We start from the raw sequence: 142,836 nt of genomic DNA, 5'->3' as shown, positions 1-142,836 counted from the left end.
TTGCTTATCAAGTAATCACTTAATCGGTTATACCACATACGTCCCAATTGTTTTAACCCATATAAAGATCTTTGTAATTTAATCGAATACATTTCTTTGAGTTTTGCATTTGATGCTTCTGGTACCTTAAATCCTTCAGGTATCTTCATATATATATCACTATTAAGTGATCCATATAGATAAGCAGTCACAACATCCATGAGATGCATTTCTAAATTTTTAAAAACTGCCAGGCTGATTAAGTACCTAAAAGTAATTGCATCCATAACAGGGGAATATGTTTCTTCATAATCAATTCCCGGTCTTTGAGAAAAACCTTGAGCTACAAGTCTAGCTTTATACCTTGTAACTTCATTTTTCTCATTTCTTTTTCGGACAAAAATCCATCTGTATCCTACAGGTTTCACATCTTTAGGAGTGAGAATGATGGATCCGAAAACTTTTCTTTTATTGAGTGATTCTAATTCAGCTCGTATTGCTTCTTTCCATTGAGCCCAATCATGTCTATTTTGACATTCAACCATAGATGTTGGTTCTGGATCATCATCATTATTCATGATGTCATATGCAACATTAAATGAAAATTTCTCATCAAGATTTTTCATTTCATTTCGGTTCCATAATATTTTTGAATATGCATAATTGATTGCAATTTCTGTATTGACATCATCAATCTCCTCTGCAGTAGGAGTACTGATTTGTGGTTCTTCTTGAACACTTTCTTTTACTTCATTATCAGCTGATTTTCTTTTTCGAGGATTTTTATCCTTTGAACCAATTGGTCTTCCACGTTTCTGATGTGGCAAAGATTCATGAGTGACGTTATTGCCAGCTTTTGGAATTTCAATTCGAGCTGGAGTATTTACTGCTGGTATATATGATTTTGTCACCGTTTTTGTATCTGTGAATGCATCAGGCAATTGATTTGCAAGTTCTTGTATATGCATTATCTTTTGAACTTCTATTTCGCATTCTTTTGTGCGAGGATCAAGATACTTTAATTGAGGTTCACACCATGAAATATCATTTTCTTTATTTTTTATTTCTCCCCCTAATCTAGGAAACAATGTTTCATTAAAATGACAATCAGCAAAACGTGCTGTAAAAACATCACCTGTCATAGGTTCAATATACCTTATGATTGAAGATGTTTCATATCCAACATATATTCCCAACCTCCTTTGAGGACCCATTTTTGTACGTTGTGGTGGCGCAATTGGAACATATACTGCACATCCAAATGTTCTAAGGTGGGAAATATTTGTCTCTTGACCAAAAGCAAGTTGTAGGGGGGAATATTTATGACTTGCACTTGGTCTGATGCGAATCAATGCAGCAGCATGTAAAATTGCATGACCCCATATAGATACAGGGAGTTTTGTTCTCATTATCAATGGTCTAGTGATTAACTGTAAACGTTTAATCAATGACTCGGCTAAACCATTTTGTGTATGCACATGAGCAACAGAATGTTCAACAACAATTCATATAGACATGCAATAGTCATTAAATGCTTGAGATGTAAATTCACCAGCATTATCAAGTCTCACCCTTTTAATGGTGTAATCAGTAAAATGAGCTCTCAATTTAATAATTTGGGCAAGAAATTTTGCAAATGCCACATTACGGCTTGATAACAGACAAACGTTAGACCATCTGCTAGATGCGTCTATTAGAACCATGAAATATCTAAATGGTCCACATGGTGGATGAATTGGTCCACATATATCACCTTGAATTCTTTCAAGAAACATTGGTGATTCTTTCTCAACCTTAAGTGGTGAGGGTCTAGTTATCAATTTTCCAAGAGAGCAAGATGTACATGGAACCATTGTATCATGATGGATTTTTCTATCCTTTAGTGGATGTCCATGAGTACATTCAATAATCCTTTTCATCATTGTTGATCCTGGATGGCCTAATCTGTTATGCCATAAACTGAATACACCAGGATCAATATATTTTTCATTAACTACCATATGTATTTCTGGTACATTTATATGTGTATAATGTAATCCAGAACTAAGTCTTGGCAGTTTTTCAACCACATGACTCTTGTCAGTGATACTTAAATATTTCTCATTTTCTGTTGTCACTGACTGATAATCATACCCGTTAAGGTATATGTCGGAGAAACTCAATAAATTTCTGCTTGACTTGGGAGAAAATAAGGCATCATTTATTAAAAATTTTGTACCATTTGGTAGTATGAAATTTGCCTTTCCTATCCCTTTTATCAAGTTAGCAGGTCCTGATATTGTATGTATAGTTCCTTCCGTTGGTTTTAGATCAATAAAATATTTCTTGGATTTAAGTATAGTGTGTGTAGTTCCACTGTCTGCTATACAGAGATCTCCACCACTTGATTGATGTTGTATTCCAACAAAATTCATATTGAACTTCATATATAAGAAATAAATAGTGAGTACATTAATATTACACAATATTTTAAACGCAAATAGATAGTACTGAAACATTTAGCAAACATAATGACAAAGACAGACGATATTAAATCGTTTATTTTTCGAAAGACACACAACTTAAACATTCAAGAAATCTTCATATAAATCAGATGGTTTCTCAGTGACTGTTGGATCGACGTTATCCACAAAGTTTACTTCATTTTCTTTATCTTTCAGCGAATCCTGATACATCTTAACAAGATGTTTAGATGTTTGGCAAGTATTAGCCCAGTGGCCCATTCTACCACATCTGTAGCAAGATTCTTCAGAATTTTTAGAAGAATTTTCTTCAACATCTTGTTTAGTGGGCTTGTTTTGTGGTTGATATTTATATTTTCGTGGATTATTATTTCTTTGACCACCACGGCCACGACCACGACCACGTCCTCGCCCATTACCATTACCATTACCATAAGGATGGTTTCTACCATAGTTATGGCTTTTGGCATGATGATGGTGATGGTTATTATAACCACGACCTTGCCCGCATCCTTGTCCCTGTTTATAATTATTTGCAGTATTTGCTTCAGGGATTGCAAGTGTACCAGTAGGACGGGATTGCTGATTTTTCATTAATAGCTCATCATTTTGCTCTGCAACTAAGAGATATGAATTAAGTTCAGGATATGTTTTGAACTTTAGCATTCTCAAATTTCTTTGCATTGTGATGTTTGCAGCATTCATTGTGGAGAAAGTTTTCTCCATCATGTCTGCATCACTTATTTCATGTCCACAGAATTTAAGTTGTGAACATGTATTATACAGAGCTGAGCTATATTCATTTACTTTCTTAAAGTCTTGGAACCTTAATGTTCTCCATTGTTCCATAGCAGCTGGAAGTAAAATTTCTCTTTGATTATTGAATCTGCTTTTGAGACCTTCCCATAAAACATGGGGATCTTCTACAGTCACATAATTATTTTGTAAGCATTCATCAATATGTTGATGAATAAAGCAACATGCCGTTGCTTGTTCTTTTTCAGAACAAGTGTTGTTTTCATTTATGGCTTCAAGAATGCCCATTGATTTAAGATGCATTTTTACTTTTATAACCCATGGCATGTAGTTGTTTCCAGTTGATTCTAAAGGAGTAAATTTAAGCTTTTCCAGATTCGACATTTTCTATTAAAACAAACAACATGATAAATTATAGTCACTTTATATTCATAAGTATATAAACATTAAACATAAATTTAATATAACATAAATGATAAGTAGGTGACAGTGTCGACCATATGTAAGCAATCATTAATAAATGTTATATAACATAAATATAAATATTAGTAAACATAAATGATAATTAGGCGACAGTGTCGGCCATATAAATGTTAGATAATAGAAATATAAATGTTAGTAACATAAATGATAATTAGGCGACAGTGTCGGCCATATAAATGTTAGATAATTGAAATATAAATGTTAGTAACATAAATGATAATTAGACGACAGTGTCGACCATATATTATTCAGGTGGTATAACCGACCATATATCATTTAGGTGGTAGAGCCAACCATAATTAGTATTAAGATTATCGTGCTGATAACGTGTTATAATTCAGTAGGCTTATAACTACATTTAGTGGTTTGATTCTTGATGTTATAATTCAGTAGGCTTATAACTACCTTTAGTGATTTGATTCTTGATTAAGAATACTAATAATGAAGTGTAAGAACAAAGATGATAATGGAGAGAAAGAAAGAAACACTTTGTAAGTGTGAGAAATGGTGCATGTTTAATGCTTGCATTCATGGCTATTTATAGCAAAAATATCACAAGTTTAGGTAATACAATAATATTACTTTTGTGTATCAATAATTGACTATCCATTTATATATATATATATTTATATATTATAACAATATAGATTTTTTCTTTGTCTATTACAATCTTTTGTATGATATGAAGATGCTCTATGGTCTTGTTGGTGGCTACGTCCACATATGCAAAACGTTGTTTTCAAACAAACAAACAAAATTTTGATAAATTTTTTGTAAAAGGTGTCATCATTCATATACAATTCTTGATTTTTAAAGGATATAAATATAAATGGTGGAGTATATAAAAGATAAGCTGTAGATATATTCATTAAAATTAGAAATCTTGTATTTTTGAATTGAAATAAATGGAAAAAGTATAAAGTAATAATTTTATATGAATAATAATATATAGTACTGAAATGACCTGTGAAATCACGGGTTTGTTTAAACGAAACAATTAAATAACATTTTTAGGTATTAAGTGAATGTAAATGCTAAAGTCATTTATTTTAATGACCCGTTTAACTAAGAAATTTGTCGTTATTTTTATAAATATATAGAGACATGTATTTTCACATATATATGTAACATAATTAATTTCCTAAAAAGAATCCATATTTGAATATTAATAATATACTAATAATTATAATTATAATTATTATATTAAAAGTAAATAATAATAATAATAAAGTTCGCTGAAAGTTGAATATTTATATTTTTGATAATAATAATAATTATCTATACTCTATGCTATATATAATTACAAAGGTGAAAATAGATTATCTTAAATAACAACAATTAATCCTAACCCTCCATTAATTTAATCATAAATAATCTCAATCATTCATTTTCAAAAAATTTCCTAATGACATCATAATCATCACCTTGAATTGTTTGATTACCAAAACACCCTTCTAATCAATATATTTATTTTAGGAATAGATGTAAATTTGTAGTAATTGATTTAAGGTGCTTAATTTGAGCAAATTAAAATTAATTCAAATTCAAAATTCAAAACTAATTCAAAATTCAAAAGTCCTTAATCACATTAATTCAAATTCAAAATACATTAATACTTGCTAAATAATGTAGTTGACTTTTTCCTTTAATTAAATTGCAATTCAATTTACTTAATGTATAATTCTTTGCTAATTAATGTATTTTACAAGAAACCATTATATTATATACATTGAAATCGTCACCTACTATCACACTCCTATATTTTAAAATCGATAGTTTATTATTTGTAAGTATATATATAAATAATATTAGTAGGTTTGATGTATATAGTTATATGAAATTTTAATTTAATTATAGTATATGTAATAAGTATATTTTTTATGTACAAAATATTTATCTACTTAAAAAGGTAGTTTTTGATATTAATAATAATAATATTAATAATCATATTTCTTAATAATAATAATACTTATTCTAATAATAATAATAGTAATGATAATTAGGATAATTAATAATACTAATACTTAACAATAAAAATAATAATAATAATCATAATAATAATAATAATAATAATTAAATTTATAATAATAATAATGGAAATGAATTTAAGAGTGTATACCCTTTTTAAAAGCCTTTTCTACAAAAATTGCTCCATACGAGACTCGAACCCTTGACCTCCCGCTCATCCAAATCAACACCCAACCATTCCTCTACCTCCTGTTTTTTTTCTGATTTGTTTCTATTCTATTTCTATATATTCGATTTCTGACTTATCCATGATCTTCTTCTTCAATAAATTTCAATCCACCATAAAACTAATTAATCAATCAAACAAATTGGTTCTTTAATTGAAATAGAAAACAATTTGAACTCGTGAATTACTAGACTCAACCAGAAAAGAAGAAAGAAAAGAAAAATAAAAAATAAAAAAAAAACAACTGCTGTTCGTCGCTTGCTTGAAGAAAAAAATTGATTATGCAATTGCTAATGTTTTAGGCTATGGTTATAAAATGAAATATATAGCTTTTCCATCATAGACACTTTGTAAAACACCAATTGATCCAGAAACAACAATCTGAATTCAAATTTCATGAAGAACACATGAGTTGACTTTTTAAATTAAAAACTTTGACTCACAATTTCGAATCCGTTTTAAAGAATTGAGACTTGGGATTTTGCAGAAAGATTGCTTGGATGATTCCTAACAAGACTGTATTTTTAGATTTTAATGATTGATTAGAAATTGAATTATTGGTAAAATTATCACGAGCAGAGAACAAAAATGGGTTTTAATTGTAGTTCTGTTTAATTCCTCAAACAGAGGTAATTCGTAAATGATAATTGATAATGATATTGAAATGATCGAATGGCTTTGTCTTCAAAATATGGGTGATTGAATGATGGTTATATGTCGACATAGGTTCACGAGTACGCAGGAAGAAGAAACCAAAAACAGATTAAAACAAAAAGAAAATACGCGTGATATATATCTATAGGAATGATTTTTTAATAAAATATATAAATATAAATAATAATACATTTAATATTAATAATAATAATTCTATTAATAATAATTAATAATAATACAGAAATATTAATAATAATATTATAATAATACTGTAAATAAAAAAATGATATTTATAATAATACCATGGTAATATTAAGTGTGATATTAATAATAATTATACTAATATTAATAATAATGAATGATGATAATTATAATAATAATTACGATAGTAATAATTTTATTAATGATAAAAAAAATAATACTAATAATAATATATTACATGTATCAAATCCAATATTAATGTTAATATTAATAATGAAAGTAATAATAATATTACTATAGCCACTATATTGTAACTTGTATTTAATATTATACATTATGTAATAACTATATATTATATATATTGAATATTTAATATTTATACAATTTATATATATTATTATATACACATAATAATAATTATGTATAGAAACCATATATATTACATATATCAATCTAACATTGTTAATATTCATTTATTCGTTATTAAGTTCGCTGAGAAAATAAAACTAGTATTTTTAAATACCGTGTTCAAAGTTTTTAATATAAATTTGAAATATTATGTATATATATTTATTACTTAACAATTCATGTTTTTAAATCATAGACTATTTATATTTATAATTTCAACAACTAAACCGCATAACATTTTAATAATATATTTCAGATTATAATATATATATATATATATATATATATATATATATATATATATATATATATATATATATATATATATATATATATATAATTACATATCTATTTATAATCAGTTGTTCGTGAATCGTCGGTAGTAGTCAAAGGTTAACTGAATGTATCACAACCGTTCAAAAAAAATTTAAGACTCGATATTATAGACTTTGCTTATCGTGACAGAATCATATAAAGATTAAGTTTAAATTTTGTCGGAAATTTCCGGATCGTCACAGTATTTACCCGTTAAAGAAATTTTGTCCCGAAATTTGAGTGAGGTGGTCATGGCTAACAATAAAGATGTTTTCATAACGAATATGAGTTGATAAATAGAGTTTTATCATCATTGAGTAATATAGATAAAACAATTTGATTATTCGAAACGTATGAGAGAAGCTAACATAAAAGAATGAAATGAGTAAATACAAATTCGTCTTAACCGGTGACGTAGTCACGGTTGATTTCCGGAAATCAAGGAATTTAAGAAAAATCTTCGAAATCTAAAAGATTTGATTCTTCGGCGAATAAGGAAATTAAGATTTCTATAATTAAATACGGTGATCTGTCTCGATTACTTTGTCTGATATTTCCATTATAAATTAAACTTATTTCGTTCTATTATTCTCATCATTCCTATACTTTCTTTCTTAGTTCGTACATTCAAAAGATTGTGAAAATGCTTAATCTCGTTCTAATTCTTGATATTTTTCTAATTATCATTTCTGTCATCTTTCTTTTCAATCTTCCACCAGAAAAATCTGTTTACTTCTACTATTACCTTGGGGTGATGTTATTCTTAATTATACCGTGTATTTATACTGCTATTCGTATTAATATCCATGGTTTGTAATTTCTGCGTTGTTTTTGGGTTTTATATCTTCCCTTATATTTCGATGTCTCTGCTTATGTCCTTCTTTAATCATTGACATCCACAGTTAATACTCTCTCCAGTTTACTGTGATTTATACTCCCATTTTTATTTCCGATCTTCATTCTTTTGTTTTCTCTTCGTACGTAATGGTCCAGAATTCATAGGTATGGAGTTTCGGATAATCCTAATGTTCTAAGTAGAAAGGGACATAATAGCACGATCTTGATTGGTTAAATTACCAGAAGTTACGGGAAAAGATAGAACTATCAAGAAAATATGTTCTTGATATGTTTATAAGTTAGATAGAATGTAAGAATCGTGTAACATGGTACATGATGACGTTATGATCTGTGAATCATCACGTTCAAATAGAAACTCAGCATAACTTACTGTAATATAATCACGTTGATCAAGTGTCATTATATTATACTAACTCATGCTTCAGTTCCCATCACTACTTCAAAAACATTCATATTTTAAACTTGAAAGTTTACAGAATATAGAAACTAAACAGTTTCCTTTATGGTGTAATACAGATAACGTGAAAAGATAACTGATTTCATATAAGGATAGTTATGAAAATATCTTCAGAAATATCGAAGATATTTATGACGATATTTTGGAATTTCTGAGATCGAAGGTTGATGAAGAAAATCCTTTCGCAAGGATTTAGAATAAATAAGGAGCAAGATATTCGCTGAAGAGTTCATCAGATACAGAATCATCTGATTTTGTTAAGTACTGGTTTAGTCCTTGTGATTTGTCTACAGCCTCCTTCATAATTTCGCATAATCCGCCTTTTGGTACTAAATTTTCTATTGAGCGTTTCCAACACTCCATTCCTTATCATCATACTTTCGACGGTTAAGGTCGTTTACAGTTTTTGCTGCTTCATCAGCATTTTCCAAAAATTTGAAGAATTATTTCATAGTCTGGGGTGCTTTTCAGAATTTCAGAATGGAAGATCATTATTCTAAGAGATAAAGGTTGTATGTATACATATAACTGTTAATGTAGAAACGCTGCGAGATTTCAAAATACTGATTGCTAGTTCTCGGTAATTGATATAGAAATTCTCGTTACAAGATGCGGATGAATATATGATAGGGTTTTAATGAACAAATATAATGGTTGTTCGGAGAGAGACTTAAGCCAATGAGTAATGAAGTTGTTGGTAAGTTTACTGCTAATGTGGTGAGATATAAACGGTTTCCCGATAATGATAACGAAAGGCAACTTATATATCACGGTTATAATAAGGCTAATCCGAATGAAAATCGAAGTTGATTTGTTGGACCTGTGATAAAATTGGCTAATTTGGAAAGGAATTGTAAAGTTAATTTTGGTAACAACAACGCCAAAGGAGCTAGCACAGATACGTGTTTAACGTTTTCTGAGTATTTTTAGGTGCATAACTATATGTATCAATCTTTTCTTCCATAGATGAAGTGTGGTTAGTTCATCCTCTAGATTGAGGTGTTTTCAAGGATCATGAAAGGTTTGAACGCAGATTGTAATCGTCAAGATATAAATGAGGTTTAAGATGAAATCAATTGGCAAACTTGAAGAATTGTTTAGTTTCATATGTTATAATCAATATTTTAATTCATTTTAATTGTCCAATGTTGGCAGTCCACAGTTGATAGTCCACAGTTAGCAGTTCAATAATTCATATATATAATATTCGAATTAATTAATACGTATCGTGACCTATTGTATACATGTCTCAGAGTTGATCACAACTCAAAGTATATATATTATTGTAGAATCAACCTCAACCCTGTATAGCTAACTCAAGCATTACTGCATATAGAGTGTCCATGGTTATTCCAAATAATATATATAGATGCGTCGATATGATATGTCAAAACCTTGTATACGTATCCCGATATTTAAAGTGCGTAAAATAAATAACAGAAATTAAATGACGATAAATAAAATTGCGAGAATATAAATTGCGATAATTAAATTGCGAATAATAAAACGTAATCAGTTAGCTAGGAACAGTTAGCGTGAATTCTTAACAAAATTTCTCATAGTTAATTTGTTTGTTTCTAACAAATTTTATTTTTTGTCCAATATTTTCTTCATTATGCCACTTGTTGAATTTTTATAAGTCAAAACCCAAATATGAAATTGAATGAAAATGGTTATTCTGTGGTGAACGGATTCGTATATCTGTGGATGTAAGTAGGATAGTAAATGACTGTTGAATCGGATTCAAAGAATGTATAGTGTAACTCATTAATGTGAAATCTAAATATTTCTAGGGTATTACCTACCCGTTAAAATATTTTCACGATTAATAGTTTGTACAAAAGAATTTTTAATTACAATCTTTATGAAAATATATTTACATATATATTTTCTTCAGTTGTAATCATGGATTTATAGATATCGATTGTTAAATCGTTGATGAAAGATGTGAATGATAACATATGTGAATTAATTATGATAGAAGCCCTTTAAAACTTCTTTTATCTTTCTCGGGTATTACCTACCCGTTAAAAATTCACACGTCATAGTTAATATGAAAAGAATTTTTATTACGATCTCGAGATATACATAAATATATATACATATATCTTTTAATCGTGAACAGAAAGTAATGAATTAATATTTCATAATTCATCATTCTCGGTACTCTTCGGTGTCTATGGTGCTTACGGAGCTTGTGGTGATGGAAATGATGCTGGTGCTGGTGCTGGTGGTGTTGGTGTTGGTACTGCTTGTGGTACCTGCGTAATAGATGCGAGCCTAGCTTCCAAATCGAACACTGTCACCTCCAAGGTTTCTACTTTACGCTCGAGTCTATGAATTAGTTCTACCCATTCTTCCGTAAGGTTTGTCAATTCTTGATATTTAGTTCGAAGTCTTCTAACTTCTTCTAATAATCATATCTGATTAGAATTCTGGAGTAGAGGACGAATACTATCTTTAACGACATCGACTCGACCTTCGAGGTGGAAAATACGTGCGAAAAGAGTGAAAACGGTATTGCGAACAGGTTCGCCGGCAAGCGGATCGAGCACTCCGACGTTAGGTGGTAAGTTCGGCTCGTGATATGGGGTACCTTCTTCATTTCTCCATAGGGTAAGTATTTTGCGAACCCATCCACACTTTCTAAAGAAATCACAGTAGTTGATCGGTTGGTGCGCTCCCGTCACGCTGTCTTCGAAGTCAGAGGAACTTGGTCGATTCGTAGAGGCCATCTTACGCGATCACAAAAAATATTTTTGGTATGAAAAATTTAGTGACAGCAAATGATAGTTGGATGGTATTCTCAATGCATAATATGCATAGATATATATAGTACCGGGGTCCCTTAAATTACGGAGAAATTTACGGGAGATATCATGCAAAGTTTACCGTAATAGATACGCTAAGATATGAATTTGTCTATACACTATATATGCAATAAAGGCAGTAGGACGTGTCTAGACTAAGAATGATAAGCAGGTAATTTTTGACACGAAATGATAAGCAAAACTTTTGACATGCAGACACGGTAGAAGTCCAGACTCACTAATGCATCTAAATAACCATCAGTTAGACACACTAATGCAAGACCTGATTTGCTAAGACCACCACTCTGATACCACATGTCATACCCCGTCCTTATCCATCTGTACGAAGTCACCAACATCTGGTCCCAGTGCGATGATCGACTCCAATTAATGTCTCTAATATGAGCAAATGCACAGCGAAAGATTTCTTTCATACCTGAGAATAAACATGCTTTCAAGTGTCAACCAAAAGATTGGTGAGTTCATTAGTTTATCATAAATAATCATTTCATAATTTTAATAGACCACAAGATTTCATATTTCCATTTCTCATAAACATCATGCATAAAAATCATTCATATGGATTGAACACCTGGCAAACGACATTAACAAGATGCATATAAGAATATCCCATATCATTCCGGGACATCCATCGGACATGATAAAATAACATCGAAGTACTAAAGCATCCGCTACAATGGATGGGGTTTGTTAGGCCCAATAGATCTATCTTTAGGATTCGCGTCAATTAGTAGACTGGTTTACTAATTCTTAGGCTACCAAGCAAAAGGGCATATTCGGCTTCGATCATTCAACCATATAATGTAGTTTCAATTACTTGTGTCTATTTCGTAAAACAGTTATAAAAGCAGCGCATGCATTCTCAGTCCCAAAAATATATATTGCAAAAGCATTTAAAAGGGGAGTAATTGTGACACCGCTGATTTTTTTTTTTTTATAAATACGTGGCGGAAGCATTAACGTTAATTAAACCATTATAATAATATAAACATATCATAATTACATAACCAAAACAGTTGACAGCTAGCATTTAACTAATACATATGGTGTCACGTGACGTTTCAACAAAAGTTTAGTTTTATAGGAAAAGACACATCAGAGTTGGCTCCTGTCAAACATAACATCAGCATGCCCCGTCTTCTCCCCAAAAGCATCATCTCTACAAAAGCTAATAACCTGCAGGGAGGAGATGGAGGGGAATTAGCACGAAGCTAAGTGAGTACGACTAACCACAGGCAATAGTATACAGAACAGTTATACTAATCATGTCACAAAGAGCTAACACACAAACATCACCCAAGTGCCGTCTACAGAGACTCTGGCGGCTCGGCCAAACCATTAACCACCAGTTGATCGGGCTGGGGCTTACCAGAAGTTCCTCCACCACCGTATGTATATACATAATCCACACGCTACGGACGCGTCATTCACATATATATACACCACGGCTGTCTAGGCTACCACAGAGGAACCCAACCCGCAGGTTGATCTCTCCTACCGAGGCTACCACACAATAGGGACGCACTGAGCTCCAGCAGACAAGCATCAACTAACATGCAGTCATCACAATAAACTAACTAACTGTATCAATAAGTACAACTAACTAGCATGGCAGTCATAATATAACATGCTACTCTATACTAAATTCCACAGTTAGTCCCACTCACCGATTACCAGCAAACGAGAAGGTGTTCAGCTATCTAATCACTGAACCTTCTCTTTCTCCTTTTCTCCTGAGAAATACATGTACACGAGTTAGTTTATGTCCATAAACACCAAATAACACAAATATAGAAATTTTGTCAGAAAATCTGTCCGCTAAAATTTTTCTGTTTAACACTTATGCACTTTTGAAATTTTCATCAAAATCTCAAAATACAAACGGGCAGCATAACGGCTAGAAATCAACACTTAGTAAAAATTTCACTGTCTAAGACCATCGGTCGATCGTCAGAGACTATCGGCCGATCGTCACTACTCCATCGGCCGGTGGACTACACCATCGGTCGATCGTTAAATTTTCAACCGTTCGTCGAAGGACTTCCACCATCGGTCGATCGTCTAGTCCGTCGACCGATCGTCTCACTCCATCGGTCGATGGTCAGAGTCCATCGGTCGATGGTCAGAGACCATCGGCCGAGGGTAGTTCATCTGCAGTAGCAGCTACCAAAGTGACGGGTTTCAACCAAATTCATCCAATTCTTGCTCTAGAGCTCGATTTTTACCTCAAAACTGACCAAATCTAAGACACTATACATCAAGAAACATAAACCCACAAGATTTGGACTCAAACAACATCAAATTCAACTCTTTTGACCCAAATTACCCACTTTGTAAAAACTATCACAAAAACCCAATTTTCTTGAAGATTAAATCATGAAAACTTGTGATTCTTACCTTGATAGAATCAGTAGATCATAAGGAACACGAAAATATAAATGATTTGAGCTCAAGAACAAAGATTAGAAATTAGGGTTTGGTATGTGAAAGAGATGAAGGTACGGGAGGGTTTGGGAGTTTTCTAGAAAATGAGAAGGGAAGCCAGCACTTAGTCACTTAATTGGGTTTAATTCCCACACTGAGTGACACACGGGTATTTATCAGTTATCTGATATCTTTCGTACATCATTTGGCAAACCAAACGAAGTCCAAATTAAATAAACAAACCTGTTCTGTGACCCTTGTCACAAACTGGTCCTAACCTCATCATTAATTAATAATAAACATTAAATAAAAATAAAAGCATATAATAACGCAACACCAACTTAAGGGCAATCTAGTAATCTTACATCTAGGCCCACTTGAGGATGTTACAGTAATGAAACTCACAATACTGTATTTTGTAGTAAAAATACATATGACGACTTTGAACAACTGAACAATGTAGGGTTGGCCTCGGATTCACGAACCTATATCATTTGTATATATATATTAAAACATATAATCGTAACTGAACCAATTTATTTATTATATCCTCAATTTATATTTTATGTATATTTAATTTGTATATATATTCAAAATGGTTAATGTTTATATAATTATATTAATATATCTATATTTATATATGGACGAACACGTCATTCATCGATTTCATTGCGAGGTGAGGTATTTGACCTCTATATGATACGTTTTGTAAATATTGCATTCTTTTGAAAAGGCACACCATAAATGAATATTTAAATCAAAGGTTTTCGACATCTGATGATTTCTACATATAGACAATCACCGTAATATAATAGTTTACAATAGTACTTCCGTTGACAATGCAATCAAAATAAGATACATGGTGATGATTTGGTGAATGCAACGTTTCCTTGAAAAATATGCCATGTAAGACTCCATGCACATAGCTTGTCTAACATATAAGCAAACAGCGGAAGACTTCTAGGGAACCTGAGAATAAACATGCTAACAAGTGTCAACACAAAGGTTGGTGAGTTCATAGTTTTAATGTTTTGCATAATCTGTACATAAAGGTGGATCACAAGATTTCAGTTGTTTCATCCAGAAACGTTTATCAAAATATTCTACAAGATTGCGCACCCTGGTAACTAAACTTAACGTATATATAATATGTACCCTTTGTATAATCATCTTGATAATACACGCAAACCAATGTGTACGCTTCTCAAATAGCATACGTCCGTTAAAAGGCTAGCGCTCTAGCTCGAACGGGGATATCAAGCCCTATGGATCCATATACTACTACTCGCGCCCACTAGTTCTTATAACTGGCAGTTACTAGTTACCAAAGCTAAGGGATTTTCGGTTCAAACTCAGTGTAGAATTTAGTATGTACTTGTATCCATTGCGTTTAAAATAAAGTGCATGTATTCTCAGCCCAAAAATATATATTGCAAAAGCAATTAAAAAGGGAGCAAATGAAACTCACCTTAGCAGCACATAAAGTCGTTCACCGAAATGTGACCGAAACTTGGAATACCAGATAACCGTAGATCTCAACCTAGAGAACATATGTTGGTCAATAATTGTCTATCAAGCTAGGTCAGGTCATAGTGTATCACAATCCTAATGCTCGAGATCGACATACAAAAGTTATCCAAAGTCGTTTCAAAAAGTCAATTTTGACAATAGTTCAACAAAACGAGACATACCTTATATAAGGATTCATTTACTCGGTTGGTAATATTCAAAAATCCAATTTATCAATCTTACAAACAAGTTGTTTAAATATTAATTGCAGATTCAAAAGCAATTCCAATTAACGTTAATCATAATTCAGTTGACCATATCTTTTGATTCGTTCATCGAAATTACGTGATTTCTAAATGAAAAGTTATTAATTTTTTTGCCAGCTTTTCAAAAACATGCATATCATATACCTTTTATCGGTAACATATGTATTTAATTCGTGCTTCATCATAAACTGTTTAACGACGAATTTAGCATACAAGCATGCATAAATATATATACTCGAGAACTAGACATGGATACACAATTAATATATAAAAGACAAGATATGAATGCTCACGTATCAATATTGCGATTCAATATTGCAGGAAAGTACGTAGACGCTACTGAGATGATAAACACTAGGTTTGACTTGCGAATATTATCCTCGAACATTGCCCATAACCTCCATAGCTATAACCCATAATTTCCTTAGCTCTATCCCGCTCGAAAACCCATTTTGAAAGTGACACGCTCATAACCTCGTCGTAATATTTTATGTATAATATTAGTGATAATAATAATAAGATTAATAATAATAATATTAATCTTAATAATACTAATAATAATAATAATAATAATAATAATAATAATAATAATAATAATAATAATAATAATAATAATAATAATATTATTAATATAAATAATAATATAAATATTAATAATAGAGAGATCAGTGTTGTATATGTGTGTGTAAACGAACAGAAATCGACTGAAATTTATAGATGTCTCATGTCCAGCCTTCCCATGCGATCGCATGGGTTCACAGGCCTACAGCCATGCGATCGCATGGCCTCTAAATCCAGCTCACATTGTTTTTGTCCTAAAGCTTGTCGACATATTTTTATATTAATATATAATATATATAATTTATATAATTAATTATATATTATATTAAATTCACGTGCATAGTTGACTTGTAATTTTCGTTCCGACAAGTCGTACGTCATCACTCGACTTATGTCCCGGTTCCGGTTTTTTGAACGTCCTTTCGTATACTGAGAAAACTTGTACTTTACATTTCGTGAATCGTACCTTTGTCAAAATATAGTCTTAAATTATCCATAAACTATACCACTCGAGATATAACTTATACATTTGAGTGTTTTGGTCATTTACTTCTATAAATCATCGTCTCGCTATTTGTTAATATATATATAATATATACATTTTTATTTTGAAATAGTATTTTACTGTAGCAAAGTTACTGCAGCAAAGTTTTTTACTGTAGCAAATAGTGATTTTCGAAAACACTGTAGCTTTTCGGGTACTGTAGCAATTCAAAAATACTGTAGCAAATTAGTGTTTTACTGGTTCATCTTAAACGTTTTAGTTAACTTATCTAAATATTAATCAAATCAATAATCGAATGTTACTATCGTTTATTAAATAACTTGAAATCATATATATATATATATATATATATGCACATTAAGTTATATATATTGTTCGTGAATCTTCGAGAACAGTCAAAGAATAATTGATTACATGAATATAGTTCCAAAACTTGAGACTCAACATTACAGACTTTGCTTATCGTGTCGAAAAATTAAATCATTTAAAGATAAAGTTTAAATTTGGTCAGAAATTTCCGAGTCGTCACAATATACATACTTGTTTAATGTTATATTTAAAAATCGATAGTTTGTTATTTGTAAGTATATATATAAATAATATTAGTAGGTTTGATGTATATAGTTATATGAAACTTTAATTTAATTATAGTATATGTAATAAGTATATTTTTTTATGTACAAAATATTTATCTACTTAAAAAGGTAGTTTTTGATATTAATAATAATAATATTAATAATCATATTTCTTAATAATAATACTTATTCTAATAATAATAGTAATGATAATTAGGATAATTAATAATACTTAATAATAATAATACTTAACAATAAAAATAATAATAATAATAATAATAATAATAATAATAATAATAATTAAATTTATAATAATAATAATAATGGAAATGAATTTAAGAGTGTATACCCTTTTTAAAAGTCTTTTCTACAAAAATTGCTCCATACGAGACTCGAACCCGTGACCTCTCGCTCATCCAAATCAACACCAACCATTCCTCTACCTCCTATTTTTTTTATGATTTGTTTCTATTCTATTTCTATATATTCGATTTCTGATTTATCCATGATCTTCTTCTTCTTCAATAAATTTCAATCCACCATAAAACTAATTAATCAATCAAACAAATTGGTTCTTTAATTGAAACAGAAAACAATTTGAACTCGTGAATTACTAGACTCAACCAGAAAAGAAGAAAGAAAAGAAAAAAAATAAAAAAAATCAACTGCTGTTCGTCGCTTGCTTGAAAAAAAAATTTGATTATGCAATTGCTAATGTTTTAGGCTATGGTTATAACATGAAATATATAGCTTTTCCATCATAGAAACTTTGTAAAACACCAATTGATCCAGAAACAACAATCTGAATTCAAATTTTGTGAAGAACACATGAGTTGACTTTTTAAATTAAAAACTTTGACTCACAATTTCGAATCCGTTTAAAGAATTGAGACTTGGAATTTTGCAGAAAGATTGCTTGGATGATTCCTAACAAGACTGTATTTTTAGATTTTGATGATTGATTAGAAATTGAATTCTTGGTAAAACTATCACGAGCAGAGAACAAAAATGGGTTTTAATTGTAGTTCTGTTTAATTCCTCAAATAAAGGTAATTCGTAAATGATAATTGATAATGATATTGAAAGGATCGAATGGATTTGTCTTCAAAATATGGGTGATTGATTGATGGTTATATGTCGACATAGGTTCACGAGTAAGCAGGAAGAAGAAACCAAAAACAGATTAAAACAAAAAGAAAATACGCGTGATATATATTTATAGGAATGATTTTTCAATAAAATATATAAATATAAATAATAATACATTTAATATTAATAATAATTAATAATAATAATACAGAAATAATAATAATAATAATAATATAATAATACTGTAAATAAAAAATATAATGATATTTATAATAATACCATGGTAATACTAAGTGTGATATTAATAATAATTATACTAATATTAATAATAATGAATGATGATAATTATAATAATAATTACGATAGTAATAATTTTATTAATGATAAAAAAAATAATACTAATAATAATATATTACATGTATCAAATCCAATATTAATGTTAATATTAATAATGAAAGTAATAATAATATTACTATAGCCACTATATTGTAACTTGTATTTAATATTATACATTATGTAATAACTATATATTATATATATTGAATATTTAATATTTATACAATTTATATATATTATTATATACACATAATAATAATTATGTATAGAAACCATCTATATTACATATATCAATCTAACATTGTTAATATTCATTTATTCGTTATTAAGTTCGCTGAGAAAATAAAACTAGTATTTTTAAATACCTTGTTCAAAGTTTTTAATATAAATTTGAAATATTATGTATATATATTTATTACTTAACAATTCATGTTTTTAAATCATAAACTATTTATATTTATAATTTTAACAACTAAACCGCATAACATTTTATTAATATATTTCAGATTATATTATATATATATATATATATATATATATATATATATATATATATATATATATATATATATATATATATATATATAAATTACATATCTATTTATAATCAGTTGTTCGTGAATCGTCGGTAGTAGTCAAAGGTTAACTGAATGTATGACAACAGTTCAAAAAAATTTTAAGACTCGATATTATAGACTTTACTTATCGTGACAGAATCATATAAAGATTAAGTTTAAATTTTGTCAAAAATTTTCGGGTCTTCACATCTGATTCATAAATCATAGAGATTTGACCTTTATTCGTTTTTTAGGGTTTATTAATTTTCGTTTCCCTTAATACACTGCATGTATTTAGTATTGATTAATGGATATATAATTTCAGACTCTTGGAACATTGTATCACATAGATTTCAAACACTTTTCAGAATTAAGGTCTCATATTTTTTTTTCTTAAACGAATGAATCAAATGATGTATTTTGTATCACATAATCTGCATTGTGTATTTTTTATAATTTTTAAAACACTAAATACATTTATTAAAAACTTAATTAACTGAAAGAATTGAGTAGTGATCTCGACGTTTTCTTTTTATTTAATCACAATTAAATTACATTAATGTGTGTTGCTAAACTAATTTAGGTATGAAAAAAGAAATTTCGTGTGTTAGTAAATACAAATTCAAATTCAAAATCACAATTACTAACTTTCTTTAAAATACGAATTTGAAAAACCAATGTTATTAAATATCAATCAAATTAATCAATCTTATGTGTATAATTAATGTGTAATTCAAAATCCAAATTCAAATTAACGAATTTAAATTTCAATTAATTAGTGAAAAATACTTTAATAATATTAATGTAATTTATATAATTAATGTGTAACTCAAACTACTTACCTATAATTAAGCAATTTCAAAAATAAACCAATCAACATTGATGATGGTCATTGTAATGACCCGCACTTTTTCGATCGTTCTATACTTATAAGATTAATATTTACATAAATTAAACCTTACCAACATGATAAGCAATCCAAATTGTTGAGACTTATGTTTTTGAAATGAGTTTTACACAACGTTTGACCGTCTAGTTTGACCGATGATATCACGAACTATATAACATATGATAATTATACGTTTGTGTATATATATGTATATATACATATTTAACATGATCTAAGGATGTTTTAATAACTCATTTTGTATTAATAACAATAAGTTATAAGTATATTTTGAAACTACTAACTTAAGTTTTCAAAACGATAACCATACGTAACGTTATTTGACATAAATACTTATAACATATAATGTTTATACATATATCGTATATGTAATGTATTTAATCACTTTTAAAGACTTAAATACATAAAACAATATAAGTATATTCACAAAAGATAGCTATATTTGAATTCTCATTCCATTTTTCACAAGATTTTCTATACGTATATCTAGAGTATATGTACTCGTATCATACCTAGCTTCTATACGTATTTACTATTGGTATATACACATCAAATCACCACCAACCAGCCCTTGTTCATGCCTTATGTATAAGGTAACTCTCTTGTTCATGCCTTATGTATAAGGTAACTACTTTTGATGTTTAGTATGACTAATTACATAAAAATACAACATGAAATTTTGTCCATGTTTTTCCATTAATCATGTTTTTATGGCCTTAAATACATCTTCCATTTTCAAATTTTATTACCTCATTTCTTTAACCAAAAACACACTCTTAAGAAACTCCATAACCATTCAGCTAGTATCCATGAAGATCTAGCCATAAAAACATCACTTAAACACCATAAGAAAAACCTTACAAAAACACTTCAAGAATCCTTTCAAGAACACAAGTTTACTTCCAATCTTTCATCCAACTCCATCACTCTTTTGGTTCTAGATTTTTACTTCTCTTTTACAGCAATCTTGTCCAAGTAACTTGAGGTAGTAACTTTGTTCATAACCTTATTCGATTCATATATATATAGCTATCTTATTTTGTGGTATAAAATTTTAACAACAAGAACATAGTTTGAATGTTTTCAAACTTGTTTGCAAACTAAATAGATCCTTCTTACTTAACTTTTAAAATACTTCAAGACCTGTAATATATCATAAATATATGCTAATTTAACAAGGTATAACTTGGTTTTTCAAAGAACACCTTAAAAACTGAATTTACGACGTCGGAGTGCAACCGGGGGCTGTTTTGGGTTGGATAATTAAAAACCATCTTAAACTTTGAATTGGAGGTTTATTTTCTGGAAAAATGATTTTTACTATGAATATGATAACACATAAAAATTTCATGATTTAACTCAAAGTATAAGTATTTTTAGAAAAATAATCATTTAAGGTTGTTTACATGATGGAAAATGATTAACTTCATAAGTTTCACTAAAGTTTGACCTATGACCTGTGATTTCGAATACAAACTAAGGTATTTACAGTTCATAGTCTTAAAGAGGGACTCGATCCAAGGAAGTGGCAAGTTGAATCAACGAAAACGGAGTTGTAACGAAGAAACTATGACCAAAACGAGATCGGATATCTAAGACTAGTTTAGCTACGAAAATAATTGGAGAAAATTAAATAAATCACATCTTTTTAAAATAACATGATATTTTATATATATGTACTCATAATTTAATTTTATATGGTTCAGGATCACCCGTAAACAATACGAGAAGATTAATCATAAGATCCCATGATTGTACGCAACACGTCATTTGACAACACCGGTACTTTATGTACGCAACACGTCATTTGACAACACCGGTACCGTGGGTCAAGATTAATCTCGACCAATACATATATGATGGGGGTTTTTATTTATTTCATTGGGGGTTTATTAAACACCTAAAAATGAACCATTAAAATTGAATTACTAACATCGGACTGCTAACTACGGACTAAGAAATTATTAAAAGTATTAAAAGTATAATAAGTATATATATGTGACGATTGTTTTAAAAAGAAAAGGTATTGATATATTTTATATGGATAGGTTCGTGATATCAATCGGAGACCAAGTCGAAATTACATATCTTCAAGACAAAAGTGAGTATATAGTCCCACTTTTAAACTCTAAGTATTTCGGGATGAGAATACATGTATTTTATGTTTTACGTTATGGACACAAGTAACTGAAAAATATATTCTACGTTGAGTTGTACCACTGGCATACTTCCCTGTAGCTTGGTAACTATTATTTACAGCGGTATTGTAAACGCGAATCCTGTTGATAGATCTATCGGGCCTGACAACCCCAACCGGACTGGACGACCAGTATTCAACGGTTGCACAGTACTTCGTTTCGTGACTACACTTGGTACGGTGTAGTAAGATTTCATAATAAAGGGAATATGCGACGTGATTAAATGTTAAGTATGGTTACCAAGTGCTCAACCACTTAGAATATTTTTATTAAAATGTTTATATATGAAATCTTGTGGTCTATATTTATACCGCTGCCGGCATTAAACCTATATCTCACCAACTTTATGTTGACGTTTTAAACATGTCTATTCTCAGGTGATAACTAAAAGCTTCCGCTGCAACATGTTGAATTTAAGCAGGATCTTGCGTACTCATATTTGTGTCAAAAACAAAACTGCATATCCGAGGATTTGTATTGTAAAATATGCTAGAAATCGTGTTGTTATCATCATATGTAAAGTTTGTAAGTCTAAGATTATCGCTAAACGATAATCATCTTTTTATTGTCTAAAGCTTGTATCAAAAATAAGAATTATGGTTTGTAATGTAAAATATATGCAGTTGTTCTTTTAAAAATGTCGCATATAGAGGTCAATACCTCGCTATGAAATCATACGTTATTTAACACGTTCTTATGGTTAAGGACGGGTTATGACATGTACCGTCCAATTCAAAGTTTAAGATGGTTTTTAATTATCCAACCCAAAACAGCCCCCGGTTGCACTCCGACGTCGTAAATTCAGTTTTTAAGGTGTTCTTTGAAAAACCAAGTTATACCTTGTTAAATTAGCATATATTTATGATATATTACAGGTCTTGAAGTATTTTAAAAGTTAAGTGAGAAGGATCTATTTAGTTTGCAAACAAGTTTGAAAACATTCAAACTATGTTCTTGTTGTTAAAATTTTATACCACAAAATAAGATAGCTATATATATATGAATCGAATAAGGTTATGAACAAAGTTACTACCTCAAGTTACTTGGACAAGATTGCTGTAAAAGAGAAGTAAAAATCTAGAACCAAAAGAGTGATGGAGTTGGATGAAAGATTGGAAGTAAACTTGTGTTCTTGAAAGGATTCTTGAAGTGTTTTTGTAAGGTTTTTCTTATGGTGTTTAAGTGATGTTTTTATGGCTAGATCTTCATGGATACTAGCTGAATGGTTATGGAGTTTCTTAAGAGTGTGTTTTTGGTTAAAGAAATGAGGTAATAAAATTTGAAAATGGAAGATGTATTTAAGGCCATAAAAACATGATTAATGGAAAAACATGGACAAAATTTCATGTTGTATTTTTATGTAATTAGTCATACTAAACATCAAAAGTAGTTACCTTATACATAAGGCATGAACAAGAGAGTTACCTTATACATAAGGCATGAACAAGGGCTGGTTGGTGGTGATTTGATGTGTATATACCAATAGTAAATACGTATAGAAGCTAGGTATGATACGAGTACATATACTCTAGATATACGTATAGAAAATCTTGTGAAAAATGGAATGAGAATTCAAATATAGCTATCTTTTGTGAATATACTTATATTGTTTTATGTATTTAAGTCTTTAAAAGTGATTAAATACATTACATATACGATATATGTATAAACATTATATGTTATAAGTATTTATGTCAAATAACGTTACGTATGGTTATCGTTTTGAAAACTTAAGTTAGTAGTTTCAAAATATACTTATAACTTATTGTTATTAATACAAAATGAGATATTAAAACATCCTTAGATCATGTTAAATATGTATATATACATATATATACACAAACGTATAATTATCATATGTTATATAGTTCGTGATATCATCGGTCAAACTAGACGGTCAAACGTTGTGTAAAACTCATTTCAAAAACATAAGTCTCAACAATTTGGATTGCTTATCATGTTGGTAAGGTTTAATTTATGTAAATATTAATCTTATAAGTATAGAACGATCGAAAAAGTGCGGGTCATTACAGTCATAATATCAATTAGCCCATATTTTTGTTGCTGAATAGGTCATATGTGTTGGCTATTTAAATTGATGTCATTTCACAGTTCTATTCTAAAGGCGATGATCACCACCAATTTCTAAAGGTGATGTAACATCATGTCTTAGGTTATTTGTAACATTATGCGTTTGTATAATTTTCTGATTTTGTGTTGTATTATATTTTATTGAGCGTCGCTCTGACATCTTTTTGGTTGATCTTGCTTGCAAGTTATGTCTTCATACGGATACGACACAGTTCATAATTGTTGATATAGAACCGTATGATCATGTAGTTGGTATTGTGACTCCATTATATGTAAGTGTGTCAAGTTCAGCCTTGTTAATAGGGTCTGTTTTATGTCTTATACTAAAACTATACTATTATTATCTGCTTATTGAATATAACTTGAATCGTTTCAAGAATGTTATTTTTACTAAAATTCATTATTTGAAGAGACTAAGAGCTGAAAAGAAGAAGCCATTAGTGTAATTACTTCTTATAGGATACGGGTTTTAATATAGGATACGAGTTTTGATATAACCATTGTTGTTATAGTTGCATATTAGAGTAATACTTGCACGTGCTATCGTGTTTGATAATTACATAAACAATAAAATGTACGTAACATTACTTTAACACTGATTTTACTTTGGTTTAAGTAATTGGCTATGAGTATGTGTTTCGTAACTGTTTCTAGATAATTTAAAGTATAGTTCATATTATCATTGGGTGTTTAATTTAATCTTAAAAACCTTATCTTTATATCTTAAAACATAAGTACATAAGTAATTGGTTGTAATCTTTATATGTAACTATTATGCAACTTAAGATGACATCATTAAGCATCAGTTTGAGCTAACTTTGCTTATGATTGGTTTTATGTGTATGTAGTTTGAAGCTTTTTGATTTTTAAAGACGCACATTCATTTTTTTCACAATTATGAGTAATCGTCTTAAACATTTGCTTCCATGGCTTTATTTCTATTACTTTTCAGCCCATATATTACACAGTAAAATCAATATTTTAGCCCTTTTAAACCTTCTGACCTATAGCCTATTACTTATAACATATAACCACAATTCTTTTCGTTTTACCTAAATTATATCATCTTTGAAGCATATCTCTAATTGGCCCATTTATTAGTATATTGGTTGAGGTTGTCACCTCTTTCTCCATATAATTCCTCCATTAAGAGGTCTTTCTCCACAACACATGTGATATAAACGTTTAATAATGAAATAACTTTATAACACAATTCTACTATGTTTTCAGTTCACTGTCTATTAACTTTGGCGTTTCATTGTAAAAAAGTTAATTTTATTTATAAAAAAAATCTTAATAGGGAAAGTGGATAAACACAAGATGAATTGAAAATAGTAGAAAAGGCTGAATTTGAACAATTTTAAACACATGACGTTTGCCTATTGAAGGTAAAAAAATTAAGATGTGTTGGATAGTCTCAAGTGGTGTATTTGAAGCTTTTAACGAATGAAAGTGCATATTAATTTGATGGTTTTATGGTGGGATATATGGGTGAATGACCCAAAGTTAGTGGGTTCTAACTGAGTGGGTCTAAACATGTAATATAGTAGTTATGGTTATGAGTAGATAAGAGGATTGTTTCATGAAATAGATATAAACTCCATAGACAATTCTCATGTATATAAAATTCTAGCAAAATCTATGTGTTTAAGTACTTCAAATTTTATTAAATTAAATTATCAAGTGATGTTATTCACGTTTACCTGATCAGTTTGTGAATTCAGTTTAGTAAATGGAATATGAATGTGTAGTATTTTTTTTGTTTGTGTGGTTATATTTTATTGTTTTAGAGAATTGAATAAATGATATAGCCTAGGTGGACAGGTGAAATTGGCACAACTAATAATGTAAGTTGTTTACTTTTCATGATATGGTTGTATGCAATTGTGTATATGTTTAATAGTATTAAAATAATCTTTTACTTCTTTTATGGAGTTATGTTTTAAAATTAAATTGTTGCTATGTACAAAATCAGCGACGGAGCTTATGTATGGCAGGCGGTGCCATGGTCCCCCCAAAAAAATATGTCCTTAATAACAAATTCTATAGTTTTAGCGACTAGACATGGTAAATTTAAGTATTGGCCCCACCAGCCTCGCTAGCATACTGCATACGATTTTGATTAAATTATTATGGCCCCCTCATTGTTAATGTTCAAGCTCCGTCAACAGAAGTTTTATGGAGTGTGCATTACTATACAGAACGTTTGTGTATTGATATTTGATGATGCATTAATCAAATCATCTGTAAATCATAATTATGACATAATTATTATAAAAATTAAAGAGTAATTAACTTTATGTTTATATTTTTAATAATAATAATAATTATTATTAGTAATAATAAATGTCTTTTAATTTTTTTAAGAAAATTAAAATTACAATTTAGGAGAGATTAGTATTTTATTTTATAAAAGATTTCGTATTATTTTTTTAATTAAATTAATATATAATTATAACATCATCATTATGAAAATTAAAGAGTGATTAGCTTTATGATGAAATCATATTTTAAAGCTTTATATGACTATATATACATATAAATTAGACTTCATATTTTCAATTTATAATTTTAGAGAGAACTTATATACTTAAGATCATTTTTTTTTTTTTTTGTTCTTTTCATCAATAAAAAAACTCATAAACACAACTCAATTCTAATATTTTATATTCCCTTTTAGTTATATTTTTTTATTCTTTTATATACGGAGTAACAAGTAACAAAATACGGAGTATAAAATATAAACGGACTTAAAGTGGATGGGCCGAATAAGAATCCAACTGGCCCAGCTTCATTAAATTAAATTATTGAGAATATATTTATTCATCTAGTCTAGTGTATCTATATATCATCTCAGATTTGCCTTTTAGGGCTATTTGACTCGCCGTCGGGTATACTTTGAGCTGATTGCCGGTGAGCAACCGATCGGAGGTCTTACATATCAAGTCAATCTCTTGAAAAACTTCGAATCTACACAGTCCGTAAGTCAATTTCAGTTTATCAGTAGAATTAGTGAATTTCATGCTAGGTTATCTTCTTATTATGATTTAGCAATCTGCATGTTTTTAGTAACGATCTGTATTGTTTGATTACTAATCATCCTGTACGCATATAGGTAGTAAACAAATTGATGTAGTAATGTTTTGATTTTGATTTTTGAGGTCTAACGGTTGACCTCAAAAGTTCATTATTGTTGGTGCTCACTGCTGGGCGTGTGAATTTATGATATTTGACTTCAAAGTCAAAATTGAAAGTCAATTTTTTTAGTTTGTGATTAGTATGGTGTATGATTAGCAGATTAGGGTTTAATCACGATGTTAATAATTTAATAATTGTACATATAGGGTTAGATTTGAAATGGCAGACAATGGTTCAGTGAATGAAGATACCAGAGATCAGAATACGTCGTCTTTGGAGATCATTAACAACGACGTTTCAGCCGATGAGTTGTCTAGAGAGGTTCAAGATACACTCACTCTTTCACAAAGGCATAAGTTTTGGGAAACACAGCCCGTGGGTCAGTTTAAGGATTTACGGGATGCTAGCCTACCCGAAGGCCCGATTGAACCTCCTACACCAATCTCGGAAGTGAAACAGGAACCTTATAATCTTCCAAATCTTTACGAGTGGGTCACTTGTGATATGGATTCTGAGGAGACGTGTGCTGAGGTTTATAATCTCCTTACAAACAATTACGTGGAAGATGATGAGAACATGTTTAGGTTCAATTATTCAAAAGAATTTCTTAGGTGGGCCCTTCATCCTCCTGGTTACTATAAGACCTGGCACATAGGTGTTCGTGTGAAAAGTTCGAAAAAGCTCGTGGCTTTTATTACTGGTATTCCTGCAAGAATGAGGGTTCGAAGTGATATTGTTAGCATGGCTGAAGTTAATTTCTTGTGTGTTCATAAGAAGCTCAGGTCAAAAAGATTGGCCCCTGTGATGATCAAAGAAGTAACCAGGAGGGTTCACTTGGAGAATATTTGGCAGGCTGCTTATACAGCAGGTGTGGTTCTTCCCACCCCGATAACATCTTGCCAATATTGGCACAGATCTTTGAACCCCAAAAAGCTTATTGATGTCGGGTTTTCAAGGCTTGGCCCAAGAATGACTATGAGCAGGACAATGAAGCTTTATAAACTGCCCGATTCGACAGTTACACCCGGTTTCAGAATAATGGAGCTTCGTGATGTTCCTGCAGTGACCCGATTGCTTAGGGCTTACTTGATGCAGTTTGTGGTTGCACCCGACTTTGATGAACTTGATGTGGAGCATTGGATTCTTCCAAAAGAGGATGTTGTTGACAGTTTTGTGGTTGAAAGCCCTGAGACTCACAAGATCACTGATTTCTGCAGTTTTTATACACTGCCTTCATCAATTCTTGGTCACCCGACTCACTCAACTTTGAAGGCAGCTTATTCTTACTATAATGTCTCAACTGAAACCCCTTTACTTCAGCTGATGAATGATGCTCTTATCGTGGCAAAAAAGAAGGATTTTGATGTTTTCAATGCGTTGGATGTGATGCATAATGAAACTTTCTTGAAGGAGTTGAAATACGGGCCTGGTGATGGTAAGCTTCACTATTATTTGTATAACTATAGGATTAAGCATATCTTAAGACCATCAGAACTTGGGCTTGTACTTTTGTAATTTCAGAACTAGCAGAATGGTTTTGGATTTTGTGTACTGATTTTTTACCGCTTTTGATTTTGATCAATATGTACTTCGGTTGACAATTTGAACTTATGAATCATAAAAACTTTCGTTTCTCTATCTATTTTAAGTGAGACTTCAGTATCTACTTCTTTTTGTATCTCTGGTTTTAAATGGCAAGTGAACCAATACTTCAGGTATATAGCTGGCTATTTGAATGGTTTGGGTTCTGTACGGTCAATGAGCCAAAAAATTGTGGGTTGTGTTGGGTTGAGAAGCCAACGACCCATTTTATATTTATTACTGTTGAGATTTGTTACACAATGATTTATTTGTTTTGATTCAATGACACCCTCCTTCCACTCTGATAGTTTGTAACTGTAAGGGTGCAAACCAAAGTCCCACATCGGTCATGGGATAAAACAAATGAATGTATATAAGTCTAAGGGGAAGTCCCTCTATCACCAATTGGTTTTAGAAAAGGATGGACTTTTGAGCTTATATTGCAGGACATTGTGTTTGGGCTATACGATCCTTAACAAGTGGTATCAAGAGCCTCTTATGTTTTTATACGGTTAGTATATTCATGCGTGGTTGTTATTAATTAAATGGCTTGTGTGTATATTTGTATGTTTTTTTTATTCATGGCCAAGACATGCATCTTGTGCCATGGAGCAAGCCATAATTATTGTCATGATCATGTTATTATTATGATGATATAATTGTGCATAGCCGATGAAAACCTAGACCGTGTGTATGTGTTGTGATCTTGTATGTTTGTGATTGTTTGGATGCCATTGTTTTTATGGCTATTTATTGATGTAATTTAATCTTTTATTTTGGAAGGCCGTTTTGAGCCAATTATGTAATTTACAATTCTAGTTTAGTTGTATTTTATTTTATAATAAATGTAACCTCCATGATGGAATAAAAGACTTGAAGTGAACGGAACTTGGCCAGCAAGACACACTTGCAGTAAAGTCGTTGGACAAAAGATGTAAGAGATGCGGTAAAAGAGCACATTTGGTCATCATGAGATCTTGACGCAAGTGGGAGCTTCTAGGGTTTACTTTTGTGATTGTCCCTTTAGTTGACCGCTTGGTTCTCATAATGGCTCGTGAGACCAAGCATAGGATTTTCATCGGTTGAGGCTATGCACATACTTATTATGTTTTATATTGTTTGGTTAGATTTTATATGTTATGTGATTGTGTATAATTTGCCATGTGACAACAAAATCAAAACATAATTAAAATCAAGTTAAAACGTTTTTAACTTGTGAGGCGAATATTATGCATGTGATATTCGTAACACAATTTTTCTATAAATTATTAAAATTGTATATTATACCCGTCAAATTTTAAGTCATGCCGTCCAATTCGGTTGAAACACATCGTTATTTTTTGACTATGCGTGAGACCTAGCTGAATTATAGTCGTGAGGTGATCATTATCTATGCGTGAAACCTAGATAAATTTTCACACGTTTCATAATTGGATGACTTAATCGAGTTGAGAGGTGAGACCGCAACCCGAGGCAAGGATGGGACTAAACATGCCAGCATAACACTAGTGTTAGACACTAAATGTCGTGAGTCCCATAAAGATCTAAGAGTTGCACTTGTAATGCAATTGGTGCCCGCCGCCTACCGATTGAATCCACCATTGCTAGCAGATCAACTGATGTGATGGTGGAAGCACAATGTGGATCTTAGCCTTTTACGTAAATTAAAAGTTTTATAAGTTTTTTTTTTTTTAAACATGGGTAGTTAATTTATAAAAGGATAATTATTAAAGATACTAAAAGAACCTTGTTTATTTTGTAGATGACATCAAACGCAATTCAATCCGTAAACAACATGACCATAAGGTCAATCCTTGAGAAGGAAAAATTGAATGGTAACAATTTCATTGACTGGTATCGAAACCTTCAGATTGTCTTAAAGTCTGAAAGGAAGTTGCACCATCTGGAAAATCCTTTACCTGAAGCCCCACCTGAAACTGCTAATGCTACTGTTCGAAATGCTTATACTAAGCTGTATAACGAACAACTTGAAGTGGCATGTCTTATGCTTGCTAGCATGACCTCTGAGCTCCAAAGGAACTTAATGGACTACAATGCATATGACATGATCGAGGAACTCAAGACGATGTTCCAACAGCAGGCAGAACAGGAATTGTTTGAAACTGTGAAAGCGTTTCACGCTTGCAAACATGAGTTGGGGTAACCGGTTAGCCAATATGTCTTAAAGATGAAAGGCTATCTGGATCAATTGGAGCGCCTAGGTTATGCTATGCCACCAGTTCTTGGAGTGCACTTGATACTTACTTCACTATCCAAGGACTATGATGGATTTGTAATGAATTACAATATGCATAGCATGGGAAAAACCATTCCTGAGCTACATGCAATGCTTAAGCAAGCTGAAAAGGGGCTACCAAAGAAGACTCCTGCAGTCTTAACCATAAAGGAAGGTAAAATCCAGAAAAGAAAGCCGCAAGCTGGAAGTGGAAAGGCAAAAGGAAAGAGTAAGCAAACTTACACACCTAAGAAGAAAATTCCACCACCAGCAAAGAAAGAGCATCCCGCAAAGGACATGGCTTGTCACCATTGCGGCCAGATTGGTCATTGGAGATGAAACTGTGTGCTTTACTTGGAAGAGTTGAAGAAGGGAAAGGCTGGTTCGACCAGCACTTCAGGTATCTTCGTTATAGAACTCTATAATTTTTCTAATAAAACTTGGGTGTATGACACTGGTTGTGGTACTCATATTTGTAATGATATGCAGAGACTTAGGAAAATTCGGAAGCTGAATAAGGGGGCTTTTGAAATGTCCCGTTCTTATTGATTAAAAACGTTCCATATTAATTGATTTCGTTGCGAGGTTTTGACCTCTATATGAGATGTTTTTCAAAGACTGCATTCATTTTAAAACAAACCATAACCTTTATTTCATCAATAAAGGTTTAAAAAGCTTTACGTAGATTATCAAATAATGATAATCTAAAATATCCTGTTTACACACGACCATTACATAATGGTTTACAATACAAATATGTTACAACAAAATAAGTTTCTTGAATGCAGTTTTTACACAATATCATACAAGCATGGACTCCAAATCTCGTCCTTATTTAAGTATGCGACAGCGGAAGCTCTTAATAATAACCTGAGAATAAACATGCTTAAAACGTCAACAAAAATGTTGGTGAGTTATAGGTTTAACCTATATATATCAAATCATAATAATAGACCACAAGATTTCATATTTCAATACACATCCCATACATAGAGATAAAAATCATTCATATGGTGAACACCTGGTAACCGACATTAACAAGATGCATATATAAGAATATCCCCATCATTCCGGGACACCCTTCGGATATGATATAAATTTCGAAGTACTAAAGCATCCGGTACTTTGGATGGGGTTTGTTAGGCCCAATAGATCTATCTTTAGGATTCGCGTCAATTAGGGTGTCTGTTCCCTAATTCTTAGATTACCAGACTTAATAAAAAGGGGCATATTCGATTTCGATAATTCAACCATAGAATGTAGTTTCACGTACTTGTGTCTATTATGTAAATCATTTATAAAACCTGCATGTATTCTCATCCCAAAAATATTAGATTTTAAAAGTGGGACTATAACTCACTTTCACAGATTTTTACTTCGTCGGGAAGTAAGACTTGGCCACTGGTTGATTCACGAACCTATAACAATATATACATATATATCAAAGTATGTTCAAAATATATTTACAACACTTTTAATATATTTTGATGTTTTAAGTTTATTAAGTCAGCTGTCCTCGTTAGTAACCTACAACTAGTTGTCCACAGTAAGATGTACAGAAATAAATCGATAAATATTATCTTGAATCAATCCACGACTGTAACACTCGCGTTTTGGGCCTAGATGAAATGACCATTGTACCCTTAGGATATGGTATAATTAGTGATTTTAATATAAGTAACATCACCATCAGCCCGTAGTATGATATTGTCCGCTTTGGACACAAGCCGATCACCGACGGGCTACCCGCGCACGAGTACAACCCCGGATCGCACTTCAACCTCACGGATTTGCTTCTCGGGTAAACACCCTCAAAACGCGTCATACCAGAAGAGGTATCCACACCCTTATAAGGAGTGCTTTGTTTTCCTCTCCCACCGATGTGGGACGAGTCTGTTACAACTCTCCCCCCCTTCGGGACACTGCGTCCCCGCAGTGCACATCGATGCGGGCCCCAGCTATGATACCATAAGTAACATCACCATCAGCCCGTAGTATGATATTGTCCGCTTTGGACACAAGCCGATCACCGACGGGCTACCCGCGCACGAGTACAACCCCGGATCGCACTTCAACCTCACGGATTTGCTTCTCGGGTAAACACCCTCAAAACGCGTCATACCAGAAGAGGTATCCACACCCTTATAAGGAGTGCTTTGTTTTCCTCTCCCACCGATGTGGGACGAGTCTGTTACAACGACCCAGTGTATACGTATCTCAGTATTGATCACAACTCAAACTATATATATTTTGGAATCAACCTCAACCCTGTATAGCTAACTCCAACATTCACATATAGAGTGTCTATGGTTGTTCCGAAATATATATAGATGTGTCGACATGATAGGTCGAAACATTGTATACGTGTCTATGGTATCTCAAGATTACATAATATACAATACAAGTTGATTAAGTTATAGTTGGAATAGATTTGTTACCAATTTTCACGTAGCTAAAATGAGAAAAATTATCCAATCTTGTTTTACCCATAACTTCTTCATTTTAAATCCGTTTTGAGTGAATCAAATTGCTATGGTTTCATATTGAACTCTATTTTATGAATCTAAACAGAAAAATTATAGGTTTATAGTCGGAAAAATAAGTTACAAGTCATTTTTGTAAAGGTAGTCATTTCAGTCGAAAGAACGACGTCTAGATGACCATTTTAGAAAACATACTTCCACTTTGAGTTTAACCATAATTTTTGGATATAGTTTCATGTTCATAATAAAAATCATTTTCTCAGAATAACAACTTTTAAATCAAAGTTTATCATAGTTTTTAATTAACTAACCCAAAACAGCCCGCGGTGTTACTCCGACGGCATAAATCCGGTTTTACGGTGTTTTTCGTATTTCCAGGTTTTAAATCATTAAGTTAGCATATCATATAGATATAGAACATGTGTTTAGTTGATTTTAAAAGTCAAGTTAGAAGGATTAACTTTTGTTTGCGAACAAGTTTAGAATTAACTAAACTATGTTCTAGTGATTACAAGTTTAAACCTTCGAATAAGATAGCTTTATATGTATGAATCGAATGATGTTATGAACATCATTACTACCTTAAGTTCCTTGGATAAACCTACTGGAAAATAGAAAAATGGATCTAGCTTCAACGGATCCTTGGATGGCTCGAAGTTCTTGAAGCAGAATCATGACACGAAAACAAGTTCAAGTAAGATCATCACTTGAAATATGATTTTTATAGTTATAGAAATTGAACCAAAGTTTGAATATGATTATTACCTTGTATTAGAATGATAACCTACTGTAAGAAACAAAGATTTCTTGAGGTTGGATGATCACCTTACAAGATTGGAAGTGAGCTAGCAAACTTGAAAGTATTCTTGATTTTATGTAACTAGAACATGTAGAATTTATGAAGAACACTTAGAACTTGAAGATAGAACTTGAGAGAGATCAATTAGATGAAGAAAATTAAAGAATGAAAGTGTTTGTAGGTGTTTTTGGTCGTTGGTGTATGGATTAGATATAAAGGATATGTAATTTTGTTTTCATGTAAATAAGTCATGAATGATTACTCATATTTTTGTAATTTTATGAGATATTTCATGCTAGTTGACAAATGATGGTTCCCACATGTGTTAGGTGACTCACATGGGCTGCTAAGATCTGATCATTGGAGTGTATATACCAATAGTACATACATCTAAAAGCTGTGTATTGTACGAGTACGAATACGGGTGCATACGAGTAGAATTGTTGATGAAACTGAACGAGGATGTAATTGTAAGCATTTTTGTTAAGTAGAAGTATTTTGATAAGTGTATTGAAGTCTTTTAAAAGTGTATAAATACATATTAAAACACTACATGTATATACATTTTAACTGAGTCGTTAAGTCATCGTTAGTCGTTACATGTAAGTGTTGTTTTGAAACCTTTAGGTTAACGATCTTGTTAAATGTTGTTAACCCAATGTTTATAATATCAAATGAGATTTTAAATTATTATATTATCATGATATTATCATGTATGAATATCTCTTAATATGATATATATACATTAAATGTCTTTACAACGATAATCGTTACATATATGTCTCGTTTAAAAATCATTAAGTTAGTAGTCTTGTTTTTACATATGTAGTTCATTGTTAATATACTTAATGATATGTTTACTTATCATAGTATCATGTTAACTATATATATATATATATCCATATATATGTCATCATATAGTTTTTACAAGTTTTAACGTTCGTCAATCACCGGTCAACTTGGGTGGTCAATTATCTATATGAAACATATTTCAATTAATCAAGTCTTAACAAGTTTGATTGCTTAACATGTTGGAAACATTTAATCATGTAAATATCAATCTCAATTAATATATATATAAACATGGAAAAGTTCGGGTCACTACAGTACCTACCCGTTAAATAAATTTCGTCCCGAAATTTTAAGCTGTTGAAGGTGTTGACGAATCTTCTGGAAATAGATGCGGGTATTTCTTCTTCATCTGATCTTCACGCTCCCAGGTGAACTCGGGTCCTCTACGAGCATTCCATCGAACCTTAACAATTGGTATCTTGTTTTGCTTAAGTCTTTTAACCTCACGATCCATTATTTCGACGGGTTCTTCGATGAATTGAAGTTTTTCGTTGATTTGGATTTCATCTAACGGAATAGTGAGATCTTCTTTAGCAAAACATTTCTTCAAATTCGAGACGTGGAAAGTGTTATGTACAGCAGCGAGTTGTTGAGGTAACTCAAGTCGGTAAGCTACTGGTCCGACACGATCAATAATCTTGAATGGTCCAATATACCTTGGATTTAATTTCCCTCGTTTACCAAATCGAACAACGCCTTTCCAAGGTGCAACTTTAAGCATGACCATCTCTCCAATTTCAAATTCTATATCTTTTCTTTTAATGTCAGCGTAGCTCTTTTGTCGACTTTGGGCAGTTTTCAACCGTTGTTGAATTTGGATGATCTTCTCGGTAGTTTCTTGTATAATCTCCGGACCCGTAATCTGTCTATCCCCCACTTCACTCCAAAAAATTGGAGACCTGCACTTTCTACCATAAAGTGCTTCAAACGGCGTCATCTCAATGCTTGAATGGTAGCTGTTGTTGTAGGAAAATTCTGCTAACGGTAGATGTCGATCCCAACTGCTTCCGAAATCAATAACACATGCTCGTAGCATGTCTTCAAGCGTTTGTATCGTCCTTTCGCTCTGCCCATCAGTTTGTGGATGATAGGCAGTACTCATGTCTAGACGAGTTCCTAATGCTTGCTGTAATGTCTGCCAGAATATTGAAATAAATCTGCCATCCCTATCAGAGATAATAGAGATTGGTATTCCATGTCTGGAGACGACTTCCTTCAAATACAGTCGTGCTAACTTCTCCATCTTGTCATCTTCTCTTATTGGCAGGAAGTGTGCTGATTTGGTGAGACGATCAACTATTACCCAAATAGTATCAAAACCACTTGCAGTCCTTGGCAATTTAGTGATGAAATCCATGGTAATGTTTTCCCATTTCCATTCCGGGATTTTGGGTTGTTGAAGTAGACCTGATGGTTTCTGATGCTCAGCTTTGACCTTAGAACACGTCAAACATTCTCCTACGTATTTAGCAACATCGGTTTTCATACCCGGCCACCAAAAATGTTTCTTGAGATCCTTGTACATCTTCCCCGTTCCAGGATGTATTGAGTATCTGGTTTTATGAGCTTCTCTAAGTACCATTTCTCTCATATCTCCAAATTTTGGTACCCAAATCCTTTCAGCCCTATACCGGGTTCCGTCTTCCCGAATATTAAGATGCTTCTCCGATCCTTTGGATATTTCATCCTTTAAATTTCCCTCTTTTAAAACTCCTTGTTGCGCCTCCTTTATTTGAGTAGTAAGGTTATTATGAATCATTATATTCATAGATTTTACTCGAATGGGTTCTCTGTCCTTCCTGCTCAAGGCATCGGCTACCACATTTGCCTTCCCCGGGTGGTAACGAATCTCAAAGTCGTAATCATTCAATAATTCAATCCACCTACGCTACCTCATATTCAGTTGTTTCTGATTAAATATGTGTTGAAGACTTTTGTGGTCGGTATATATAATACTTTTGACCCCATATAAGTAGTGCCTCCAAGTCTTTAATGCAAAAACAACCGTTCCTAATTCCAAATCATGCGTCGTATAATTTTGTTCGTGAATCTTCAATTGTCTAGACGCATAAGCAATCACCTTCGTTCGTTGCATTAATACATAACCGAGACCTTGCTTTGATGCGTCACAATAAATCACAAAATCATCAGTCCCTTCAGGCAATGACAATATAGGTGCCGTAGTTAGCTTTTTCTTCAATAACTGAAACGCTTTCTCTTGTTCATTATTCCATTCAAATTTCTTCCCTTTATGCGTTAATGCAGTCAAGGGTTTTGCTATTCTGGAAAAGTCTTGGATGAACCTTCTGTAGTAACCAGCTAGTCCTAAAAACTGGCGTATGTGTTTCGAAGTTTTCGGGGTTTCCCACTTTTCAACAGTTTCTATCTTTGCCGGATCCACCTTAATACCTTCTTTGTTCACTATGTGACCGAGGAATTGAACTTCTTCCAACCAAAATGCACATTTTGAAAACTTAGCGTACAATTCTTCCTTCCTCAATACTTCTAACACCTTTCTCAAATGTTCACCGTGTTCTTGATCATTCTTTGAGTAAATAAGTATGTCATCAATGAAAACAATGACAAACTTGTCAAGGAATGGTCCACACACTCGGTTCATAAGGTCCATGAACACAGCTGGTGCATTAGTTAAACCAAACGGCATGACCATAAACTCGTAATGACCGTAACGTGTTCTGAAAGCAGTCTTTGGAATATCATCTTCTTTCACCCGCATTTGATGATACCCGGAACGTAAGTCAATCTTTGAATAAACAGACGAGCCTTGTAGTTGATCAAATAAGTCGTCGATTCTCGGTAGTGGGTAGCGGTTCTTGATGGTAAGTTTGTTCAACTCTCGGTAGTCGATACACAACCTGAATGTACCATTTTTCTTCTTGACAAACAAAACAGGAGCTCCCCACGGTGATGTGCTTGGTCGAATGAAACCACGCTCTAAAAGTTCTTGTAATTGGCTTTGCAGTTCTTTCATCTCGCTGGGTGCGAGTCTGTAAGGAGTACGAGCTATTGGTGCAGCTCCTGGTACAAGATCTATTTGAAATTCAACGGATCGATGTGGGGGTAATCCCGGTAATTCTTTCGGAAATACATCGGGAAATTCTTTTGCAATGGGAACATCACTGATGCTCTTTTCTTCAGTTTGTACTTTCTCAACGTGTGCTAGAACAGCATAGCAACCTTTTCTTATTAGTTTTTGTGCCTTCAAATTACTAATAAGATGTAGCTTCGTGTTACCCTTTTCTCCGTACACCATTAAGGGTTTTCCTTTTTCTCGTATAATGCGAATTGCATTTTTGTAACAAACGATCTCTGCTTTCACTTCTTTCAACCAGTCCATACCGATTATCACATCAAAACTCCCTAACTCTACTGGTATCAAATCAATCTTAAATTTTTCGCTAACCAGTTTAATTTCTCGATTCCGACATATATTATCTGCTGAAATTAATTTATCATTTGCTAATTCGAGTAAAAATTTACTATCCAAAGGCGTCAATGGACAACTTAATTTAGCACAAAAATCTCTACTCATATAGCTTCTATCCGCACCCGAATCAAATAAAACGTAAGCAGATTTATTGTCAATAAGAAACGTACCCGTAACAAGCTCCGGGTCTTCCTGTGCCTCTGCCGCATTAATATTGAAAACTTTTCCGCGGCCTTGTCCATTCGTGTTCTCCTGGTTCGGGCAATTTCTAATAATGTGGCCCGGTTTTCCACATTTATAACAAACTACATTGGCATAACTTGCTCCGACACTACTTGCTCCGCCATTACTCGTTCCGACACCATTTTTTCCTTTCGTTCTATTAACCACTGGTCCGTAGACCTCACACTTCGCCACGCTATGACCATTTCTTTTACACTTGTTGCAAAATTTGGTGCAGAACCCCAAGTGATACTTTTCAAACCTTTGGCATAGCTGCTTCTGATTGTTGTTGTTGTTGCGGTTATTATTGTTATTGGGATGATTGTTGTAGTTGCTGTTGTTATTGTTGTTGTTGCTGTTGTTGTTGTTGGGCCGTTTGTTGTAGTTGCGATTGATGTTGCGATTGTTGGGATAATTGTTGCGATTATTGTTGTAATTTCTGTTGTTGTTGTATTGGTGATTCTTATCACCGTTTTCCTCCCACTTTCTTTTGACTTGCTTCACATTGGCCTCTTCAGGAGTCTGTTCTTTAATTCTTTCTTCAATCTGGTTCACTAGTTTGTGAGCCATTCTACATGCCTGTTGTATGGAGGCGGGCTCGTGTGAACTTATATCTTCTTGGATTCTTTCCGGTAATCCTTTCACAAACGCGTCGATCTTCTCTTCCTCATCTTCGAATGCTCCCGGACACAATAGGCACAATTCTGTGAATCGTCTTTCGTACGTGGTAATATCAAATCCTTGGGTTCGTAACCCGCTAAGTTCTGTCTTGAGCTTATTGACCTCGGTTCTGGGACGATACTTCTCGTTCATCAAGTGCTTGAATGCTGACCACGGTAGTGCGTACGCATCATCTTGTCCCACTTGCTCTAGATAGGTATTCCACCATGTTAACGCAGAACCTGTGAAGGTATGCGTAGCGTACTTCACTTTGTCCTCTTCAGTACACTTACTTATGGCAAACACCGATTCGACCTTCTCGGTCCACCGTTTCAATCCGATCGGTCCTTCGGTTCCATCAAATTCCAAAGGTTTGCAGGCAGTGAATTCTTTGTAGGTGCATCCTACACGATTTCCTGTACTGCTAGATCCAAGGTTATTGTTGGTATGTAGCGCAGCCTGTACTGCGGCTATGTTTGAAGCTAGAAAAGTACGGAATTCCTCTTCATTCATATTCACGGTGTGTCGAGTAGTCGGTGCCATTTCCTTCAAAATAGTTAAATGGAACAAGTTAATCATACAGAATATTAAGAGTAGTTAATAGTATTTCGTAGCATAATATGAACTCATTTATAAAAGCTTTTTCTTCATATTAGCATTTTATAAGTTTAAATTCGGGTAGTACCTACCCGTTAAGTTCATACTTAGTAGCTAATATACAATTCAACTACTACAATTCTATATGAAAAACTGATTATAATAATATTTCGCGTTCAAACTTTTACACAATATTTTACAAACTTACAATACCGCTTATTTTACATATAGCATGAAATATAGCACACAATAAATTTGATACAAGATGGTTGTGAAGATAATTCTAGCTAGTACACAAGTCGTTCAGCAAAGGCAATAAAGACACGTAATTCATACGTCCAGAAACAAGTCATGCATTCTGGTTTTACTAGGATTACTTCCCATCCTTGGTCTTGTGGAACATAACCGTTATGGCCGTTGATAAGACAGCGTGTTGTAACGTCGTCAAAGGGACGAGGGTTACGTAATGTCCAACAGTCCCGTAACAATCTAAAAACCTCATTTCTTACCCCAATTACCGACTCCATCACTTGTGGGAACGTTTTGTTTAATAGTTGTAGCCCGATGTTCTTGTTCTCACTTTGGTGAGAAGCGAACATTACTAATCCGTAAGCATAACATGCTTCTTTATATTGCATGTTAGCCGCTTTTTCTAAATCACGAAGTCCAATATTCGGATATATTGAGTCAAAATAATTTCTTAACCCATCGCGTAAAATAGCATTTGGGTTCCCCGCAATATATGCGTCAAAGTAAACACATCGTAACTTATGGATTTCCCAATGTGATATCCCCCATCTTTCGAATGAAAGCCTTTTATAAACCAAGGCATTCTTGGAACGTTCTTCGAATGTCTTACAAACTGATCTCGCCTTAAATAGTTGTGCCGAAGAATTCTGACCGCCTCTAGACAAGATTTCATCAATCATGTCTCCGGGTAGGTCTCTTAAAATATTGGGTTGTCTATCCATTTTGTGTTTTTATACTGTAAAATAGACAAGAGTTAGATTCATAAAAAAAATACTTATTAATACAAGCAATTTTTACATATATCATAAAGCATAAGCACACTATATTACATATATTACACCACACGAATACAACTATCTTATTCCGACTCGCTTGTTTCTTCTTCTTCGGTTTTGGTTCGTTTTGCCAAGTTTCTAGGGATATATGATATTCCCCTAATACGAGCCGTCATTTTCCACATTGGTTTAGAAAAATCTGGTGGTTTAGAGGTTCCCGGGTCATTGTTACAACTTAAGGACTTCGGGAGTTGACGATACATATAAAGTTCATCGGGGTTGGAATTAGATTTCTCTATTTTTATGCCCTTTCCCTTATTATTTTCTTTTGCCTTTTTAAATTCAGTTGGGGTAATTTCTATAACATCATCGGAATTCTCGTCGGAATCCGATTCATCGGAGAATTGGTAATCCTCCGAATATTTTGCTTCCTTGGCGGAAACACCATTGACCATAATTAACCTTGGTCGGTTGGTTGAGGATTTTCTTTTACTTAACCGTTTTATTATTTCCCCTACCTGTTCTATTTCTTCATCCGGTTCCGATTCTTCTTCCGGTTCCGATTCTTCTTCCGGTTCCGACTCTTCTTCCGGTTCCTCTTCGGGAACTTGTGAATCAGTCCACGAATTATTCCAATTTACATTTGACTCTTCATTATTATTAGGTGAGTCAATGGGACTTGTTCTAGAGGTAGACATCTATCACATAATATCAAACGCGTTAAGAGATTAATATATCACATAATATTCACATGTTAAAAATATATAGCTTCCAACAAAATTTGTTAAGCAATCATTTTTCAAGTAAACACGGCCGAAGTCCAGACTCACTAATGCATCCTAACAAACTCGATAAGACACACTAATGCAAAATTCTGGTTCTCTAAGACCAACGCTCGGATGCCAACTGTAATGTCCCGTTCTTATTGATTAAAAACGTTCCATATTAATTGATTTCGTTGCGAGGTTTTAACCTCTATATGAGACGTTTTTCAAAGACTGCATTCATTTTAAAACAAACCATAACCTTTATTTCATCAATAAAGGTTTAAAAAGCTTTACGTAGATTATCAAATAATGATAATCTAAAATATCCTGTTTACACACGACCATTACATAATGGTTTACAATACAAATATGTTACAACAAAATAAGTTTCTTGAATGCAGTTTTTACACAATATCATACAAGCATGGACTCCAAATCTCGTCCTTATTTAAGTATGCGACAGCAGAAGCTCTTAATAATAACCTGAGAATAAACATGCTTAAAACGTCAACAAAAATGTTGGTGAGTTATAGGTTTAACCTATATATATCAAATCATAATAATAGACCACAAGATTTCATATTTCAATACACATCCCATACATAGAGATAAAAATCATTCATATGGTGAACACCTGGTAACCGACATTAACAAGATGCATATATAAGAATATCCCCATCATTCCGGGACACCCTTCGGATATGATATAAATTTCGAAGTACTAAAGCATCCGGTACTTTGGATGGGGTTTGTTAGGCCCAATAGATCTATCTTTAGGATTCGCGTCAATTAGGGTGTCTGTTCCCTAATTCTTAGATTACCAGACTTAATAAAAAGGGGCATATTCGATTTCGATAATTCAACCATAGAATGTAGTTTCACGTACTTGTGTCTATTTTGTAAATCATTTATAAAACCTGCATGTATTCTCATCCCAAAAATATTAGATTTTAAAAGTGGGACTATAACTCACTTTCACAGATTTTTACTTCGTCGGGAAGTAAGACTTGGCCACTGGTTGATTCACGAACCTATAACAATATATACATATATATCAAAGTATGTTCAAAATATATTTACAACACTTTTAATATATTTTGATGTTTTAAGTTTATTAAGTCAGCTGTCCTCGTTAGTAACCTACAACTAGTTGTCCACAGTAAGATGTACAGAAATAAATCGATAAATATTATCTTGAATCAATCCACGACCCAGTGTATACGTATCTCAGTATTGATCACAACTCAAACTATATATATATTTTGGAATCAACCTCAACCCTGTATAGCTAACTCCAACATTCACATATAGAGTGTCTATGGTTGTTCCGAAATATATATATAGATGTGTCGACATGATAGGTCGAAACATTGTATACGTGTCTATGGTATCTCAAGATTACATAATATACAATACAAGTTGATTAAGTTATAGTTGGAATAGATTTGTTACCAATTTTCACGTAGCTAAAATGAGAAAAATTATCCAATCTTGTTTTACCCATAACTTCTTCATTTTAAATCCGTTTTGAGTGAATCAAATTGCTATGGTTTCATATTGAACTCTATTTTATGAATCTAAACAGAAAAAGTATAGGTTTATAGTCGGAAAAATAAGTTACAAGTCATTTTTGTAAAGGTAGTCATTTCAGTCGAAAGAACGACGTCTAGATGACCATTTTAGAAAACATACTTCCACTTTGAGTTTAACCATAATTTTTGGATATAGTTTCATGTTCATAATAAAAATAATTTTCTCAGAATAACAACTTTTAAATCAAAGTTTATCATAGTTTTTAATTAACTAACCCAAAACAGCCCGCGGTGTTACTCCGACGGCATAAATTCGGTTTTACGGTGTTTTTCGTGTTTCCAGGTTTTAAATCATTAAGTTAGCATATAATATAGATATAGAACATGTGTTTAGTTGATTTTAAAAGTCAAGTTAGAAGGATTAACTTTTGTTTGCGAACAAGTTTAGAATTAACTAAACTATGTTCTAGTGATTACAAGTTTAAACCTTCGAATAAGATAGCTTTATATGTATGAATCGAATGATGTTATGAACATCATTACTACCTTAAGTTCCTTGGATAAACCTACTGGAAAAGAGAAAAATGGATCTAGCTTCAACGGATCCTTGGATGGCTCGAAGTTCTTGAAGCAGAATCATGACACGAAAACAAGTTCAAGTAAGATCATCACTTGAAATAAGATTTTTATAGTTATAGAAATTGAACCAAAGTTTGAATATGATTATTACCTTGTATTAGAATGATAACCTACTGTAAGAAACAAAGATTTCTTGAGGTTGGATGATCACCTTACAAGATTGGAAGTGAGCTAGCAAACTTGAAAGTATTCTTGATTTTATGTAACTAGAACTTGTAGAATTTATGAAGAACACTTAGAACTTGAAGATAGAACTTGAGAGAGATCAATTAGATGAAGAAAATTGAAGAATGAAAGTGTTTGTAGGTGTTTTTGGTCGTTGGTGTATGGATTAGATATAAAGGATATGTAATTTTGTTTTCATGTAAATAAGTCATGAATGATTACTCATATTTTTGTAATTTTATGAGATATTTAATGCTAGTTGCCAAATGATGGTTCCAACATGTGTTAGGTGACTCACATGGGCTGCTAAGATCTGATCATTGGAGTGTATATACCAATAGTACATACATCTAAAAGCTGTGTATTGTACGAGTACGAATACGGGTGCATACGAGTAGAATTGTTGATGAAACTGAACGAGGATGTAATTGTAAGCATTTTTGTTAAGTAGAAGTATTTTGATAAGTGTATTGAAGTCTTTTAAAAGTGTATAAATACATATTAAAACACTACATGTATATACATTTTAACTGAGTCGTTAAGTCATCGTTAGTCGTTACATGTTAGTGTTGTTTTGAAACCTTTAGGTTAACGATCTTGTTAAATGTTGTTAACCCAATGTTTATAATATCAAATGAGATTTTAAATTATTATATTATCATGATATTATCATGTATGAATATCTCTTAATATGATATATATACATTAAATGTCTTTACAACGATAATCGTTACATATATGTCTCGTTTAAAAATCATTAAGTTAGTAGTCTTGTTTTTACATATGTAGTTCATTGTTAATATACTTAATGATATGTTTACTTATCATAGTATCATGTTAACTATATATATATATCCATATATATGTCATCATATAGTTTTTACAAGTTTTAACGTTCGTCAATCACCGGTCAACTTGGGTGGTCAATTGTCTATATGAAACATATTTCAATTAATCAAGTCTTAACAAGTTTGATTGCTTAACATGTTGGAAACATTTAATCATGTAAATATCAATCTCAATTAATATATATAAGCATGGAAAAGTTCGGGTCACTACAGCTTTGGATCTGTACGTTGGCAATGGCGATCGTACAGCTGTCGAAGCTATAGGAAGCTATGAGCTCATCCTCCCAAGTGGACTTATTCTTATTTTAGATAATTGTCATTATGCACCTTCTATTACTAGAGGTGTTATTTCAGTTTCTCGTTGAAGGATAATGGTTTTAATCATGCATTCACAGATTATGGTATTTCAGTTTCTAAGGATAATGTTTTTTATTTTAATGCTATTCCTAGAGATGGTATTTTTGAAATTGATATGCATAATCTTGTTCCAAACGAAAGTTCTATATTTAACTGTAGCTCTAAGAAATTCAAGCATGATTTGAATTCCACATATCTATGGCATTGTCGTCTTGGTCATATAAAAAAGAAACGCATAACAAAGCTGCAACATGATGGGCTTCTTGAGTCAACCGGCAATGAGTCGTTTGACATATGCGAATCTTGTTTATCTGGAAAAATGACAAAGAAACCCTTCACCCCCAGGTTGAAAGGCGAGTGATCTACTTGGACTCATTCATACTGATGTATGTGGCCCATTTAGAACAATGTCTAGAGATGGAGCCACCTACTTCGTTACTTTCACTGATGATTTCAGTAGATATGGTTATGTTTACTTGATTAAACATAAACATGAAGTATTTGAAACGTTCAAAGTGTTTCAAAATGAAGTAGAAAATCAACTCGGAAAGACCATTAAGGTTCTACGGTCCGACCGTGGAGGCGAATATATGAGTCAAGAGTTTTTAGATCATCTGAGAGATCGTGGGATTGTCTCACAGTTTACTCCTCCTTACACACCTCAGCATAATGGGGTGTCAGAAAGGAGAAATCGAACTTTGCTTGACATGGTTCGATCAATGATGAGTCTAACAACTCTACCAGCATCCTTTTGGGGATATGCTCTAGAGTCTGTTGCACGCATTCTCAACATGGTTCCAACTAAGAAGGTAAACAAGACACCATATGAAATATGGCATGGAAAAGTCCCAAATCTATCTTACTTGAAAGTCTGGGGTTGTGAGGCTCACGTGAAGCGTGATACGCCAAACAAACTTGAGTCCAGAACTATCAAGTGTATCTTTGTAGGATAGCCAAAGGAAACGATGGGATACTACTTCTACTATCCAGCAGAAAACAAGGTTTTCACTGCTAGATATGCTGAGTTTTTGGAGAAGAGTCTCCTCTTACAGGAAGCAAGTGGGAGCACTGTAGATCTTGAAGAAATTCAAGAACAAGATACATTACCTTCTGTAGACACTAGCGAAATTCGTACTTGAAATGTCCCGTTCATATTGATTATAAACGTTCCATATTAATTGATTTCGTCGCGAGGTTTTGACCTCTATATGAGATGTTTTTCAAAGACTGCATTCATTTTTAAAACAACCATAACCTTTATTTTATCGATAAAGGTTTAAAAGCATTACGTAGATTATCAAAAAATGATAATCTAAAATATACCGTTTACACACGACCATTACATAATGGTTTACAATAAGAATATATTATATCAAAAATAAGTTTCTTGAATGCAGTTTTTACATAATATCATACAAGCATGGACTCCAAATCTTGTCCTTATTTTAGTATGCAACAGCGGAAGCTCTTAATAATCATCTGGGAATAAACATGCTTAAAACGTCAACAAAAATGTTGGTGAGTTATAGGTTTAACCTATATATTATCAAATCATAATAATAGACCACAAGATTTCATATTTCAAAATACATCCCATACATAGAGATAAAAATCATTCATACGGTGAACACCTGGTAACCGACATTAACAAGATGCATATATAAGAATATCCCCATCATTCCGGGACACCCTTCGGATATGATATAAATTTCGAAGTACTAAAGCATTTAGTACTTTGGATGGGGTTTGTTAGGCCCAATAGATCTATCTTTAGGATTCGCGTCAATTAGGGTGTCTGTTCCCTAATTCTTAGATTACCAGACTTAATAAAAAGGGGCATATTCGATTTCGATAATTCAACCATAGAATGTAGTTCATTGTTAACACACTTAATGATATATTTAAATATCATTTTATCATGTTAAATATAGTGTATAAATATCTTAATATGATACATATGTATTTAGTAGACGTTATCATAACGATAATCGTTATATATATCATTTCGAGTTTCTTAACTTAGTAATCTCATTTCTTATGTATATCACACATTGTTAATATACTTAGTGTGATACTTACTCATCATAATCTTATGTCAACCATTTATATATGTCTATATATATATACCACAACATGTAGTTTTTACAATTTTGTAACGTTCGTGAATCTCTGGTCAACATGGGTGATCAATTGTCTATATGAAACTTATTTCATTTAATCAAGTCTTAACAAGTTTGATTGCTTAACATGTTGGAAACATTTAATCATGTAAATATCAATCTCTATTAATATATATAAACATGGAAAAGTTCGGGTCACTACAGTACCTACCCGTTAAATAAATTTCGTCACGAAATTTTAAGCTGTTGAAGGTGTTGAAGAATCTTCTAGAAATAGATGCGGGTATTTCTTCTTCATCTGATCTTCACGCTCCCAGGTGAACTCGGGTCCTCTACAAGCATTCCATCGAATCTTAACAATCGGTATCTTGTTTTGCTTAAGTCTCTTAACCTCACGATCCATTATTTCGACGGGTTCTACAATGAATTGAAGTTTTTCATTGATTTGGATTTCGTCCAACGGAATAGTGAGATCTTCTTTAGCAAAACATTTCTTCAAATTCGAGACGTGGAAAGTGTTATGTACAGCCGCGAGTTGTTGAGGTAGCTCCAGTTGGTAAGCTACTGGTCCGACACGATCTATAATCTTGAATGGTCCAATGTACCTTGGATTTAGTTTCCCCGTTTACCAAATCGAACAACGCCTTTCCAAGGTGAAACCTTAAGCATGACCATTTCTCCAATTTCAAACTCTATATCTTTTCTTTTACTGTCAGCGTAGCTCTTTTGTCGACTCTGGGTGGTTTTCAATCGTTGTTGAATTTGGATGATTTTCTCGGTAGTTTCTTGTATTATTTCCGGACCCGTAATCTGTCTATCCCCCACTTCATTCCAACAAATCGGAGACCTGCACTTTCAACCATAAAGTGCTTCAAACGGCGCCATCTCAATACTAGAATGATAACTGTTGTTGTAGGAAAATTCTGCTAACGGTAGGTGTCGATCCCAACTGTTTCCGAAATCAATAACACATGCTCATAGCATGTCTTCAAGCGTTTGTATCGTCCTTTCACTCTGCCCATCAGTTTGTGGATGATAGGCAGTACTCATGTCTATATGAGTTCCTAATGCTTGCTGTAATGTCTGCCAGAATCTTGAAATAAATTTGCCATCCCTATCAGAGATAATAGAGATTGGTATTCCATGTCTGGAGACGACTTCCTTCAAATACAGTCGTGCTAACTTCTCCATCTTGTCATCTTCTCTTATTGGCAGGAAGTGTGCTGATTTGGTGAGATGATCAACTATTACCCAAATAGTATCAAAACCACTTGCAGTCCTTGGCAATTTAGTGATGAAATCCATGGTAATGTTTTCCCATTTCCATTTTGGGATTTCGGGTTGTTGAAGTAGACCTGATGGTTTCTGATGCTCCGCTTTGACCTTAGAACACGTCAAACATTCACCTACGTATTTAGCAACATCGACTTTCATACCTGGCCACCAAAAATGTTTCTTGAGATCCTTGTACATCTTCCCTGTTCCATGATGTATTGCGTATCTGGTTTTATGAGCTTCTCTAAGTACCATTTCTCTCATATCTCCAAATTTTGGTACCCAAATTCTTTCAGCCCTATACCAGGTTCCATCTTCACGAATATTAAGATGTTTCTCCGATCCTTTGGGTATTTCATCCTTTAAATTTCCCTCTTTTAAAACTCCTTGTTGCGCCTCCTTTATTTGAGTAGTAAGGTTAGTGTGAATCATTATATTCATAGCTTTTACTCGAATGGGTTCTATGTCCTTTCTGCTCAAGGCGTCGGCTACCACATTTTTCCTTCCCCGGGTGGTAACGAATCTCAAAGTCATAATCATTCAACAATTCAATCCACCTACGCTGCCTCATATTCAGTTGTTTCTGATTAAATATGTGTTGAAGACTTTTGTGGTCGGTATATATAATACTTTTGACCCCATATAAGTAGTGCCTCCAAGTCTTTAATGCAAAAACAACCGCGCCTAATTCCAAATCATGCGTCGTATAATTCTGTTCGTGAATCTTCAATTGTCTAGACGCATAAGCAATTACTTTCGTTCGTTGCATTAATACACAACCGAGACCTTGCTTTGAGGCGTCACAATATATCACAAAATCATCATTCCCTTCAGGTAATGACAATATAGGTGCCGTAGTTAACTTTTTCTTTAACAATTGAAACGCTTTCTCTTGCTCATCTTTCCATTCAAATTTCTTCCCTTTATGCATTAATGCAGTTAAGGGTTTTGCTATTCTGGAAAAGTCGTGGATGAACCTTCTGTAGTAACCAGCTAGTCCTAAAAACTGACGTATGTGTTTCGGAGTTTTCGGGGTTTCCCACTTTTCAACGGTTTCAATCTTTGCCAGGTCCACCTGGATACCTTCTTTGTTCACTATGTGACCGAGGAATTGAACTTCTTCCAACCAAAATGCACACTTTGAAAACTTAGCGTACAGTTTTTCTTTCCTCAATACTTCTAGCACTTTTCTCAAATGTTCTTCGTGCTCTTGATCATTCTTTGAGTAAATAAGTATGTCATCGATGAAAACAATGATAAACTTGTCAAGATATGGCCCACACACTCGGTTCATAAGGTCCATGAACACAGCTGGTGCGTTAGTCAATCCAAACGGCATAACCATAAACTCGTAATGACCATAACGCATCCTAAAAGCAGTTTTTGGAATATCATCCTCCTTTACTCGCATTTGATGATATCCAGAACGTAAATCGATCTTCGAATAAATAGACGAGCCTTGTAGTTGATCAAATAAGTCGTCGATTCTCGGTAGTGGGTAGCGGTTCTTGATGGTAAGTTTGTTCAACTCTCGGTAGTCGATACACAACCTGAATGTACCATCTTTCTTCTTCACAAACAGAACAGGAGCTCCCCATGGTGATGTACTTGGTCGAATGAAACCACGCTCTAAAAGTTCCTGTAACTGACTTTGTAATTCTTTCATTTTGCTGGGTGCGAGTCTGTATGGAGCACGAGCTATTGGTGCAGCTCCTGGTACAAGGTCTATTTGAAATTCAACCGATAGATGTGGGGGTAATCCCGGCAATTCTTTCGGAAATACATCGGGAAATTCTTTTGCGACGGGAACATCACTGATGCTCTTTTCTTCAGTTTGTACTTTCTCGACGTGTGCTAGAACAGCATAGCAACCTTTTCTTATTAGTTTTTGTGCCTTCAAATTACTAATAAGATGTAGCTTCGTGTTTCCCTTTTCTCCGTACACCATTAAGGGTTCTCCTTCTTCTCGTACAATACGAATTGCATTTTTGTAACATACGATCTCTGCTTTCATCTCCTTCAGCCAGTCCATGCCAACTATTACATCAAAACTCCCTAACTCTACTGGTATCAAATCAATCTTAAATATTTCGCTACCCAGTTTAATTTCTCGATTTCGGCATATATAATCTGCTGAAATTAATTTACCGTTTGCTAATTCGAGTAAAAATTTACTATCCAACGGCGTCAATGAACAACTTAATTTAGCACAAAAATCTCTACTCATATAGCTTCTATCCACACCCGAATCAAATAAAACGTAAGCAGATTTATTGTCAATAAGAAACGTACCTGTAACAAGCTCCGGGTCTTCCTGTGCCTCTACCGCATTAATATTGAAAACTCTTCCGCGACCTTGTCCATTCGTGTTCTCCTGGTTCGGGCAATTTCTAATAATGTGGCCCGGTTTTCCACATTTATAACAAACTACATTGGCATAACTTGCTCCGACACTACTTGCTCCGCCATTACTCGTTCCGACACCATTTGTTCCTGTCGTTCTGTTAACCCCTGGTCCGTAGACCTCACACTTTGCCGCGCTATGACCATTTCTTTTACACTTGTTGCAAAATTTGGTGCAAAACCCCGAGTGATACTTTTCACACCTTTGGCATAGCTGCTTCTGATTGTTGTTGTTGTTGCGGTTGTTATTGTTGTTGGGATGATTGTTGTAGTTGTTGTTGTTGTTGTTGTGCCGTTTGTTGTAGTTGCGATTGATGTTGCAATTGTTGGGATAGTTGTTGTTGTTTTGGTGATTCTTATCACCGTTTTCCTCCCACTTTCTTTTGACTTGCTTCACGTTGGCCTCTTTGACCGCCTGTTCTTTAATTCTTTCCTCAATCTGGTTCACTAGTTTATGAGCCATTCTACATGCCTGTTGTATGGAGGCGGGATCGTGTGAACTTATATCTTCTTGGATTCTTTCCAGTAATCCTTTCACAAACGTGTCGATCTTCTCTTCCTCATCTTTGAACGCTCTCGGACACAATAGGCACAATTCTGTGAATCGTCTTTTGTATGAAGTAATATCGAATCCCTGTGTTCGTAACCCTCTAAGTTCTGACTTGAGCTTATTGACCTCGGTTCTGGGATGATACTTCTCGTTCATCAAGTGCTTGAATGCTGACCACGGTAGTGCGTAAGCAGCATCTTGTCCCACTTGCTCTAGATAGGTATTCCACCATGTTAACGCAATACCTGTGAAGGTATGTGTAGCGTACTTCACTTTGTCTCCTTCAGTACACTTACTTATGGCAAACACCGATTCGACTTTCTCGGTCCACCGTTTCAATCCAATTGGTCCTTCGGTTCCATCAAATTCCAAAGGTTTGCAGGCAGTGAACTCTTTGTAGGAGCATCCTACACGATTTCTTGCGCCGTTAGCTGCATTGCTAGATTCAGAGTTATTGTTGGTATGTAGCGCGGCCTGTACTGCGGCTATGTTTGAAGCAAGAAAGGCACGAAATTCCTCTTCGCTCATATTCAAGGTGTGTCGAGTAGTCGGTGCCATTTCCTTCAAAATAGTCAAATGAAACAATTTAATCATACAGAATATTAAGAGTAGTCAATAGTATCTCGTAGCATAATATGAACTCATTTATAAAAGCTTTTTCTTCATATTAGCGTTTTATAATTTTAAATTCGGGTACTACCTACCCGTTAAGTTCATACTTAGTAGCTAATATACAATTCAACTACTACAATTCCATATAAAAAACTGATTATAATAATATATCACATACAAATATTCTTCAAACTTACAACTTCGCTATATTACATATAACATGAAATATAGTACACTATGATACAGGACAGTTTTGAAGATAAATCTAGTTAATACGCAAGTTGTTCAGCAAAGGAAATAAAGACACGTAATTCATAAGTCCAGAAACAAGTCATGCATTCTGGTTTTACTAAGACGACTTCCCATCCTTAGTCTTGTGGAAAATAACCGTTATGACCATTAGCTAGGCAGCATGTTGTAATGTCGTCAAAAGGACGAGGGTTTCGTAATGTCTAACAGCCCCGTAATAATCTAAAAACCTTGTTTCTCACCCCAACTACTGAATCCGTCACTTGTGGGAAGGTTTTATTTAAAAGTTGTAATCCGATGTTCTTTTTCTCACTTTGGTAAGAAGCGAACATCACTAACCCGTAAGCATAACATGCTTCTTTATGTTGCATGTTAGAAGCTCTTTCTAATTCACGAAATCCTATGTTGGGATATGTTGAGGCAAAATAGGTTCTTAACCCGTAGCGTAAAATTGCATTTGGGTTCCTCGCATTTAACGCTTTAAAGAAAATACGGCGTAACTTACGGTCTCCCCAATGTGATATACCCCATCTATCAAAGGAAAGCCTTTTATAAACTAAGGCATTTCTGGAAAGTCTTTCAAATGTTTGACAAGTTAATTTCGCCATAACTAAATGTGCTGATGAATTCTGACCGACTCTAGACAAGATTTCCTCAATCATATCCTCTGTTAGGTCTTCTAAAATATTCGGTTGTCTACCCTTAACGTCCATTTTGTTTTTATACTGTAAAATAGACAAGGATTAGATTCGTAAAAGATAATTAACAAACAATACAAGCAATTTTTACATAGAACATAAAAGTACAAGCACACTACAATACATATAATACACAACATGATTACAACCTTCTAATCTGAATCACTGATTTCTTCTTCTTCGGACTTTTTTCGTTTTCCTAATTTTCTAGGAATATATGGTGTTCCTCTAATACGAGCCGTCATTTTCCATAATGGTTTAGAAAAACCTGGTGGTTTAGAGGTTCCCGGGTCATTGTTACATTTTAGGAAATACGGATGTTGTCGATACATATAAAGTTCATCGGGGTTGGAATCGGGTTTCTCTATTTTTATACCTTTTCCCTTATTATTTTCTTTCGCTTTATTAAATTGGGTCGAGGTAATTTCTATAACATCATCGGAATCCTCATCGGGATCCGATTCATTGAAAAATTGGTAATCTTCCCAATATTTTGCTTCCTCGGCGGAAACACCATTGACCATTATTAACTTTGGTCCGTTGGTTGAGGATTTTCTTTTATTTAATTGATTTACTATAGGTATCAATATTTCTTCCTCCGGAACCTCTTCTTCTTCTTCTGGTTCCTCCTCTTCCGATTCATCCTCTTCTGGTTCCTCTTCTTCTGGTTCCTCCTCTTCCAGTTCCTCTTCGGGAATTTGTGAATCTTCCCAAAATATATTCGACTCTTTATTATTATTAGGTGAATCAATGGAATTTGTACTAGAGGTAGACATCTATCACACAATATCAAACACGTTAAGAGATTAATATATTACATAATATTTACATGTTAATAATATATAGTTTCTAACAAAAAAAATGTTAAGCAATCGTTTTTGAAGAAAAACACGGTCGAAGTCCAGACTCACTAATGCATCCTAACAAACTTGGTAAGACACACTAATGCAATTTTCTGGTTCTCTAAGACCAACGCTCGGATACCAACTGAAATGTCCCGTTCATATTGATTATAAACGTTCCATATTAATTGATTTCGTCGCGAGGTTTTGACCTCTATATGAGACGTTTTTCAAAGACTGCATTCATTTTTAAAACAACCATAACCTTTATTTTATCGATAAAGGTTTAAAAGCATTACGTAGATTATCAAATAATGATAATCTAAAATATACCGTTTACACACGACCATTACATAATGGTTTACAATAAGAATAGATTACATCAAAAATAAGTTTCTTGAATGCAGTTTTTACATAATATCATACAAGCATGGACTCCAAATCTTGTCCTTATTTTAGTATGCAATAGCGGAAGCTCTTAATAATCACCTGAGAATAAACATACTTAAAACGTCAACAAAAATGTTGGTGAGTTATATGTTTAACTTATATATTATCAAATCATAATAATAGACCACAAGATTTCATATTTCAATATACATCCCATACATAGAGATAAAAATCATTCATATGGTGAACACCTGGTAACCGACATTAACAAGATGCATATATAAGAATATCCCCGTCATTCCGGGACACCCTTCGGATATGATATAAATTTCGAAGTACTAAAGCATCCGGTACTTTGGATGAGGTTTGTTAGGCCCAATAGATCTATCTTTAGGATTCACGTCAATTAGGGTGTCTGTTCCCTAATTCTTAGATTACCAGACTTAATAAAAAGGGGCATATTCGATTTCGATAATTCAACCATAGAATGTAGTTCATTGTTAACACACTTAATGATATATTTAAATATCATTTTATCATGTTAAATATAGTGTATCAATATCTTAATATGATACATATGTAATTAGTTGAAATGTCCCGTTCTTATTGATTAAAAACGTTCCATATTAATTGATTTCGTTGAGGTTTTGACCTCTATATGAGACGTTTTTCAAAGACTGCATTCATTTTTAAAACAAACCATAACCTTTATTTCATAAATAAAGGTTTAAAAAGCCTTACGTAGATTATCAAATAATGATAATCTAAAATATCCTGTTTACACACGACGATTACATAATGGTTTACAATACAAATATGTTACATCGAAATCAGTTTCTTGAATGCAGTTTTTACACAATATCATACAAACATGGACTCCAAATCTTGTCCTTATTTTAGTATGCAACAGCGGAAGCTCTTAGTATTCACCTGAGAATAAACATGCTTTAAACGTCAACAAAAATGTTGGTGAGTTATAGGTTTAACCTATATATATCAAATCGTAACAATAGACCACAAGATTTCATATTTCAATACACATCCCATACATAGAGATAAAAATCATTCATATGGTGAACACCTAGTAACCGATATTAACAAGATGCATATATATAAGAATATCCCCATCATTCCGGGACACCCTTCGGATATGATATAAATTTCGAAGTACTAAAGCATCCGGTACTTTGGATGGGGTTTGTTAGGCCCAATAGATCTATCTTTAGGATTCGCGTCAATTAGGGTGTCTGTTCCCTAATTCTTAGATTACCAGACTTAATAAAAAGGAGCATATTCGATTTCGATAATTCAACCATAGAATGTAGTTTCACGTACTTGTGTCTATTTTGTAAATCATTTAAAAACCTGCATGTATTCTCATCCCAAAAATATTAGATTTTAAAAGTGGGACTATAACTCACTTTCACAGATTTTTACTTCGTCGGGAAGTAAGACTTGGCCACTGGTTGATTCACGAACCTATAACAATATATACATATATATCAAAGTATGTTCAAAATATATTTACAACACTTTTAATATATTTTGATGTTTTAAGTTTATTAAGTCAGCTGTCCTCGTTAGTAACCTACAACTAGTTGTCCACAGTTAGATGTATAGAAATAAATCGATAAATATTATCTTGAATCAATCCACGACCCAGTGTATACGTATCTCAGTATTGATCACAACTCAAACTATATATATTTTGAAATCAACCTCAACCCTTTATAGCTAACTCCAACATTCACATATAGAGTGTCTATGGTTGTTCCGAAATATATATAGATGTGTCGACATGATAGGTCGAAACATTGTATACGTGTCTATGGTATCTCAAGATTTTCACGTAGCTAAAATGAGAAAAATTATCCAATCTTGTTTTACCCATAACTTCTTCATTTTAAATCCGTTTTGAGTGAATCAAATTGCTATGATTTCATATTGAACTCTATTTTATGAATCTAAACAGAAAAAGTATAGGTTTATAGTCGGAAAAATAAGTTACAAGTCGTTTTTGTAAAGGTAGTCATTTCAGTCGAAAGAACGACGTCTAGATGACCATTTTAGAAAACATACTTCCACTTTGAGTTTAACCATAATTTTTGGATATAGTTTCATGCTCATAATAAAAATCTTTTTTCCAGAATAACAACTTTTAAATCAAAGTTTATCATAGTTTTTAATTAACTAACCCAAAACAGCCCGCGGTGTTACTACGACGGCGTAAATCCGGTTTTACGGTGTTTTTCGTGTTTCCAGGTTTTAAATCATTAAGTTAACATATCATATAGATATAGAACATGTGTTTAGTTAATTTTAAAAGTCAAGTTAGAAGGATTAACTTTTATTTGCGAACAAGTTTAGAATTAACTAAACTATGTTCTAGTGATTACAAGTTTAAACCTTCGAATAAGATAGCTTTATATGTATGAATCGAATGATGTTATGAACATAATTACTACCTCAAGTTCCTTGGATAAACCTACTGGAAATGATAAAAATAGATCTAGCTTCAAAGGATCCTTGGATGGCTTGAAAGTTCTTGAAGCAGAATCATGACACGAAAACAATTTCAAGTAAGATTTCTACTCGAAATAAGATTGTTATAGTTATAGAAATTGAATTAAAGTTTGAATATGATTATTACCTTGTATTAGAAATATAACCTACTGTAAGTAACAAAGGTTTCTTGATCTTGGATGATTACTTGGAATGGATTTAGAAAACTTGGAAGTAAACTTGCAATCTTGGAAGTATTCTTGATTTTATGAAACTAGAACTTTTGGAATTTATGAAGAACACTTAGAACTTGAAGATAGAACTTGAGAGAGATCAATTAGATGAATAAAATTGAAGAATTAAAGTGTTTGTAGGTGTTTTTGGTCATTGGTGTATGGATTAGATATAAAGGATATGTAATTTTGTTTTCATGTAAATAAGTCATGAATGATTACTCATATTTTTGTAATTTTATGAGATATTTCATGCTAGTTGCCAAATGATGGTTCCCACATGTGTTAGGTGACTCACATGGGCTACTAAGAGATGATCATTGGAGTGTATATACCAATAGTACATACATCTAAAAGCTGTGTATTGTACAAGTACGAATACGGGTGCATACGAGTAGAATTGTTGATGAAACTGAACGAGGATGTAATTGTAAGCATTTTTGTTAAGTAGAAGTATTTTGATAAGTGTCTTGAAGTCTTTAAAAAGTGTATGAATACATATTAAAACACTACATGTATATACATTTTAACTGAGTCGTTAAGTCATCGTTAGTCGTTACATGTAAATGTTGTTTTGAAACCTTTAGGTTAACGATCTTGTTGAATGTTGTTAACCCATTGTTTATTATAACAAATGAGATGTTAAATTGTTATATTATCATGATATTATGATATATAATATATCTTAGTATGATATATATACAGTTAAATGCCATTACAACGATAATCGTTATATATATGTCTCGTTTCGAAATCATTAAGTTAGTAGTCTTATTTTTACATATGTATTTCATTGTTAATACACTTAATAATATATTTACTTATCATTTAATATAATTAACCAAGTGTATCAATATCTTAATATGATTCATATGTACCTAGTAAGACGTTGTTATAACGATAATCGTTATATATATCATTTTCGAGTTTCTTAAATTAATAGTCTCATTTTTATGTATATAACTCATTGTTAAAATACCTAATGAGATACATACTTAAAATAAAATCATGTTAACTATATATATAACCATATATATGTCATCGTATAGTTTTTACAAGTTTTAACATTCGTGAATCACCGGTCAACTTGGGTGGTCAATTGTCTATATGAAACCTATTTCAATTAATCAAGTCTTAACAAGTTTGATTGCTTAACATGTTGGAAACACTTAATCATGTAAATAACAATTTCATTTAATATATATATATATAAACATGGAAAAGTTCGGGTCACTACAGTACCTACCCGTTAAATAAATTTCGTCCCGAAATTTTAAGCAGTTGGAGGTGTTGACGTATCTTCTGGAAATAAATGCGGGTATTTCTTCTTTATCTGATCTTCACGCTCCCAGGTGAACTCGGGTCCTCTACGAGCATTCCATCGAACCTTAACAATCGGTATCTTGTTTTGTTTAAGTCTCTTAACCTCACGATCCATTATTTCGACGGGTTCTTCAATGAATTGAAGTTTTTCATTGATTTGGATTTCGTCCAACGGAATAGTGAGATCTTCTTTAGCAAAACATTTCTTCAAATTTGAGACGTGGAAAGTGTTATGTACAGCCGCGAGTTGTTGAGGTAGCTCCAGTTGGTAAGCTACTGGTCCGACACGATATATAATCTTGAATGGTCCAATGTACCTTGGATTTAGTTTCCCCCGTTTACCAAATTGAACATCGCCTTTCCAAGGTGAAACCTTAAGCATGACCATTTCTCCAATTTCAAACTCTATATCATTTCTTTTACTGTCCGCGTAGCTCTTTTGTCGACTCTGGGCGGTTTTCAATCTTTGTTGAATTTGGATGATTTTCTCGGTAGTTTCTTGTATTATCTCCGGACCCGTAATCTGTCTATCCCCCACTTCACTCCAACAAATCGGAGACCTGCACTTTCTACCATAAAGTGCTTCAAATGGCGCCATCTCAATGCTTGAATGGTAGCTGTTGTTGTAGGAAAATTCTGCTAACGGTAGATGTCGATCCCAACTGTTTCAGAAATCAATAACACATGCTCGTAGCATGTCTTCAAGCGTTTGTATCGTCCTTTCGCTCTGTCCATCAGTTTGTGGATGATAGGCAGTACTCATGTCTAGATGAGTTCCTAATGCTTGCTGTAATGTCTGCCAGAATCTTGAAATAAATCTGCCATCCCTATCAGAGATAATAGAGATTGGTATTCCATGTCTGGAGACGACTTCCTTCAAATACAGTTGTGCTAACTTCTCCATCTTGTCATCTTCTCTTATTGGCAGGAAGTGTGCTGATTTGGTGAGACGATCAACTATTACCCAAATAGTATCAAAATCACTTGCAGTCCTTGGCAATTTAGTGATGAAATCCATGGTAATATTTTCCCATTTCCATTCCGGGATTTCGGGTAGTTGAAGTAGACCTGATGGTTTCTGTTGCTCAGCTTTGACCTTAGAACACGTCAAACATTCTCCTACGTATTTAGCAACATCGGCTTTCATACCCGGCTACCAAAAATGTTTCTTGAGATCCTTGTACATCTTCCCCGTTCCAGGATGTATTGAGTATCTGGTTTTATGAGCTTCTCTAAGTACCATTTCTCTCATGTCTCCAAATTTTGGTACCCAAATTCTTTCAGCCCTATACCGGGTTCCGTCTTCCCGAATATTAAGATGCTTCTCCGATCCTTTGGGTATTTCATCCTTTAAATTTCCCTTTTTTAAAACTCCTTGTTGCGCCTCCTTTATTTGAGTAGTAAGGTTAGTGTGAATCATTATATTCATAGATTTTACTCGAATGGGTTCTCTGTCCTTTCTGCTCAAGGCGTCAGCTACTACATTTGCCTTCTCCGGGTGGTAACGAATCTCAAAGTCGTAATCATTCAACAATTCAATCCACCTACGCTGCCTCATATTCAGTTGTTTCTGATTAAATATGTGTTGAAGACTTTTGTGGTCGGTATATATAATACTTTTGACCCCATATAAGTAGTGCCTCCAAGTCTTTAATGCAAAAACAACCGCGCCTAATTCCAAATCATGCGTCGTATAATTTTGCTCGTGAATCTTCAATTGTCTAGACGCATAAGCAATCACCTTCGTCCGTTGCATTAATACACAACCGAGACCTTGCTTTGATGCGTCACAATAAATCACAAAATCATCATTCCCTTCAGGCAATGACAATATAGGTGCTGTAGTTAGCTTTTTCTTCAATAATTGAAACGCCTTTTCTTGTTCATCCTTCCATTCAAATTTCTTCCCTTTATGCGTTAATGCAGTCAAGGGTTTTGCTATTTTGGAGAAATCTTGGATGAATCTTTTGTAGTAACCAGCCAATCCTAAAAATTGACGTATATGCTTCGGAGTTTTTGGGGTTTCCCACTTTTCAACGGTTTCGATCTTTGCCGGGTCCACCTGGATACCTTCTTTGTTCACTATGTGACCGAGGAATTGAACTTCTTCCAACCAAAATGCACACTTTGAAAACTTAGCGTACAGTTTTTCTTTCCTCAATACTTCTAGCACTTTTCTCAAATGTTCTTCGTGCTCTTAATCATTCTTTGAGTAAATAAGTATGTCATCGATGAAAACAATGACAAACTTGTCAAGATATGGCCCACACACTCGGTTCATAAGGTCCATGAACACAGCTGGTGCGTTAGTCAATCCAAACGGCATAACCATAAACTCGTAATGACCATAACGCGTCTTAAAAGCAGTTTTTGGAATATCATCCTCCTTTACTCGCATTTGATGATATCCAGAACGTAAATCGATCTTCGAATAAACTGACGAGCCTTGTAGTTGATCAAATAAGCCGTCAATTCTCGGCAGTGGATAACGGTTTTTGATGGTAAGTTTGTTCAACTCTCTGTAGTCAATACACAACCTAAATGTACCATCCTTCTTCTTGACAAACAAAACAGGAGCTCCCCATGGTGATGTGCTTGGTCGAATAAAATCACGTTCTAATAGTTCTTGCAGTTAGCTTTGCAGTTCTTTCATCTCGCTGGGTGCGAGTCTATAAGGAGCACGGGCTATTGGTGCAGCTCCTGGTACAAGATCTATTTGAAATTCAACAGATCGATGTGGAGGTAGTCCCGATAATTCTTTCGGAAATACATCGGGAAATTCTTTTGCGACGAGAACATCATTGATGCTCTTTTCTTCAGTTTGTACTTTCTCGACGTGTGCTAGAACAGCATAGCAACCTTTTCTTATTAGTTTTTGTGCCTTCAAATTACTAATAAGATGTAGCTTCGTGTTGCCCTTTTCTCCGTACACCATTAAGGGTTCTCCTTCTTCTCGTACAATGCGAATTGCATTTTTATAACATACGATCTCTGCTTTCACCTTCTTCAGCCAGTCCATGCCAACTATTACATCAAAACTCCCTAACTCTACTGGTATCAAATCAATCTTAAATATTTCGCTACCCAGTTTAATTTCTCGATTCCGGCATATATTATCTGCTGAAATTAATTTACCGTTTGCTAATTCGAGTAAAAATTTACTATCCAACGGTGTCAATGGACAACTTAATTTAGCACAAAAATCTCTACTCATATAGCTTCTATCCACACCCGAATCAAATAAAACGTAAGCAGATTTATTGTCAATAAGAAACGTACCCGTAACAAGCTCCGGGTCTTCCTATGCCTCTGCCGCATTAATATTGAAAACTCTTCCGCGGCCTTATCCATTCGTGTTCTCCTGGTTCGGGCAATTTCTAATAATGTGGCCCGGTTTTCCACATTTATAACAAACTACATTGGCATAACTTGCTCCAAAACTACTTGCTCCGACACCATTTGTTCCTTTCGTTCTGTTAACCCCTGGTCCGTAGACCTCACACTTCGCCGCGCTATGACCATTTCTTTTACACTTGTTGCAAAATTTGGTGCAGAACCCCGAGTGATACTTTTCACACCTTTGGCATAGCTGCTTCTGATTGTTGTTGTTGTTGCGGTTGTTATTGTTGTTGGGATGATTGTTGTAGTTGCTGTTGTTGTTGTTGTTGTTGTTGTTGGGCCATTTGTTGTAGTTGCGATTGATGTTGCGATTGTTGGGATAATTGTTGCGATTATTATTGTAATTGCTGTTGTTGTTGTATTGGTGATTCTTATCACCGTTTTCCTCCCGCTTTCTTTTGACTTGCTTCACATTGGCCTCTTCAGCCGTCTGTTCTTTAATTCTTTCCTCAATCTGGTTCACTAGTTTGTGAGCCATTCTACATGCCTGTTGTATGGAGGCGGGCTCGTGTGAACTTATATCTTCTTGGATTCTTTCCGGTAATCCTTTCACAAACGCGTCGATCTTCTCTTCTTCATCTTCGAACGCTCCCGGACACAATAGGCACAATTCTATGAATCGTCTTTCGTACGTGGTAATATCAAATCCTTGGGTTCGTAACCCTCTAAGTTCTGTCTTGAGCTTATTGACCTCGGTTCTGGAACGATACTTCTCGTTCATCAAGTGCTTGAATGCTGACCACGGTAGTGCGTACGCATCATCTTGTCCCACTTGCTCTAGATAGGTATTCCACCATGTTAATGCAGAACCTGTGAAGGTATGCGTAGCGTACTTCACTTTGTCCTCTTCAGTACACTTACTTATGGCAAACACCGATTCGACCTTCTCGGTCCACCGTTTCAATCCGATTGGTCCTTCGGTTCCATCAAATTCCAAAGGTTTGCAGGCAGTGAATTCTTTGTAGGTGCATCCTACACGATTTCCTGTACTGCTAGATCCAAGGTTATTGTTGGTATGTAGCGCAGCCTGTACTGCGGCTATGTTTGAAGCTAGAAAAGTACGGAATTCCTCTTCATTCATATTCACGGTGTGTCGAGTAGTCGGTGCCATTTCCTTCAAAATAGTCAAATGGAACAAGTTAATCATACAGAATATTAAGAGTAGTTAATAGTATTTCATAGCATAATATGAACTCATTTATAAAAGCTTTTTCTTCATATTAGTATTTTATAAGTTTAAATTCGGGTAGTACCTACCCGTTAAGTTCATACTTAGTAGCTAATATACAATTCAACTACTACAATTCTATATGAAAAACTGATTATAATAATATTTCGCGTTCAAACTTTTATACAATATTTTACAAACTTACAATACCGCTTATTTTACATAAAGCATGAAATATAGTACACAATAACTTTGATACAAGATAGTTGTGAAGATAATTCTAGCTAGTACATAAGTCGTTCAGCAAAGGCAATAAAGACACGTAATTCATACGTCCAGAAACAAGTCATGCATTCTGGTTTTACTAGGACTACTTCCCATCCTTGGTCTTATGGAACATAACCGTTATGGCCGTTGATAAGACAGCGTGTTGTAACGTCGTCAAAGGGACGAGGGTTACGTAATGTCCAACAGTCCCGTAACAATCTAAAAACCTCATTTCTTACTCCAATTACCGACTCCGTTACTTGTGGAAACATTTTGTTTAATAGTTGTAGCCCGATGTTCTTGTTCTCACTTTGGTGAGAAGCGAACATTACTAACCCGTAAGCATAGCATGCTTCTTTATGTTGCATGTTAGCCGCTTTTTCTAAATCATGAAGTCCTATATTCGGATACATTGAGTCAAAATAATTTCTTAACCCGTTGCGTAAAATAGCATTTGGGTTCCCCGCAATATATGCGTCAAAGTAAACACATCGTAACTTATGGGTTTCCCAATGTGATATCCCCCATCTTTCAAACGAAAGTCTCTTATAAACCAAGACATTCTTGGAACGTTCTTCGAATGTCTTACAAACTGATTTCGCCTTAAATAGTTGTGCCGAGGAATTCTGACCGACTCTAGACAAGATTTCATCAATCATGTCTCCGGGTAGGTCTCTTAAAATATTGGGTTGTCTATCCATTTTGTGTTTTTAAACTGTAAAATAGACAAGAGTTAGATTCATAAAAAAAATTACTTATTAATACAAGCAATTTTTACATATATCATAAAGCATAAGCACACTATATTACATATATTACACCACACGAATACAACTATCTTATTCCGACTCGCTCGTTTCTTCTTCTTCGGTTTTGGTTCGTTTTGCTAAGTTTCTAGGGATATATGATGTTCCCCTAACACGAGCCGTCGTTTTCCACATTGGTTTAGAAAAACCTGGTGGTTTAGAGGTTCCCGGGTCATTGTTACAACTTAAGGGCTTCGGGGGTTGATGATACATATAAAGTTCATCGGGGTTGGAATTAAATTTCTCTATTTTTATGCCCTTTCCCTTATTATCATCTTTTGCCTTTTTAAATTCAGTTGGGGTAATTTCTATAACATCATCGGAATTCTCGTCGGAATCCGATTCATCGGAGAATTGGTAATCCTCCCAATATTTTGCTTCCTTGGCGGAAACACCATTGACCATAATTAACCTTGGTCGGTTGGTTGAGGATTTTCTTTTACTTAACCGTTTTATTATTTCCCCCACCGGTTCTATTTCCTCCTCCGGTTCCTCCTCTTCCGGTTCTGATTCTTCTTCCGGTTCCGACTCTTCTTCCGGTTCTGATTCAGTCCACGAATCATTCCAATTTACATTTGACTCTTCATTAATATTAGGTAAGTCAATGGGACTTGTTCTAGAGGTAGACATCTATCACATAATATCAAACGCGTTAAGAGATTAATATATCACATAATATTCACATGTTAAAAATATATAGTTTCCAACAAAATTTGTTAAGCAATCATTTTTCAAGTAAACACGGTCGAAGTCCAGACTCACTAATGCATCCTAACAAACTCGATAAGACACACTAATGCAAAATTCTGGTTCTCTAAGACCAACGCTCGGATACCAACTGAAATGTCCCGTTCTTATTGATTAAAAACGTTCCATATTAATTGATTTCGTTGCGAGGTTTTGACCTCTATATGAGACGTTTTTCAAAGACTGCATTCATTTTTAAAACAAACCATAACCTTTATTTCATAAATAAAGGTTTAAAAAGCCTTACGTAGATTATCAAATAATGATAATCTAAAATATCCTGTTTACACACGACCATTACATAATGGTTTACAATACAAATATGTTACATCGAAATCAGTTTCTTGAATGCAGTTTTTACACAATATCATACAAACATGGACTCCAAATCTTGTCCTTATTTTAGTATGCAACAGCGGAAGCTCTTAGTATTCACCTGAGAATAAACATGCTTTAAACGTCAACAAAAATGTTGGTGAGTTATAGGTTTAACCTATATATATCAAATCGTAACAATAGACCACAAGATTTCATATTTCAATACACATCCCATACATAGAGATAAAAATCATTCATATGGTGAACACCTGGTAACCGACATTAACAAGATGCATATATATAAGAATATCCCCATCATTCCGGGACACCCTTCGAATATGATATAAATTTTGAAGTACTAAAGCATCCAGTACTTTGGATGGGGTTTGTTAGGCCCAATAGATCTATCTTTAGGATTCGCGTCAATTAGGGTGTCTGTTCCCTAATTCTTAGATTACCAGACTTAATAAAAAGGGGCATATTCGATTTCGATAATTCAACCATAGAATGTAGTTTCACGTACTTGTGTCTATTTTGTAAATCATTTAAAAACCTGCATGTATTCTCATCCCAAAAATATTAGATTTTAAAAGTGGGACTATAACTCACTTTCACAGATTTTTTACTTCGTCGGGAAGTAAGACTTGGCCACTGGTTGATTCACGAACCTATAACAATATATACATATATATCAAAGTATGTTCAAAATATATTTACAATACTTTTAATATATTTTGATGTTTTAAGTTTATTAAGTCAGCTGTCCTCGTTAGTAACCTACAACTAGTTGTCCACAGTTAGATGTACAGAAATAAATCGATAAATATTATCTTGAATCAATCCACGACCCAGTGTATACGTATCTCAGTATTGATCACAACTCAAACTATATATATTTTGGAATCAACCTCAACCCTGTATAGCTAACTCCAACATTCACATATAGAGTGTCTATGGTTGTTCCGAAATATATATAGATGTGTCGACATGATAGGTCGAAACATTGTATACGTGTCTATGGTATCTCAAAATTATATAATATACAATACAAGTTGATTAAGTTATGGTTGGAATAGATTTGTTACCAATTTTCACGTAGCTAAAATGAGAAAAATTATCCAATCTTGTTTTACCCATAACTTCTTTATTTTAAATCCGTTTTGAGTGAATAAAATTGCTATGGTTTCATATTGAACTCTATTTTATGAATCTAAGCAGAAAAAGTATAGGTTTATAGTCAGAAAAATAAGTTACAAGTCATTTTTGTAAAGGTAGTCATTTCAGTCGAAAGAACGACGTCTAGATGACCATTTTAGAAAACATACTTCTACTTTGAGTTTAACCATAATTTTTGGATATAGTTTCATGTTCATAATAAAAATCAATTTTCCAGAATAACAACTTTTAAATCAAAGTTTATCATAGTTTTTAATTAACTAACCCAAAACAGCCTGCGGTGTTACTACGACGGCGTAAATCCGGTTTTACGGTGTTTTTCGTGTTTCCAGGTTTTAAATCATTAGGTTAGCATATCATATAGATATAGAACATGTGTTTAGTTAATTTTAAAAGTCAAGTTAGAAGGATTAACTTTTATTTGCGAACAAGTTTAGAATTAACTAAACTATGTTCTAGTGATTACAAGTTTAAACCTTCGAATAAGATAGCTTTATATGTATGAATCGAATGATGTTATGAACATCATTACTACCTCAAGTTCCTTGGATAAACCTACTGGAAATGAGAAAAATAGATCTAGCTTCAAAGGATCCTTGGATGGCTTGAAAGTTCTTGAAGCAGAATCATGACACGAAAACAATTTCAAGTAAGATTTCCACTCGAAATAAGATTGTTATAGTTATAGAAATTGAATTAAAGTTTGAATATGATTATTACCTTGTATTAGAAAGATAACCTACTGTAAGTAACAAAGGTTTCTTGATCTTGGATGATTACTTGGAATGGATTTAGAAAACTTGGAAGTAAACTTGCAATCTTGGAAGTATTCTTGATTTTATGAAACTAGAACTTTTGGAATTTATGAAGAACACTTAGAACTTGAAGATAGAACTTGAGAGAGATCAATTAGATGAATAAAATTGAAGAATTAAAGTGTTTTTAGGTGTTTTTGGTCATTGGTGTATGGATTAGATATAAAGGATATGTAATTTTGTTTTCATGTAAATAAGTCATGAATGATTACTCATATTTTTGTAATTTTATGAGATATTTCATGCTAGTTGCCAAATGATGGTTCCCACATGTGTTAGGTGACTCACATGGGCTACTAAGAGCTGATCATTGAAGTGTATATACCAATAGTACATACATCTAAAAGCTGTGTATTGTACGAGTACGAATACGGGTGCATACGAGTAGAATTGTTGATGAAACTGAACTAGGATGTAATTGTAAGAATTTTTGTTAAGTAGAAGTATTTTGATAAGTGTCTTGAAGTCTTTCAAAAGTGTATGAATACATATTAAAACACTACATGTATATACATTTTAACTGAGTCGTTAAGTCATCGTTAGTCGTTACATGTAAATGTTGTTTTGAAACCTTTAGGTTAACGATCTTGTTGAATGTTGTTAACCCATTGTTTATTATAACAAATGAGATGTTAAATTGTTATATTATCATGATATTATGATATATAATATATCTTAGTATGATATATATACAGTTAAATGCCGTTACAACGATAATCGTTACATATATGTCTCGTTTCGAAATCATTAAGTTAGTTGTCTTAGTTTTACATATGTATTTCATTGTTAATACACTTAATAATATATTTACTTATCATTTAACATAATTAACCAAGTGTATCAATATCTTAATATGATTCATATGTACCTAGTAATACGTTGTTATAACGATAATCGTTATATATATCATTTTCGAGTTTCTTAAATTAATAGTCTCATTTTTATGTATATAACTCATTGTTAAAATACCTAATGAGATACATACTTATAATAAAATCATGTTAACTATATATATAACCATATATATGTCATCGTATAGTTTTTACAAGTTTTAACATTCGTGAATCACCGGTCAACTTGGGTGGTCAATTGTCTATATGAAACCTATTTCAATTAATCAAGTCTTAACAAGTTTGATTGCTTAACATGTTGGAAACACTTAATCATGTAAATAACAATTTCATTTAATATATATATAAACATGGAAAAGTTCGGGTCACTACATTAGTAGACGTTATCATAACGATAATCGTTATATATATCATTTCGAGTTTCTTAACTTAGTAATCTCATTTCTTATGTATATCACACATTGTTAATATACTTAGTGTGATACTTACTCATCATAATCTTATGTCAACCATATATATATGTCTATATATATACCACAACATGTAGTTTTTACAATTTTGTAACGTTCGTGAATCGCCGGTCAATATGGGTGATCAATTGTCTATATGAAACTTATTTCATTTAATCAAGTCTTAACAAGTTTGATTGCTTAACACGTTGGAAACATTTAGTCATGTAAATATCAATCTCAATTAATATATATAAACATAGAAAAGTTCGGGTCACTACAGTACTGAGCCTCAACATGAAAGTGTCGAGGCACAGGACGAAGCATGTCTCATTCGTAGATCTAATAGAACCTCTCGTCCACCTGAAAGGTTAAACCTTATGGTTACGACGGAGGACTTGGAATTAGGGGATCTGGGTGAACCCGCTAATTACAAAGCTGCATTGTCAGATCCTGAATCTGATAAATGGTAAGATGCTATGAATGAAGAGATGCAATCTATGAAAGATCTTGGAGATACAGCGTATATCCTAGGAATCAAGATCTATAGAGACAGATCTAAGCGGTTAATAGGTCTAAGTCAAAGTGCATATGTTGACAAAATCTTAAAGCGATTTAAGATGGAAGCTTCCAAGCGTGGTAGTCTTCTGATGCAACCAAATGTGGTATTGAGTAAGACTCAAGCCCCCTCTACACCGAAGAGGTGAAGCGAATGATTGGAGTCCCATATGCTTCAGCTATTGGATCCATCATGTATGCTATGAGGTGCACTAGACTAGATGTTTCTTCCGCTCTCAATATGACGAGCCGATACCAACAGAATCCAGGTGATAGTCACTGGACTGCTGTAAAGAATATATTGAAGTATTTGAGAAACACTAAAGATATGTTCTTAGTTTACGGAGGTTTCGATGAACTGAGCGTAAAGTGTTACACTGATGCTAGTTTCGAAACTGATCGAGATGATAGTCGATCACAATCTGGCTACGTTTTCGTTATGAACGGAGGTGCAGTCAACTGGAGAAGCTCGAAGCAGAGCACTACAGCGATGTCTACAACAAAATCAGAATACATTGCTGCATCTGAAGCTGCTCAGGAAGCTGTTTGGATCAGAAAATTCATATCTGGGCTTGGTGTTGTTCCCAGCATTGAAAATCCTATGGACATGTATTGCGACAATACTGGTGCTATAGTAATAGCAAATGAACCAGGAATTCTACGTGGTGCCAAACACATCCTTCGAAAATTTCACTACATACGTGAAGTTATAGAGAGAGGTGACGTACGTATTCAAAAGGTTCCAATAGAAGACAATCTAGCTGACCTGTTCACAAAGCCAATGTCTTGTACCAAGCATGTCGAGCATTCTAGGAACATTGGGCTTAGACCAGCTAATAGTTTTATGTAATTTTAGTATTTGGATAATTGGAACATGAAAGCAGTTTTTATTTGTAATGAATTGATATAATGTGTTATGATCGTTTTTATTCATAATTACCGTGTTCTATATTTGCATGTTTAAATCCGTGAATAATGACTTATTCTAAATTTTCCATTGTCGATTGATGATACGGGAGTAACATCAAACTAAGACAAATGTGAGTGTTTGATATGGTGTAAAGTGTTAGTATCAAACTCACATGTATTCATAGGATGCATATTGGAATGACCCAACCTTCGAGATTTCACTGCATGGATCAGCGTCAATAGTGAAACTAGCAAGTGGTTATGTCATAATGTCCTTCGACTTGAGATGCACGCCGGTTTCGATGTGTGGAGCATTATACTTTGATATGGTTAAACGCTGTCCTGAATAAGGCTGTTATAAAAGCCATTATTGGGTGTAATGTGAAGCTCATGACAGACACGTGTAGGCAAAATAGGATTTGTTCCTCCAGCCTGTTTGGAGTTAGATACTTTTGAGCTCCTCGATGAATGAATAAGATATTTGTGTGGCCGCACCCAAATGTAATTGAGATGATACTTAATTAATTTGGTGATCTGATTCACTTCAAAGATCGAGAAACAAAATTGTTAAATACATGAGAATGACTGAAGATCCATGTCTCAAGTTTAACTAAAGTATCTGAAACAAAGGGATAAATGACATTAACACTTACTATGAGCAGTTTTGAGAAACTACCCTCACATGAATTTAGGGACGATGGCGTGTTGCTAGACGCTAACCATTGTTTGTATAGTTACTTGGTGTTGTGCCGTGCACAAGTGGGAGTCTGTAGGATAAGGTACAACACATAACTATACGGCTGAATTCATTTGAGCCTTCGGGGTCACGCACATATACACCTAGACGTCAATTAATAATATATATTTGCTATATATTATTCAAGTAATAAATAAAGTATTTAATTAATTAATTAATCAATTAGTTTATTAATTAATAAATTAAAGTTACGTATGGACCAAGAAAAACAAAACAAGTTTCGGATATGGATACTTAAAGTTGTTTAATTAAATTAATTAATTTTTGTATGCAACTTTAAGTATCTATATTCGAAACTTGTTTTGTTTTACTTGGTCCATACGTAACTTTAATTTATTAATTAATAAACTAATTGATTAATTAATCAATTAAATACTTTATTTATTACTTGAATAATATATATCAAATATATATTATTAATTGACGTCTAGGTGTATATGTGTGTGACCCCGAAGGCTCAAATGAATTCAGCCGTATAGTTATGTGTTGTACCTTGCGCATTAATCCTACAGTAACATTTTAGAACTTAGCTCGAGATCGATTTAATGATCCCGACTTACTTGACAAAAGTCATTTATCGGTATTTTGATTTCTTATGCATTTATTTAGACAATAAAACCCAATCAAACTTCAAAGATTCGATCAAGGCAAGGGCTTATCTTCATACCAAGACATTTGTAACCGAGCTACATTGAGGATCTTGAGATATAAGTTTACTATTGTATCAGACGAACAACGACATCCTAATTTTTTCAATTTCTAACTCGATATGTTATACTCCGTAATAGGGATGGCATCGGGTCGAGTTTGTGCCGGGTTTAGGTAATCCCAGACCCGAACCCGATTAGAAAACCCCGTCCCAAACCCAGACCCAAACCCGTCGGGTCCCCATTTAATTACTAACTAGTGGGTAAACGTATTTCGCCACGGGTATTCAGGTCCTCATTTACTTACGAACTATTGGATAATTGAGTTATCCCACGGGTGTTCAAGTCTTTTTTCGGGTATACGGGCCGAGTAATCGAGTATATGGGCTGGGTATATGAATTCGGGTCTTTTTCGTGTATACGTTCCGGGTAATCGGGTTAGTGTCTAAAACCATATCCGGACCCGTACCCGCGAAAAAATTAAAAACTATCCTCATACCCGACCCTAGACTCATTTACCCTATCTGAACCGGCTCAAAAATATCGGGTTTCGGGTTTCCCAGGGGCGAACATACACCAAGGGTCATCGGGTCCCATGACCCCACTAACTTTTGAATTTTTTTTATTAAATACTCTAAAAATTGTATGTGACACCATTAAATTTAACTATAGAATTCCATATATTTGTAGAAAATATGGTTTTTTTTTTGTAGGTAAACAACTAATAATTATGAACACTACTTTCTAAAAAAATATTAGGATACCATTGAGATTTAATCCTAGATTCGCCACTGGGGTTTCTCCATCGGTTACGGGTTTTTTTTTTGCCATCCCTACTTTGTAATGTTTTACCTCGAACTCAACATCCTAATTTTGAGCAACGACATCCACTATCCACTACTCCGTATTATATATTAAATAATAACATGCGGTGATACAAATTGATTGACATACTTAAAACGATGCATGGATAAGTTATACGGTACAAACTAAGGACATAGTTTTAGTGGAAATCAATATTGATTGTGGAATCATGACGATATTAGAGCTAGGAATGAAGCGGCCTTGGTTACTTTGAACTAGCACAGATAGTTTTGCTGCAAAACAATTGACTTATGGTGGTGATATTGGGAAGTGGATGGGATGTTCGGGGTGAAAATTGTCGATACATCATATTGATAATCATCTTCTTCCTACCTTAGTCCCTTGTAGTACTAGGTGGCTTAAGATGATTCCCACGAAGTTTAATATTTTTCTTTGGCATTGTTTGTTGGACAGATTACCAATTAGGCGCAATTTATTTTCTAAGAGCTGGATATTACCTTTATTATGTGTGTATCTTGCGCTAACGGTGTGGAATCCTTAGAGCACTCGCTCCTTTGCCATACGAGTGCTACAATTTGGTGCAACGTTAGAGCTTGGCTTATATTGGATGTGCCGAACTTCCAGAGTTGTCTTGAAGTTTTCGAGTGGGGTGGATAATTGGCATGGCCCTATCGATTCGAAATAAAGGTTGTAGCTATATTTGTTGCTATTTTGTGGTCTTTATGAAGGTTTCGAAATAGTGTTCTCTTTGATCATGTGTTGGTCGATTTATGATTATATTTGAAACGTTCCTTTTTGTTGGCATTACATAGAGGTAGAAAATTCATAAATTGGATCTTTCGGCCATTTTTAATCATTTACAATTTTTTATTTTTTTTCGTTTTTCTCTTGTTAAAAAAAATGTTTAAATACTAAAGTGTAACATCAAACCAAAACATTTAAGTACTCCATTTCAGATGACTTTTAAATTTAATAACGTGGCCATTTCACATTTTCACCTAATATATATAGAAGTTTCTATTTTAACAAGAATCAATCCCATCGTGGAGTTGGTGCCCACATGCACTACTCAAATTTACAAAATTATCCTTCTTTAATTTCAACAAATGTACCCAGCAAGGGGTAATTTCGTCAAAGTCAGTCGTGTCAGTCAGCAAACGCGAACCCGAAAACGTTGACCCACAAAAAAAGATTGATTCTCTGAAGACCATTTCTACAAAATCCATCAATTTAAATCAAACCCTTTAAAGATTTTGGATCTTAGATTGCTAAAACACCCTAATATTCATACTAAATCGACTAATTTTCTAATCTTTTCACAAAAATGCACGATTTTTGCTTTACGATCCCGTATGGAATGATAGTGTTTTGTGGTGGGGTTATTGGGTTTGTTATAAAAGGTAGTACGACGTCGTTGGCTGGTGGTGTAGGCACTGGATTGCTGCTATTTCTTGCATCGTATCTTACGCTCAGTGCTTTCCACAAGCGAAAGAATTCATGGTTTGGGTTGATTCTTGAAACTGGTATGTGTTTTGTTATATGTTCATACAAGGTGTTTGATGAAATGTCTAAATGAATTTCATAGTACTTTTCGGTAGATCCTCAAAGTTAATTATAAACTTATGTTCGGTTTAACTGCTTAAAGTGTAGAACTCGTTGTAGGCATTAGGTGTAATGTTGATAAATGTTTCGTCATGTTTTTTTTTTTTTTTTTTTTTGAATAGCAGTTTGGGATCACCAAGTTTGGGATCACCAAGGGACTAAACCACCCATCTCCCGCAGTTACATAACCCGCCCCCAACTGCTGCCCAGGAGGAAACCCGGCCCAATCCGAGGGCATAGGCGGTAAAACCCTCCTCCCCATGCCCCCGCAATGCGATGTGCAGAAGGCACTCTTGGGTGGAATTCAAGGGTTAAGTGGCAACCGTGTGTGCAATGCTGCACCCCACGAGAGTCGAACTCCTGACCTCTCGCTAAGAGAGGCAGACCACTACCACATGAGCTACAATTGTCAGCTCATTAAGTGTGAGTGAGTCCACATATACATTGCAGAAATTTGTCATACGGTAATTTATAGATACATTTACTACGTACGATTTAATGTGTAAGTGAGGTATTTTTGTTAAATTTCCAGTTGCAGTTAATTTTTTCTTTTATTCTGAAAGATGCCTTACTTGAATTTTATTAACATGCTTTGTAATAATCTTTTTTTTTTGTGATGTGTGATCAATTCTTGAAATCAGTTATTGCTGCTGCTCTTACATGGGTTATGGGACAGCGATACGCTGAAACTGCTAAGATAATGCCTGCTGGTGTTGTTGCTGGTATTAGGTATGTGATTATGACATTCTCTCTTCGTAAAAAAATTTAGGTTATCTGTCTTGCAACACGATCTTTGTTTCTGCCTTTTAGTTTCAATCCTATATATAAGCTTCTAGTGAACTCATCTCATGTTTTCTTTTTGTTGCAGTGGATTGATGACAGCATTTTATCTGTATAAGATTGTGACAGGAGGTAACCATTTTTCGGCTAAGACAGAGTGACGATGAGGACTTCATTTTGTTACAAAATGTCGCATCTTTAATGTTCTTGTATTTGAATGATTATTGTATAATGTGTATCCCCAATTTGGTAAAGATGTTTCTACAAAAAGATAACTGTATTGTACTTGTTTGTTAAGCTATTAGCCAGTAAAAAGTTAATCTCACTATTACTTGATCTGTAGCATTATACTTACGTCATCATGTTACTATTCCTACTATTCATTCATACCCTCATACCCGCTGATATACTTATTTATAATATCCAGTTATTGTTACATGATACAGCTGAAAAATTGAATGCACATTATCATTAGTAGGATTCATTAACATTAACGGTATGTGAAATTGACATTAAGATAACATTCATTACAAGCATTTGCGTCCATCTGAGTAGTAGATTTACAATAAACCATCTACTACTCTCCACACATTCGTGGGATTAAATATTGTTGTTGTTGCATCTACATTGTAACAGAACTAAATATATACAAGAGTCAGTGTTGTTACTTTTGTCAGTGTGTTCCAAACTTACAGCAACGTAAAAACATGTTTCACGAGCGTAGTGATTTATTTGCACCTTACAATCAAACCTATAAGCCTGTGACGTCAGCAGTAGTCAGGTCTTGAATAGTCTGGGGGCAGAGACGGACAGCTTTCGGTCATATGAGGGTACGGTTCAACAGTATTGTATCCAGGTAGTTCCATTCGATACTTTCCTTTTATCTGACAAAATGGAAGGTCAACCGTGTCCCCTTCGTTACACCATTTTGGCAACCGTCTTGCATTGTTTTCAAAGAAATTGAGCGTGTAAGCATCCTTTATCTGCATAACTCGAAAACGTTAAGACACACACACACACACACACACACACACACACACACACTCACTTAGATACATATATATTGGGCTTGATAGGTAATTGACTCACCGTGAACTCAGTAACTTGAATTTGATCTGAAAGATCTCCAAAGAGTCCTGCTTCTTTGTACATTTCAAGAACGAAAGCCACACATGAAGTTGACTTTCCGTCAGCGTATACCCAGTCATCCTGTTCCGGTATAGTAAGTAATTCAGTAAATGACGAACCACGTTTTTCAACTTCGACTAATATATCAGGAAGCTCAAGCCCCTGCGAAAAAGTCAAACTAACATCAAGATCATGATTAAATGGGAAAATCTAAGTAGTGTGATGAAAATTCTCCATCGCAATTTGGCCCGATTTGGGTAATGTTTGAAGAACCCGGCTAAAAAGGAAATGATTTCAACGGGTCGAAAGTAGCCCAAATTGCATTTAAATGGTCAGAACCTCTTAAATTGTAGTTTGTGTGAACATATGAAAAAAAAACCATGGATATATAAGAGTTGGCAGGTCTACCAAAATCAACTGAACTTGTGCTATAAAATATACATTAATCCGAACCCAATTTTGACAGTTACCCGACCCAGCGATTTTCCAGCCCTAAATTTATATTATCAAAGGTCAGACAAAGTCAAAGGAACCTCTGTGCCAAGTCGCTTATTCAATGCTTCATTCCACATATTAGCTGCATATGCAGGCTGTAGATGGTTCCACACAGTCATAACAGAAGCAACCTGCAGAATAATTATAATTATAATTATTAATTAAATAGGTTAAATAATCATAATTTAAAGTTGCACGATGGATATAAAAATACAGAAGTTAATGCTGTACCAGATTAGCATCCAAAGGTGGTGGGTAATTATTATTGACCGTGTCTATCCAGGCAAATATCAAATTATGAAAACCGTACGGTAACCCAATCATGCTTTGTGCATACTCCCATGCAGCAGTTTCGTTGAACTTGGACCGAAGGTCAGGATGCAATGGAAGTAACGCAATATGAGGATTAGCATCATCTTTGGTCAACTCAAAGTTCCACCATTCATCCCATGGCAACAAAACAATAACATCTTGACCCTACACTTAAAAACACAGATAGTGATGATAAAATTCTGATGCTAGATGGCAAGATGGGTGGGTCAGTGGAAAGGTAATGGGTCAAAACAATTATGGTTGGCACATGTCAATATTAAAGGTTGGAAAAAGTCAATATTTAACGGGTTGGGTTAAATAGGTTTTGATTGATCCACCAACCTAACTTGATTCTATAAAAAGCTAACTTATTATATATGTTTCAAAATAAAAATATGTAAAGTTAAAATAATAATTCAACATTGAAACTTTACCTCTTCATCTTCATGTCCAGATTCTCCAACCCATAATTTTCCTTCCGGGTCCCTCAAGCAGACGGCCGAATGACCCGCATATGCTCCGGATACCCATTTCTCTAGAGTCTCAAATCCGCCCCATCTACCACGGATTTTCGATATTGCAAGGAAGTCCCCTGAGTGTATATCGTCTTCAGTAATGTTTGTAACCAACGGCCCAGTACGTTCTACAAAGTTAGCTCCCATATGTTTTCTAAGAAACGCAAGATTCGAATTCTCGCCCCATCCTGTATTTGTGAACAGTGGAAAAACCTCCCATAGTGCTTCTAGGGTTCCTATCATCCCTGCTTCCATGAGGAAAATTGCAATGCCCTTACGTTTAACCTTTCAAAAACAAAACAAATATTTAGAAATAGAGGTAACAATATGGGCGGGTCGGTCGGGTCATGTTATGTTACATGAAAAGATGAGTCGGATCATGTTGACAAAAGAATATTTTGTACATTACGTTAATTTGTATAAACAATTGTTGTATTACATATGATAATGAAATCTATATTTTTTCATTAGAAAATTAAAATTTACTTGAATAAAAATATGACACAGGAGCTTCCACTAAACTCATTTGACCAGATTCAGTTTTAGTTACTTTCAGATTTGACCTGTATGACCTTTTAGAGATAAAACCTAACATGAATCGACCCATTCAATAGTAAATGGGTTGATATTGCATTAGAACCTTAACTTAACGCTGTTCGTGTTCCAAAGTTAATATTAATAACAGGTGAATCTGTTAACTTACATATTCATACTCGTCTTTCCCTGACCACTCATCGAACTCGAGTGTATGTGAACGGGATACAAAATAATAGTCCCATGTCACCCGATATGGAGTAGCAAATACATAGATATCCATACACGTCCAACTGTGTGCATTGCTTACCTATAACCAGGAGAAAGTAAATATCAATTTTAAAGATAGGCAAACAAAAGACCGTGACTTGCATAATTATAACAAGGATAAAAATAATCAGTTCATGAAAGCTAGGGGTAGGTAGGTAAATTCACATTTATCTCCAAACCAAATTTCCTTACAGCTTCTTAATAATTGGTTTTCCAACTCAACAAGTTTAAAAGGAGTGAATTTCCTTACACTTCTGCCTGAGCAGTTTGAACAAAATTTGATGGCTTCAAGTTGCAATTATCATTTTAAGCATGTGTAAACAATAATCAGTGGCACCAATCATTTCTTAAACTATTAGGTAACAGGTTAAGAATTTATCATTGTTCCAAAAAGTTAAAATTCCAAGTAGCCCCTCGTTAGACCGCCCCAGACCCGCCCAACTAACTCGTCCATCTTCACCCAAAAAAATCTACATTAGATCTTCTATGACTCTGGTTGGGATTAAACCATGGATACTTTCCAAATGCCACACATATCCGAAATGAACTAGGTAAACACAAGAAGCAATAATAAACCAATAACCCAAATATCAAACATATTAGGATTCTTAAGCTCATATAATGCTATAAGGCTTACAAGATAGATAACAAAAATGTAAAAGAAAAAAGATCCCAGTAAACAACTCCTTTTTTCTTTGTCCCACAATACTTTCTAACATGACCTCAAACCTCATATTGATTGAGGATTTGGGGACTCGATCCTCTTTGGAACAGCATATAAGCATATTTGTTATCCCCTATAATAGATATTTAGATATGTGAAATACAATCAAGATATGATGAAATTATGATCATTGACCATCAAACAATTTTACCAATATTTCAAACAAATTAATATTAACCCATTAACCCAAATCAACTAATTGTAGTAACAAACATAAAAAGGTTCAAAATTTGTTAAGACCTTAACATGAAGAGTGCCACCACCAAATTCACTACCACTTTTATTATGAAGTTCTAACCAGGCAGTATTTTCATAAAAGCAAGAACCTTTCCACTGTAATTCCGAATTATTCGCAATCGAAACGGCACCAACGAAGCTCGGAAGAAGATCAGCAGCACCTCGGATTGAATTTAAAATTGGCCATGAAATTTGTCTGGGTAAAAGTGGTAATATGTCTTGTGGGTTTATTGGTGATTTAAAAGCTTGTACCTTTATACTGTGGGTACAACTAAGGATCAAGACAATGATTTGGGTTATTAGGGTTTTTTTGTACATATAGGTTGATGAAGAAAAAGATTCCATTTTTGGTGGATTGCAGATGCAGTAAGCGGTTGAAGAAGTTTAGGTTTGGTCCAACATTGTTGTTTATGTTAACAAGAAGAACGAAAATAAAATGGGAAACTGTGTTGGTTACTTTTAATGTTATTATTTGTTTATTACCAGAACACCCCTGAGGTTTGAGAACCTTGTCAATTTTTAAGAAGTATAAATTTAAATTTCAATTACAAATTAGCTCGGTAAATATTCTGTCATAAGATCTGTTGTTGTTATATATATTTTCTGATAGTAATCGATATTGATCCAGTAAGTAACCAGTTGGTTTTTAGCGATATTAATCATGGGAACACAACAGATACAGGTATACAAATCCTGGAGATATTACAAATCTTTTAGAAACAGAACTTATAATATTATGAAGGAGGTATAAACAACAATCAGAGTGGCGCAGCGGAAGCGTGGTGGGCCCATAACCCACAGGTCCCAGGATCGAAACCTGGCTCTGATATACTAGAGTGGCTTCTGCTAAAATTCCTTTTTTTTGTTGCACCAAAAAGATAATTTGATTTTGCAAAATTCTTTTATTTTTCTAAACATATGGTATGATATTTATTTTTCTTGAAGCCAACATACTAATATGATTTCACCAACTGGTCTTTCTTACAAATACATAATGACATTACATTTATTTCTTCAATTTTTCTAGCTTTGATTCTTGTTTTGTATCAAGTTTATAGGTTTCGTCTTGGGTTTTAAGTAATCTGGGGCTGCTGATGTATGGATCTTTAGATGAAGATTTATTGAGCAGAAAACATGTGTCCGATGAGTAAAACCAGATTTCTAACTACATGCTGTATACCAAGATCCTAACTTATCTCACTTGAAACTACTATTATTTATACCAAACCACTACTCGATTCGCCCAATTACATGGGAAGATAACTTGATATCTTGATTATAACTACAATTATCACTATGAAAATCCATAACCCGAGATAGTTTTGGTTCTTTAGCATTGAGAAAAAAACCGAAAATTTCATATTAACAAAGTTCGAGTTCTTAAGTCTATTAATTACTTAATTTTGATATCTAAAGTATTCTATCGATAAATGTGTATCAGGTTGATATCCCAGTGGCATCCTTTGGGATCAAAAATAGAAAAGCAACTGGTATAAATGTGCAAACGACTTGAATGCCAATCCCAAAACAAAGATTATCAAAAGAACCCGAAGAGATGTCTAGAACCGAAGCCAAACCAGCACCAATAAATGAACTCATTGTGGACCCAAAGTTGTTTATAGACATAAAGAGCGCAAATAAAGTCCCTTCGATTCCAGGTGGGCAGAGTTGTCCTGATAGGATTAAAAACGGCATGAACCTACATTCAACAAACGTGCAAGTATGGATGTCAGTAGACAAATCACTTATCCAACAAAATAAAGAGACTGCAAATATGGCACATACTTGAACTGATTAACAGCATCTGAGAGTGCAGAACCAAACAGCACCATTAATTCATCTGATACGCCAAACAATACATTTAGTCTAGAAACCAATACTGAGTCTAGAAGGGTTAATATTGACAGAGTAACATGAGCGAATCTGCATAGGTGTTTCAGATTTATATTAAGATCAATTAGAAAGCTTTAAATGGGGATCTACACAGCATACATAACATGACTTTGATTTTTGTATTTAAGCTTACATGAGAATCGTTCTTAACTTCATCTTCTTAAAGTAGCGGTTGTAAGTGAAAGTTCCAAGCATGAGGCCCATCCACCCGATAACACGTGCTGTGCCCAGAAACGAAGCGTCTAGATTTAGTATTTCTGTTTGGTAGTAGAACATAACGGTTGACAGGTTTGGAATGGTCACCTGAGATAGGAAAAACCAAGCCATCGGTCTGGTTTTCCAACGGTATTAATCAAAAGTTAGCGCAATCAACCATAGAGATGATGTTGCACGTGGTATAAAACTGAAGAACTGATTTTTGACTTCTGAATAAACAAGTATTCATATTCATATTCATAATCATAATCACTTAACTAAATGCTAAAAGGATTTTTCTAACGACAGCCCTTAGGGCTGTCGTTAAGGTGCAAAAAAGACTTGTACCTTTAAATAACCGTCGTGTAAAGTAAACATTAACCGCCTTGTACAACATATTAATGCAACTTACCAGAAAATCCATTTTTTTATTGCTGCAAAAGTTGTAACAATTGAACGAATGGAATTTGTATACACTATAAGAAGAGCAATTTTGTGTCGTTGCATCTGGATCAAAACGGCAACACCCACCCAATTTCCTTTCCACCCCCCTCATCTATGGTCTGCTTTACAATAACTTTAGGGGTATAAACCGTAAATTTATTATTTTACTTAAAAAATCATAAATAAACACCACCCAATTCTTTGGCGAGCCGTATCACCCTTCTGAACATGAGTTAAATTTTTCCGTCTTCACCGTTCAACTCGAAATAATTTTACGAACACAACGCAACTAGCTGCGCACGAAACGAACGTTTTTTAAAAACCGTTTATTATTTCGGGTTACCTTTCATACATAACACACCCGCATCAACGCGTTTTTTACTCTGTAAATATGTAACGTTATGTTAAATATAAGTATGCAATCCGCAAGGCCTCGCCGCATCGCGCGAGCCGATCTGGATCTAGTTTGGAACTAAATGCGGGTCCAGTCTATAACAAGGACATGATCCACCACATGAAGAATGTGGGTACAGTTTTATAAATGTTGTACCTCAAGATAATGGGCCGTCCAAAAGCTTTGAACAAAGTATAACCAGCAACTTTCAAAGATCGAAACCATTGTGATGGCAAAGATTCGTTTTCAGGCATCTGAATTTTGATTATATCAGAAATTGTTTTCTTGCTACTTTTATGGCTTCTCTTTCTCATCAAAGTACCAGGTTTAGGCGATTCAGTCGGTATTCTATCTTCATGTAATACACTTTTATTATCTATTTCGGAGTCATTAGACATAGAAAATTCTGGCAATTGTAAACTCCCAACAGGACTTTCGGTCACAAAACCACAGGATAATAGTTGCACACTTGGCAAAAAGGAGAAAAGCAAAAATATGTTGCCCATTTGAAAGTTATTTAGTGCGTATCCGCCAAACAAACTCCCGCAAATCCCCCCGAGAGCCATTGTCATCCATGATACCGACTGCAGGTCGCTAGTGAACTTAGCCCTATATGAGAAAAATTAGATAACTTTTAGCCAACGGATACCAATTCTATGTACAATTTGACTGTTGAGGAAAAACAAAATATTACATTCAACTGGAGGTGGTAATATCAACTTGTAAATGAGTTTATTTGGGTTATAAGTTATCATAATTGGGTTAAATATAAAAAGGTAGATTATAATGAAAAGAGTAAACTGGGAAAATGTTGAAAGAAAGAATACTTTTCATGCCTAGCAGCCTCTGCAATCATCGCATCAATTACAACATCTGCCATTGCAGAACCGAGATTTTGCAAAAATAAAAAGATCATGAGATGACGTTTTGAACTTCTCGTAAATTCGTCAAGACCAAGAATCACCCAGGGAAATAGTGATAGCAGTGTCGCAATGACTAAATAAGGAACTCTTTTCCTTCCTTTGATTGGGATACAATCTGATATTATTCTACAACCAAAGTGAGCAACATTAAATAAATACATCAATATTCAATATATTAATAAAAAACAGGTCTTATCCAATTGTTTGTTTCTAGTTATAAAATGACTAAATTTTTTATCGATACCCGTATACAGGTTTTATGCTCCATGGAAAAAAAGATGATGATGTTACGAATTGAGAAGATGAAGGCGATAGCACTAATCTATCTTTCAACTGGTAGGAAACTGCTGTCCATACAAAAGATCTAAAACCCTGATTGAAAAATAAAAGAAACCGACTAGTTTACATAAGCATACAACTTAATATGATGAACTTGCAACTGAAAATAATCATATAAGATAGAACCATAGAAGCAGAAACAGAACTGTTACTAAGTTACGTATTTATTATTATTATTATTATCGTATCGTAAATTTGAACATTTCACTCAGATTACATGTCCAAAATGCTAACTATAGTTGACAAATTATGTAGAATTAGTTCAGCCATGAAACTACAGAAAGCAATACTATATGTTTTTATTACAATCCTGGCACCTTATCAATTGATTTCAATTATAATTGATCCAAAGTGATATTGTCTTCTTAAAATCATATCCTTAGTTACTATAGTTACAGCTTACGCGATATTTATTTTTTAAATCATAAACAAGGTCAGATTGCATCATAAAATGAAATTGAAATTGGAATTGAATTGAAATAGAAATTAAACCTGTGTGAAATAAATCAAACAGACGAGCCAAAGAAAAGGTGCACCAAATGCGATTCGAAGTTGTTTTATCCATTTTATCATTCTCGATTTAATGTTATTGATAAATAAAATTAGGGTTTTGCCATGTATATATGGGGAAAGAAAAACGGAGGATAATAATGCGTTTTCTCGTTGCGTTTCCCTCTTGTTTTTTTTTTCAACCGTTTTTTTGTCTCTCGCGCTAATTTCGTCACCTCCACCAATCACATGTCTCTGTTATTAACTACAAACGTACAAGTCAACTAGTCAACTCGTCAACCATAAACAATTGGTTAATTAAATTTTAAAGACTTTGAAGTTTGAACTAAATTTGCTGGATTTTAATAAAAAAATGTGTTAGTGCATATTTTGTAATCCCCCTGAACTTTAACGTTTTATTCGATCATTGTAACCTGTAATATTGTTAAACGTTGATTGTCGATGTGTTATTTTATATTTGTAAACGTTTAAATATAATTCATAATATTACTCGACAGTCGGCCGACTGACATGGTCAGTCGACCGACTGTCATCCACTGTCGACCGACATAGGAACTGAGGTATTTAAGCCTAATTAATCTTCATTAATTTGGTTAACAACTCTGCAGATTACACACACATGAAAACAGTTCTGGGTCGAGTCTCTCTCAATCTTCATGTCCAAATACCACAGAATGTCAGTCTAGGCTTCGTGTTTATCAAGATCTAATCTTGGTTTGACTTGTACGAACCCGAAAACTCATAGATATTCGTTTAAGCTCTTTCTAGTGTTATTCCGCCTCTAGATCGTGTTAGGTTGATTCTAAGATCCTTTCTCAGCGTCTACAAAGTGGTATCAGAGCATTGGCTTGCTGAATCAATTGTTTTAAACGAGTTCTTGGTATATTTTTGGGTCAAAAATTGGTAACCTGATTACAGTCGACCGACTTAGGAGACAATCGACTGATTTTCGTGTATTTCGACCGATTGTCATTAGTTCGACCGTTTGTCTTTAAACCGACCGACATATGCTAAACCGACCGACTTAAGTTGTAAACCGACCGACTTAAGTGCTAAACCGACCGATTGAAGGAACATCGACCGATTGAAAAAAAATACTACAATTTGACTAAATGTAAACAGAACTTCGACCAATTAACCATTGACAGTCGACCGACTGTAGCTGTTCATCGACCGACTGTAGCTGTTCATCGACCGACTGTCACCAACAGTCGACCGACTTAGGATCAGATTCAACCTTAATTAAATTTTAAAATGTCTGATCAGGCAATGGCAATTACTTCCGGCGTTCAAAACATTTTACTATCTGATAGTGAATCAGGCAGTGCCAATCGTGCTCCTAGACTTGATAATACAAATGATTACATTAGATGGAGGGCTAGGTTCATGAATTACATTAGAGGCCTTGATCCTAGAATGTGGGATTTGATACAACATGAATATAAAGAGCCTTTAGGTACTGATGGTAATAGTAAAAAGTATGAAGATTATAGCGTGACAGAAAAAGAAACATATGCCTTAGAATGTAGATGTTATGCTCAATTGACCCAGGGTTTAAACGGTGATATTTATCATCAATATCAAATGCACTTAACTTCATATTCTCTTTGGAATGCTATTAAGATAGGTGTCGAAGGAAATAAGGCGTATCGTGAAAAGAAAGCTAAAGTAATCAAAAGTGAATGGAAAAGGTTTGCTGCTCTAAGTCATGAAACGTTAGAAGAGACAATCATTTGTTATCATCATCTTGTCTCTGAATTGGGTAACTTAGGTGTAGAAGTTACAGAACATAAAACTATCAAACAATTAACAGATGGTTTACCACATAAGTGGGATGCGTTTATTGAACAGATAGAAGACAGAGCTTCGTCTGCTGGTGAATCACTGACCCTAGATAAATTCACATCAAAATTGATGGTAAAGGACTTGGATATGGAAACCAAGAAGAAACGTCTTGAGGGTCAGCAGAGTCCTATAATTTACAAAGCTGGTACTTCTGGATTGAGCAATGTTCATGCTCCCTTACAAACAGCGTTTGTTTCTAATGATAGTGCTGTAAATAGATCACAACCTGCTCAAAATGTGATGTTTCCAACCCAAGTAAATAAGCCTAGTAGTACAAATCAGTCCACCATTAGACAGGAGCCAAAAACTGTAGTTCTCAACACTGAGAATTTAAGAACTAGGCCCCTTTCAGTTGTAGAGGAAGATATGGCTTTAGTTGCTTTGGTAGTTAATTCTTATAATGAAATGGTTGGTGGTCAAATTGGTAATGCTCATTTAGAAGCAGAAGATTATGAGCAGATTGATGAGGATGAACTTGAAAAGATGGATATCCTCTGGGCTATGGGTAGTGTGATTAGACGAGCGAAGAAATTTCTGAAAAGGACAGGTCAACAGAGCTTAGGTGTTACTAGAGATACTAAGTTAGGTTTTGATATGTCAAAAGTGAGATGTTTTAATTGCAATGAGTTAGGACACTTCAAAAGAACATGTACCAGGCCACAGAAAACTGGTTTTCACAACCCATTTCACAATCAGTATAATAAGACAAAGGTTAATGTGCCAGTTGAAACAACGAGCAGTGATACTATCAGAAATGATAAAGCAAAAGGCTTAATTGCAACATATTCAGACGAAGGTTGTGATTGGACAGTATTTGCTGATGATGAAAATCATGCTAACGTTGTTAGAATGCCTAAGACCGAAGAAGAAACTGAAAGTGAGAAACAAGAGAGAGAGAAAGCTGGTTGTGTTGGTACTGCGAATGAATGCGTGTGTTACATCTGCAAGATGGAAGCAAGAATTAAGCGAACTTATGCAATGATCAGATATGTTAGAAGAGGTGTTCTTAACAAAAGAGTGTATGAGAAGTTCAAGTACGCAATGCACAATGATGGCGATGTATGGACTGATTACAGTAGTTCGTCTTCATCAGATGGAGAAACTATTGTGGTAGATGATGTCAAGACTTCAGTTGAGTTGAATAATTCTGACTGTTCCAGTTCTAGTTCAGAATCTGAACCTGAATCAGAGACTGAAGAAAAGGAATATGCGTTCATGGCAAACACATCAAGTGACTCTAAGGTACAAACTGAATTTCCTTTGGAATGTAACGATTGTGCTGATCATAAATTAGAAATTGCTAAACTTGAATCCATAGTTTCAAAACTGAATGATATCCCCTTAGGATGTATCTACTGTCCTGAAGTAAAACAGGAACTTAGGATTGTTAAAGCAGCTTATCTTGAGGTAAAAGGCCTATACGAGACTAATTTAACTCAGTTTAACAATAAAAAGGAATTCAGGGAGACAATCAAAACTCTAGAAAATCAAGTTCATGATTTAAGAGCTACAATTTCAGGTGACCAAAAGGCCATAATGATGTACTTAAATCAACTTGAATGTGCTAAGAGAGAAAAGGAAGAGTTTAAGATTAAGTATGAGTCAGAAAAGGCTAGAAATGACACTTGGCAGTGAATGTCATATGTCATTGACTATACTGTCTATAACAAGAATGATGGTAAAAAGGGTTTAGGTTATAAAGAGTGTCCTCCTCCTCTTAGGAATGAGTACATTAATAAACCTTCTGATTCTTGCCTTAGTGAAATCCTAAGTGTTAAGCCTGTAGAGAATGAAAAATCAGACAACACTAAGCCGGTTGTTGAAGGCTTAGCTGAGGACAGTAAATCTGATTCAGAGTATGAAAAAGTTTCAGAGTTTGTGACACCAAAATCCAAACCAATCACTATCCTGAAAAATCCATTGAATGCTAGTAAGGCTAGTGAAAGCGGACAACCCACACCTAGAAAATAAGTAAACTCTAGGAACTCTAATGGAAAGAAAATATTTCAGACACCTGTCAAGTATCAGCAGGGACTCAACCTAGATAAAGAATATGTTCTTACACAAGCACCTGAAGAACTATTTAATAAAAGGAGCCCTAATACTAACAATGTGCCTAAATATGTGCATCCTAACCGTCGACCAGGCTTGAAACATCATGTTGAGAAACATATGTCACCCATGAAACAGTCTTTTCCCAATAAGCATCTGAGTTCAAAAACACGTACACCAGAAACTCAAAACTGTAATAAATGTGGGAAAAAGGGTCATTGTGCTGTTAACTGTCAACAGCGTTGGAAAACACCAAAAAGAAAATCTGACACTGAAACGAAAACTACACACTATGCTTCTAGTTCCAGTTCCATAGGTACTTCAAGTAATAGTTCAAAAGGTTTTTCTAAACCAAAGTCAAATTCTATTGCTAATTCATCCACAAGGGTACAGTCAGGTGTGAATAAAATTTTTCAAACGAATGACTATTATGAGAAATCTGTTGGTAAACGTACCATTTGGAAGCCTAAAACCGAGACAAAGGTTGTTGACAAGTCCAATGATCCATCAGGATCAAAGGGTCAATGGATGGATGTGCAAGTTATTGGTGTCGATGGGAAACCCACTGCCATTCGGGCATGGGTGTCCATCTCAAACTAACTTCTTTTCTTGTTGTGCAGGTCACCTACGATCCGAGTAGAAATACCTGGATTGTTGATAGTGGGGCATCCCGGCACATGACAGGAAACATGTCCTTACTTTCTAATGTCAAATCAGTAAATGGAGGATCTGTTTCTTTTGCAGGAGATGAAGGAGGTTTTATTACAGCTCAGGGTGTGATTGCTAATGCTAATGTTAGTTTTGATAAAGTGAATTTTGTGAAGCAGATGTCAAATAATCTGCTGTCAGTTTCGCAAGTAGCAGATAAAAAGCATAAGGTTGCTTTTGATGATCAAAGATGCTACATTTTGAAGAAAGAGTATGTAATACCGGAAGAGATGATTCTTATGACAGCTCCCAGAAATAAAGATTTGTATATTTTGGATATGTCAACAGCCCATGTTAAAGCTGCAACAGGTCATCAAGCTTTCATATCCAAAGCTACAGAACAAGAATCAATTTCATGGCACAAGCGTATGGGTCATTTGAGCTTGAGAAAGATGAACAATCTTGTTCATAATAGTCTGATTGAGGGAGTAAATGTTAAGAGTTTTCGAATTCCTGAAGGATGTCTTCCGTGTAAGAAAGGCAAACAGACTAAAAAGTCACATGCAACAAAGAAACATCATTCAATTGTTGTTCCTCTAGAGTTGTTACATATGGATCTTTTTGGTCTGATTAATCGAACAAGCATCTCTGGAGATTCATATTGTTTAGTAGTGACTGATGAATACTCACGATACTCTTGGGTAGTGATGTTAAAGAAGAAGTCTGACACATTTGAAAATATAAAGTTGTTGTTTTTGAAGCTGGAATCTTTGTACAAGTTAAAGGTTAGGAAGACTCGAACAGATAATGGTACTGAATTCAAGAATCAGCAGATGGAGAGTTTCTGCAACGAGAAAGGCATTATACAACAGTTCAGTCCAGCTTATACTCTGCAATCAAATGGTGTTGCTGAAAGACGTAACAGAACGTTAATTGAAACTGCGAGAACTATGTTAGCCGATTCAAGTTTACCGGTTAACTTCTGGAGTGAAGCTGTGGCTACAGCATGTTATACAATGAACCGATTGTTAGTAGTCAAGAGACATGGAAAGACTTGCTATGAATTGCTACATAAAATGAAGCCTAACATTAAACATTTCGAACCCTTTGGTGCACCGTGTTCAATCATGATACGAGATACTGGAGGAAAATTTAATCCTAAGGCTGTTCCTGGTATATTTCTTGGTTATGGGAATCCAAACAAAAGAGTTTTCAACACTGTATCTAAACGTGTTGAAGAACATTTCGAAGTAGATGTTCAAAGAAATGCTGCTATTCCTGCTGGGAAAGGTTTTTCATGGCAGTTTGATTATGAAGATTGGTTTGATTCTTTTGGTCTTCCGTCTGTTGCTACTGATGATGAAGTTATTGCAAGATTACTGAATGAAGTGCAGACGTCTCCATCACAAATGGTTCCGAAATCTCAAATGGCACCACAACATCACCCAGTGCCGCAACAACAACTTGTTCAAGATGATGAAGAATCAGGTAATTATCAAGATGATCCATCTTATGATGGATCTGATTCTGAAGAGGAATCACAACCTATAGACAGTGGCGAAAGTTTTCATAATCTGCCACAAATTGTAGAAGTTCAGGAAGAACAACCAGAACCTGAAGGTGTTCGTAGATCATCACGAACAGTTGTCCTACCTCGACACTTAGATGATTTTATTGTTGATTCGAAAGGAGTTTCTGGAGCACCATCAAATGATGCCTCAACGTCTGAAAATCAGAAAGCTTCAACTGAGAATGTTATGCAAGCTTTCTATTCTTCACTAAATAGGTCAGGCAAACTCTTCTTACATGCATATTCATGCTTTGTGTGTCAAATTGAACCAAATTCTGTTGAGGAAGCTCTTCTTTATGATGATTGGGTAAATGCCATGCAAGAAGAGCTTTTGCAATTCAAGCATTTAGGAGTATGGAAACTAGTGACTCCGCCTCATGGTTGCAAACCGTATGGGCTTCGATGGGTATGGAAGAATAAAAAAGATGAGCAAGGTATTGTAATTCGAAATAAAGCTAGACTGGTTGTGAAGGGATATCAACAGATCCCTGATATAGATTATGATGAAGTATTTGCACCAGTGGCTAGACTTGAGGCAATTCGAATATTTTTGGCATTCGCATCTTTTAAAGGCTTCAAGGTCTATCAAATGGATGTCAAAAGCGCCTTTTTGTACGGGACTCTCAATGAGACCGTGTTTGTTAAGCAACCACCGGGTTTTACAGATCCACACTCTCCAGAAAAGGTATATCGTCTAGAAAAAGCACTGTATGGGCTTCATCAAGCTCCAAGAGCGTGGTATGGTACGTTGTCCAACTATATGATTGATAATGGTTTCAGAAGAGGTGTCATCGATCAGACACTCTTCATCAAAGAAAAGGGCAAGCATATAATGCTAGTACAGGTGTACGTGGATGATATTATCTTTGGATCTACAGATAAGACGATGGTGGATGATTTTGAGGAGGTAATGCAGAAACGGTTCAAGATGAGTTCAATGGGAACTATCAAATTCTTCCTTGGTATTCAGGTTGTACAAACAAATCAGGGTATCTTTTTACATCAGACAAAATATGTATCAGATATTTTGAAAAGATTCAAAATGGAAGATGAACGTCCTGCAAGGACGCCGCAATCGGTGAATCACAGGATTACACCGGATAAGGAAGGTGATAAGGTTGATCAAACCTTATATAGAGCCATCATTGGTTCGTTGATGTATCTAACAGCGTCTCGCCCTGATATCATGTTCGCAGTTTGTTTATGTGCTCGCTATCAAGCAAATCCGAATGTACATCATTTGCTTGTGGTGAAAAAGATTATGCGTTATTTAAAGCAAACTCCGAATTTGGGCCTATGGTATCCCTGTGATAATGATTTTGTACTGACGGCTTATAGTGATTCCGACTATGGTGGATGCAAGAAAGATTTTAAGTCAACATCAGGAGGTTGTCAATTCCTTGGAATCAGACTAGTTACATGGCAGTGCAAGAAGCAAACAGCAGTGGCCTTGTCCACTTGTGAAGCTGAATACATTGCTGCAGCAAGCTGTGCATCTCAGGTTGCGTGGATACAACAGCAGCTTCGTGACTACGGTTTGAATATTTCTAACACTCCTCTTTTTGTTGATAATTCTGCTGCCATAGCTATTACGAAAAATCCTGTGAATCATTCTAAGACCAAACACATAGGGATTAAATATCATTTTATTCGAGACTGTTATGAGAAAAGGCTAATTGATGTTATCCAAATTGGCACAACTACGCAAAGGGCTGATCTTTTCACAAAAGCTTTTGATAAACCACGTTTTGATTTCTTGTTAACTGAGTTAAGTGTCAAAATATTGTCAGATGTCGTTCCTGACGAAGAGACCAACGAGTAACTTCATTTTATGTGTTCTGCTTGCATAGCTGTATATACTGTGTGGTTATATTTCTTTTCTTTCTGATTGTTTCTGTGTGTTTAAAATCTAAAAACCAAAAAGATTTTAGATTTTTAGTATTTTAGGGGGAGAAATGAATGCAACATCAGATATTCAGAAAATAAAAAAAAACGAGTTTGATCTATATAAAAATGGGATACGGACTTAATCATAGAATGAGATGATCATAATCACAATCATGTAAATATCTTGATAAGGAACTCATGGAAAGGTTTACAGCGGTTGAGGGTAGTCACTTAATTACCACAGGTGCATACTTTAAAGAAAATTGTTGAGGAAATCAACAAAAGGTGAGGGTATCCCCTATCATGACGTATAATCTAGAAACACATGATGTAGAATATCCCCAAGCAAATTCCAAATTGCTGCACCATTGAGTCTCACGACTAATTGGGATATTCAAGCGATCAATAAGCGTTGAAAATGTTCTAATTGACTATGCATACCGACTTCTATCAAACTTTAATTCTTGAATAGTACTTAAACTCCAAAATAGTAAGTTTATCTCAATAAGAGTGTCTTTCCTGTGAACGGGTTGAAAAGTGTGGTTCTATATTACAGACAGTCCATGAATGAATGATTTAAGTTAATTGATACACAAATGAAGAAAAGAGATCTTCATCGCAAGGAAGTCAATTCGAGAACTAAATCAAAGTCAAGACTGCAATGTGTTGTTAAAAAAAAAAATGGCACATTGCATATCAAGTTATTATATCATGAAAACAGAAGTGAAATCATGGAAGACGAAAATATCAAGGTCAAGATAATGATGAAATCGAGAAGAGAAGTCTTTGCAAGAATACAAATGAGTGTGAAGATTACCAAGAAGAACTTAAATCATTCATACTTCAACAAAACCATTCTATTGGACTTATTATCATTGTCTATGATATGGGACTGTGCCCATTAAGGCCTAGACAGCGAAAGATGTTTTCAGAGAGATATTCTAAAATCTCACTCATTAAGAAAGCTACGTCTTTCATTCCGTTTCCTCCAATAACTTTAATAATAAAGAAGGAATGAGATTGATAGCAGTTGGTTGATTGCACGATTGATAGAATATTGAATATACTATGAGATCCATTAGAATCATATGAATTGAAAAGTATACGTTACGATAGAAGCTAATGGCTGACAGGGATATTCCAAAATTACTATGAGAACCTTCCTGTTCAATTGGACCTAACGTATGTGTTTGTGGTAACGGAAAGCGTCAATAGACTTGTGCTCAATTGACTACCTAAAAAATCGTGCGATCTCACATTGATGACCGAGTATGTGATTGAATCTAACATAGCAATATGTTAATGTAATTAATTAACTTGATCATCAAAATGTCTAAGAGGAAAGTCTGTAAAAGGTTGATGAAAATAGAAACCATGTTAAAATCATTTCTCTGTTATTGTTTACTTTTACTTGTGAAATTTTGTGTACATACTGTTGTCTGAATGTTAATTGAACATGTATACATTTTGACAATTTAGCTTCCTTAGGTTTATGACTTACAGAAACTGCTTCCTGTAAATAACATGTTTTATGCCATACAATCTTGGATCTTTCTTAACCTTGATCATTGACTTTCTGGCATGAATTGTACTTCATTTGCATTGTTATTGTGAAAAGTTTTAAAATCCTAAAAACTACAAAAAGATTTTTCAGTGCGTTGATATTTATTTTGAAAAATACAAAAACATTTTATTTGTTTGCTTATGTGAATATGTGTATATTTCCTTGAAGTTACAAATTGTGTCTCGACGTCAAAAAGAAACGAACTACGCATCTCAAATCATAAACCTGTTAAAGTCTTCAAAATGAAAATATTTTGCGTGTAAAATCAGCCAGTGGAAGTGAATAGAAGGAATTATTGGAGTTTCTAAAACACAAAACAATTTTATAAAGGGAAGAGACAGTCGACCGATTTATAACATAAGTCGGTCGATGTTGAACAAAGTCGACCGACTTACTCGTTTGTTATAAATGTCGACCGTTTATCATGTATGTCAACCGATTGTCACATATGTCGACCGATATAACACCAAAGTCGACCGATTGTCGAGCTGGGTATAAAAAGGCCTCAGACGGCCGATTTTCTTTATCTCGTGCGATTGTGTTGATTTACCAAAAATTCGAATTTTGCTAGGAAGAGTTTTTGATCGTGTTTTTCGTATACATCTTTGAATTGTGATTCCAGCGCCGTTAACCAATCTAGGTAATTCTTTTTAAATCGAAAGTTATTGAAGTTTTCGTGTTTACTTTTCTGTTTCGATTCAATGTGTGGTGTTTAGGACCTGTAATTGAAAATTGTTGAATAGATAATGTTAATCGGCCTCCTCTGTACATGTATTAGACATTGATTGAGTCAAAACACCATAAAATCGAAGAATTTATGTTTAGATCTGTGTTTTGCTTCGTTTAATCAGTCGGCCGATTGTCCTTGAAAATCGACCGACTTAGCGTATGTCGGCCGACTTTATAAGTCAATTGATTTACCTGTATGTCGATCGACTGTCCTTGAAAATCGACTGACTTACATTGTATGTTTACCGACTGTTGTTTCCTGTTTTCTTTTTAAGTTTTTCGATTTAACGCTTTTCGATTTTTGTATATATGTTTGTATAGCAGAATAAATGGCTCAACTAGGTAGTCCAGTGAATGAAGACGTACATGAGGAAGAGGTGATTCTGTCCAAGAATCTTCCAGGGCTGACGGCAAGCGAAAATGCCAATCTGGAGGCATGTCTAAACGAGGAAGGACCTGAAGCAAAGGAAGGCTTCGTTGATATTATCAAGTTCTTGAAAAGGTCTAGGATTTATACTGCAATCACCCTAGAATGCAAGGCATACTACTCGCATCAACGAGAATTCTGGAACAATGCTTCTATTGTCACTGAACAAGGAAGAAAGGTGATACGAAGCAGTGTTGGTGGTATAATTGTAAAGATCTCGGCACAGACAGTTCGTGAAGACTTAGGTTTTCCAGATAATGATTCTATGCCAGTCACACTGAATATAACTAAGGTCCGAAGGTGTCTAGTAAGATGTGGATACTCTGGTGATCCAATGAAAGGTGCTGTTAAGAGAACTCGATTCTGTCATCAATACAAATACCTAACTTTGGTGTTGTTAAGATGCATGAGTCCAATGGTAGGCGGTTTTGATGAGCTGAATGAGACTTATAGCTCAATGTTTGCAGCACTAGTTCTTCATGCGGACTTCAATTTCTCCGAAGTAATTTTCAGAAGCATGTTGGTGAATGTGAAAAAGAAGAGCCACTTAATGTTTCCTAGGTTCTTGCAGGTGATGATTGAAAAGCAAGTGCAAGGATTGAATAAGGTTTGGGAGGATGAGATTAAGCTGAATCATCTGAACGATTTGACTTTCAATCGAGTCAAGCAAAAGAGAGGTCCGGATGAACCATTCAAGAGATTGGTTGGCCACCTCACAAATGAAAACTATGTATGTCCACCAGGTGCTGCCTGTCGTCATGAGAACAGTACGTCTGGTAAAGAAGATGATATCGTCGCAGTTGGTGAAGACGATCAAGAGGTTAATCAGCCACCGCCAGTTATTACAATTGAACAGACACTGGTTGATGAAGACGATGAAGGAGATGATTTTGACCCTGATCAATTCGAGCTAAGAAAGCGAAAACAATCTGAGGGTCCTTCGGTTACGACAAAGCCGAAGCAGAGGCGCATAAGATTCATTAAGAAAGCAAAAAGGACTGAGTCGTCCTCAGCTACTGAACAGCGACAATCACAGCAATCACAACCACAACGACAACCTTCAGCTGCTGCTACTCAAGAAACACGTGCTGAAACTGATACAGGAGTTCATGCTGCTGCATCCACGACTGCTATTACACAAGATGCTGCGGTTTCTATATTAAGTGAGAAGGTTGTCAATATGGCTTCTGAATTTGAAAAGTTTAAAGAAAAAGCTGATGAACGAGAGAGAAGAAAGGATGCTGAGATTGCCAAACTGACCAAGCAGGTTGAAGATCAACAGGTTGAATTGAAGAAGTTACAAACTAAGTTTGATGCTCAGAATTTGCTGATTGTAAAGGCTGAGACTACAGCGAACAAGGCACTGTCGAAGGTGCTTGAGTGGGAAAATAATTTCGATATTGAGGCTGTTGATCTCGAGGAGGATATAGACTTTGGTAATTTTAACGATCAAGGCGAGGATGAGCTAGGTTTGGATATTGCTAAAGGCACAAGCGAGAACCCACTGTCAGTAATTCCTCTAAATATTGATTATTCTTTACGTGATTTTTTGGCAAAGCAGGATCGTCTGAATCACTCAGTTGTATTTGATGATTTAGAAGAAGGGGAGATCCCGCCAGATCTAAGCGCTGAGGAGCAGGCCGAGCTAGTGCGTCAAGAGCAACAAGCAAGTACTTCAGCTGACGCAACTTCTAGCTCATCTTTTGAGAATCGTTACGATTCTAGTGATGATTTTGAGGAAATTGTCGTAAGTAATGAAAACGACAAAGATTTTGATGAAGTAATTATTGAAGATGAACCAATAGGTGATTTTCCGGAGTACGAATTTAATAACGATAAAGATCTACCTACATTTCAAGACTACTTCAAAATGAATGAAGAGCTTCTAAACCGTAAATGCGAAGAAAAAGAAAAGACCGAAGATTTGCCTCCAGGGTTTTTACCGGTCAAGATAAATAAAGAAAAGATAGAAGTTCTAGAAGCTGAGTGGAAGATCCTGTTGAGGATCAGAAAATATTGTGAGAAGCCAGCGCCGGAACCTGAATGGATGAATTACATTAATAGACCGGCGAATCTTTTGGCTAAAGGAAAAATAATTGCGTGGGCCTACATTAAAGAGTTGAATATATACGCAATAAAGAAGGAGTACGGAGTGGATTACATCAAACATGGATACGAGTTCACGTCTCTACCGTACTTTGAATTTATGCAGGTGGCTAGGCTCAAAATGTTATATAGGGATTATGACGGAATTCCTAATATTGTCTGCAAGAAGATAAGACACTCGTACTTGTCAAAGAACTTTGAGGGATTCAGCCCTCAATTTCCCACGATCACTTATCGAACAAACAAGAAAACGGGCGAACGAAGAAAGATTGTCAAATACAAGCCAGTAAATTATATGAGAAAGGTTCCTGTGATGAAAATGCCGCAGAACTTTAGCCCACGTTTTCGCTGGTGGTACTACGATGAACGCTCAGAGGAGGCAGTCATCGTTTTGGACAAATTGAAGGAAGATGAGACAGACTCGATACGGGTTTTAGATCCCGTTTGGTTGAGAAATTGTTGTGAAGCTGACATCTTCACATTGTACTACAATCGGATGCTGTACAGGCCAGAAAATAGAGTTCAAGCACAACAGTACATTCGTGTTGCAAAGGTTTGCTATTTGAATAATATGGTTACAGATCCGTACAGAGATTGAAGCAGATCGAAGACTTATGAGGAACTAGGTCTTAGGGGGAGTTTGTTAGTGCATATTTTGTAATCCCTAGTTCCATGAACTTTAACGTTTTATTCGATCATGTTGTAACCTGTAATATTGTTAAACGTTGATTGTCGATGTGTTATTTTATATTTGTAAACGTTTAAATATAATTCGTAATATTACTCGACAGTCGGCCGACTGACATGGTCAGTCGACCGACTGTCATCCACTGTCGACCGACATAGGAACTGAGGTATTTAAGCCTAATTAATCTTCATTAATTTGGTTAACAACTCTGCAGATTACACACACATGAAAACAGTTCTGGGTCGAGTCTCTCTCAATCTTCATGTCCAAATACCACAGAATGTCAGTCTAGGCTTCGTGTTTATCAAGATCTAATCTTGGTTTGACTTGTACGAACTCGAAAATCCATAGATATTCGTTTAATCTCTTTCTAGTGTTATTCCACCTCTAGATCGTGTTAGGTTGATTCTAAGATCCTTTCTCAGCGTCTACAAAATGAAGCCAACAATAAATAAAATTAAAAAATAAATGATTACGTTAAGATTAAATTTAATAATTGTATTTCTGTATATTCAGATCTAAGGTAAAAAAGCGGATTAACGGATATAGTTTGTCTTTCTTGTTCAGATTATCACAAGGGAACGAATATTTTTTATTCTGATGTACGCAATTTGGTTGAAGTAAAGTATAAAAAAGCTACACATTTGAAGTCTATTTGAATAATTGTTTCATCTCTACACATCTTGCATCAACATCTTTTTGTCTTTTCGCTGTACCAATAGGATGCGATGGTGGTTGTGGTGACACTAAGAACATCATCGCCTTTGAGTAACACCTTTAATTTCATTCGTGTTCTCGATAAAACAAATGATTGCCGTTGTGTATTTGTTTCTGAAAGAGCTAAATGCAGTTGTTAATATGTGTGGTATCAATGTTTTAAAACGTATTTCCTTGTTCAGATTTTATCCACATAAATGAAGTTTTGAACATATATAGATGTGCATTGGCACTTAATCTTGCAAAACATTAGTGCTTAAGTGTGCGCATCAAGTCTAAACCGGTTGTATGACAGGTTTGAACGAGTCCTGCATCCAGTTTAAACCATCAGTTATCAAGCAAGTGATTTCAACCAAAATTGGATCATCATATCATTGTAAAATGTACACTTGAAAATTACGAAGTACCAAATACCGATAGTTAATTATCATTCAAAACAATGGAAGTAGCTCACAAATTAGAAGTGTGTACAGTTAAGTCATTGGTTAAGATCATACAAATAAATCTCTTATCAGTTTGAACTTGCGGGCATAGCCCAACGGTTCTCCCCATGTACTTTGTGTCATGGGATAGGGAGAGGTCATGGGTTCGATCCTTAGGGATGACATGATTTTCTTTAAACTAATTGAACACCAATAATGGTGGTATATATTGACACTATAGGGAGGTTTTACCGGATGTGTTCACGGACCCCTACCCGGAACCACTTCCCGAATGGATGTGTTCCCGGGTACCGTCGATCGAGTTCGGGTTTCCGTCCGAACGTGTGTGTTACGTGCAAATGATGAGGGTCGTTGAAAGAAATGATCTACTGATGCCAAAAAATCGCCGTTTAAAAAAAAAAATATCTTATCAGTTTGTATATTGATGATATAAAACTTTTAAGGTTCTGCATATCGGGTAAAAATTCACATGATTTAACAGAAAATAGTAACCAACAACAAGACGGTGCTTAATACATGACGAATAGACAGACAATTTTAGATTTGCTCATGACTCATGAGTTTTAATAAGATTATTAAAAACTCTTGGTTTAACCATCAAGCATGGCAATTTGCTAATACGGTCAATATGGGAATGTTAAATACGTTATCATTATCAATTTATCCTTTATCAATAGTACTAATTGTGATGAGCCAACACTGTTCACAGGGGCAACCGGTAATTTTACACTTTCAAAAACGAGTTACAACTAAGCAAAACGTTTTATCGTCCAAGCAAAAAACAAGAGCATATAACATACAGAGTAACATTTTCCGATAATATATAGACTCTTGTGGTGGTTGAGCAAATGAAGTAACACCGCTAAACCTGCAAATACTTGATAGCAGTATGAACATCTTTGTCTCCTCGACCACTGCAGTTAAGCACAACCTTGGTACCATTGGGTAATGTCGGGCATAGCTTCTCCAAATAAGCGAGTGCATGCGATGTTTTCAGAGCTGGAATTATGCCTTCTAATCTCGACAGTCTCTTAAAAGCTACATATATACATACACAAGAAAAACTAACAATTATTAGACAGATTCATGGTGGTTTATATAATTATTATTAGTTATTAGTATATACACAATACACAATTATTATTTTATGTACCTTCCAATGCTTCATCGTCGGTAATACTATAATATTCAGCCCGACCTAAATCTTTCAAAAAGCTGTGTTCGGGTCCAACTCCTGGGTAGTCCAGCCTAAAATTTAAAATCAAGGAATCAAAAATTATCAGAATAAATGAAAGCTCTTTTGAATCATTACCCAAACCACCTGACCCGCCCATTTTGCCACCTCTAATGTAGACAAAAGCAGTAAATTTGTTGGCTTTACCCCGCACTAATGGAGTGAGGCTCAATAATTTGACTGTCATCATCTTGCAACAAATAGCTCATGGCTCCATGCAACACACCAACCTCTCCTTTTGTTAACGTCGCTGCATGTTTTCCACTGTCGAGACCAAAACCCGCAGCCTCAACTCCAATCAATCTAACTTCTTTGTCATCAACAAACTTGTGAAAAATTCCCATAGCATTTGACCCTCCACCGACACAAGCAACCAACACGTCTGTTTTCCCTCCCCATTTTTCTAATGCTTGCTTTCTTGTTTCTTTACCGGTTACAGCATGAAACTCTCGTACCATCATCGGGTAAGGGTGTGGGCCCGCAACATAATCCAAAATGTAATGAGTTGTTTCCACATTTGTCACCCAGTCCCTTATGGCCTCTGATGTTGCATCCTATAGTGTGGTTGTCCCCGAATGAATGGCTTTAGTGTGCTTAACCATTAAGCACCTAAATTTTCCATAAGATCCTTCTCAAATCATATACAAACAAGTATATTTGAATTTATTATACATATAACACGTTAATATGGTAAATTTACCCAAATAATATCGTCCATTTAATATGATTATGAAACAACTTATTTTCATTCAGAACCAAGTATATTCAGAGACTTTAAATCATTCAAATTATAAAGCATTCAGCGCTAAATCATTCATTTTATCAAAAGCATCCAAAGTTAAAGGAAGCAAATTTGACCCATTTACTTACGAATGGGTCGATGTGGTCATAAAAACGAGAACAAGACACATACCTCTGCTCCTAGGAGCTTCATTCTGAACACATTAAGAGCCTTTCTCTCCATATATTGAGCACCCATATATATAATACATTTCAACCCAAACCGTGCACATACCGTAGCGGTTACAACTCCATGTTGCCCGGTACCAGTTTCTGCAATGATTCTCTCTTTCCCTAATTTTTTGGCTAATAAAGCTTGTGCAACTGCATTATTGATCTTATGTGCACCAGTATGGTTAAGATCTTCTCTCTTAAGATATATTTCAGGTCCTTCACCATTAGGACGTTTATAGTGCTCTGTGAGTCGTTCAGCAAAATAAAGAGGGCTTTCCCTACCATCATAATGTTAAGTATTATAATTCATATTTCTTAAATGTGTAAGTTATAAGTTGTAGGCCCATTTGAAACAAATAATGTTGCTTTTAAATATAAGAGTTACATTTTAGGTTTTAGTGTGAGAAGAGAGAGCAACGTTTTGAGAGAAAACATTGTGAGGATTTCAAAATTGTTGAGAATGAGTGTCTCCATTTTGTAATCAAGTTGTGTTAGGGGAGTATTGACGTGGATTAACCTTTTAAAGGTGAACCACTTAAATCTTTTGTGTTATTTCTTTCTCATAATTAGTTGTGTGATTTATTATTAAGCTATTCAATCTCATCATATTGGTATCAGAGCTAGGTTAGTGGAGATAAATTACACAACATCAAGAGAGTAGGATTTGAGAAAGAAAAAAATTGTCTGTGTTCGTCACTTTTTGCACAGTCTCAGAAAAGCTATCGATTCGGCTTTGTCAACTGTTGGATCTTTATGGAATTTGTGCTGTAGATACGAAACTCATAGATCTAAAGGTTGACCGTTGCGATCTGTGATTGGAATTACCATTTTGGAGTTATTAGGTGTCAAAGTTAGCTGCCGTTTTTTCATTAATTCCGAATCAGCTGTCAAAATGAAGATTCCAGGTTCGTTAACCGTTGGATTTCTGTGATATCTACACTGTAGGTACGTAAGCCTCAGATCTAAACATTGACCTTTGGGATATTTGATTTAACTTTTCGTTTAAAAGTAATTGATTGTCGAAGTTTGCTGCTGGACTGCATCAGTTTCTGTGCAGTTGTGAAAAGAAAACGAACATCGTGAGTTTGTTAACCGTTAGATTATCGTGAATTTTTGATATGTTGTTCAATATTCATAGATCTAGGTTCTGACCAGAGGGATTAGAATTAAAGGATTTCTACAAAGAGATATAAGCGTTCTAAGATGTCTAGCGATACATCAAAGTTCTCGATTCTCATATTTGATGAAAAGATGGATTTTATGTTCTGGAAAATGACGATTGAAGATGTGTTAGTTCAATAAGGTATTGATGAAGCTGTACTAGAGACACGACCGGAAATTATACAAGAGGATATGTGGAAAACAATGTAAAAGAAGGCTTCAAGTACAATTAGATTGGCACTTGCTCCCGAGATAAGATATAGTGTTTTGAAGGAGAACACACCGAAGGGTATATGTGATAAGCTAGCGAGTATTTATGCATCCAAGTCATTGACAAATCGACTATATATGAAGATTGTAACATCCCGCCTTTTTCCATTTACTTTTACGCTATACTAATTTAAACTTCGTTATATGTTTATAACATCTCCCGTTGATACGCATTTTAAATTATCTCGTTTAGGTAATTCACGCACCCGAACGAAAGTTGAGGGACTAAACTTGACAAGGGATCAAACCCTTGACTAGGTCAAAGGGTCAAACCCCTTTCACCCATTCATTATCATCTCCATCTCTCTCTCTTTCTCTCTAGCAAGAACACACACCCAATTTCCAAATTCATTCAATCATCATCTAAATTCAATCTAGGAGGCTTACAACAAAATAAATTACATATTCGTGATCCTCTCTTCATCCTCTTCATTTTGGTACCAACTTCATCTCGTTTGGGTAACATTTCTAAAACTCTAGATTTCTCTAAATTCGTGTTTGTGACTTGAAATGGTGTTAGTTAGTGTCTATGGTGTAGTGACCCGAACTTTTCCATGTTTATATATATTAATTGAGATTTATATTTACATGATTAAATGTTTCCAACATGTTAAGCAATCAAACTTGTTAAGACTTGATTAATTGAAATATGTTTCATATAGACAATTGACCACCCAAGTTGGCCGGCGATTCACGAACGTTAAAACTTGTAAAAACGACATGACGATATATATATGGATATACATATGGTTAACATGAGATTATGATAAGTAAGTATCTCCATAAGTATATTAACAATGAGTTATATACATAAAAACAAGACTACTAACTTAAGGATTTCGAAACGAGACATATATGTAACGATTATCGTTGTAACGACAGTTAAATGTATATATATCATATTATGATATATTAATATATCATAATATCATGATAATATAATAATTTAACATCTCATTAGATATAATAAACAATGGGTTAACAACATTAATTGAGATCGTTAACTTAAAGGTTTCAAAACAACACTTACATGTAACGACTAACGATGACTTAACGACTCAGTTAAAATGTATATACATGTAGTGTATTTAGATGTATTAAAATACTTTTGGAAGACTTCAAAACATATATCAAAACACTCATACTTAACGAAAATGGTTACAGTTACTTTCCCATTCTTTTCTTTCATCAAGAATTCTAGTCGTATTTTTACCCGTATTATACACAGCTTCAAAACGTACTTACTATGGGTATATACCAATAGGAACTAGCATGGGATTCCACTCTTGATTATGTCATGTATGACTAATCAATTTTAACTTCTACCATGAGCTAGTCAACTAACTAGAACTCCTTTTAACCCCACTCACCACTCACCAATTACCACTCATCATTCACTCCATTTCACTTCCAATTCTCTTTCTAATTCTCTCTCAACACACCCACACTATTATGAACGTATTTTTCCAGTAGTTAATCATCATCTTCATCAAAAATCACTTCAAGAATCAAGCTATAATCATCATAGGAAGAACACTTCAAGAACACTTCAAAAATCCCTTCAAGTTTACTAATTTACTTCCAAGCTTTCTAATCCATTCCAAGTAATCATCTAAGATCAAGAAACCTTTGTTATATACAGTAGGTTATATTTCTTATTCAAGGTAATATTCATATTCAAACTTTGATTCAATTTCTATAACTATAAACTATCTTAATTCGAGTAAAAATCTTACTTGAACTTGTTTTTGTGTCATGATCCTACTTCAAGAACTTTCAAGCCATCCAAGATCCTTTGAAGCTAGATCATTTATTGTCACTTCCAGTAGGTTTACCTACTAAAATTGAGGTAGTAATGATGTTCATAACATCATTCGATTCATATATATAAAACTATCTTATTCGAAGGTTTAAACTCGTAATCACTAGAACATAGTTTAGTTAATTCTAAACTTGTTCGCAAACAAAAGTTAATCCTTCTAACTTGACTTTTAAAATCAACTAAACACATGTTCTATATCTATATGATATGCTAACTTAATGATTTAAAACCTGGAAACACGAAAAACGCCGTAAAACCGGATTTACGCCGTCGTAGTAACACCGCGGGCTGTTTTGGGTTAGTTAATTAAAAACTATGATAAAATTTGATTTAAAAGTTGTTATTCTGAGAAAATGATTTTTATTATGAATATGAAACTATATCCAAAAATTATGGTTAAACTCAAAGTGGAAGTATGTTTTCTAAAATGGTCATCTAGACGTCGTTCTTTCGACTGAAATGACTACCTTTACAAAAATGACTTGTAACTTATTTTTCCGACTATAAACCAATACTTTTTCTGTTTAGATTCATAAAATAGAGTTCAATATGAAACCATAGCAATTTGATTCACTCAAAACGGATTTAAAATGAAGAAGTTATGGGTAAAACAAGATTGGATAATTTTTCTCATTTTAGCTACGTGAAAATTGGTAACAAATCTATTCCAACCATAACTTAATCAACTTGTATTGTATATTATGTAATCTTGAGATACCATAGACACGTATACAATGTTTCGACCTATCATGTCAACACATCTATATATATTTCGGAACAACCATAGACACTCTATATGTGAATGTTGGAGTTAGCTATACAGGGTTGAGGTTGATTCCAAAATATATATAGTTTGAGTTGTGATCAATACTGAGATATGTATACACTGGGTCGTGGATTGATTCAAGATAATATTTATCGATTTATTTCTGTACATCTAACTGTGGACAACTAGTTGTAGGTTACTAACGAGGACAGCTGACTTAATAAACTTAAAACATCAAAATATATTAAAAGTGTTGTAAATATATTTTGAACATACTTTGATATATATGTATATATTGTTATAGGTTCGTGAATCAACCAGTGGCCAAGTCTTACTTCCCGACGAAGTAAAAATCTGTGAAAGTGAGTTATAGTCCCACTTTTAAAATCTAATATTTTTGGGATGAGAATACATGCAGGTTTTATAAATGATTTACAAAATAGACACAAGTACGTGAAACTACATTCTATGGTTGAATTATCGAAATCGAATATGCCCCTTTTTATTAAGTCTGGTAATCTAAGAATTAGGGAACAGACACCCTAATTGACGCGAATCCTAAAGATAGATCTATTGGGCCTAACAAACCCCATCCAAAGTACCGGATGCTTTAGTACTTCGAAATTTATATCATATCCGAAGGGTGTCCCGGAATGATGGGGATATTCTTATATATGCATCTTGTTAATGTCGGTTACCAGGTGTTCACCATATGAATGATTTTTATCTCTATGTATGGGATGTGTATTGAAATATGAAATCTTGTGGTCTATTATTATGATTTGATATATATAGGTTAAACCTATAACTCACCAACATTTTTGTTGACGTTTTAAGCATGTTTATTCTCAGGTGATTATTAAGAGCTTCCGCTGTCGCATACTTAAATAAGGACGAGATTTGGAGTCCATGCTTGTATGATATTGTGTAAAAACTGCATTCAAGAAACTTATTTTGTTGTAACATATTTGTATTGTAAACCATTATGTAATGGTCGTGTGTAAATAGGATATTTTAGATTATCATTATTTGATAATCTACGTAAAGCGTTTTAAACCTTTATTGATGAAATAAAGATTATGGTTTGTTTTAAAATGAATGCAGTCTTTGAAAAACGTCTCATATAGAGGTCAAAACCTCGCAACGAAATCAATTAATATGGAACGTTTTTAATCAATAAGAACGGGACATTTCAGTTGGTATCAGAGCGTTGGTCTTAGAGAACCAGAAAATTTGTATTAGTGTGTCTTATCGAGTTTGTTAGGATGCATTAGTGAGTCTGGACTTCGACCGCGTTTTCTTTAAAAATGATTGCTTAACATTTTTGTTGGAAACTATATATTTTTAACATATGAATATTATGTGATATATTAATCTCTTAACGTGTTTGATATTATGTGATAGATGTCTACCTCTAGAACAAGTCCCATTGACTCACCTAATAATAATGAAGAGTCAAATGTAAATTGGAATGATTCGTGGACTGATTCACAAGTTCCCGAAGAGGAACCGGAAGAAGAGTCGGAACCGGAAGAAGAATCAGAACCGGAAGAAGAATCGGAACCGGAAGAAGAAATAGAACCGGTGGGGGAAATAATAAAACGGTTAAGTAAAAGAGAATCCTCAACCAACCGACCAAGGTTAATTATGGTCAATGGTGTTTCCACCAAGGAAGCAAAATATTGGGAGGATTACCAATTCTCCGATGAATCGGATTCTGACGAGAATTCCGATGATGTTATAGAAATTACCCCAACTGAATTTAAAAATGCAAAAGAAAATAATAAGGGAAAGGGCATAAAAATAGAGAAATCTAATTCCAACCCCGATGAACTTTATATGTATCGTCAACCCCCGAAGTCCTTAAGTTGTAACAATGACCCGGGAACCTCTAAACCACCAGGTTTTTCTAAACCAATGTGGACAACGACGGCTCGTATTAGGGGAACATCATATATCCCTAGAAACTTGGCAAAACGAACCAAAACCGAACAAGAAGAAACGAGCGAGTCGGAATAAGATAGTTATATTCATGTGGTGTAATATATGTAATATAGTGTGCTTATGCTTTATGATATATGTAAAAATTGCTTGTATTAATAAGTATTTTTTTTTATGAATCTAACTCTTGTCTATTTTACAGTATAAAAACACAAAATGGATAGACAACCCAATATTTTAAGAGACCTACCCGGAGACGTGATTGATGAAATCTTGTCTAGAGTCGGTCAGAATTCCTCGGCACAACTATTTAAGGCGAGATCAGTTTGTAAGACATTCGAAGAACGTTCCAAGAATGCCTTGGTTTATAAAAGGCTTTCGTTCGGAAGATGGGGGATATCACATTGGGAAATCCATAAGTTACGATGTGTTTACTTTGACGCATATATTGCGGGGAACCCAAATGCTATTTTACGCAACGGGTTAAGAAATTATTTTGACTCAGTATATCCGAATATAGGACTTCGTGATTTAGAAAAAGCGGCTAACATGCAACATAAAGAAGCATGTTATGCTTACGGGTTAGTAATGTTCGCTTCTCACCAAAGTGAGAACAAGAACATCGGGCTACAACTATTAAACAAAACGTTCCCACAAGTAACGGAGTCGGTAATTGGGATAAGAAATGAGGTTTTTAGGTTATTACGAGACTGTTGGTCATTACGTAACCCTCGTCCCTTTGACGACGTTACAACACGCTGTCTTATCAACGACCATAACGGTTATGTTCCACAAGACCAAGGATGGGAAGTAGTCCTAGTAAACCAGAATGCATGACTTGTTTCTGGACATATGAATTACGTGTCTTTATTGCCTTTGCTGAACGACTTGTGTACTAGCTAGAATTATCTTCACAACTATCTTGTATCAAAGTTATCGTGTGCTATATTTCATGCTTTATGTAAAATAAGCGGTATTGTAAGTTTGTAAAATATTGTATAAAAGTTTGAACGTGAAATATTATTACAATCAGTTTTTCATATAGAATTGTAGTAGTTGAATTGTATATTAGCTACTAAGTATGAACTTAACGGGTAGGTACTACCCGAATTTAAAATTATAAAATGCTAATATGAAGAAAAAGCTTTTATAAATGAGTTCATATTATGCTACGAAATACTATTAACTACTCTTAATATTCTGTATGATTAACTTGTTCCATTTGACTATTTTGAAGGAAATGGCACCGACTACTCGACACACCGTGAATATGAATGAAGAGGAATTCCGTACTTTTCTAGCTTCAAACATAGCCGCGGTACAGGCTGCGCTACATACCAACAATAACCTTGGATCTGGCAGTACAGGAAATCGTGTAGGATGCACCTACAAAGAATTCACTGCCTGCAAACCTTTGGAATTTGATGGAACCGAAGGACCGATCGGATTGAAACGGTGGACCGAGAAGGTCGAATCGGTGTTTGCCATAAGTAAGTGTACTGAAGAGGACAAAGTGAAGTACGCTACGCATACCTTCACAGGTTCTGCGTTAACATGGTGGAATACCTATCTAGAGCAAGTAAGACAAGATGATGCGTACGCACTACCGTGGTCAGCATTCAAGCACTTGATGAACGAGAAGTACCGTCCCAGAACCGAGGTCAATAAGCTCGAGACAGAACTTAGAGGGTTACGAACCCAAGGATTTGATATTACCACGTATGAAAGACGATTCACAGAATTGTGCCTATTGTGTCCGGGAGCATTCGAAGATGAGGAAGAGAAGATCGACGCGTTTGTGAAAGGATTACCGGAAAGAATCCAAGAAGATATAAGTTCACACGAGCCCGCCTCCATACAACAGGCATGTAGAATGGCTCACAAACTAGTGAACCAGATTGAAGAAAGAATTAAAGAACAGACTGCTGAAGAGGCCAATGTGAAGCAAGTCAAAAGAAAGTGGGAGGAAAACGGTGATAAGAATCACCAATACAACAACAACAGCAATTACAATAATAATCGCAACAATTATCCCAACAATCGCAACTACAACAAACGGCCCAACAACAACAACAACAACAACAACAACAGCAACTACAACAATCATCCCAACAACAATAATAACCACAACAACAACAACAATCAGAAGCAGCTATGCCAAAGGTGTGAAAAGTATCACTCGGGGTTCTGCACCAAATTTTGCAACAAGTGTAAAAGAAATGGTCATAGCGCGGCGAAGTGTGAGGTCTACGGACCAGGGGTTAATAGAACGAAAGGAACAAATGGTGTCGGAACGAGTAATGGCGGAGCAAGTAGTGTCGGAGCAAGTTATGCCAATGTAGTTTGTTATAAATGTGGAAAACCGGGCCACATTATTAGAAATTGCCCGAACCAGGAGAACACGAATGGACAAGGCCGCGGAAGAGTTTTCAATATTAATGCGGCAGAGGCACAGGAAGACCCGGAGCTTGTTACGGGTACGTTTCTTATTGACAATAAATCTGCTTACGTTTTATTTGATTCGGGTGCGGATAGAAGCTATATAAGTAGAGATTTTTGTGCTAAATTAAGTTGTCCATTGACGCCTTTGGATAGTAAATTTTTACTCGAATTAGCAAATGGTAAATTAATTTCAGCAGATAATATATGTCGGAATCGAGAAATTAAACTGGTTAGCGAAACATTTAAGATTGATTTGATACCAGTAGAGTTAGGGAGTTTTGATGTGATAATTGGTATGGACTGGTTGAAAGAAGTGAAAGCAGAGATCGTTTGTTACAAAAATGCAATTCGCATTATAAGAGAAAAAGGAAAACCCTTAATGGTGTACGGAGAAAAGGGCAACACAAAGCTACATCTTATTAGTAATTTGAAGGCACAAAAACTAATAAGAAAAGGTTGCTATGCTGTTCTAGCACACGTCGAGAAAGTACAAACTGAAGAAAAGAGCATCAATGATGTTCCCATTGTAAAAGAATTTCCCGATGTATTTCCGAAAGAATTACCGGGATTACCCCCACATCGATCCGTTGAATTTCAAATAGATCTTGTACCAGGAGCTGCACCAATAGCTCGTGCTCCTTACAGACTCGCACCCAGCGAGATGAAAGAACTGCAAAGCCAATTACAAGAACTTTTAGAGCGTGGTTTCATTCGACCAAGCACATCACCGTGGGGAGCTCCTGTTTTGTTTGTCAAGAAGAAAGATGGTACATTCAGGTTGTGTATCGACTACCGAGAGTTGAACAAACTTACCATCAAGAACCGCTACCCACTACCGAGAATCGACGATTTATTTGATCAACTACAAGGCTCGTCTGTTTATTCAAAGATTGACTTACGTTCCGGGTATCATCAAATGCGGGTGAAAGAAGATGATATTCCAAAGACTGCTTTCAGAACACGTTACGGTCATTACGAGTTTATGGTCATGCCGTTTGGTTTAACTAATGCACCAGCTGTGTTCATGGACCTTATGAACCGAGTGTGTGGACCATACCTTGACAAGTTTGTCATTGTTTTCATTGATGACATACTTATTTACTCAAAGAATGACCAAGAACACGGTGAACATTTGAGAAAGGTGTTAGAAGTATTGAGGAAGGAAGAATTGTACGCTAAGTTTTCAAAGTGTGCATTTTGGTTGGAAGAAGTTCAATTCCTCGGTCACATAGTGAACAAAGAAGGTATTAAGGTGGATCCGGCAAAGATAGAAACTGTTGAAAAGTGGGAAACCCCGAAAACTCCGAAACACATACGCCAGTTTTTAGGACTAGCTGGTTACTACAGAAGGTTCATCCAAGACTTTTCCAGAATAGCAAAACCCTTGACTGCATTAACGCATAAAGGGAAGAAATTTGAATGGAATGATGAACAAGAGAAAGCGTTTCAGTTATTGAAGAAAAAGCTAACTACAGCACCTATATTGTCATTGCCTGAAGGTAATGATGATTTTGTGATTTATTGTGACGCATCAAAGCAAGGTCTCGGTTGTGTATTAATGCAACGAACGAAGGTGATTGCTTATGCGTCTAGACAATTGAAGATTCATGAACAAAATTATACGACGCATGATTTGGAATTAGGCGCAGTTGTTTTTGCATTAAAGACTTGGAGGCACTACTTATATGGGGTCAAAAGTATTATATATACCGACCACAAAAGTCTTCAACACATATTTAATCAGAAACAACTAAATATGAGGCAGCGTAGGTGGATTGAATTATTGAATGATTACAACTTTGAGATTCGTTACCACCCGGGGAAGGCAAATGTGGTAGCCGATGCCTTGAGCAGGAAGGACAGAGAACCCATTCGAGTAAAATCTATGAATATAATGATTCATAATAACCTTACTACTCAAATAAAGGAGGCGCAACAAGGAGTTTTAAAAGAGGGAAATTTAAAGGATGAAATACCCAAAGGATCGGAGAAGCATCTTAACATTCAGGAAGACGGAACCCGGTATAGGGCTGAAAGGATTTGGGTACCAAAATTTGGAGATATGAGAGAAATGGTACTTAGAGAAGCTCATAAAACCAGATACTCAATACATCCTGGAACGGGGAAGATGTACTGTGACGACTCCGTCAAAACACTTAACGGCTCCGTCACTTGGTCCCACAGCTTGATCGAAACTCTATATGAATTTAATAAAACAACCTTGCATTCTTTATTTAAAAATGATTTCCTATAAAGGAAATCTACTAAAATGTATAAGTTTAGAAAAACTATACAATAATACTTTAACCAAAAGTTGACCAAAACAAAGTCAACAAACAACCACTTTTTAATGTAACAAAATAGAATGCAAGTTAATGTTTAACAAAAGCTGCCATCATAAATATGCAGACTCTCTAAGCACAGCGGAAGCAATCAATCATGAACCTGAGAATAAAACATGCGAGTAACTGTCAACAAAAATGTTGAGTGAATTATAGGTTTAATATTGCAAACAATATTTAATTTAAACAATAAAAATTTATGTTTGAAAACATAAAAACTCCTTTTTGAACCACCAAATTATATGCTAGAAAACATATAATAAAACATTATTCCATCTTCCGTGAGCCACCTGGTAACCACTTAACCATTTATTTACCCTTGCCAAACACAATAAATAATATACACCGAACAAGTGTATCTACAACAAAATACGAAGTACTAAACATTCCGATTATAAATTGCTAGCGCGACTAGCTCGAAATGGGGTTGTCAAACCCGATAGATCTATCCATAGGATTCGCGTTCACCAGTAGAAACCAGTGATTACAGTTACCAGACTAGGGAATATTTTTGTTCAACTCACAATGAATAATTTAAACCAACTTCCACTTGTGTCCAAAATATAAAATAAATTGCATGTATTCTCATCCCAAAAGATTTAAGATAGAAAAATGGGACTATAACTCACCTTATTAGCAAACGAAGTAACCACACAATTATGCGAACAGCAAATGAAGTAAAGTGATCATGAATGATCACAACGCCGACCTATAAATAAAGCAGGTCGATATAAATAACTAACTTAGGTCAAGTCTTAGTATGATAGCTATTGTACATGTTGCAAGTAGACATAGAACAATACTCAACATGCATCGGTTTGATCGGAACAGCGTACGGACACACACTTTCTATTTTTAGAAAGTTTCTATTTTTAGCAGGTTTCCATTTTTGGAAAGTTTTCTATTTTAGGAAAGTTTCTATTTTAGGAAAGTTTCTATTTTAGGAAAGTTTCTATTTTTGGAAAGTTTCTATTTTTGGAAAGTTTCTATTTTTGGAAAGTTTCCAAATTTAGAAAGTTCTATTTTTAGAAAGTTTTGAAGTTAGGAAAGTTTCCTTATTTAGAAAGTCAACAGAAGTCAACTGAAAGTCAAAGTCAACCGAAAGTCAACTCAAAAGTCAACCTTGGTCAAACATAGTCAACATTAATTTTAAAAGTGTAAATTATAATAATAACATAGGTTATAATGTTATTTAAAGTCAAAAGTGTATAATAATGTCTTAACATAAGTTTAATTAAATAAAATGAATTATTAAAGTTAATATAAGTTGAAATGTTATAATTAGCATAACATAAATATTTAATTAATTAATTAAATATTAATCATAATATAAATATTATTAATTTATAATAAATTTTAAATCATATCATAAGTATTATTAATTAATAATGAATTATTAATCATATCATAAGTTTCTAATTAAAATTATTAAATCATAAGTATTTAATAATTAAGTCATAATTAAATAATAATTAAGTCTTATAATAATTAAATAATTATTTAATCTTTATTATAAGTCTTATAATAATTTCTCATAATTAAATTTAATACTTATCATAAGTATTTTCCTTTAATAATAAAAGTATTACTAATCATAAGTTTAATTAAAATGTTAATTAAATTATAATTAATAATTAAATGATATAATAAATATTTATATCATAAGTTTTAAATAATAATAATTACTTCTTTTATCTTAAGTAATTAATTAATAATGAATTCCATAAATTTTATCATAAGTTTAATCATTAACCATAAGTTTTAAGTTTAAAAGTTCGCCGGGTCGTATCTTGAGCCCCGGGTGTCGGTTTCGGGCAAGCCACATATGTAACTTCACCTACTCAAACCACCCGACACATTTATGAACTCAAGAACACTCCAAGAACAGTCCCTAAGTCGTGCATATCAGCCATGACTTCAATTGGGAAATCAATTTACTCAAAACAGTAATTCGGGCAAAACGGGTGAACCGTGGCTCGGATTTAGGTGACCCGAACATGAATATTCGTCTCACCATCAGTCCTAACCAAATGAGGCACCCTAAAGACACCAAGGATGGTCACAAAGTCGGACCCAACCTTGTTCATGCCAAGAACACCTTTCAATCTTTAACAAAAACCAAATTAAGCGTATCTAGGGCTCCGGGAATCGAAACGACATGAATCCGGAGTCTAAAATTAATGTCTTGATGAGAGGAACTCATTTATGTACTTTATTTTAACATTCATATCAGTTACAAAGTCAGAATATACGTTTTATGCTGCTGTCCAAACTTTACAAACCGAAAACATGAACAAACGAGTAATTCTACGCATTCAAACAACAATACAATAACTTATACACATCATACTAATCATATAACATCAAAATACAGAAATATAAATAAATATGAAAAGATCTAGGGTTAGGGTTTATACCCTAATCAAGAATCAAAGTATATGATCGCGTAGAGAACGAAACAAGGAACGCGTTGGTGTTAATTGATTTATGATCCAAGCTTGCTTTTTGATGAAGATGGTGGTTTATGGTGGTGATGGTGGCGGCACAAAGAGGGAGGGAGAAGAGAGAAGTTGGGAGAAAATTGCAAGTATTAGGTTTTAGGGAAAAATAAGATTTTACAAAATAATAAAATAAATCTAAATATGGAAAACAAGGAAAGGCTCCCCCCTTCCCCATGGGGTTCGGCCGAAAATTGCATGGGGGTGGGCCCCATGGGTCCATCTCACTCAATTGCTAAATTACTTGTGGCCCGAAAACCCGAACGAAGCCCGAAACGCGAAAACGCACTTAAGCGATTAAAAATCCGGAAAGATAACGAACGCGCGACGAAAAATAAATATAAATACACCTACTAATAATATGACCTTAAAATATCATATTTAAGATATTTAGGATTTAAAAATCCCGAAAGCTCGACCGTTGGTTTAAAAACCGAAAAGATTCGCCGGATGGAAATCCGCGGAACGTAGAAACGTATAATTTAAAATATGAATACATATATCCACATAACACATAATAATTATTATATATATATTATTACAAAAATAATAATATAGGTCATAGAAATGACGTGGCACGAATAACAATTAACGGTCGTTAAATAGTTAACGGTAAAAGATAACGGAAAAAGTAGGGTCGTTACAGTACCTTCCCGTTACGGAAATTTCGTCCCGAAATTTAAGCAGGTGCAGGGGTTGACTCAGCATTTGGGAACAAATGCGGGTACTTCTTCTTCATCTGATCTTCACGCTCCCAAGTGAACTCGGGACCGCATCCGGTGTTCCCTCTAACTCGAACAATAGGAATTTTACTCTGCTTAAGAGTCTTTACCTCTCGGTCCATAATTTCAACAGGTTCTTCAATAAAATAAAGTTGCTTATCAACATGAAGTTCATCAAAAAGAATAGTTTCATTGGGCTCGGCCAAACACTTCTTTAAATTCGATACATGAAAAACGTCACGAATAGCACTGAGTTCTTGTGGCAATTTCAAACGATAAGCCACTGGTCCAACTCTCTCAATAATCCCAAAAGGTCCAATAAATCGAGGATTCAACTTTCCCCTTTTACCAAAACGTACCACACCCTTCCAAGGTGAAGCTTTCAACATAACACGATCACCGACCTGAAAGTCGATATCGTTCCTTCTCTTATCAGCATAACTCTTTTGCCTACTCCTGGCAGTTCTCAATCTTTCCTTAATCTGTGCAATCTTCTCGGTAGTCTCGTGAATGATCTCTGGTCATGTGAGTTGAGCATCCCCAACCTCATTCCAACAGACAGGAGACCTACACTTTCTACCATACAGAGCTTCAAATGGTGCGGCTTTAATACTTGCATGATAACTGCTGTTATAAGAAACTCATCCAGCGGCAAATATTTATCCCACCCATTTCCAAAATCAATAACACACGCTCTTAACACGTTTTCTACGTTTGAATGGTCCTTTCACTCTGACCATCCGTCTGTGGATGATAAGCGGTGCTCATATCCAATTTAGTTCCTAGAGCACCTTGTTAGGACTGCCTCAGTCCAACATAATCGATACGGGAACACCATGTCTCGAAATAATCTCCTTCAAATACAAACGAGTAAACTTCTTCATTGAATATGTTTCCTTAATTGGCAAGAAAAGAGTTGTCTTAGCGAGTCGGTAACAATCACCCAATTGGTATCATAACCACCCACAACTCCCGGTAACTTCGTAATAAAGTCCATCTTAATACCTTCCCACTTCCACTCGGGAATTTCAGGTTGCACCAGAAGTCCAGACGGTTTTTGATGTTCAGCTTTAACCTTAGCGCAGGTCAAACACTTAGCCACATACGTAGCCACATCAGCTTTCAAATTAGGCCACCAATACAGCTCCTTAAGATCATGATACATCTTTCCTGAACCAGGATGAATAGAGTACCTAGACTTATGAGCCTCATCTAAAACAAGTTTTCGTAGATCACCAAACTTCGGAACCCAAAGGCATCCCGCAAAATACCGAGTACCATAGGTTTGTACCTCTAACTGTTTACTCAAGCCTCGGACCTTCCCGTTACAAAGTTTTCCTCCTTCAAGGCTTCTTATTGTGCCTCAAGGATCTACCTAGCGAGGTTTGTTTGAATTGTCATATTCAAGGCCCTAAACCTGCGAGGTTCAGCCCTTTCTTTACGACTTAATGCATCAGCCACATCATTGGCCTTTCCCGGATGATATAAAAGTTCGCAATCATAATCATTTAACGTCTCAACCCATCTTCGTTGCCTCATATTTAACTGTTTCTGATCAAGAATATGTTGAAGACTTTTGTGATCAGTGTACAATGTACCTTTGACCCCATATAGATAATGTCTGCAAATCTTAAGCGCAAACACAACAGCTCTCAACTCTAAATCATGGGTTACGTAATTCTGCTCGTGAATCTTCAACTGACGTGACGCGTACGCAATAACTTTCTTTCGTTGCATCAAAACACAACCAAAGTCTTGACACGAAGCATCTCAATAGATAACAAAATCATCATTACCCTCAGGTAGTGATAATATCGGTGCAGAAGTTAACTTCTTCTTCAGAGTTTGGAAAGCAGACTCTTGTTCACTCTTCCACTCGTACTTCTTCCCCTTATGCGTTAAAGCAGTCAGAGGTTTCGCTACTCGTGAAAAATCTTGAATGAACCTTCTATAATAGCCTGCTAATCCTATAAACTGGCGAATCTGAGTAGGAGTTTTCGGAACTTCCCACTTTTCAATCGCCTCAATCTTAGCAGAATCAACTTGTATTCCCTATTTACTAACAATATGTCCGAGGAAATTGAATTTCTCTTAACCAGAAAGCACAATTAGAGAACTTAGCGTACAACTCTTCTTTCCTCAACAGATCAAGCACTAACTTCAAATGTTCTTCGCCCTTCATCACTCTTAGAATAAATAAGGATGTGGTCGATGAAAACAGTAACGAATTTGTCCAGATAGGGTCTACACACACGGTTCATGAGGTCCATGAACACAACAGGTGCATTTGTCAATCTGAACGGCATAACAAGAAATTCAAAGTGACTATAACGGGTACAGAAAGCGGTTTTCAGAATATCAGTTTCTTTAGCGCGTAATTGATGATAACCGGAACGAAGATCAATCTTATAATAAACGGACGAACCTTGAAGTTGATCGAACAGATCATCAATTCTCGGAAGAGGGTAACGGTTTTTAACAGTAAGCTCGTTCAATTCACGATAATCAATACACAAACGAAATGAACCATCTTTCTTCTCAACGAACAAAATGGGAGCTCCCCAAGGGGACGAACTGGGACGGATGAAATAAAGTTGCAATAATGAAGGAAGAAATAAATATGGAGTAGTCACATCGGTGGCATAGATATTTAAGGCAATTCTCTCCAAGGAGTTAACGAGGATCATGGACTCCAAAGTAAATTTTCATTATATTTCCGAAAGGAAGACGTATGAAAGGTGTGATAATTCAACGAGAGTGAACTTCCTTGTACAATGAGCGAGGAAGTCTAGGATTCATCCATATTCTTAAATTTATGTGCGGATGAAAAGAACGCGAATCATGGGTTATAAAGAATGGCCGACTCCAGGTGAGATGAATCTCCAAAAATAATTTCGTGCACCCTAAAGTATCGAATCCTAGGATTGATGTTTACGAGGGTGTTGCGGTTGACAGCGAAAATTGAGAGTAGAAACTCCTCAAACGGTCTAGAGTAATATATATCCATGATACCCATTATAACAACAGTTGGGGTAGAAACCCACCTAGTGCCTTTTCTACAATAAGGTGACCGTCGAGTGTACCCCAGAAACTTGATTTATCGGTCTGCGTTTCGGCCATGTCCAACCATAAGAGGGAAAATTCTATGAGCGCAAAGACTTTCCAACAAATTTTATAAAACCGGCATCCAAACTGGTGTAAGAATTTCTATCAATGGACTTAATGGTAAATTTTCATCCTTAAACGGAGGATGAGAATAAATGTGATCCAAACACTCTGTAGAGTAATGCGAAAATTCTTATGTAATCAATCAAAGAAGTTTTGAAAAAGCTTTAAACGTCTAATGTAACCCCATAAATGGAACGAAGCTCTTAGTAAATTTAGAAGTATGTACAACGTGTACCATTTTACGTAAATCAATTTGAGTTAACTAAACAACTCAACAAGAGTGGTTTTTAAAATAATTTTGAAGGTATAATTTAGTGTATAATAGCCAAAATAGGTAAGGGTAAATTAGTCCATTTGAATTCATACGTACATATATGATTTTATAAATAGTATACATGACAAAATATTTCATTACTTCTATTCGCCCATAAATCTCGTGAGAACCGCCCAATTGCACAAATGTGTAAAAATTTTAATGAAAAGCAGGGTATCCGCATCACAGAGGTTACGAGTTGAAGTAAGATCGTTAAAGCTCGGGTGATGGACTTGAATCGTCTTGCGACATCTCTTCAATAAATGCTACGAGGTCATGAAAACCAATGAGTTAAATAATGTCTTGACTTTTATCAGAACACAAGTCCTTGGGTCAAAACTATTCACGTGCGAAGCTGTCACTAACAAGCGAGTTATAAATGATAAAACATGGGGTAGGTAGTTCGGTTAAGATGAGTCTCTCGCATATCAACAAATAAGATAATGAGTATCTTCCTTACTCATGTAATAACGTTAGAATTTCCGAATGAGTGGTGTACAAATTTTCTTTGACTCGCTTTCTATTCCTCATGTCACAATATTGGGACTTTTTATGAATTAAAGTAGTATAATCACGTTGGCCTGACGCCATTATATTTCACTAACTCATAGTTCCATTCCAATATCACTACATAAGGTCAGGACACGTGGTCAACCTTGAATTTCAACACAATTTCCCTAAAACAATTTCTTAACAATGTGCTAAAGATAGCACAAGAGAAAAAGACATCGAAAGTAATGAATAGGAGTAACGATGACATAAAAATGTCTTCAAAGTACCAAGAATCTCTAAAAGTAAGAATGACGTTTTCCGTTTCAACAACCAAAGTACATAGGCACAACGGCACAAATGCACGTAATATAACAAAAATGTTATATACCTAAACATAATAGCTGACATTGAAATGCCGAGCATTTAGAAGTCAAGAATGACATCTCGCGTAATATAACTCAAACGTTATATACATAACCATAATAGATGACATAGAAATGCCGAGAATTCCAGAAGTCAAGAATGACACCCCCTCGGTTTCACTAACCGAGGTGTTTCTTTAAAAGATGAACTCGCATGAGTCGGAGAATACGTTTAAATCGGAATGGGAGTTCCTCCCGGATTCAGAACATAATAGAAATGTATGTATGACAACAATATACATACCAATACGATACAAATAATCACATATAGTAATATATAATAGGCCGGGCTGTAGACTAGACTCACTAATGCACCCTATTGACTCGGGTAACGACATCAATGCAGCCTAATTCCCTACAACCAGAGCTCTGATACCAACTGTGACGACTCCGTCAAAACACTTAACGGCTCCGTCACTTGGTCCCACAGCTTGATCGAAACTCTATATGAATTTAATAAAACAACCTTGCATTCTTTATTTAAAAATGATTTCCTATAAAGGAAATCTACTAAAATGTATAAGTTTAGAAAAACTATACAATAATACTTTAACCAAAAGTTGACCAAAACAAAGTCAACAAACAACCACTTTTTAATGTAACAAAATAGAATGCAAGTTAATGTTTAACAAAAGCTGCCATCATAAATATGCAGACTCTCTAAGCACAGCGGAAGCAATCAATCATGAACCTGAGAATAAAACATGCGAGTAACTGTCAACAAAAATGTTGAGTGAATTATAGGTTTAATATTGCAAACAATATTTAATTTAAACAATAAAAATTTATGTTTGAAAACATAAAAACTCCTTTTTGAACCACCAAATTATATGCTAGAAAACATATAATAAAACATTATTCCATCTTCCGTGAGCCACCTGGTAACCACTTAACCATTTATTTACCCTTGCCAAACACAATAAATAATATACACCGAACAAGTGTATCTACAACAAAATACGAAGTACTAAACATTCCGATTATAAATTGCTAGCGCGACTAGCTCGAAATGGGGTTGTCAAACCCGATAGATCTATCCATAGGATTCGCGTTCACCAGTAGAAACCAGTGATTACAGTTACCAGACTAGGGAATATTTTTGTTCAACTCACAATGAATAATTTAAACCAACTTCCACTTGTGTCCAAAATATAAAATAAATTGCATGTATTCTCATCCCAAAAGATTTAAGATAGAAAAATGGGACTATAACTCACCTTATTAGCAAACGAAGTAACCACACAATTATGCGAACAGCAAATGAAGTAAAGTGATCATGAATGATCACAACGCCGACCTATAAATAAAGCAGGTCGATATAAATAACTAACTTAGGTCAAGTCTTAGTATGATAGCTATTGTACATGTTGCAAGTAGACATAGAACAATACTCAACATGCATCGGTTTGATCGGAACAGCGTACGGACACACACTTTCTATTTTTAGAAAGTTTCTATTTTTAGCAGGTTTCCATTTTTGGAAAGTTTTCTATTTTAGGAAAGTTTCTATTTTAGGAAAGTTTCTATTTTAGGAAAGTTTCTATTTTTGGAAAGTTTCTATTTTTGGAAAGTTTCTATTTTTGGAAAGTTTCCAAATTTAGAAAGTTCTATTTTTAGAAAGTTTTGAAGTTAGGAAAGTTTCCTTATTTAGAAAGTCAACAGAAGTCAACTGAAAGTCAAAGTCAACCGAAAGTCAACTCAAAAGTCAACCTTGGTCAAACATAGTCAACATTAATTTTAAAAGTGTAAATTATAATAATAACATAGGTTATAATGTTATTTAAAGTCAAAAGTGTATAATAATGTCTTAACATAAGTTTAATTAAATAAAATGAATTATTAAAGTTAATATAAGTTGAAATGTTATAATTAGCATAACATAAATATTTAATTAATTAATTAAATATTAATCATAATATAAATATTATTAATTTATAATAAATTTTAAATCATATCATAAGTATTATTAATTAATAATGAATTATTAATCATATCATAAGTTTCTAATTAAAATTATTAAATCATAAGTATTTAATAATTAAGTCATAATTAAATAATAATTAAGTCTTATAATAATTAAATAATTATTTAATCTTTATTATAAGTCTTATAATAATTTCTCATAATTAAATTTAATACTTATCATAAGTATTTTCCTTTAATAATAAAAGTATTACTAATCATAAGTTTAATTAAAATGTTAATTAAATTATAATTAATAATTAAATGATATAATAAATATTTATATCATAAGTTTTAAATAATAATAATTACTTCTTTTATCTTAAGTAATTAATTAATAATGAATTCCATAAATTTTATCATAAGTTTAATCATTAACCATAAGTTTTAAGTTTAAAAGTTCGCCGGGTCGTATCTTGAGCCCCGGGTGTCGGTTTCGGGCAAGCCACATATGTAACTTCACCTACTCAAACCACCCGACACATTTATGAACTCAAGAACACTCCAAGAACAGTCCCTAAGTCGTGCATATCAGCCATGACTTCAATTGGGAAATCAATTTACTCAAAACAGTAATTCGGGCAAAACGGGTGAACCGTGGCTCGGATTTAGGTGACCCGAACATGAATATTCGTCTCACCATCAGTCCTAACCAAATGAGGCACCCTAAAGACACCAAGGATGGTCACAAAGTCGGACCCAACCTTGTTCATGCCAAGAACACCTTTCAATCTTTAACAAAAACCAAATTAAGCGTATCTAGGGCTCCGGGAATCGAAACGACATGAATCCGGAGTCTAAAATTAATGTCTTGATGAGAGGAACTCATTTATGTACTTTATTTTAACATTCATATCAGTTACAAAGTCAGAATATACGTTTTATGCTGCTGTCCAAACTTTACAAACCGAAAACATGAACAAACGAGTAATTCTACGCATTCAAACAACAATACAATAACTTATACACATCATACTAATCATATAACATCAAAATACAGAAATATAAATAAATATGAAAAGATCTAGGGTTAGGGTTTATACCCTAATCAAGAATCAAAGTATATGATCGCGTAGAGAACGAAACAAGGAACGCGTTGGTGTTAATTGATTTATGATCCAAGCTTGCTTTTTGATGAAGATGGTGGTTTATGGTGGTGATGGTGGCGGCACAAAGAGGGAGGGAGAAGAGAGAAGTTGGGAGAAAATTGCAAGTATTAGGTTTTAGGGAAAAATAAGATTTTACAAAATAATAAAATAAATCTAAATATGGAAAACAAGGAAAGGCTCCCCCCTTCCCCATGGGGTTCGGCCGAAAATTGCATGGGGGTGGGCCCCATGGGTCCATCTCACTCAATTGCTAAATTACTTGTGGCCCGAAAACCCGAACGAAGCCCGAAACGCGAAAACGCACTTACGCGATTAAAAATCCGGAAAGATAACGAACGCGCGACGAAAAATAAATATAAATACACCTACTAATAATATGACCTTAAAATATCATATTTAAGATATTTAGGATTTAAAAATCCCGAAAGCTCGACCGTTGGTTTAAAAACCGAAAAGATTCGCCGGATGGAAATCCGCGGAACGTAGAAACGTATAATTTAAAATATGAATACATATATCCACATAACACATAATAATTATTATATATATATTATTACAAAAATAATAATATAGGTCATAGAAATGACGTGGCACGAATAACAATTAACGGTCGTTAAATAGTTAACGGTAAAAGATAACGGAAAAAGTAGGGTCGTTACATGTACAAGGATCTCAAGAAATATTTTTGGTGGCCGGGTATGAAAGCCGATGTTGCTAAATACGTAGGAGAATGTTTGACGTGTTCTAAGGTCAAAGCTGAGCATCAGAAACCATCAGGTCTACTTCAACAACCCGAAATCCCGGAATGGAAATGGGAAAACATTACCATGGATTTCATCACTAAATTGCCAAGGACTGCAAGTGGTTTTGATACTATTTGGGTAATAGTTGATCGTCTCACCAAATCAGCACACTTCCTGCCAATAAGAGAAGATGACAAGATGGAGAAGTTAGCACGACTGTATTTGAAGGAAGTCGTCTCCAGACATGGAATACCAATCTCTATTATCTCTGATAGGGATGGCAGATTTATTTCAAGATTCTGGCAGACATTACAGCAAGCATTAGGAACTCGTCTAGACATGAGTACTGCCTATCATCCACAAACTGATGGGCAGAGCGAAAGGACGATACAAATGCTTGAAGACATGCTACGAGCATGTGTTATTGATTTCGGAAACAGTTGGGATCGACATCTACCATTAGCAGAATTTTCCTACAACAACAGCTACCATTCAAGCATTGAGATGGCGCCGTTTGAAGCACTTTATGGTAGAAAGTGTAGGTCTCCGATTTGTTGGAGTGAAGTGGGGGATAGACAGATTACGGGTCCGGAGATTATACAAGAAACTACCGAGAAGATCATCCAAATTCAACAACGGTTGAAAACCGCCCAAAGTCGACAAAAGAGCTACGCTGACATTAAAAGAAAAGATATAGAATTTGAAATTGGAGAGATGGTCATGCTTAAAGTTGCACCTTGGAAAGGCGTTGTTCGATTTGGTAAACGAGGGAAATTAAATCCAAGGTATATTGGACCATTCAAGATTATTGATCGTGTCGGACCAGTAGCTTACCGACTTGAATTACCTCAACAACTCGCGGCTGTACATAACACTTTCCACGTCTCGAATTTGAAGAAATGTTTTGCTAAAGAAGATCTCACTATTCCGTTAGATGAAATCCAAATCAACGAAAAACTTCAATTCATCGAAGAACCCGTCGAAATAATGGATCGTGAGGTTAAAAGACTTAAGCAAAACAAGATACCAATTGTTAAGGTTCGATGGAATGCTCGTAGAGGACCCGAGTTCACCTGGGAGCGTGAAGATCAGATGAAGAAGAAATACCCGCATCTATTTCCAGAAGATTCGTCAACACCTTCAACAGCTTAAAATTTCGGGACGAAATTTATTTAACGGGTAGGTACTGTAGTGACCCGAACTTTTCCATGTTTATATATATTAATTGAGATTTATATTTACATGATTAAATGTTTCCAACATGTTAAGCAATCAAACTTGTTAAGACTTGATTAATTGAAATATGTTTCATATAGACAATTGACCACCCAAGTTGGCCGGCGATTCACGAACGTTAAAACTTGTAAAAACGACATGACGATATATATATGGATATACATATGGTTAACATGAGATTATGATAAGTAAGTATCTCCATAAGTATATTAACAATGAGTTATATACATATAAACAAGACTACTAACTTAAGGATTTCGAAACGAGACATATATGTAACGATTATCGTTGTAACGACAGTTAAATGTATATATATCATATTAAGATATATTAATATATCATAATATCATGATAATATAATAATTTAACATCTCATTAGATATAATAAACAATGGGTTAACAACATTAATTGAGATCGTTAACTTAAAGGTTTCAAAACAACACTTACATGTAACGACTAACGATGACTTAACGACTCAGTTAAAATGTATATACATGTAGTGTATTTAGATGTATTAAAATACTTTTGGAAGACTTCAAAACATATATCAAAACACTCATACTTAACGAAAATGGTTACAGTTACTTTCCCATTCTTTTCTTTCATCAAGAATTCTAGTCGTATTTTTACCCGTATTATACACAGCTTCAAAACGTACTTACTATGGGCATATACCAATAGGAACTAGCATGGGATTCCACTTTTGATTATGTCATGTATGACTAATCAATTTTAACTTCTACCATGAGCTAGTCAACTAACTAGAACTCCTTTTAACCCCACTCACCACTCACCAATTACCACTCATCATTCACTCCATTTCACTTCCAATTCTCTTTCTAATTCTCTCTCAACACACCCACACTATTATGAACGTATTTTTCCAGTAGTTAATCATCATCTTCATCAAAAATCACTTCAAGAATCAAGCTATAATCATCATAGGAAGAACACTTCAAGAACACTTCAAAAATCCCTTCAAGTTTACTAATTTACTTCCAAGCTTTCTAATCCATTCCAAGTAATCATCTAAGATCAAGAAACCTTTGTTATATACAGTAGGTTATCTTTCTTATTCAAGTTAATATTCATATTCAAACTTTGATTCAATTTCTATAACTATAAACTATCTTAATTCGAGTAAAAATCTTACTTGAACTTGTTTTTGTGTCATGATCCTACTTCAAGAACTTTCAAGCCATCCAAGATCCTTTGAAGCTAGATCATTTATTGTCACTTCCAGTAGGTTTACCTACTAAAATTGAGGTAGTAATGATGTTCATAACATCATTCGATTCATATATATAAAACTATCTTATTCGAAGGTTTAAACTCGTAATCACTAGAACATAGTTTAGTTAATTCTAAACTTGTTCGCAAACAAAAGTTAATCCTTCTAACTTGACTTTTAAAATCAACTAAACACATGTTCTATATCTATATGATATGCTAACTTAATGATTTAAAACCTGGAAACACGAAAAACGCCGTAAAACCGGATTTACGCCGTCGTAGTAACACCGCGGGCTGTTTTGGGTTAGTTAATTAAAAACTATGATAAAATTTGATTTAAAAGTTGTTATTCTGAGAAAATGATTTTTATTATGAATATGAAACTATATCCAAAAATTATGGTTAAACTCAAAGTGGAAGTATGTTTTCTAAAATGGTCATCTAGCCGTCGTTCTTTCGACTGAAATGACTACCTTTACAAAAACGACTTGTAACTTATTTTTCCGACTATAAACCAATACTTTTTCTGTTTAGATTCATAAAATAGAGTTCAATATGAAACCATAGCAATTTGATTCACTCAAAACGGATTTAAAATGAAGAAGTTATGGGTAAAACAAGATTGGATAATTTTTCTCATTTTAGCTACGTGAAAATTGGTAACAAATCTATTCCAACCATAACTTAATCAACTTGTATTGTATATTATGTAATCTTGAGATACCATAGACACGTATACAATGTTTCGACCTATCATGTCGACACATCTATATATATTTCGGAACAACCATAGACACTCTATATGTGAATGTTGGAGTTAGCTATACAGGGTTGAGGTTGATTCCAAAATATATATAGTTTGAGTTGTGATCAATACTGAGATATGTATACACTGGGTCGTGGATTGATTCAAGATAATATTTATCGATTTATTTCTGTACATCTAACTGTGGACAACTAGTTGTAGGTTACTAACGAGGACAGCTGACTTAATAAACTTAAAACATCAAAATATATTAAAAGTGTTGTAAATATATTTTGAACATACTTTGATATATATGTATATATTGTTATAGGTTCGTGAATCAACCAGTGGCCAAGTCTTACTTCCCGACGAAGTAAAAATCTGTGAAAGTGAGTTATAGTCCCACTTTTAAAATCTAATATTTTTGGGATGAGAATACATGCAGGTTTTATAAATGATTTACAAAATAGACACAAGTACGTGAAACTACATTCTATGGTTGAATTATCGAAATCGAATATGCCCCTTTTTATTAAGTCTGGTAATCTAAGAATTAGGGAACAGACACCCTAATTGACGCGAATCCTAAAGATAGATCTATTGGGCCTAACAAACCCCATCCAAAGTACTGGATGCTTTAGTACTTCGAAATTTATATCATATCCGAAGGGTGTCCCGGAATGATGGGGATATTCTTATATATGCATCTTGTTAATGTCGGTTACCAGGTGTTTACCATATGAATGATTTTTATCTCTATGTATGGGATGTGTATTGAAATATGAAATCTTGTGGTCTATTATTATGATTTGATATATATAGGTTAAACCTATAACTCACCAACATTTTTGTTGACGTTTTAAGCATGTTTATTCTCAGGTGATTATTAAGAGCTTCCGCTGTCGCATACTTAAATAAGGATGAGATTTGGAGTCCATGCTTGTATGATATTGTGTAAAAACTGCATTCAAGAAACTTATTTTGTTGTAACATATTTGTATTGTAAACCATTATGTAATGGTCGTGTGTAAACAGGATATTTTAGATTATCATTATTTGATAATCTACGTAAAGCTTTTTAAACCTTTATTGATGAAATAAAGGTTATGGTTTGTTTTAAAATGAATGCAGTCTTTGAAAAACGTCTCATATAGAGGTCAAAACCTCGCAACGAAATCAATTAATATGGAACGTTTTTAATCAATAAGAACGGGACATTTCATATGGCTCATTGTGATGTCGTGTATGTAATTTGTATGCTCAATCTCGTTGTTTTAGTATAACTAGCATGAACTTGAATTTTGGTGTGTTGTTCTTGAATTTTGGATGATCATATGTTGTTAGATGTTAAAAGTTCATGTTTTAATTGTGTTCCTAGTATCACTAGCTTCAATTTGATGTGTAGGTTGCTTGAGAAAACTCCATAAACTTGATTAGTGATTTTTGGTGGAATTGAGCTAGGGTTTAATGAACTTGAAATGATTATTTGATGCATTGATTGCCATGATTTGTTGTTAGTAAGTTGTTAGTTGTATTGTATGCTCAATTACCTACAAAATGGCATGTCATATGTATGCATTGAATGCCTAAATCATTAAATGTGCATTGGTGAGTTTGAAGCATTAATGTGTGCATTGAATGATCACTTGGTTTGAAAACTCGGTTATTACAAATGAGGTTTTTGATTGATGAATTGTGTTTAGTTGCATTCTACGTCAAAAGAGCTTTCCAACGACATAAGGTGCGAGTCCTAAGTGTTAGCGGTTTGTGTTTTATGCACAAAAAGGTTTGGGATTGGGACTTGAACATTTAGGACTAGCCAGGCACCAGCACCCGGCCTTTGCCGCGGCGCGGCATTTCCTGTCGCGGCGCGACATATAAGGGGGTCAGGTTCTGACCTCCATGTCCAAAATACGAAAAATGTTTGGCATACTACGGACCTCCGATTCACATGAAACTTGTTCTAACATGCTCATATATGATTAAAAACCTCAGAAAAATAGTTCGGGACCCGACCCGAAAGTGTTGACTTTCGTTGACTTTGACCGACCAAAGTTTGACTTTTTGTCAAACTTAACCAAATGATTATGCAACCTTCCTAACTTGTTTCTGTACTTGTATCTTGCATGAAACTTGACAATTTGATTCACATGCTACATAATCGAGTCGTAACGAGCCATAGGACTAATTAAACATCTTTGACCTATCGTGTTTACTGTTATTGATACGACCTATTGGTTTAGGTCAAGACTAGCATTGTTCTTTGCACACGTTTACTTGTTGAAGTACTTTACCACTCGTGCACTCAAGGTGAGATCATAGTCCCACTTTTACTCTTTTTGAACTTACATTTGGGATGAGAAAACATAAACATTTCTTTACTAAGTGAACACAAGTACAGGGAAAACAAACATTCTACATACGAGTTTGAACACAAATCCTCAATTCGATTATCATTAGTTACATCAGATGGTGTAAGCGAGAACTTATGTTATATGGCCATATGGGTTTGACAAACCCTCACTTCGGACGGTTCGCTACCGTCTACGGGTGAAATATATTTTCGGAAAACAGTGTATGTTCTAACACTATTATTACGGGGTTCAACGGACGGAATGTTAAGCTTTGATAATTGAGTGCTCGTGAATATTAACTTTTAGAATGTACTAAGACTTTATCGATGTTGCAAATCTTGTGGTTCAACTTACTTTTACTCACTTACTTATTTAAACCTATGATTTCACCAACGTTTTCGTTGACAGATTCTCTATGTTTTTCTCAGGTCCTTGAACTTAGGTGATACATGCTTCCGCTCATACTTTTTGATACTTGCATTGGATGTCGAGTATACTTGCATACGTGGAGCGTCTTTTTGACTACTTTTAATTGTGTCGCACGTGTTTCATACAAACTTTAAACATTGTTATGTACTTGTTATGGAAACTACTTTTGTAAACTTTGAAACATCCTTATTTATGAAATGAATGCGACATATTTTTCGATCAAACTTTGTTATAAAGACTTACGACCATGTAATGGGACCATACGTAGATGACGCCGTCATTTGACGATTTTTCGGGGTCGCTACAAGTGGTATCAGAGCCTTGGTTGTAGGGATTTAGAGTTCATTGGTGTCGACCCCGAGTCATAGGGTACATTGGTGAGTCTAGACTACAACCGGCATATAGATTTGACATAGGAATTACTTGACAAATTGTGCATTTATACTCTGACTCTTCTACTCATATCTACTCTTATTCTATCTAAATCTTGCGTTGTATAATTTAATTGACATGCCACCTTGACTATATGATGTAATGTCGAATGCACATATGAATTAGGGTAATATAATTCCCGGAAATTATATTACGGTGACTCATATGAACATACCGACATTATGACATAAAGAATTTAAGGCGAGTCAAGGATAATTTTCTCTTTATCTTTATTCCATATCACGGTTAGTATTATTTAAAATACTAACCAACGGTATTCCTTTGTTTTGAAGGAACAATGCCTCCTCGCCGTGTACGACGCAATGAAACTCCCGAACAAGCTTTGCAACGCATGATAGCCACCGCCGTGGATGCGGCCATGGCCGGTCACTCGTCTAACAACAACAATAACACCAACCACAACAACAATAACCAAGGAGCCGGTAACTCTAGCGAAGGGTGCTCCTACAAAGCTTTCATGGGGTGCAAACCTCACACTTATGATGGAACCGGGGGACCGGTTGTGCTTACTCGTTAGTTTGAACAAACGGAGGCCGTCTTTAGCATAAGCGGTTGTCGAGATCAAGACAAGGTCAAATACTCCACCCACACTTTCTCCGAGGTTGCTCTAACATGATGGAACACCTATGTTCAATCGGTGGGTACCGATGAAGCTCATGCCCTCTCTTGGGCCGATCTAAGGGAAAAGATGATTGTTGAATATTTTCCGCGCGAAGAAACCCGGAAGCTTGAGGAAGAACTAAGAGCTTTGAAAGCGGTCGGAAACGATCTTAAAGCTTATAATCAACGCTTCGCCGAACTATCCTTGATGTGTCCTAATCTTGTTAACCCCGAATCTCAAAGGATTGAGCTCTACATGCTCGGTCTTCCAAAAAGCATCAAACAAGGGGTGATGTCATCCAAACCCACTACTCATCAAGCCGCTATGAACATGGCTCGCCAACTAATTGAAACGGTTGACGAAATCGTAGTGCCGGCTCCTAAGGCCGAGGACAAGTCGGGTGGCAACAAAAGGAAATGGGAAGCCACTCCATCAACCAACTACAACAACAACACCTTCACCAAAAAGCCTTTCAATAACGACGGCAAGAAGGGTTATGTCGGAAACTTACCTTTTTGCAACAAATGCCACAAGCATCATCACGGCGAATGTAACAAGCTAGTTTGTCACCGTTGCCATGGTGTTGGTCATAGGGCCAACAATTGCACAAGCGCCGCCCCCGTTGCTCGAAAGGGGCCCAATCCTCCAAAAACGGTCACTTGTTACGAATGTGGCTAAACGGGCCATTATAAGAACGAATGCCCGAAAAAGAAAGCCAACCCCAACAACCGAGGCCGAGCCTTTAACATCAACACCGAGGAAGCCCGAGATGACAATGAACTAGTCACGGGTACGTTTCTTCTCAACAACTCTTATGTTACTTGCTTATTCGATTCGGGTGCCGATAAATGTTTTGTGTCTAAGACTTTGGCTCCTACCCTTCGCACTCCACCACACCCTTTAGATACTACTTATTCCATCGAAGTGGCTGACGGAAAACTCTTAAGTGCCGACACATATTACCGGGGGTGTACTTTGAACATTTTGGGTAAGGAATTTGAAATTGACTTGATACCCATGGAATTAGGGAGTTTTGATGTAATAATCGGTATGAATTGGATGGTCAAAAATAAATCTCACATTCTTTGCGATCTTCAGGCAATCCGAATTCCTATCGAGAACGGTGAACCCTTGATTGTCTATGGCGACAAAAATTGCACCGGACTCAATCTCGTTTCGTGCCTTAAAGTTCGAAAGCTACTTCGCAAGGGTTGTTTCGCGATTCTTGCTCACGTTAAGAAAGTCGAGGCCGACGAAAAGCGCATCGAAGATGTGCCAATTGTTAGTGACTTTTCCGATGTATTTCCCGACGAATTACCGGGTCTTCCACCTCATCGACCGGTTGAATTTCAAATCAATCTTATTCCAGGAGCCGCACCCGTAGCACGTGCACCGTATAGACTTGCTCCATCCGAAATGCAAGAATTGCAAAGTCAAATCCAAGAACTACTTGATCGTGGTTTTATCCAACCTAGCCATTCACCTTGGGGCGCTCCGATTTTGTTTGTTAAAAAGAAAGACGGATCCCTACGAATGTGCATTGATTATCGTAAACTAAACAAATTGACGGTTAAGAACCGATATCCTCTTCCTCGCATCGATGACCTCTTTGATCAATTACAAGGGTCTTGCGTATATTCAAAAATCGATCTCCGCTCGGGTTATCATCAATTAAGGGTTAAGGGGGAAGATGTCTCCAAAACCGCTTTCCGAACTCGTTATGGTAGTTATGAATTTCTTGTAATGCCATTTGGTCTCACTAACGCACCGGCAGTGTTCATGGATCTTATGAACCGCGTGTGCAAACCGTATCTTGACAAATTCATTATCGTGTTCATCGATGATATTTTAGTCTATTCAAAAAGCGAAAAAGAACACGAGGAACACCTCCGACTTGTGCTTGAACTTCTAAGACAAGAACGACTTTATGCCAAATTCTCCAAGTGTGAATTTTGGTTGAAGGAAGTTCAATTTCTTGGTCATGTTGTAAGTGATCAAGGTATTAAAGTCGATCTCACGAAAATCGAAGCCATTAGTAAATGGGAGACTCCTACTACTCCTACTCACATTCGTCAATTCTTGGGTCTCGCCGGGTACTATCGTAGATTCATCGAAAACTTCTCTTTGGTCACGTCCTCTAACCGCATTAACTCACAAGGGAAAGAAATTCATTTGGGCGACCGAGCAAGAATCCGCGTTTCAGATCTTGAAAACGAAGCTAACCACCGCTCCTATCTTGTCACTTCCCGAAGGCAATGATGACTTTGTTGTATATTGCGATGCCTCAAAACATGGTTTTGGGTGTGTATTGATGCAACGAACGAAAGTCATTTCTTATGCTTCTCGACAACTCAAAATTCATGAACGAAACTACACGACACATGATCTCGAACTCGGAGCCGTTGTCTTCGCACTTAAAATGTGGAGACACTATCTTTATGGAACCAAGAGTACTATCTTCACCGATCACAAAAGCCTTCAACACATCTTCGATCAAAAGCAACTAAACATGAGACAACGAAGGTGGATTGAAACTTTGAACGATTACGATTGCGAGCTTCGTTACCATCCCGGGAAGGCAAACGTAGTAGCCGATGCCTTAAGTCGAAAAGAAAGAGCGGTGCCTCTTTGTGTCCGAGCCTTAAACATCACCATCCACACCAACCTTAATAGCCAAATTCGGGTAGCCCAAGATGAGGCTCTCAAGGATGAAAACGTTTCACACGAACTCTTGAACATTCTCGTCTCTCGATTCGAAACTAAGGAAACCGGACTCCGATATTTTGCCGGAAGGATTTGGGTGCCTAGTTATGGGAACCTACGAAGTCTCATTTTAGATGAAGCCCATAAGTCACGATACTCGATCCACCCCGGTGCCAATAAGATGTACCACGACCTTAAACAACAATATTGGTGGCCGAACATCAAAAGGGACGTAGCTACTTATGTTTCCAAGTGTTTGACATGTTCAAAAGTCAAAGCCGAACACCAAAGACCGTCCGGACTACTTCAACAACCCGAGATCCCGCAATGGAAGTGGGAAAGGATCACGATGGATTTTATCACCAAACTACCGAAAACGTCGGGCGGTTATGATACAATTTGGGTCATTGTTGACCGTCTCACCAAATCCGCGCACTTTCTCGCCATGAAAGAAACCGACAAAATGGAGAAACTTGCACGAATTTACATTAAAGAGATTGTAGCCCGACACGGAGTACCGTTATCGATTATCTCCGACCGATATGGTCGTTTCGTTTCTAGATTTTGGCGTACGTTACAAGAAGCGTTGGGAACGCGTTTGGACATGAGCACCGCATATCATCCCCAAACCGATGGGAAAAGTGAACGTACAATACAAACCTTAGAGGATATGTTACGAGCCTGCGTTGTTGATTTTGGAAAAGCTTGGGACAATCACTTACCTCTCGCCGAATTCTCTTACAACAATAGTTATCACGCGAGTATTAAGGCCGCACCTTTTGAAGCATTATATGGTCGAAAATATCGCTCTCCTCTTTGTTGGGCCGAAGTGGGTGACGTGCAAATTTCCGGGCCCGAACTCATTCACGAAACCACCGAGAAGATTCTTCAAATCCGAAATAGGCTTCGGACGGCCCGAAGTCGTCAAAAGTGCTACACCGACAAAAGACGCAACGACCTCGAATTTCAAGTCGGTGACCGAGTAATGTTAAAAGTTGCACCTTGGAAAGGTGTAATCCGTTTTGGGAAACGCGGGAAGCTAAATCCGCGGTATATTGGTCCTTTCGAAATCTTGGAGCGTATTGGAACCTTTGCTTATCGTTTAGATCTTCCGCCTCAACTGAGTTCCGTTCATCCTACCTTTCATGTATCTAACTTGAAAAAGTGTCTTGCCGAACCCGATATCGTCATCCCTCTCGAGGAACTTACTATTGATGACAAGCTTCATTTTGTGGAGGAACCGGTTGAAATTGTGGACACCTCCGTCAAGACATTGAAACAAAGCCGAATCCCGATTGTTAAAGTCCGTTGGAACGCCAAAAGAGGACCCGAGTTTACTTGGGAAAGACAAGATCAAATGCAAAGGAAGTATCCTCATCTATTCGTGAATTCAGAAACGCAAGATCTCGAGGAAGAAACAACGACTACTACGCCTACTTAAATTTCGGGACGAAATTTCTTTTAAGGAGTAGGTAATGTAACATCCCGCCTTTTTCCATTTACTTTTACGTTATACTAATTTAAACTCCGTTATATGTTTATAACATCTCCCGTTGATACGCGTTTTAAATTATCTCGTTTAGGTAATTCACGCACCCGAACGAAAGTTGAGGGACTAAACTTGACAAGGGATCAAACCCTTGACTAGGTCAAAGGGTCAAACCCCTTTCACCCATTCATTATCATCTCCATCTCTCTCTCTTTCTCTCTAGCAAGAACACACACCCAATTTCCAAATTCATTCAATCATCATCTAAATTCAATCTAGGAGGCTTACAACAAAATAAATTACATATTCGTGATCCTCTCTTCATCCTCTTCATTTTGGTACCAACTTCATCTCGTTTGGGTAACATTTCTAAAACTCTAGATTTCTCTAAATTCGTGTTTGTGACTTGAAATGGTGTTAGTTAGTGTCTATGGCTCATTGTGATGTCGTGTATGTAATTTGTATGCTCAATCTCGTTGTTTTAGTATAACTAGCATGAACTTGAATTTTGGTGTGTTGTTCTTGAATTTTGGATGATCATATGTTGTTAGATGTTAAAAGTTCATGTTTTAATTGTGTTCCTAATATCACTAGCTTCAATTTGATGTGTAGGTTGCTTGAGAAAACTCCATAAACTTGATTAGTGATTTTTGGTGGAATTGAGCTAGGGTTTAATGAACTTGAAATGATTATTTGATGCATTGATTGCCATGATTTTTTGTTAGTAAGTTGTTAGTTGTATTGTATGCTCAATTACCTACAAAATGGCATGTCATATGTATGCATTGAATGCCTAAATCATTAAATGTGCATTGGTGAGTTTGAAGCATTAATGTATGCATTGAATGATCACTTGGTTTGAAAACTCGGTTGTTACAAATGAGGTTTTTGATTGATGAATTGTGTTTAGTTGCATTCTACGTCAAAAGAGCTTTCCAACGATATAAGGTGCGAGTCCTAAGTGTTAGCGGTTTGTGTTTTATGCACAAAAAGGTTTGGGATTGGGACTTGAACATTTAGGACTGGCCAGGCACCAGCACCCGGCCTTTGCCGCGGCGCGGCATTTCCTGTCGCGGCGCGACATATAAGGGGGTCAGGTTCTGACCTCCATGTCCAAAATACGAAAAATGTTTGGCATACTACGGACCTCCGATTCACATGAAACTTGTTCTAACATGCTCATATATGATTAAAAACCTCAGAAAAATAGTTCGGGACCCGACCCGAACGTGTTGACTTTCGTTGACTTTGACCGACCAAAGTTTGACTTTTTGTCAAACTTAACCAAATGATTATGCAACCTTCCTAACTTGTTTATGTACTTGTATCTTGCATGAAACTTGACAATTTGATTCACATGCTACATAATCGAGTCGTAACGAGCCATATGACTAATTAAACATCTTTGACCTATCGTGTTTACTGTTATTGATACGACCTATTGGTTTAGGTCAAGACTAGCATTGTTCTTTGCACACATTTACTTGTTGAAGTACTTTACCACTCGTGCACTCAAGGTGAGATCATAGTCTCACTTTTACTCTTTTTGAACTTACATTTGGGATGAGAAAACATAAACATTTCTTTACTAAGTGAACACAAGTACAGGGAAAACAAACATTCTACATACGAGTTTGAACACAAATCCTCAATTCGATTATCATTAGTTACATCAGATGGTGTAAGCGAGAACTTATGTTATATGGCCATATGGGTTTGACAAACCCTCACTTCGGACGGTTCGCTACCGTCTACGGGTGAAATATATTTTCGGGAAACAGTGTATGTTCTAACACTATTATTACGGGGTTCAACGGACGGAATGTTAAGCTTTGATAATTGAGTGCTCGTGAATATTAACTTTTAGAATGTACTAAGACTTTATCGATGTTGCAAATCTTGTGGTTCAACTTACTTTTACTCACTTACTTATTTAAACCTATGATTTCACCAACGTTTTCGTTGACAGATTCTCTATGTTTTTCTCAGGTCCTTGAACTTAGGTGATACATGCTTCCGCTCATACTTTTTGATACTTGCATTGGATGTCGAGTATACTTGCATACGTGGAGCGTCTTTTTGACTACTTTTAATTGTGTCGCACGTGTTTCATACAAACTTTAAACATTGTTATGTACTTGTTATGGAAACTACTTTTGTAAACTTTGAAACATCCTTATTTATGAAATGAATGCGACATATTTTTCGGTCAAACTTTGTTATAAAGACTTACGACCATGTAATGGGACCATACGTAGATGACGCCGTCATTTGACGATTTGTCGGGGTCGCTACAAGTGGTATCAGAGCCTTGGCTGTAGGGATTTAGAGTTCATTGGTGTCAACCCCGAGTCATAGGGTACATTGGTGAGTCTAGACTACAACCGGTATATAGATTTGACATAGGAATTACTTGACAAATTGTGCATTTATACTCTGACTCTTCTACTCATATCTACTCTTATTCTATCTAAATCTTGCGTTGTATAATTTAATTGACACGCCACCTTGACTATATGATGTAATGTCGAATGCACATATGAATTAGGGTAATATAATTCCCGGAAATTATATTACGGTGACTCATATGAACATACCGACATTATGACATAAAGAATTTAAGGCGAGTCAAGGATAATTTTCTCTTTATCTTTATTCCATATCACGGTTAGTATTATTTAAAATACTAACCAACGGTATTCCTTTGTTTTGAAGGAACAATGCCTCCTCGCCGTGTACGACGCAATGAAACTCCCGAACAAGCTTTGCAACGCATGATAGCCACCGCCGTGGATGCGGCCATGGCCGGTCACTCGTCTAACAACAACAATAACACCAACCACAACAACAATAACCAAGGAGCCGGTAACTCTAGCGAAGGGTGCTCCTACAAAGCTTTCATGGGGTGCAAACCTCACACTTATGATGGAACCGGGGGACCGGTTGTGCTTACTCGTTAGTTTGAACAAACGGAGGCCGTCTTTAGCATAAGCGGTTGTCGGGATCAAGACAAGGTCAAATACTCCACCCACACTTTCTCCGGGGTTGCTCTAACATGGTGGAACACCTATGTTCAATCGGTGGGTACCGATGAAGCTCATGCCCTCTCTTGGGCCGATCTAAGGGAAAAGATGATTGTTGAATATTTTCCGCGCGAAGAAACCCGGAAGCTTGAGGAAGAACTAAGAGCTTTGAAAGCGGTCGGAAACGATCTTAAAGCTTATAATCAATGCTTCGCCGAACTATCCTTGATGTGTCCTAATCTTGTTAACCCCGAATCTCAAAGGATTGAGCTCTACATGCTCGGTCTTCCAAAAAGCATCAAACAAGGGGTGATGTCATCCAAACCCACTACTTATCAAGCCGCTATGAACATGGCTCGCCAACGAATTGAAACGGTTGACGAAATCGTAGTGCCGGCTCCTAAGGCCGAGGACAAGTCGGGTGGCAACAAAAGGAAATGGGAAGCCACTCCATCAACCAACTACAACAACAACACCTTCACCAAAAAGTCTTTCAACAAAGACGGCAAGAAGGGTTATGTCGGAAACTTACCTTTTTGCAACAAATGCCACAAGCATCATCACGGCGAATGTAACAAGCTAGTTTATCACCGTTGCCAAGGTGTTGGTCATAGGGCCAACAATTGCACAAGCGCCGCCCCCGTTGCTCGAAAGGGGCCCAATCCTCCAAAAACGGTCACTTGTTACGAATGTGGATAAACGGGCCATTATAAGAACGAATGCCCGAAAAAGAAAGCCAACCCCAACAACCGAGGCCGAGCCTTTAACATCAACACCGAGGAAGCCCGAGATGACAATGAACTAGTCACGGGTACGTTTCTTCTCAACAACTCTTATGTTACTTGCTTATTCGATTCGGGTGCCGATAAATGTTTTGTGTCTAAGACTTTGGCTCCTACCCTTCGCACTCCACCACACCCTTTAGATACTACTTATTCCATCGAAGTGGCCGACGGAAAACTCTTAAGTGCCGACACATATTACCGGGGGTGTACTTTGAACATTTTGGGTAAGGAATTTGAAATTGACTTGATACCCATGGAATTAGGGAGTTTTGATGTAATAATCGGTATGAATTGGATGGTCAAAAATAAATCTCACATTCTTTGCGATCTTCACGCAATCCGAATTCCTATCGAGAACGGTGAACCCTTGATTGTCTATGGCGACAAAAATTGCACCGGACTCAATCTCGTTTCGTGCCTTAAAGTTCGAAAGCTACTTCGCAAGGGTTGTTTCGCGATTCTTGCTCACGTTAAGAAAGTCGAGGCCGACGAAAAGCGCATCGAAGATGTGCTAATTGTTAGTGACTTTTCCGATGTATTTCCCGACGAATTACCGGGTCTTCCACCTCATCGACCGGTTGAATTTCAAATCGATCTTATTCCAGGAGCCGCACCCGTAGCACGTGCACCGTATAGACTTGCTCCATCCGAAATGCAAGAATTGCAAAGTCAAATCCAAGAACTACTTGATCGTGGTTTTATCCAACCTAGCCATTCACCTTGGGGCGCTCCGATTTTGTTTGTTAAAAAGAAAGACGGATCCCTACGAATGTGCATTGATTATCGTGAACTAAACAAATTGACGGTTAAGAACCGATATCCTCTTCCTCGCATCGATGACCTCTTTGATCAATTACAAGGGTCTTGCGTATATTCAAAAATCGATCTCCGCTCGGGTTATCATCAATTAAGGGTTAAGGGGGAAGATGTCTCCAAAATCGCTTTCCGAACTCGTTATGGTAGTTATGAATTTCTTGTAATGCCATTTGGTCTCACTAACGCACCGGCGGTGTTCATGGATCTTATGAACCGCGTGTGCAAACCGTATCTTGACAAATTCGTTATCGTGTTCATCGATGATATTTTAGTCTATTCAAAAAGCGAAAAAGAACACGAGGAACACCTCCGACTTGTGCTTGAACTTCTAAGACAAGAACGACTTTATGCTAAATTCTCCAAGTGTGAATTTTGGTTGAAGGAAGTTCAATTTCTTGGTCATGTTGTAAGTGATCAAGGTATTAAAGTCGATCTCACGAAAATTGAAGCCATTAGTAAATGGGAGACTCCTACTACTCCTACTCACATTCGTCAATTCTTGGGTCTCGCCGGGTACTATCGTAGATTCATCGAAAACTTCTCTTTGGTTGCACGTCCTCTAACCGCATTAACTCACAAGGGAAAGAAATTCATTTGGGCGACCGAGCAAGAATCCGCGTTTCAGATCTTGAAAACGAAGCTAACCACCGCTCCTATCTTGTCACTTCCCGAAGGCAATGATGACTTTGTTGTATATTGCGATGCCTCAAAACATGGTTTTGGGTGTGTATTGATGCAACGAACGAAAGTCATTTCTTATGCTTCTCGACAACTCAAAATTCATGAACGAAACTACACGACACATGATCTCGAACTCGGAGCCGTTGTCTTCGCACTTAAAATGTGGAGACACTATCTTTATGGAACCAAGAGTACTATCTTCACCGATCACAAAAGCCTTCAACACATCTTCGATCAAAAGCAACTAAACATGAGACAACGAAGGTGGATTGAAACTTTGAACGATTACGATTGCGAGCTTCGTTACCATCCCGGGAAGGCAAACGTAGTAGCCGATGCCTTAAGTCGAAAAGAAAGAGCGGTGCCTCTTCGTGTCCGAGCCTTAAACATCACCATCCACACCAACCTTAATAGCCAAATTCGGGTAGCCCAAGATGAGGCTCTCAAGGATGAAAACGTTTCACACGAACTCTTGAACATTTTCGTCTCTCGATTCGAAACTAAGGAAACCGGACTCCGATATTTCGCCAGAAGGATTTGGGTGCCTAGTTATGGGAACCTACGAAGTCTCATTTTAGATGAAGCCCATAAGTCACGATACTCGATCCACCCCGGTGCCAATAAGATGTACCACGACCTTAAACAACAATATTGGTGGCCGAACATCAAAAGGGACGTAGCTACTTATGTTTCCAAGTGTTTGACATGTTCCAAAGTCAAAGCCGAACACCAAAGACCGTCCGGACTACTTCAACAACCCGAGATCCCGCAATGGAAGTGGGAAAGGATCACGATGGATTTTATCACCAAACTACCGAAAACGTCGGGCGGTTATGATACAATTTGGGTCATTGTTGACCGTCTCACCAAATCCGCGCACTTTCTCGCCATGAAAGAAACCGACAAAATGGAGAAACTTGCACGACTTTACATTAAAGAGATTGTAGCCCGACACGGAGTACCGTTATCGATTATCTCCGACCGAGATGGTCGTTTCGTTTCTAGATTTTGGCGTACGTTACAAGAAGCGTTGGGAACGCGTTTGGACATGAGCACCGCATATCATCCCCAAACCGATGGGCAAAGTGAACGTACAATACAAACCTTAGAGGATATGTTAGGAAATTTGAATCAAGGGAGAATTTGTCAAGTATTATTATTCATATTTCCTAAATGTGTAAGTTATAAGTTGTAGGCCAATTTGAAACAAATAATGTAGCCTTTAAATATAAGAGTTACATTTTAGGTTTTAGTGTGAGATTGTGAGAATTTCAAAATTGTTGAGAATGAGTGTCTCCATTTTGTATTCAAGTTGTGTTAGTGGAGTATTGACGTGGATTAACCTTTTAAAGGTGAACCACTTAAACCTTTTATGTTATTTCTTTCTCATAATTAGTTGTGTGATTTATTATTAAGCTATTCAATCTCATCACATAATCCTTCAAAATTCCATCTAATTCCTTCTGCATTTACATAATTTGATCCCTAAAATAGTAAAATTACATTGTTATCACAAACAAACATAAGGTAGGATACTGCACATATTCCAACTTTCAACAGGATATTTTCTAACTGGAGTATTAAATTTAAACTTTTCTAAGCACTCAAGAAGCGATTTACAAATTCAATTAAAAAAATTAATAATTTAAACAACACATTATTGAGCTAATCATGTAAACTATCATTCATTCATTCATTCAACTAATTAGAGAAATAAAGTTTATCACAAACTTCGAAAACACGTATCCAAACACCCATTTCGGTTTGATAGTCACCAGAAGCTAATATCATAAATAATAGTGTGAAAAGATACAAACTTTTCTTAATCAACATGATGTAATGAAAAAAAGAAGAAAACTGTTAGAATACAATGAATAAATAAATGAAATTAACCTGAAATTCATGATCAGTAGTAAGGGCTTTAAAAGCGGATTCAAGTTATGTAAGAGCATACATTAGGGTTTCAGGTACATATTTCCCACCATACTTACCAAACCGCCCGAGGGAGTCCGGTCGTTGAAGAACCGACGATTCATCCTGAACCGACCCCATTTGAACCGGTGACGGTTTAGCAATAACACAAGAAACGGTAAAGGCTTTGGGTCCATTTTTCTTGAATTGAAGAAGGGGTGATTGTGAAGAAATGAAGCGTTTTAGAAATGGTGAAGAAAAATAAGATGAATTTGGCGCTGAGATTGTGGATGAAAAGTAGCAGTCATTGTTGTTGACTTGTTTCTCTTTTTATTTCTGTTCTTGCCTGGATTTTCGTTGTCAATTGCTCAAATTTACAATGAAGTTACACGGAGTAAAATACAGCAGACTTAAAACCGTTGATTTTTGGTTATTGGGTTAAAGGCGTGGGAAATATTGAAGATGTTAATGGTTCTTTGTTGGCCTCGGGATCTCGAGTTCGACATTTTAAGGGGTTCTCATTGGAGGATTATGGCTCGGTGTACGTTGCTTCAAGTACCGACAAAAACGTATGATAAGCGAGTGGAGGATAAGTTTGGTCGTCCAGGATCTCGGGGCAAGAAGGATAACATGACGTACGGCAAACAAGCTTGATGATTGAATCGGTTGATGGTATGGATTTTGTTTCGTATCTTCTAATGTGTATATTTGAGTTCGTTTTGTTAAGCCTTTTGTTTTTGTCATTGATGCCTTATTTTGTTTGTCATTTAGCTTTGTGTGAGTTTCGTGTTTGTTTGTGTGTTAGGTTTGCCTTTTAACCTAGTGTTTTTGGTTTAGTTGTCGTAGTTTGGTTGTGTTGTCTTTCGGCGTGACTATGTCCAAGTTGGTTCTTATGATTTCTTTTCTTTGAAGGGTTCTTTCACTTTTCATGAAAGTCCTGGGTTTTATATAAGTTTATCATTTTTTGGCAAAAAAAAGGACTTAAAATCGTTTAATTTTTTTTTTTTGAACATCGATTGGGATCACCCGAGAGGGACTAAACCACCCGTTGCAATCATCTCCCGTTTCGACTATGCCGATGCAGCAATAATAACCCCGCCCCCATCGCTGCCTGGAGGAAACCTTGAAAACGATCCAAGGGCACGACCAAGTAAAACCCCCTCCCCTTTACCCCCCCCCCCCCCCCCCAA

The 142,836-nt window shown here is 35.0% G+C and overlaps 6 protein-coding genes, 1 non-coding gene and 1 pseudogene across 7 annotated transcripts; 5 read left to right on the top strand and 3 right to left on the bottom strand.

The window, feature by feature from the left end:
* Positions 1-27,459: 27,459 nt before the first annotated feature.
* LOC139852443 (glycylpeptide N-tetradecanoyltransferase 1-like) lies at positions 27,460-29,392 on the top strand. Its single transcript, XM_071841741.1, has 2 exons — positions 27,460-27,597; positions 27,961-29,392. Exon 2 carries the CDS (start codon positions 27,974-27,976, stop codon positions 29,267-29,269), a length of 1,296 nt encoding a protein of 431 aa, XP_071697842.1. The 5' UTR covers positions 27,460-27,597; positions 27,961-27,973; the 3' UTR covers positions 29,270-29,392.
* A 1,705-nt stretch (positions 29,393-31,097) lies between these two features.
* LOC139853500 (uncharacterized) lies at positions 31,098-31,499 on the top strand. Its single transcript, XM_071842891.1, has one exon. The coding sequence runs from the start codon at positions 31,098-31,100 to the stop codon at positions 31,497-31,499; it is 402 nt and encodes a 133-aa protein (XP_071698992.1).
* A 38,371-nt stretch (positions 31,500-69,870) lies between these two features.
* On the top strand, positions 69,871-70,566 carry LOC139853499 (secreted RxLR effector protein 161-like). Its single transcript, XM_071842890.1, has one exon. The coding sequence runs from the start codon at positions 69,871-69,873 to the stop codon at positions 70,564-70,566; it is 696 nt and encodes a 231-aa protein (XP_071698991.1).
* A 3,409-nt stretch (positions 70,567-73,975) lies between these two features.
* Positions 73,976-75,583, top strand: LOC139855402 (protein FATTY ACID EXPORT 6). Its single transcript, XM_071844618.1, has 3 exons — positions 73,976-74,377; positions 75,098-75,185; positions 75,325-75,583. The coding sequence occupies exons 1-3, from the start codon at positions 74,179-74,181 to the stop codon at positions 75,395-75,397; spliced, it is 360 nt and encodes a 119-aa protein (XP_071700719.1). The 5' UTR covers positions 73,976-74,178; the 3' UTR covers positions 75,398-75,583.
* A 152-nt stretch (positions 75,584-75,735) lies between these two features.
* LOC139853012 (uncharacterized) lies at positions 75,736-79,858 on the bottom strand. The gene is made up of 7 exons (XM_071842380.1): positions 79,455-79,858; positions 78,390-78,530; positions 77,606-77,971; positions 77,091-77,336; positions 76,898-76,990; positions 76,326-76,526; positions 75,736-76,219 (listed from the first exon to the last, which is right to left on the bottom strand). Exons 1-7 carry the CDS (start codon positions 79,794-79,796, stop codon positions 76,004-76,006), a joined length of 1,605 nt encoding a protein of 534 aa, XP_071698481.1. The 5' UTR covers positions 79,797-79,858; the 3' UTR covers positions 75,736-76,003.
* A 350-nt stretch (positions 79,859-80,208) lies between these two features.
* TRNAM-CAU (transfer RNA methionine (anticodon CAU)) lies at positions 80,209-80,280 on the top strand. Its single transcript has one exon. It is a non-coding gene; the product is annotated as a tRNA-Met (tRNA).
* A 608-nt stretch (positions 80,281-80,888) lies between these two features.
* LOC139855994 (probable folate-biopterin transporter 4) lies at positions 80,889-84,247 on the bottom strand. The gene is made up of 7 exons (XM_071845236.1): positions 84,132-84,247; positions 83,545-83,672; positions 83,205-83,426; positions 82,534-82,986; positions 81,478-81,675; positions 81,237-81,374; positions 80,889-81,150 (listed from the first exon to the last, which is right to left on the bottom strand). Exons 1-7 carry the CDS (start codon positions 84,210-84,212, stop codon positions 80,889-80,891), a joined length of 1,482 nt encoding a protein of 493 aa, XP_071701337.1. The 5' UTR covers positions 84,213-84,247.
* A 15,440-nt stretch (positions 84,248-99,687) lies between these two features.
* On the bottom strand, positions 99,688-142,390 carry LOC139853498 (tryptophan synthase beta chain 1-like; annotated as a pseudogene).
* Positions 142,391-142,836: the final 446 nt, after the last annotated feature.

This window comes from Rutidosis leptorrhynchoides, chromosome 6, assembly GCF_046630445.1.
Source record: "Rutidosis leptorrhynchoides isolate AG116_Rl617_1_P2 chromosome 6, CSIRO_AGI_Rlap_v1, whole genome shotgun sequence".
Classification (NCBI taxonomy): Eukaryota; Viridiplantae; Streptophyta; class Magnoliopsida; order Asterales; family Asteraceae; genus Rutidosis; species Rutidosis leptorrhynchoides.
Note: the sequence above shows the minus strand (reverse complement) of the source record. Positions and strands in the feature narration are given on the sequence as shown.

Coding starts and splice junctions, on each gene's coding strand:
- LOC139852443 (XM_071841741.1), top strand. CDS start 27,974: ATGGCAGACAATGGTTCAGTGAATGAAGATACCAGAGATCAGAATACG.
- LOC139853500 (XM_071842891.1), top strand. CDS start 31,098: ATGACATCAAACGCAATTCAATCCGTAAACAACATGACCATAAGGTCA.
- LOC139853499 (XM_071842890.1), top strand. CDS start 69,871: ATGATTGGAGTCCCATATGCTTCAGCTATTGGATCCATCATGTATGCT.
- LOC139855402 (XM_071844618.1), top strand. CDS start 74,179: ATGCACGATTTTTGCTTTACGATCCCGTATGGAATGATAGTGTTTTGT. Junction 74,378..75,097: donor TGGGTTGATTCTTGAAACTG/GTATGTGTTTTG, acceptor TCTTGAAATCAG/TTATTGCTGCTGCTCTTACA. Junction 75,186..75,324: donor GGTGTTGTTGCTGGTATTAG/GTATGTGATTAT, acceptor TTTTTGTTGCAG/TGGATTGATGACAGCATTTT.
- LOC139853012 (XM_071842380.1), bottom strand. CDS start 79,796: ATGGAATCTTTTTCTTCATCAACCTATATGTACAAAAAAACCCTAATA. Junction 77,972..78,389: donor GGAAAGACGAGTATGAATAT/GTAAGTTAACAG, acceptor TGTTTTTGAAAG/GTTAAACGTAAGGGCATTGC. Junction 76,220..76,325: donor TTCAAGTTACTGAGTTCACG/GTGAGTCAATTA, acceptor CGAGTTATGCAG/ATAAAGGATGCTTACACGCT.
- LOC139855994 (XM_071845236.1), bottom strand. CDS start 84,212: ATGATAAAATGGATAAAACAACTTCGAATCGCATTTGGTGCACCTTTT. Junction 83,673..84,131: donor GTTTGATTTATTTCACACAG/GTTTAATTTCTA, acceptor TTTTTCAATCAG/GGTTTTAGATCTTTTGTATG. Junction 81,151..81,236: donor GATGCTGTTAATCAGTTCAA/GTATGTGCCATA, acceptor TGTTGAATGTAG/GTTCATGCCGTTTTTAATCC.